The sequence below is a fragment of the Prunus dulcis genome, chromosome 6, assembly GCF_902201215.1.
Source record: "Prunus dulcis chromosome 6, ALMONDv2, whole genome shotgun sequence".
NCBI classification, from domain to species: domain Eukaryota; kingdom Viridiplantae; phylum Streptophyta; class Magnoliopsida; order Rosales; family Rosaceae; genus Prunus; species Prunus dulcis.
In genome coordinates, this window is record NC_047655.1 from 5,875,388 (window position 1) to 5,995,247 (window position 119,860).

General features: G+C 36.5%; 19 protein-coding genes and 2 non-coding genes across 31 annotated transcripts; 14 read left to right on the top strand and 7 right to left on the bottom strand.

Annotated features, from left to right (window-relative positions):
- Positions 1 to 1,217: 1,217 nt before the first annotated feature.
- LOC117631753 (RING-H2 finger protein ATL77-like) lies at positions 1,218 to 2,867 on the bottom strand. Its single transcript, XM_034365041.1, has 2 exons — positions 2,697 to 2,867; positions 1,218 to 2,204 (listed from the first exon to the last, which is right to left on the bottom strand). The coding sequence occupies exon 2, from the start codon at positions 2,182 to 2,184 to the stop codon at positions 1,474 to 1,476; it is 711 nt and encodes a 236-aa protein (XP_034220932.1). The 5' UTR covers positions 2,185 to 2,204; positions 2,697 to 2,867; the 3' UTR covers positions 1,218 to 1,473.
- Positions 2,868 to 10,281: 7,414 nt separating this feature from the next.
- On the top strand, positions 10,282 to 13,208 carry LOC117630159 (zinc finger MYM-type protein 1-like). Its single transcript, XM_034362907.1, has 3 exons — positions 10,282 to 10,393; positions 10,477 to 10,530; positions 12,304 to 13,208. The coding sequence occupies exons 1-3, from the start codon at positions 10,282 to 10,284 to the stop codon at positions 13,206 to 13,208; spliced, it is 1,071 nt and encodes a 356-aa protein (XP_034218798.1).
- A 9,164-nt stretch (positions 13,209 to 22,372) lies between these two features.
- Positions 22,373 to 23,981, top strand: LOC117631494 (transcription factor MYB59-like). The gene is made up of 3 exons (XM_034364693.1): positions 22,373 to 22,623; positions 22,728 to 22,857; positions 23,088 to 23,981. Exons 1-3 carry the CDS (start codon positions 22,500 to 22,502, stop codon positions 23,617 to 23,619), a joined length of 786 nt encoding a protein of 261 aa, XP_034220584.1. The 5' UTR covers positions 22,373 to 22,499; the 3' UTR covers positions 23,620 to 23,981.
- Positions 23,982 to 26,190: 2,209 nt separating this feature from the next.
- On the top strand, positions 26,191 to 31,522 carry LOC117630823 (very-long-chain (3R)-3-hydroxyacyl-CoA dehydratase 2). 7 transcript variants are annotated; one of them, XM_034363613.1, is made up of 10 exons: positions 26,191 to 26,277; positions 26,352 to 26,437; positions 26,528 to 26,575; positions 26,662 to 26,747; positions 27,369 to 27,422; positions 27,497 to 27,564; positions 27,703 to 27,749; positions 27,914 to 28,005; positions 28,888 to 29,036; positions 31,070 to 31,460. In XM_034363613.1, the coding sequence occupies exons 1-9, from the start codon at positions 26,219 to 26,221 to the stop codon at positions 28,990 to 28,992; spliced, it is 645 nt and encodes a 214-aa protein (XP_034219504.1). In that variant the 5' UTR covers positions 26,191 to 26,218; the 3' UTR covers positions 28,993 to 29,036; positions 31,070 to 31,460. The 7 variants fall into 7 exon arrangements, 5 of the variants coding, with proteins under 5 accessions (XP_034219504.1, XP_034219505.1, XP_034219503.1 ...); XM_034363614.1 differs by lacking the exon at positions 31,070 to 31,460 and adding an exon at positions 30,637 to 30,748 and having other exon boundaries at positions 28,888 to 28,988; XM_034363612.1 differs by lacking the exon at positions 31,070 to 31,460 and adding an exon at positions 30,637 to 30,737.
- Positions 30,404 to 31,815, bottom strand: LOC117630822 (probable aquaporin TIP1-2). Its single transcript, XM_034363611.1, has 3 exons — positions 31,598 to 31,815; positions 31,112 to 31,362; positions 30,404 to 30,962 (listed from the first exon to the last, which is right to left on the bottom strand). The coding sequence occupies exons 1-3, from the start codon at positions 31,728 to 31,730 to the stop codon at positions 30,588 to 30,590; spliced, it is 759 nt and encodes a 252-aa protein (XP_034219502.1). The 5' UTR covers positions 31,731 to 31,815; the 3' UTR covers positions 30,404 to 30,587.
- A 12,979-nt stretch (positions 31,816 to 44,794) lies between these two features.
- On the top strand, positions 44,795 to 47,316 carry LOC117631539. The gene is made up of 2 exons (XM_034364765.1): positions 44,795 to 45,068; positions 46,187 to 47,316. The coding sequence occupies exons 1-2, from the start codon at positions 45,030 to 45,032 to the stop codon at positions 47,099 to 47,101; spliced, it is 954 nt and encodes a 317-aa protein (XP_034220656.1). The 5' UTR covers positions 44,795 to 45,029; the 3' UTR covers positions 47,102 to 47,316.
- A 431-nt stretch (positions 47,317 to 47,747) lies between these two features.
- On the top strand, positions 47,748 to 48,401 carry LOC117630160 (RING-H2 finger protein ATL52-like). Its single transcript, XM_034362908.1, has one exon. It carries the CDS (start codon positions 47,748 to 47,750, stop codon positions 48,399 to 48,401), a length of 654 nt encoding a protein of 217 aa, XP_034218799.1.
- A 1,770-nt stretch (positions 48,402 to 50,171) lies between these two features.
- LOC117632604 (60S ribosomal protein L23a-like) lies at positions 50,172 to 52,777 on the bottom strand. The gene is made up of 4 exons (XM_034366132.1): positions 52,691 to 52,777; positions 52,495 to 52,563; positions 50,960 to 51,323; positions 50,172 to 50,450 (listed from the first exon to the last, which is right to left on the bottom strand). The coding sequence occupies exons 2-4, from the start codon at positions 52,508 to 52,510 to the stop codon at positions 50,366 to 50,368; spliced, it is 465 nt and encodes a 154-aa protein (XP_034222023.1). The 5' UTR covers positions 52,511 to 52,563; positions 52,691 to 52,777; the 3' UTR covers positions 50,172 to 50,365.
- Positions 52,778 to 53,292: 515 nt separating this feature from the next.
- LOC117632339 (monofunctional riboflavin biosynthesis protein RIBA 3, chloroplastic) lies at positions 53,293 to 55,870 on the bottom strand. Its single transcript, XM_034365787.1, has 7 exons — positions 55,760 to 55,870; positions 55,335 to 55,668; positions 54,800 to 55,021; positions 54,360 to 54,685; positions 54,123 to 54,252; positions 53,721 to 54,017; positions 53,293 to 53,559 (listed from the first exon to the last, which is right to left on the bottom strand). The coding sequence occupies exons 1-7, from the start codon at positions 55,810 to 55,812 to the stop codon at positions 53,293 to 53,295; spliced, it is 1,629 nt and encodes a 542-aa protein (XP_034221678.1). The 5' UTR covers positions 55,813 to 55,870.
- Positions 55,871 to 56,908: 1,038 nt separating this feature from the next.
- LOC117633164 (UDP-galactose/UDP-glucose transporter 5B) lies at positions 56,909 to 62,566 on the top strand. Its single transcript, XM_034366863.1, has 10 exons — positions 56,909 to 57,364; positions 57,463 to 57,669; positions 57,763 to 57,828; positions 58,886 to 58,984; positions 59,822 to 59,913; positions 60,429 to 60,541; positions 61,291 to 61,379; positions 61,600 to 61,686; positions 61,786 to 61,854; positions 61,941 to 62,566. The coding sequence occupies exons 1-10, from the start codon at positions 57,254 to 57,256 to the stop codon at positions 62,052 to 62,054; spliced, it is 1,047 nt and encodes a 348-aa protein (XP_034222754.1). The 5' UTR covers positions 56,909 to 57,253; the 3' UTR covers positions 62,055 to 62,566.
- Positions 62,567 to 63,328: 762 nt separating this feature from the next.
- TRNAH-GUG lies at positions 63,329 to 63,400 on the top strand. The gene has a single exon. It is a non-coding gene; the product is annotated as a tRNA-His (tRNA).
- Positions 63,401 to 65,789: 2,389 nt separating this feature from the next.
- Positions 65,790 to 68,297, top strand: LOC117631369 (12S seed storage globulin 1-like). Its single transcript, XM_034364486.1, has 3 exons — positions 65,790 to 66,297; positions 66,881 to 67,598; positions 67,942 to 68,297. Exons 1-3 carry the CDS (start codon positions 66,102 to 66,104, stop codon positions 68,093 to 68,095), a joined length of 1,068 nt encoding a protein of 355 aa, XP_034220377.1. The 5' UTR covers positions 65,790 to 66,101; the 3' UTR covers positions 68,096 to 68,297.
- A 249-nt stretch (positions 68,298 to 68,546) lies between these two features.
- LOC117631370 (glutelin type-D 1-like) lies at positions 68,547 to 70,823 on the top strand. Its single transcript, XM_034364487.1, has 3 exons — positions 68,547 to 69,105; positions 69,479 to 70,196; positions 70,455 to 70,823. The coding sequence occupies exons 1-3, from the start codon at positions 68,910 to 68,912 to the stop codon at positions 70,606 to 70,608; spliced, it is 1,068 nt and encodes a 355-aa protein (XP_034220378.1). The 5' UTR covers positions 68,547 to 68,909; the 3' UTR covers positions 70,609 to 70,823.
- Positions 70,824 to 75,161: 4,338 nt separating this feature from the next.
- LOC117633055 (pentatricopeptide repeat-containing protein At1g63330-like) lies at positions 75,162 to 78,361 on the top strand. The gene has a single exon (XM_034366727.1). The coding sequence runs from the start codon at positions 75,277 to 75,279 to the stop codon at positions 77,806 to 77,808; it is 2,532 nt and encodes an 843-aa protein (XP_034222618.1). The 5' UTR covers positions 75,162 to 75,276; the 3' UTR covers positions 77,809 to 78,361.
- Positions 78,362 to 80,295: 1,934 nt separating this feature from the next.
- LOC117631770 (DNA repair protein RAD51 homolog 4-like) lies at positions 80,296 to 83,312 on the top strand. 5 transcript variants are annotated; one of them, XM_034365067.1, is made up of 10 exons: positions 80,296 to 80,529; positions 80,677 to 80,756; positions 80,863 to 80,978; positions 81,072 to 81,153; positions 81,428 to 81,562; positions 81,678 to 81,791; positions 81,877 to 81,964; positions 82,203 to 82,273; positions 82,584 to 82,733; positions 82,976 to 83,312. In XM_034365067.1, exons 1-10 carry the CDS (start codon positions 80,403 to 80,405, stop codon positions 83,006 to 83,008), a joined length of 996 nt encoding a protein of 331 aa, XP_034220958.1. In that variant the 5' UTR covers positions 80,296 to 80,402; the 3' UTR covers positions 83,009 to 83,312. The 5 variants fall into 5 exon arrangements, with proteins under 5 accessions (XP_034220958.1, XP_034220955.1, XP_034220956.1 ...); XM_034365064.1 differs by lacking the exon at positions 82,976 to 83,312 and having other exon boundaries at positions 82,584 to 82,953; XM_034365065.1 differs by lacking the exon at positions 82,976 to 83,312 and having other exon boundaries at positions 81,883 to 81,964; positions 82,584 to 82,953.
- A 7,088-nt stretch (positions 83,313 to 90,400) lies between these two features.
- On the top strand, positions 90,401 to 94,188 carry LOC117632759 (licodione synthase-like). The gene is made up of 2 exons (XM_034366324.1): positions 90,401 to 91,333; positions 93,520 to 94,188. The coding sequence occupies exons 1-2, from the start codon at positions 90,401 to 90,403 to the stop codon at positions 94,186 to 94,188; spliced, it is 1,602 nt and encodes a 533-aa protein (XP_034222215.1).
- Positions 94,189 to 98,379: 4,191 nt separating this feature from the next.
- LOC117630161 (dirigent protein 25-like) lies at positions 98,380 to 99,282 on the bottom strand. The gene is made up of 2 exons (XM_034362909.1): positions 99,229 to 99,282; positions 98,380 to 99,132 (listed from the first exon to the last, which is right to left on the bottom strand). The coding sequence occupies exons 1-2, from the start codon at positions 99,280 to 99,282 to the stop codon at positions 98,380 to 98,382; spliced, it is 807 nt and encodes a 268-aa protein (XP_034218800.1).
- Positions 99,283 to 99,644: 362 nt separating this feature from the next.
- Positions 99,645 to 102,088, bottom strand: LOC117631903 (pentatricopeptide repeat-containing protein At1g07740, mitochondrial-like). Its single transcript, XM_034365244.1, has one exon. It carries the CDS (start codon positions 101,981 to 101,983, stop codon positions 100,580 to 100,582), a length of 1,404 nt encoding a protein of 467 aa, XP_034221135.1. The 5' UTR covers positions 101,984 to 102,088; the 3' UTR covers positions 99,645 to 100,579.
- A 1,486-nt stretch (positions 102,089 to 103,574) lies between these two features.
- LOC117631909 (60S ribosomal protein L35-like) lies at positions 103,575 to 105,405 on the top strand. Its single transcript, XM_034365251.1, has 4 exons — positions 103,575 to 103,703; positions 103,808 to 103,943; positions 104,065 to 104,221; positions 105,138 to 105,405. The coding sequence occupies exons 1-4, from the start codon at positions 103,700 to 103,702 to the stop codon at positions 105,210 to 105,212; spliced, it is 372 nt and encodes a 123-aa protein (XP_034221142.1). The 5' UTR covers positions 103,575 to 103,699; the 3' UTR covers positions 105,213 to 105,405.
- A 926-nt stretch (positions 105,406 to 106,331) lies between these two features.
- TRNAR-UCG lies at positions 106,332 to 106,405 on the bottom strand. The gene has a single exon. It is a non-coding gene; the product is annotated as a tRNA-Arg (tRNA).
- A 6,963-nt stretch (positions 106,406 to 113,368) lies between these two features.
- Positions 113,369 to 115,615, top strand: LOC117631901 (exocyst complex component EXO70H1-like). The gene has a single exon (XM_034365242.1). It carries the CDS (start codon positions 113,507 to 113,509, stop codon positions 115,397 to 115,399), a length of 1,893 nt encoding a protein of 630 aa, XP_034221133.1. The 5' UTR covers positions 113,369 to 113,506; the 3' UTR covers positions 115,400 to 115,615.
- The last annotated feature ends 4,245 nt before the right edge of the window (positions 115,616 to 119,860 follow it).

The following is a 119,860-nucleotide window of genomic DNA, read 5'->3' on the forward strand; positions in this document are numbered from 1 at the left end:
ATTAAGCCCACAATGGTCACAACATTTTGAAAATATATATTTATGCTATATCCAAGTTGTTTTTATAGTTCCACAATAAACATGAATATAATCTATTGAAGATTCGTGAAACTTGATAATATGTAAGAATGACTCGCAATTGAACTTAAAGGTCCATGACACACTTGATAACTTGTAAGAAAAAAAATCACAGTTTGTAGTTTGATCTGATGGATATAAAGGGCCAATGATGTAATCATTTCTAACTTGAAGATCATTTTAATAATTTTTAAAATATAAGAATCAAAATGTTACATATCTCGCCCGTCCATGTGTTCATTGTCGTATATCCTCTGATACGGACATCTACTCCAATAATTTTAGTACTTCACTTAGCATCCAACACTCATGAGGCACGACATCTTTTTGTGACCAGGACCTTTTGATGATGCTTTTGTGAACCCAACTGCATCTATCAATATCAGACATGTTCAGGGGAACTGAAATTACCTCACCACTTTTGCCTTTTGCCATTCTTTTTGCTTTTTTGTTTAATATATTATAACTTCATTACAAACCACTTTGTATCTCACGTCAAAAATGAAAATTGTTTTAGCTACTATTGCTGATTACTTCTGAGTTGAATGTTTACATTCTAATATAGTATTTACGCGTTAAATAATGCTTAAAAATTCTTCAATCTCTCCATTTATTGGCAATTGATCTTGAGTTGTATGCGTGGCCGTAAACCAATGTATATAAGTGCTTTTAATTTTGGAGGAACTTTTAGGGACCAAGGACTTTTTTGAATGGAAGAGTTACTAGGGCGGAGGAGTGGCATATATAGATCTAGTTTGCGTAAGCTGTTCCTGTGATATATGCACTTTATCTTATGGTTGACTATAAGGGGCAAACTTCTCTCCCCACAATGATTCTACCTGTGCAATTTTCCATGGTGTTGCAGAATCCCATACTTCAATTATCTTCGATTGCTTTCTTGTATTGAAGTCGTGTGGTCCTTGGCTGCACTTCATTGACAGACAAACTACACCCTGCACTTCTTTAGAAGCTCTGCCTATAAACCAGCACTGTATAATCATTTGGAAGGAAAGAAATTACCACAGGAATTTCAAAAGGGAAAATAAACCTTCCTCTTGATTCTTAAATACATCACCAACTCACTACAACCATTAGATGCACGCTATGCGAACCCAAATGCAAGTCCTGCCCTGCAAATCTTGCTGCAAAAAATTATTTGAAATCTGTTTGATGATGTGGTAATTTAACATAAGCTGCCTGCAGTTGATTACTTACAGAACAATAAAGAAACACTTAACTACAAAATAAAACAGGAAAAAACAAGTCTACCAAAATCCCACTTTTACTTTGGTGCCAAAAGACCCTTTCTACATTAGTATATACCGTGATTCGCAATAAGTTTCCTGCTAGTTGAATTTCCATTACAATACTTTGAATGGAGAATAAATATTCACTTCAATCCACATGAGGCATCGGGTAGCGGCACAAGGGACACAAGTGACTGGTTTCCAACCACTGAACAATGCAAGCTTCATGATAAACATGTGAGCAGGGTAAGGAAATAACTTCAACACCAGCTTCAAAGTTCTTCATACAAACAACACAGTTCTCCATGACTTCAGAGCTATCTAGTCTCACTTTCTCCAAACTGTCAATAGATGATTTAGTTGCAGGGATAGGCTTCACCTCATCTGTTTCCACGGATTCCCTTATAACCCTTTCAATCACATCTTCTGGATTAATAACATTTCTGCTCATTCGCAAAGTCACCTCCTCTACTTCCACAACAATAGGAAGCATGCAGAGGGTTGATTCAACCGCATTAAGTACTTTTCCCACAATAGATGGCTGCTCATCTACTGGGACATGCATTCCAGAAAGAATTTCAGTCATGAGCATGGTACCACTTTCAGATAACAGCGTGTCACGAGGGACCTTAATGGTTTCTTGGGTTACAAGGGTTTTCAATTGCGGAATGATTCGTGGAACATCATCCTCCTCTTCGTCAAACCAAACAACTTCGTAGCACTTGTAGAGCATAAAATTGACTGGAAGCAAGCAGGCTGAAGGCTGGGACTGCTGCAGGTCCATGTTGTTGGGTTTTCCTATCTTCCACACATTGGTTTTCTGTGATGCATCGCTACGATAATGTACGTGGGTTAACATGCTTGAAAAAATACCGAAATCTGCAGAAGAACCAGCAATGGTCATTAATGGGGGGTGATGCTATTTGTGCAGAGCCCATAGCATGCTCAATTTCATTGCCACAAAAAAAAACAATGGGTACTGGTATACCATAACACTTGGGATTCAAGAGGCATGGGCAACTCAAAAGAAAGCTACAAGCTTTACATTCTTCAAGAAAAATCAGTATAAACAAACCTTCTCTTTCCAATTTTACAATGAGACCCAATTATTCAAATTTGGGGGCTTAAATTTGCTTATAATATAACCACATTTTATGTCATTACCCTAAATTAATATAACCACATTTTATGTCATTACCCTAAATTAAAAGTAGTAACCTTTTAGCCAAGCACAATTGAAAACAGAGAGGCCAAGACCCCAAGGCATCAACTCTTATAATTAAAATCATAAACCCTAAATTAAAACCTTACCTAAAACCTAATAAAATAGAGAATTGAAAAGAAAAATGAGAAATAAAGAAGAGGAAATACCTGGGGATGAAGAAGACAAGCCCGATCAGAAGAAAAAGGAAGAAGAAGACCAGCAGATTAGGCGGGGAAGAAAGCTGAGAAGAGGGAGAGGGTTTGCCGTATGGGGTGTGTTGGCCTGGTCGAACATGAAAATTAATAATAGAGCAAAGGTACCCGGGAAAAAAAGAAAAAAAGAAAAGAAGGTACAATATATATATTTTTCTTTTCCTTTTTTGAAAAATGATACAGCCCTTCTTCTTTTCAAACTCAATTTAATTGATCGCTTTAATGCTAATCTCTTATCTCCACTAATCCAATACAGACACATGAGGTCTGTTATCTTACTTTTTTTTTTTTAAATTTAAAAATAAAAGTTAAAATCAAGACATGCAGCTATAAGCGTATTAGAATTTAAGAAAAAAACTATGAGAAGAAGCGTGAAATTAGGAATAAAAACGAGTTTATTGACAATTTGACATGAATCTAAGGGGAGCCTCTATGTTGGGAAAAAGGCTTGGGCCATAAAGGCTTTCCCCATTTTCACCTATTAGTTGGGCCTATTAGTGATGCACTGAGGGCAACCCTCTGCTTTTAAATGTTCAAATGGGTCAACCGCCGTCCAAAACCCAAGAGTGAGTCCAAACTCCAAAGTTGGGCATTGACCAAAGAAACCGAAGTCTAAAGTTAGAAAAGACCTTTTTTTTTTGGAAGCAACCGACACCTCCAGTTGTCGGGGTAGTTTCTCAAACCCAATGCCTATGGTATGCCAAATCAACTGGAGCAGATTCGCTGTTCTCAAATTGGTGTCCCCTCCATGTCTCCTTTCTAATTTGCTGACACATGTCAACTAACATAATAGGGAGTTAACTCTGTTAACTTTCTTATTTGACAATTTTAAAAATCAAAAAAATTAAAAACTGCTCAAATAACCCAGCAGCCAGCGAGCGTCGTCTTCCTTGCAAAACCCAGCGAGCGTCGTCTACCTTGATAAACCCAGCGAGCGTCGTCTTCCTTAGGGTCATTCATGTGTTTGGCTATCTTTGAAGAATTTGTGAATTAAATGGTTAATTAGAGTTGAATCTACCGCTATTATGACCTAGAGATTCAATTCTTTGGAGTTTAACGATATTCACGAGGTGATGGTTTTGCTCTGTCGCCAACAACCTTCATGAGGCAGAGGACCCATCACCTTGGGTGGTTTTGCTCATGCTCTTTCACAGCTTCCCATACCAACAAGCTTTGATGCCGTCAAAAGCACTAGTTTAATGACTATGCCTCTTCTTCCATACCCTCCTCCTCCTCCATCATCATCGATTGGTTTAATGGTGCTGCAATTTCCAAACAGAGATTAGGAGGGAGGATAATTGGGTTTTGCAAGCGTTTGACAGTTGATGATGGAGAAGATGCAGAGATTATGAGGGAGGAAAGTGGGTATGGCTGAGTTTGTAAGGAAAACGACACTAGTTGGCTGCAATTGGAGAAGAGGAGAAGACTCTCGAGGAGAAGACGACTCTTGCTGGGTTTAGCAAGGAAGACGACGCTCGCTGGGTTTAGCAACGAAGAGACGTTCACTGGATGCAATTGGAGAAGAGGAGAAGACTCTCGCGGAGAAGACGAGCTCACTTGGTTTAGCAAGGAAGATGACGTTTGCTAGGTTTTGCAAGGAAGACGACACTCGCTGGCTGCTGGGTTATTTGGGCAGTTTTTAATTTTTTTAATTTTTAAAATTGTCAAATACAAAAGTTAACAGAGTTAACTCCCTGTTATGTTAGTTGACACGTATCAACAAATTAGAGAAGGGACAACGGATCCACTCCCCAAATCAATCGCAAAATAAATAAATAAATTTAATTATTCTATATTAAATAACAAGCTTTAGATTAATTTAACAGCTAGGATTTATTATCTTGGATCAATCATAGTCGTTAAATCTTAGTTCTCTCATCTCATATCTTTAGACTCCAACTCACGCACTTCTCCTCTCTCTTATTCGATACGAACTTCAGTCTCTCTCACCCTCACCTCGCCTTTCCTCTCTCACCCTCGCTAGGGGTGAGCATTTGAATTGGTGGATCGGCTCCCGTCCTGATTCTTGTCTTGGAAAAATCATTATAAATCGAACCATATCAGTTATGTTAAGTTTACTTATTCATTTATATCCAAAATTATTAGTAAACCTAATTAAGATTCAAATAAAATTTGCAACTCCAATTAATATTTAGATATTTTAGCCTAATTAATACCCAAATGTCTTTGTTCCAATTTATACCCAACTAAATATCTACTATAACCCAAAAAAAATTAAAATTCTCTCTAGCGCTCTTTAGGGTTTTCTCTAGAGCATCCTAGGGAAGTGAGTCTCGGTCTCCCCGGACTCAAGTTACTAGGCCAGAAGGACTGGATGGGCTGGCTGGATTGGCAGGTGCTAGTCAACGCTATTGGTGTTTGGATTGCGAGAGGTTGTTTGTTTAAAGACTCCATTTGCATTCGTATGGAAGCTATGGTGACAGAGTTTTCCTTATGTTTCACCCTTACTGATGCTGAACAAGAAGAAGTTGTTATTGATTTAAGAACAGTCGCTGGAATAAAGTCCACGTGTTTTCTTCTCGTGGGCAAACTTTTGACTGATAAACCCTATAACAAAGAGGCTTTACGTAGAACCTTTTATTCTATTTGGCAGCCTAAGGCGAAGGTAACTATTGTGGATATTGGGGATCAAAAGATTTCTTGTGCTTTTAACTCCAAGGATGAATGAGATACGATTCTCTGATGGGGTCCATAGCTCTTCAATGGATACTTCTTGGCGTTGGCCAAAGCTGCTGGCATCACCAACCCGAAACACATTCCACTTTTGAAGCAAGAGTTCTGGGTACAAGTTAAGGGACTACCCTTCAGATATATGACTAGAACTATGGGGAAGATTATCAATGATGCACTGGGTGGATATGTGGTGACGGACCAAAGTAAAAAAATGGAAAAACTAGGGAGCTATCTGCGTATTCGGGCGACCTTGAATATCTCCAAACCATTCCCGTGTTGTCTCCTACTCCGGCTCGACGGAGAACCCATTTAAATTGATGTGAGGTACGAGAAGCTTCCCATTGCATGTTATCGCTGTGGGATCATTGGACACACTGAACTTTCGTGCCACATACGAGGTAATGAAGGGCATGATGATTTGTCCAAACATTATGGACGATGGTTTCAATTTGATACATATGGGCCTGAGTATCGCAGGCTGACAGGGAGATAATTTGGTTTCCCTAGCTCCCAGAATGGTCTATGCCTGCACCGAAAGAGGATGCCTCATCCTCAGCAATGGATGATGACGGCCGCAGTACTGAGTCGAGCACGCCTAACCAGTCTGCCACTAATGCTTTACAAAATTTGGAAGGTTTTCAAATAGAGGAAGCCACATCATTGACTCAGCCTTTTCCTCGCCCCATTCCTAAAATTCCAAACCTAAATTAGCAAGTTGACTTCTATGAGGAAGATTCTCCAAGCGTACTGACCTTTATTCCTTTTAGGGAATACATAATAAAGTTCCCCATACCTTTGGATTGTGATCACATTCCTCCTTCCCTCCTATGGCCCAATGATTATGGTCTTTAATTCAATTTATCATTAGGGAGTTAAATCAATAACCATGACTTTTGTAATGCCGAAATTCAGGGATGTAATTCCTTATTATTGAGCAGTACAGAGAGGAACCCATGCACTATCACGGCCTTAGGCTCTCTAACCAACCAACCCATGATTCCGCATATTCATCATCGTCTAGTCCCAAGGACCCAAAATCCCCACACTTGGCATTTTAATATGGGAGCCCAAAATCTATCACTGGGCTCTGACCCATTCAACCTTAGCCCATTGATAAAGTAGATAGCCAATGCCCAAAAACTAGAGTCATAATTAATAGGTTGCTAGTGCATATGTCATAGGCTATACCTACAATTATGTCCATGGAGGATCTTGGTTTGATAGGCAATTGCAGTTTGAGGATCGCACTAGTTCGCACGTGAAATTTAAGAAGTTTGACTTACATGAATGAAGTCCAAGGGGTGACTAAAGTTCGGTTTATAATGTTAGTGAAGTAAAGAATATCATACTCGTGTGCTATAAGTACCGGGAAAATCTCACAACTTGGCTTTAGAAGAGTATAGTAGCCTCACTTTATTTGGAAGTCATGATGATGATGATCTACTCCACACTTGGTGGGTTGAGTATAAAAAGGTGAGCCTGATTCATTCAATGTTTTGTTTTCACTCTTTAAGTTTGATTTTTTGTACTAGTTTTTTTGTTTCACAAAGATTTTTTTACTGAAAAAGATTTCTTCAGACATTAGAATTACATATTTACTTTTTTGTTTATAAATTTGTCAGGTCATGTTGCTTACAATTCAAAACATTCACTCTCATAGACTTTACCATTGGGGGCTATCAATGGGTGCAACTTATGGAGTTAGTCATTCTGGTCAACTCAAGATTTTCGAAGTTGCAAATTCCCTCAGGTGGTTAGATTCAAGTGCAGTATTGAGGCAAAAATTGGCTGACCTTACTGAATTTAGGGATTGGCTGAGGAATTTGCTGTTGGCTTAATCACACCATATTTTTGGAAAAGATGAGCTTTGCTTCTTGGATTTTTTTTTTTTTTTTTTGACATGCATGGCAAGGTTCCTTTTCAACTCAACTACAATCAATTGGTGAGGAAATTGACTTGTCATCCTTTACTCAGCCCAAGCTCGAGAGTTAGGTAATGCTTTGAGTTTTACCAAGCTTATGAAAATAACTCTTTGGAAAATAGTGTCTTTAAACAATTTATATCCTTACACCCCTCTTAACAAAGTCAGAGGTGGAAGCGGCAATTCAAACATTTTAAGGGTTGGCATAGCTGTATTATGTGTCATCCAATATTCAAGGAAGTAGACGAGTACTCGCGTAGTAGTTTTATTTGGAAAGTGGCTGACCTCTTTCGCTTCCTGCACAATTTGAAGGTGCATCACGTCACCAATATAGAAGTTTTTGACGTTGACAGATGTGTGCATAGAACTCTATGCTCGGGATTTTTGAGCTATATGCATGGACGCTGTATGAAGACGAGTGACCGGTGATTGATAGATATTGAGAGAATTAAATCTAATTTATGAGGTACCGCCTAAAGTTAGAATATTCTGGTGGTGGGTGTGTTCGATTATTTCCCTCACAAGACTGAGCCTTTCCAAGAAGCGCATCCCGATTGATACCATCCATGCCTTCTGTGGCAACTCCCACGAATCGACGGTACATATTCTGCGTCATTGCCTCTTTGCTGTAGCTATTTAGAGTTGCTCCTCACTGGTCGATCGATGGTCTACTTCTTCCAGCGAATTGACAAAGGATTGGGTTCATACCTACAATGATTTCTTCTCCTCACAGGACTTTGCTATTTTCTTTATGCTTGGATGGACCATATGCGAGGCTTAAAATGCCCTGGTCTAGGAAAACAAGGTTTTTCGGCCATACAAGGTGTGCAACAATGTCATGTCTTGCCTCAAGGAATTCTTGAAAGCATCTGCCTGAGCTTCCAAGGTTGTTACACAGACTCATCAAGTGATACATGATCAGTTCACAATTGTATATCATTTTGTACCCTTCTTGCTTATGATTTGGTTATGTTATTGAGTCAAACGTGTGCTTTTAATCCCTTTTCTGTTTATCATTCAGTTCATTGGGCTCTAGGTAACAATGGTGTCTTTGGATAAGAAAAGATGCAAAATGGTGCAAAAACGAGCAGACTGGGTTAGCAACTCATTTCGGCCTTAACATCTTTCTCCGAACTTGGATTGGCCCAAATAATATGTAGTTAGAAAGATGAGAGTCTGAACTTCAAGATGGACTACTCAAATGCATCAGATAATTAAGTTGAGCCCAATTCGTGAGCCCATATGCACACCAAGCTCAGGATTGCAGTTTCCAGTTGTTGAGCCTTGGATACTTTCTTTGAGCCATGTGACTCACCACAGCTTTCCTTGACTTTAGACCTGACATGTTGAGCAATTAAGGGAGCAATTAAGGGAGGTCTTTCCAGCAGACCTGACATGTTGAGCAATTTCCAGCAATTAAGGGAGGTCTTTCCTTGACTTTAGACCTGACATGTTGAGCAATTAAGGGAGGTAATTAAGGGAGGTGTGTCAGCTACTCAAGTGCAGAGGAGTCACTTCATTCACCAATAATTCACTCCAGCCATCCTATATCACTTTATTCAGCCCAAAATCAGAGGGAACAACTCCAACAAGCCTTCCTTCCATTTCCTACGAATTTGTTCTTTCTCTGCCATCACCAACCACCCAACTCATCCCAAATCACCTCTTTAGTTGCCATACTCTAGACATGAGAAAGTTCTTGGAGTAGCATTAGACGTGGAGAAGCACCTGGAGAAGCCTTGGAAACCATAAGCAACTTCAGAATTGGGGTTTCTCTACTCTTATTGCATTCAATATGTTTTCTCATTTTTGCTTAAGTTTCATTTCCATTATGAGTAGCTAAATTCATAACTAGGGCTATGATGTAACCTAACATGAATATTCTGGGTTTATAAGTTGAAGTTTTGAGTTTCAAGTTTGATTCATGATTCATATTCCTATTCTTTATGCTTATCAGTTAATATGTTTGTTTGGATGATTGATCACCATTAGAACTTGTATATTAGCTACCTTGGTTTGAATCAAGAGTAAACACCATGCTTTGATTTGAATTGAACTATGAATAAGAAAAGTATGTATGGACATTCGACAACAGGGATTAGATACATGCTTGGTTATTTAAATTGTTCTTCTATGCTTAATGGGTTCCTAATGCTTAATTTAGATTAGACAACAAATGATCAAGTTAGGGAATTAGGAGCACAAGGTTCGGACCAGACACCATGGCCTAATCATACTTTAGCTAGAATCAATCTTTAGCTAGAATCAATCTTTGAATCCGAATGAGACTTGTCACTTGACCCCTTATAACCCAGAATTGAATTGTTATGGTGAATCGAATGCCCTAGTCTCCCAATCTGTTTTTCAGCCTACAAAAGTACTCTTTGTTACATTTTTCACCTTGCTTTTGTTTGAAATTTCGTTTTGCCTCATTTGTTCAACAATTACAACCACTCTTGCTTTAAATTCTATTTTAGACTTAACTTCCTACTTCCTTGAATTTGGTAATCTAAGTACATAACTAATTTTAACTTCTCAGTCCTCATGGGTACGACCTCGTACTTGTCTTGCTATACTACTAATTGGCCCGTACAATTGCGAGTTAACATTTTAACAACAATACATTAGGAGAAACCTCCTATGGGCTGACTTAAAGTTAACATTGATGGTGCCTGGCATCCTAGGAGCTCAATCGGTGGCAATGAGAATGTGGTGTGTGATTCTGGTGGTGATGTTGTGGTAGGGTGTGCTATGTTGGTTCATAATGTTTTCTCTGTTGCTCTTGTTGAAGCTCTTGCTGCCAGAATTGGTGTTTCACTGGTGGTTGATAGGGGTTTTATGAATGTTTCTTTCGAGAGTGATGCTCTTCAGATTGTGTCGGCATTTTGAAGTCAATCCATGGATCATTCTTTCCTAGGATCGATTATGGAGGATACCAAGACCCTGTTGACTCAGATCACTGGAGAAGGTTTTACCCATATCCACCGAAACGCCAACAGTGTGGCTTATCGTGTTACGAAGTTTGCAACTCACATTGGTAACTTTGTAAGTTGGTTTGAGGAACTACCAAATTTTATTGTTGATCTCCTGTTTGAGGATTATAACTTATAATTTTTACAGACATGACCTTAAGGGGACTCGCTGGGGGGAGAGGGGTGGGGGACTCTATCGAAGGTAAAGTTCCTTTTTCCCCTTGCAGTTGAGAAGGTATGCTGCTTTGATAGAACGACAACCACTACGTTTCATTTGGTGTAGAGTACTCGCCTAATCATCTAGGACATAGTCTGGTTTTTGTACTTATTACTCATTTTCCTCATTAATAAATTATTATTGCCTTTGCATCAAAATATCTACTCTACACTAATTTCATTTTCTTTTCAATGAACCATGTTCATTCTTGTTGTGCTTTCGTCTTCTTCTCTTGTCAGTAAACCATATCCGTTCTTGTTGCCTAATTCGGTGGCTATCCGTTTTGGTTGACACCGACTGCTTTGTTGGTCCGACCGATTCATGGTTAATCGGACCTTGTCCGGCCAACACTGTTCCGAAATATGGTAATACCGTTGGCGGTCAGTTTCCGTTTGCTTGGAAAAATCTCAATTCCCGAACTGAGGCCACCCTTCTCTACCTAGTGTTCCAGCACTACCCTTCTTCCCTCTTCTATTTTTTTCTTTGATTTTTTATTTCCTTTTCTGTTAGTAAATAAAGTCTCTACTGGTGGCTTGGTTTGAGCCATGGTCAAATGTGATCCCATCACCTCTTTAATTGTTAATTCCTTAATCCAATATTTCTCCCAATATCCTCCCCTAAAGTTTCTCAAAAATTTTAGTTCTACCATGCATTTGAAGGACTTTATTGCATAGTAGGACTCTATTGCAATCTGCCCATATTATGACTCTTGTTTTCTGTTATGCAAAGTGGGTTGGAGATAGGGATGGACCCGCAGTGGGGTTAATAGAGTCAAGCGACCCTATAGACTCCATGAAAACAAGCTAGAAGGTCCCCTTTAATGGCTGTGTGACCCCATGAGTGGTTAAAGGAGAAGGTTGCTAGTCTGAGGAAGAAGAACCTGCGCAGTGTGCTTATGTTTTGTTTTTAAAAAAAAACATGCTGGCCAAAACGGCGTTGTTTTGGCCCAGAGTTTAATTTTTTTTATTTTTTAAAAACACATGGCTAGAACGACATCGTTTTGGTCCAAGGTCCTTTAAAAAAAAACATATTTAAAACACCCCTCCCTACTTCAGCATGTCCAAAACCCCCATTCCTAAACCCTCAAACCTAAATCCCCAATCTCCACCCCCTCAAACCTTTAACCCTCTCCCCCACTAAACCTTTAAGCCCCAGCTCCTTCATTGCTGCCGCTGCCTCCAAAAGCTTGCCTTCGCTTCCACCACCTCACAATTCAAAGTAAATTCTAACTCTAAACCTAAAGTACTTGAATTGAAATTGAATTTATGATTGTATTATATTGTTTTGATTTATTGGATGTTTCGTTTATGAATTTTTTGTGGTTAATTGGTATAAATTTGGTGTTCTGTTTAATTGGTTTTAGTAATTATTTTGATTAATTTATCTAGAATTATGGAAATATTTTTTTTAAAAAGAAAATCATCATTGGTTAGTTCAGATAATGTGGGTAGTTCAAGAACTTCAAGTTCAAGACAAAGTGAGTTAGACGAGGTTTTGGCTAATCTTCAGGCAGACCCTGGACTAAGAATTAGTATGATTGATATGATACTAATATTAGAGATGAGGTTCAAAGAGCATATCTACAAAAAGGACCTTGTCAACCTAGAGGTCATTCTTTCCCACAAAGTAATATCTCAGGAATTAATCGACGCTTCATTCCCCAATGGTTTGATGAATTTGATTGGTTGGAGTATAGTGTATCTAAAGATGCTGCATTTTGTCTTTATTGCTATCTCTTTAAATCCAATTTTGAACAAGTGGGTAGTGAAGCCTTCACTAGAGCAGGGTTTAAGAATTGGAAGAAAGGGAGAGAAAGAATGAAGGTGCATGTTGGACCGGTTGGTAGTGTTCATAATAAAGCTAGAGAAGCCGCTACAAATTTGATGAATCAAAATACACATATTGAGACGGCTGTGAGCAAACACTCTGAACAAGCTCGTATGGCATATCGAAGATGCTTAATTGCATCAATCAAGTGCACTAAGTTTCTATTGAGACAAGGTCTTTCTTTTCGTAGAAATGATGAAAGTGCCACTTCAAGCAATAAGGGAAATTACTTGGAGCTATTGCAATTCCTTGCAGACAATGATGAGAAAGTTAAAGAAGTTGTGTTGGAAAATGCTCCGGGGAATCTCAAGTTAGTAGCTCCAAAGATTCAAAAAGATATTGTCAATGCATGTGCCGGGGAAACACTTGATGTCATCATGAGTGGTTTAAAAGATAGATTCTTTTCTATATTGGTGGATGAAGCACGTGATATTTCTGTGAAAGAGCAAATGGCTATGGTGTTGCGTTATGTGGATGACAAAGGGCATGTAATTGAAAGGTTTGTGGGGGTTCAACATGTTACCGACACCACTTCAAGTACACTAAAGGATGCCATTGACATATTCATTTCTTCCAATGGTTTGAGCTTTTCCAAGTTACGAGGACAAGGTTATGATGGAGCTAGCAATATGAGAGGTGAGTTGAATGGCCTTAAAACAAAGATTTTGAGAGAACAACCTTGTGCATACTATGTTCATTGCTTTGCTCATCAACTTCAACTAGCACTTGTTACCGTAGCAAAGAAGAATATTGATATTGCCTCTTTCTTCACAACCACTAATAGTGTGGTTAACCATGTTGGAGCATCTTGTAAGCGGCGTGATGCACTTAGATAACAACTCCAAGAAGAGCTTGTAATAGCTTTTGAAAATGATTGTCTTATAATGAATGGTACAAAAATAAAATATGACATATAATGAATGATTATATTACTTATAACATTAAGGCTTTTATATTAAACCACACACTTGTCAGATTATGCAGGTGATTGATTAAGAACTACACAAATTTTGTAAGTATAAAAAACAAATTACAAATATGATTTTCCCAACAAGAATAGGCTAATTTTGTGCCAGGCAAACCGCAGATACTTGACATGTCCTTCTTTCTTCAATCTCATCACAAAATTTATTGATTTTAGTTGTATCACAAAGACAACAAATTACGAAATGATCGACTACACAAGTAATTTTAAGTGACTATTTGGGTTTTGCCCAGACTCAAATTGTTTTTTCTCCCAACCCTTCGGACTCAAATTTTAAGTCCGCAACTTTATTAAATTGTTTCAAAATGGTTTAAGTCTAATTTTATTATTATTTATGGATAACTTTTCTTCATTCAATCTTTTTAAATAACTTCATAATTAAATTTTTTTGAACAATTTAACCTAAAAAAATTAAAATTCAACAAATATAATTTTATTTCAAAAGAAAACACACAACATAATTCTAAAAGAAAACACACAATACTTCAAATTCACCATACATGAATGCCAATAGGAATAAACTAATAACCACCATCGTGGGGGCTTGGATAATAGTCCACTGAGTTATCTTTAGGATTAACGGTAGACTGTTGACCCCCTGCATGTTCTTACATAATTTCATCTTGTTTATCCCCCCAATACTTCTTCTTTCTTGGAGTAAATTTGGATACGTCCATGAACATTATTTTTTGTTCTTGGGCTTCCTTATCTTGTTGCTTCTGATACGCATAAGCATCAGCTTGATCTTGGACAAACTTGTCCAATATGTTGAGCTTTCGCCTCCTATCATCCTCGAAAGCAATACCTTGCTCCACCAACCAATGTTTCCAAGTACTTATCCCTTTTTTGTTGAGAATGGTCAGCCATCTTCCCCTTTTTTCTTTTGCAACCTTTTGTTTATCTCGCCCATCAAGCCTTGGACTAGGCATGGTGATTTCGTCTGCATCGTTATCCAAATTCACCATACTTGCACTAGCTCCAGAAGAACGTTGTGTAGGAGGCTCATTTATATCGTTCCACTTTGGGCAATCTTTTAAGATTTCCCAAGCATAGTACAACTTGAAAGGCCTATTTGGAGGCTTATTATCATTAAGAAATATTGTTTTTGCATACACGTCCTACGCATGAAAAAATAAATTTAAGTTTAGAGTTGAATAAAATTACAAATATAAATTTAAAGCTTTAATAAGAATGATTACTTACCACATCATGTAAATTTGAGCCACTTCGTGGGTCCGTATTGGCCTTAGTCAAGCATGCCTTCCAAGGAGAACATTGTTGGTTGATAGTCTTGAACTGAGAAGCAATGGCTTGATATGTTCGTCGCTTAGGTCCACTAATGCCCGGATCATTTTCCAGAAACTTTTGATATACACGAGTCCAAAATGTGTCACTTGCTTGATTGGTGCCAATAGGCCCATTTTCACTGACAGAAACCCACTATTTGCACAATGCCTCATCTTCTTCGGGCCTCCAATTCACACCTGTTTGAGATTTTGTGGACATCTTCAACAAGAATGAAAGGAGATTGATGAGATTGACAAAGGAAAAATAAATTGAGAAATAGATAAAATATTTTTGATAGATTATTTGAGAAATGGATGGGTATTTATAGAGTTTGGAGTGAGTTTTGGGATTGGATCTTATCTAGATTAATTTAAAATATTATTTTGACCGTTGGATTTAAATTTCAACCGTTGGATATATATATATATATATATATATTTTTACCGTTAAAATAGCTTAGATTTAATCCCCATCGTTGATTTAAGTTATATGTATATAATAAAAAAACAAACAAACAAACATCAATAATTTCAAATATTGCCGTTGGATTCCAACGGCAACTCCATAAGGCATCGACACGTGGCGCATGTGGAAGACAAACAAGCAGCAGCAAAAAAAAAAAAAAAAAAGGTTGGGCCACGGAGAAATCTTTGCACATGAGGGCTGTTTGATATGAAGATGGGCTCCACAAAAGAATTTGGGTCTAGGCAATAAATGGTCTAGTATTTGGGTCCAAATTTGGGTTTTCTCAAATTTTGGCCCATTCATTTTCTTGGGTTGGGAGAGGTTTGGGGCAATATTTTGGGTTTAGGTCATTGGGTTGGAGATGGCCTAAGTCACTCAATTCTGCATAATATATCATTTCTAGAACTAGAGTCACATCAACACGATCTTACCTATGAGAAACACTTGCATGAAACGGGTATATCACCCCCGGTGAATAACGTTATGACACACGTAATAACTTCTCCACGTAGTATGACGTTATTGATCGAAAATAGTAAAATAATATTATCCCCATTGCAACCAAGTTTTTCTCCTTTCCCACGACTGCTACCGTACTGTACAGTGTACACAATCAAAACAATCCTTAATTAATTAGTTATTAATACGCTTTTCAGTTTTTATCAAATTAACAACACACAGTGTTCATATGGCCCTTTGCTCATATCTACCTTCCAACTTATGATTTATTTTTCTGTATTTTAACATCCCATTTTCATCATGCACTATACTGATGGATGCTCCAAATACAAGACAAAGAGTGACCCTCTTTCTCTCCTGCCCAACCATTTCTTTTACTTGCTGAAACATGGCAAACATATTATTATCAAAATTTAGACCCATAAGGGTCAAAGGTGTAGAAAAATTAATTAACGGTGGGGAACGTTCCACTATCACACAAACTCACGCACCATCCAGATAAGTGCATGCAAAAGCAAAGCCTTAATTACACACACTTTTTTTATGTTTTACCAACCCAATACTGGCGTCAGATTCATCTCAAAGCTGCCTTCTATTTGCAGAAAGAGAAAAGGAAAGAGAAAAAAAATGTATATATGCTCAAAAGGATGTTAACAACTACTGCGCCTCCCCATTATCTGGAGATTTGGCTCGCATGTTAAAGATACTGCCAACCCCTTGATGGACTTCTTGCATGATCATCACCTGTTCATTTTAAACTCAAATTATAATTTGAAATTAATGCACTTAGATTTGTGTAAGTGATTCCCTATTGCCGTGATCTAGAATTTTTCTCAAATTTATCGTCGTATATCTACTGTCTACATAAAGAGTTTGAGGATGCAATAAAAAAAGTTCCCAAAATAATTCGAATGATACTTTTGTTGGTTAGGAGATATGGTTTTTGCCGACAACTTTCTGCTGTTGGGTAATGAAGAAATTTCTAGTATTGAAGTGCATGGTTGGGATGTGAAGAAAATGCTAGAATATTGTGTTTGCACCAACTTTTCCACGATTAGGTTAGATGGCGACTCCCACTGACTAATTCTTTGTCATGCAATATTTTCTTTCTTAATGTTATAGGTGTTCCAAATTCGAATCTCTTCTATTAATAATAATAAAAAAGGTGACGATTTACATTTGATTCTTATATGTTCTCGATTGAACTTCTACACTCTGCGAGGATAAACACTATATAAAACCCAAGTACATAGAAGAAGCTAAGGAAACTTGAAAATTGATATTAAGAGATGAGTACTCTCTTTATCACATGTACTTCCCCTCTTTCCAATTCTCAATTCCTTCTAGTTATCTTATTCTTGGCAAGCCCCTCCTTTTCCCCATGGGTAGAATAATATCATGACGAGCTTATTGTCTCAGGCGGTGATGACTGAGCATATCAAGATATTGACCTGGTTGTCCTATCAAGACATAAATCGAACTGTGGGGATAACCCATGAGGTCACAAACTTACATGCCTTTATATCTCATCCCAAAAAAGCCTTTTAAATAAGATCATGAATTGCGTGCGTGCCTGGACAGCATTGCACTTGTGAGCATATACATACACAAACACAAGTTAATATGATTATGGATGATGCTTATCGGCTTATCTCCATTTCTTAAAGGTGTCTCCATTTTATGGGATAGACTTTGCATTTCTACCCTAACTTATTCTAGAGGTGGTAGACATAACATATCATGAAATGAAGGGCTTAATTCTTTCTAAGAGACAAGAAAGGTAGCCTTCTTTGTACTATAGCTAGCCTGAAATCATTACGTCATGAAATGGTTTCATTTTGTCTTTTAATAAAAACGAAATCACCACCTATATATATAAAGAAATTGGTTATACAATATTCAACATTCTTTAATAAGTAATTAAGTTAAGTATTGGTTATATATTTCTCGTCTCGGCAGTTGGATTGTATTTAAAAAACTACCAACACATGTAATTGAATGCAATCCAACGACCAAGATTAGAGATATATAACAAATTCTTAACATAAAATACTTATTGAAGAATCTCCATATATCATATGGATCTATTGGGACAATTGCTGATTATCCCACATTTCCACTACTACTAGAATCTAATGCTTGATTGAATGGACCCAAATTCTGCAATTAATTAAGCTCAGGTATATATGATTCCTTAAAATCTACTTGGCATGCTAAATATATATATATATATATGACTAAAAGACAACAACAGTCACACACACCCTCAACCAAAAGAAAGGAAGGCCGAGCAAAGTGGAAGTGATCAATTGATATAATTCCAGCATTTTCTTTATCATTCTAATCTTTGATTTGCAATCACTCCTCTCCCTTTGACTGATCATCTCCGGTAGAAGAAGAAAGGTAGAAAAAAAGATTTCCCCCTTTAGATTCCGAAAACAAATAAAACCCACTGAAATGTTATTTTTGGGTAATAAAGAGGCTAATTGTCATTAAGAAATGACAATTTGCTTCCTTAAAGTAGTAATGACAAGCCACTTAGGGTAAGCTTGTCAATGATGGTAAAGTTGGCACCATCCCCAGCTATGGGACCGGTATTCCATTCAGATCCATACAATTCTCTCTCTCCCTCCCCCCACCACTACTGCAAACAGCAATAGAAAGAACTAGAACTTGTACTATAATATATCTTACCTTGCTGGACAAAAACGAAGAAATTTTGCAGCCCTCATCGTCATTAGGTTAATCCGTACCGTTTGATTACAAAGAGCAAAACCATAGACAACATTATCATATTACATTCTTTAAATTATCATGCTGGTTATTATAATCAGAGAGAGAGTGTGTGTGTGTACTAGATATCGATGATGTATTATTTGGCTATTTGACTTGGGTCGACTCGTTTACACAACTAATAGATTTCATGTTCTTACTGAGAGTTTAATGCACTGCACTAACAAATGATATGTTAATCTAATCTCTATGTGGTCTTAATCGTCCTCTAACATTTTGGTAATTTTCTTTTGTCCACAACATATATTAATCAACTTCTTTCTCTTTTTACCACAATTCAATGGGAGAATCGAGCCATCAACAGTTTTTACCATCCTTCATTCGAGTAACAGATCACATACGATTGAAAATGATCTCACTTGATTACATGACTAGCTATGGAGAGAGAGAGAGAGAGAGAGAGAGAGAGAGAGAGAATGAATTAAGTGGGATGGCCACAAAGCTGTGGTGTACGCGTCAACTTCTTCCTATTCCAGCCCACTACAAGGCACTTTATGCCACTACAGTTCTTCTTTATTTGCTGACATCACCAATTCACCACCACAAATATAATGTTTCTTAATTATGCTAATCGAGGCACATGATGCTATAATCCACTAGTAACATATCTCTTTAATATATACCTTGGCTTTTGTATGGCCATAATTTTATAATTAAGCCTCCTGTTTAAGTTGTCTATCCAGCACCTGTTAAATCTATATAATATTTAATCAATCAGATTTCAGAGGAAGGACAACATGTAGTATTGATATCTCGTCCTCTTTATGTTAGAGAAATCTAGAAGAAAAAGATCTGTGGTCCTGTGTGTGTATAGCATAATGGTCGTAGCTGGTATACGAAGTTTCCTCATCTACCAAAATGGACGAGCATAATACAGATATTCAACACAAACACTCATGAGATCTAGTTCAAGTTGCCACTAAGGTAGGGTGAGAAAGTGGAAAAATATTTGGGTGTGACGGCCATAAAGTCACGTACTGTTACTTATTTAAGTTTATGAATGGGCGATAATATTGATGTATGATGAATTTAAAGTAAAATATTGTAGAAGGATACATGTGTTATACTATGAGTGAATTTATAATATCACACAGCGTTGAGAAATTTCTGGCTCGTAGAATTCATTTTCGTTTATATTGATGAATAAAACCCACATTTTAAATTACATTATCCAACCTAAAATCAAATGACAATTAATTGAAAACTAACATGCATGTTTTGAATCATGTCGAAGTGATACCATAATTGAGATTGAATTGAGGCAGGATGAGAGATCTCAACCCACAACTCAGCTCACATATCAACTCGTATCTTTACTTTTAGTCCAAAGTACATGAATTTTCTAAGTTGTTTTAGGAATGTTGTTAATTTCCTTATGAGCCTATACGTATTACTTTATGGAGAAAAAAAAAAAACCCTTTAACTTTTATACAACCTTAACTTTCTTTCATAGTAGCCTATAAGTATTATTTATTATTTTATCAAAGAAAAACTTCATTAACTACTAGCCCACATCACCACAATTAACTATAAAACAACCAATGAGCCTAAATGTACCTTACCACTACTATATGAAGAAGCGTCGTCACAGCCACACCTGCCACCGCATCCGTAACAGATATGGAGAAAATATGATTTTCGAAAATCTAAGTTGCGCATAAGAGTGAACAAATAACGAAAACAACAACCTGCCAAAAAATAACTTGGTGATTTGCAGCCTCTTCCGTCAAATACGATATAGAACTAAATTTGGAGAACATAAGAGTGTTAGAGAGCAGGTTTTCAGATAATTATTTGATTGAGAACAAAGCCCAAAAGGGGTGATGGGGGACTTCAATCGAAGCATGGCTAAGAAGACCTCACCACAAGGAGTTTTTTTATTCAAAATGCCCTAGTGACTTTTTCACTTACCCGAAAAGAAAATATGAGAAGAGAAGAGAGGGAGGAGGGGCAGTGATGACGTTTCTTCCTCCTCCCCTTTATGGAATTTTTCATTAAGACTCATATAAGGAGAGAGTGACTAGAATTTTCTCTTTCATAGTATAAGTTAAGCAAAAGCATATGCTCATGAAGGCCAAAAGAAGAAGAAAAGATTAACTAAGTTGACCATAATTTCCAATTCTTAAGAGTCTGTGTTTATGAAAATTTGAAATAATAATCAGCTCTCATCAGAGATAGTCCACTTGTTAAAGTGAGAAGACAAAGCTAACAAAAGCCCCATGCATGATGAGCTAGCCCTAATCTAAGCTGGTAGTGGGGCAATTAACCCTAAATGGGTATTTGAATATGTTCTTGTACTGGCCTTTATGGCTTATCACTTAGAGCTGGATTTATGAATGCAATATATCGTTTCCTTAAAAAAATAAAAATAAGAAAACTGGTGGTGGGGCAATTGGGTGCTAGTCCTCTTAAACATAAAGGAAATGAATCTAGCAAAGCATTTGAAAACATATTTCTGAGAATAATATCTGATACCATTTTCACATTTAATTGAAAAGGGAAAGGGTCACTTATAGGGCACCACCTTAAAGTACAGTTGCTTCCTATTCCCTTGCTTTTCCAGATTTGTCCTCATATGCTTTAACTTTCCTTTGGCTTCTACACCTTACATCAACATTTCCTCAAATTGGATGAAAGGAGAGGCTCTCTAGTGACCTCCATCAATTTATTCTCTTTTATCCAACCACACCAAGATAAAGCCAATCTTGTTTTATGGTCGACGCATGTCAAGTTTCACAATTTATGTTTTGTATCTAGACTGTTGTTGAACTTGATCAATAGGTTATATTCATAACTTGATCAATGGTTTATATTTACTACTTGCTTTTAATGATGATGTTCGCATGTAAATATATATTCCATACTATTTGTGGTTTCCAAGGGGGAGTGTTGTAAAGTCAAGGATGGATCTCAAAATAATAGAGCCCACTACCTAATTGATTGAAGAATATCATGATGAAAGTACTGTGGGAAGGCATCATTACACATTCACATGAAGCCAAGAAACTTTGCCTATAAGTGGACTTCCTCCCTTCATTGTAATCGACTGAGAAAACAAACATTCTGTCCAATACTTGCTTTTAATGATGATGTTCGCATGTAAATATATATTCCATACTATTTGTGGTCTCCAAGGGGGATTGTTGTAAAGTCAAGGATGGATCTCAAAATAATAGAGCCCACTACCTAATTGATTGAAGAATATCATGATGAAAGTACTGTGGGAAGGCATCATTACACATTCACAGGAAGCCAAGAAACTTTGCCTATAAGTGGACTTCCTCCCTTCATTGTAATCGACTGAGAAAACAAACATTCTATCCATTCTTGGACTACTTTACAATGCAATTCAGTGATTATAATTATCTATTTTTTACGTTGAATCTGAAAGTTTATTATTGTGAAAAATTTGCCAAATGGATAGCAGCTGGTGATTTAAATTGTGCAAGCAAATACAATATATTAGACAGAAATCTAATCACTTCGAGAGTACTCAAATGGCTATATAATTTTCAATTTTTCTGATATTTTGTAGGGATGGTACCTCACTTCAAACATTTCCCTCATAAGATATACTGCTTAAACTAAGTGTGCGTGTGTTTGCGTGAGAGAGAGAGAGAGAGAGAGAGAGAGAGAAAGGGACTTAGCAAACCTTTATTTGCAGGCCACATCAACTAATTAGATGACTTATTAATCTTCTTAAAAATGGATCAAATTAGTAATAGTTTTTATTGATGATGATCAAGCTCTTGTGCTAGACTTTATATGATTTGGTAGTTATACTGTTCCTTGGAGGTCTCTGATATGATCCCATGAGAGTTACACCAACAGATCAATCTCTTACTTCGATTATTGCGTTCATAGTGGCTGACATCAGATCCATAAAGTGCCTTATCACAAAAAAGCATGCGTGCACCACATGGACGGTGAAGATGCAAAATCAGCAAATATTATAATCAAGCAGCCTCTCAGCATGGAAGCTGGGGTTGTATATATATCCGTACTGGACACCAAAGTTTCCATGTAAAACAAGGAGGAGGAGAAAGTAGCAGCAGAACAGAAGCATTGCGATCAAAAGAGCCAAGGCCACAAGCTTGGGAATCGTAAAAAGAAAAGGAAAAGAGAAAATTTATCAATCATGAAAATGGTTCAAGAGGAAAACATCAGAAAGGGCCCATGGACAGAGCAAGAGGACTTCAACCTGGTGTGCTTTGTGGGCTTGTTTGGAGACAGACGTTGGGACTTCATAGCTAAGGTATCAGGTTTGAAGGTGGAGGGAGAGAACTAATAGGTACGGTTATTTGGAGATGATAGGCTTCTCCAAGGAGCTCCCATTTAACCCACCTGGATTAATATTTTGTTGTAGGTTTGAACAGAACAGGTAAGAGTTGCAGGTTAAGATGGGTTAATTACTTGCACCCTGGCCTCAAAAGAGGCAAGATGACCCCTCAAGAAGAGCGCCTGGTGCTTGAGCTCCACTCCAAATGGGGAAATAGGTTTGACAAAAAAAACATAGCATCTAAATTCCTCACTTTGTTTATCATTATCTAACATTTCTTTGAGTATAATATCCTTTGATGAGTAATGTTCAATACTCGGATAGTTTGACATGTTGTGTTGTTCGACTGTAAATCGAGATTCATAGCCTGACAACATAACATACCCTTAATTTCAATTCTTTCAATTTGATTTTACTTGATATAGGATGTAATTAAATTTCATGCAGATGGTCAAGAATTGCTAGAAAATTACCTGGGAGGACAGATAATGAGATTAAGAATTACTGGAGGACTCATATGAGGAAGAAGGCACAAGAGAAAAAGAGGGCTGCATCCCCATCATCGTCTTCTTCCAACTGTTCTTCATCCTCAAACATCACCTCAACTGAAGGAGGAGCAAGCTTTTATGACACAGGTGGGCTTGAAATCAAGGCATCATCAGGAGCAAAGAAAACTGGTGGAGATCATCCGGAGCAAGAAGATGATAAAAAAAGGGACCAAAAGGAGTACTCACTTGATGATATATGGAAGGATATCAATCTGCCAGAAGTGAACAGTATTGAACCAGTTTACAATGGCTATAGTGAAGAAGCCGGCAACATTATTTCTTGCCCATTAATGGCTTCTCCAGCACCATGGGAGTATTGCTCTGACTCTCTATGGGAAATGGATGAAGAGGAAAGTAAGATGTTTCTCCCAACTACAAGTGACCAATTTCTGTCCGGTTTTGAATATGGAAAAGCATCTCTAATTGGCTGATTAGGATTTTATTTATTAAGATTTGTTCATATGTGAAATAGGGTCTTAAGGAAAAGCTCCTCTAACCTGTATAATAACATGGGTATGATCTCAGATGATCTCTAAGCTCTTTTTTTCTTTCTGAAATCTGGGTCTGGTCTGCACCAGCCATCAGCTGCAGATCACTTGTTTTTATGCATTATGCATTACTTTACTCTAGTTCCTGTCCTCTGTATCCTTGTGTGTGTTTTTCAATTTTCAGTGAGGAAGAGAGAACTTCAAATTTACCATATGGTGTTGTTGCTGTGGTATGTCCATGGAAGTATGTTGTATATATGTCTTCTAAGATTTACTTTTCAATATCAAGCTGGTTACCATCAGAATTTTTCTTCTTTTAGCTTATTTTATGCTACATAAAATTGTTCTTGAGCAGCTTCATGAAGAACCTTAAGCACTTAATTAATGTCCAATTACTAATATTTTCACCCAAATTAAACCCACTAAAGCATCATTAAAGAAAAAAAGGGAATCTTGAATTATGAGCATATAAGAACCTTGAGGAAACTAAAAGGTTGTTCTATCTCTAGCTTTCCCAGATTCCATTTTGCTTCTACTTTTCCATGAAAAAATAGCTGCAGCCAACCCTTCAAGTTTGTCTGCAACAAGAATCTATTGTAAACAAATTCTGGGTATGCATTGATGAACTGAATGTTAACTGAATTAATTACTAATTAACTGGTTAAAAACCAAGGATTAGCATGTGAACAAGTGGGGGATAAAAATGGATTAATTTTGGGACAGCAATATCTGTTAAAAGTAAGATAAAAAGGAGAGTACACATGCTATCATCCTACCAGGTCCAGCATGGAGAAAAACTCCTTTTGAGGAGTGTGGTCCAGGTACCATGGCCTTATTAATTCTTTGCTAATTAAATTACTAATTTAGTGGTTAGATGTCCAAATCATTTTTCCATAAGATTTGTTTATTTTATTCATAGTTGTGGTCCATTTAAAACTGCACAAGCATATCCCCCCAATAACATCACCTTGTCATGCACAAGAACATTTAATATTTTTCCTCTCCTGATAAAAATAAACTCAGAAAGCACTTAAGTTCCAAAGGAAATCTTCTAATGACTTTGCAGATTTAGCTTCAAATCTTTCCAAGAAGAGCCAAGAAGAGCTGAGACATGTGCATAAATAATTCATCAAAAACACAAAAAGAAAAATTTCTACACACATGTCGACTGTAAAGAAAAAAAGGGAAGTATTTTCCTACATAAAGATAAAAAAGAACTCAGAATCACCTTTTCTACAGTTACAAATTAAGGCCACCAAAAGGTAATACAACACACAATAACTATAGGAAGTGACAGAAAATGCTTATGCTATAAATTCTCTTAATTTATTATAAAAAAACAACCATGTTCTTTGTCAAATCTTTGTTCTGTTTTTATTTCTGTCTTTCCAACTTTAGCATTTCATTGGATTGCACATCAGATTTGACAAAATATGCAGAGAGATATTAACATTATCTTTTTTAGTGCCTAGACGTGGATCCTATTCTGATGTTCTAATAAGTCAATGCCAAAAGAGATCATCCTTTGTCGTGCCTGTCTTTAAAGTGATCATCCTTTCTTTTTTTTGTTCTTTTTTTTTTTTCAATGAATAAGCTATGTGTTTTCCACAAACCATAAGCTACACAAGTCATGGAGCAAAGAGTTGCTCAAAACCAAACACGAAAGGAAGAAAGCAGGAGTATTAAAAAAAACCAATATTCCATCTGCTACAAACTGCAGAACACCTATCAGACAGAGGAAACGGATTACAAAGAAAAAACCTATATTTATGCATCGTTTTCAATTTTCTCAAAGATATGATCTTCTGTGATACACTTAGGGTTGAAAGACCTGCTGTTCCTTTCCAACCCTGTATGATAGTGATAGATGATATCATGATAGCACTCTCCAATCTGATTTAACAAGAAAGAATAATGAGGCCATTTCCTTGTCCAAATTCTCTGATGAGGCTACGTTCAGTTCAGAGAATCTATGATTTATGGTTTTAATGAAGCCTTTGCGCGCGTGAACACACACACACAACAAAATGAAGAAAAAGAAATGGAGTTTCTACAAATAAAACAACATAGTTTAACGTAGAATATCACTTGTATTTAAAAAAAACATGGTTTAAGACATATACAAAATCAATAGAGGCTAGGAACGCTTCAAAATCCTTTTAATCTAATATCGCTTCTATCAAAAGAAGAAAGAAACGAAATAGCCCACTCTTATGGTACAAGCAATATTGGGAGAGGGTTTTCTCACACGCACTGTTAATATGTCATGGAGGTTCGAACTACTAGTCTGCTAGTCAATATCCTTTTTCACTGAACTAGATTCCGTTAGCCAAAATAACCCATGTACTCTTAAATGTGGGGAAAATGACAGGATATGAAACTCAGGCCCATCCTGCAGTTTCTGTCTCTGAAGCCCATAAATATCCCTGGCCCAGTTGGGCCCAATCCAAAGGGTCCACGACAATAACCACCATTAATTAACCCGCCAAGTCGCCTACGTTCTTAGTCCAACGGTTGGAATTTGGGAAGAGTTGAAGGCACAATGCCAAAGCTATCCAACCTCTATCTCTTGGCCTACAACTCTCTTCAGGCCGTTGCCTGGTAAAGCGCTCAACAGTAAAACCCACCTCCCAAAATTTCAAATCTTTGTTGCTGATATGAAATTTCCATTGCAGGGCAGTTTGTCTCGCTTTAAGCTTGAGCAGCTTTGTCTCCACCAAGGCCGTCAATGGAGCTTATGCTTCTGCTGGAGACCTCATCTGTCAGTAATTTTTTTTTTTGGATTTGTGATTGAATTGAACAAAGAATTGGTTTTTCTTTTTAATCAAGTTTTGTGTCTTGATCACTGCAGATTTTCTCCAAATGGTTCAGTTCTTGGAAGTTATACACGGAGCGGTTGGTAGGTTTTCTGAGACCTAATATTTATATGTTTCCAAGTTTATTAAGAGTGTGAGTTTCATGCTTATTTATGCTATGAAATTGGAGGTCTCGTGCCGAGTGGAGTGGTGTTTCCTCTGATGCAATGGGCAGGAAGGGCTCATTTTCTGTTTGTTTTGCGCCAAACCCATGAGGTTATTTCTTTCCTCTTCTTTTTTTTTTTTTTTTTTCCCTTATTTGATTTTAAGTATTAAAGTACCTTTCTTGTGCGATTTATGGGTTTTATTATTGAGACTTGAGCTTCCCTTGAAAGGTGAGATTGGTAAAAGGGGAAGGAGCAAGTGCAGAATCTGTTGATTTCTTAGGCTGCTTGTTTGTGCAATGTCATAATATATAAGCATGGGCTTGAATGCATATATGCTTATTTTATTGTTAGGGATTTGAAGACCTTGATCCCCAATTCTTAAGATCAAACAAATTAAGGACACTAGATAAGCATAACAAAAACCCAGAATTTTTACTTGGTTCACCCCAAACTGGTTTAAACCCACATGGGTGATTCGGGTTTGAATCAAATAAACGAAGAAGCAGAAGGGTATTACAATCAAGAGCATATGGGTTCTTCCTCACACAAGAATAATCTCTTCCCTTGTTCTCAATAAACCCCAACCTCACTCAAGCAAAAGTGCACCAAGAGAAATCCTAAGTTCTGAAATTTTGCAGAAATGCTTAATTCTTGTAAAAATCTTAACATTAATGAGGTCTGCTTATTGTGCACAAATTAATCGTAGTCCATTGTTTTGAGCATTTTGTAGGTCCAAGAGTCGCCATCAGTCTTCATAACTTTTGTTGCTTGGAGCTTAAGTGAGGTAAGTTGGTTCAAAAAGATTTCTACAATAAAATTTCAGTGAACTAAATAATAAGATCACGAATCTGTATGCAGGTTATTAGGTATCCACATTATGCTTTTAACTGCATGGGAAGTTACCCTTCATGGATTACCTATCTCAGGTTCTACTCTTTCTAATTATGATGATAAATTCAAAATTCATATACAAGCAACCAACACAATACTACGCAACAAAAAAAAAATAGAATGCAAGTAGAAAGGATTTTATTTGCAATAACGATACTTTTGCGTTTAACTAGGTACACTGCATTCATTGTCTTGTATCCTCCAGGGATGGCTGGTGAAAGTAAGTTCATAGTTTCCATTAGTCTTTGGTTTCAATTTTTGATTGTATGAAAAAATCCTGCACAACAACACCCCACACACCACACCACCACCCACCCCCCCGCCGGCGCTGGCCCTCCTTTCCCTTCCTCTCCTTCTTCCTTGATTTTGGTGATTACAATGCAGCCTGGCTTATGTACCAAGCACTTCCTTTTGTAAAGAAGACGAGCCTCTTCCCAGATTTATTTGCTGGCCTCAGCTATTATAACTTTCTGAGGGTATGTTCTGATTTTTTTCACCATGAGCTTTAATATACATGCTTCTTCTTTCCACCTTGCCAATTAGGCACTCATGGTATAGGGCAGGTCCAGAACCTTTGTATAATTTGACTAGACTAAATATTTACTTGACATGGATTTTTGGTTACTGTAAGTAAATTTCTAATAGGCTAGGAGGATAATTTGGAAATTTATATGCTCTGTTGGGATGTGGTTGGGATTCCTGTTATTAGGTTTTGGTTGGGAACTTGGGAATCTAAAACTGAAGTGAGATTCACATTCTTGCAGGATCTATCAATTCTTAACAATTTCATCTGTGTATTTACACTTGGTGGATGTATTTCTTTTGTTTCCCTGTTAGCTAAGAAATGATAGATTCAGAAAAGATCTACCACCTTCTTGGCTGGTTTTGGGTGTGAAACCCCAATTTGAAGGGTCGGATTTGGGTTGGAGTTCCACTATTCCAATCGTGCTCCATAGCCAGCCATTCCTAATTCCAGGATGGACATGCATTACTAGGATTGCATTTATTAATCAAAGTTCCCCATGAAAGAAAAAAGAAAATGTAATAATTGGTTCTCCCATTTTAAAGTTTCCAAGACCTTTCAATATTCGACCTCCAGGAAAATATGCCATGGTTTTCTTGGTCCTCCAGTAAGGTAGACTTGCAACAGCCACTTTTAAGTTATATTCCTCTTTAAATCTTACCTACGGTTCCTTCAATAAATGGTTTTAGTCTTCAGTGCACATGCATCAGACATAAGGGAAACTGTCTCCCTTCTATTTTCTAACAATGTCCCAACTTAATATTTCATTTGTTTCGCTGTTTTAAATATATAAAAGAATCAGTGTGTTTAATATCGTTGGAATTTTCTGATTTAGGTTTTGCTTGTCTGCTACCCATTCCTCTGCTTGAAACTTTACCTGCATATGTTCAAGCAACGCCAATCAAAGCTGGGTAAACACCCCAAGAAGAAGAAAAGGTGATGCCAGTTTCTGGTGATTCAGAAACACACACTTCATAAAGAGAGGCATGTATTGGCTTTTATTTGAATTATTTCAGTGCACTTCTTGACTCATTCTCCTCTTCACACTATGTAATTACTGAAGTCCAAAATTGTCTGTCCAATGTATTTTAGATTCCTGATCAACATTGTCAAGTCTGTCCAGATGAGGTTATGAAGTTGATCTATTAGGCAGTCGTGCAATTCGTGATATTAGAATCTGGAAATAAATGGTGTTTGGCACTTGATATATTGGATTTCGGATGCACGTAGTAGTGGAGTTTTAGCTTGAAATACTAATCAAGTCTAATCTAGTAACTAAAACATATTTGTTTTGAGAAACAGGTATATTTTTTCCCTTTGCACCTCTTTTGCATGGAGTCTGGAAAACAAAAATTAATAAAATGAGGAAGTAGTTTTTTCATTTGTTTTCTAGGTAAAGCTCTGTATATGGTCCGGTCCCATCCTCCTCAGTTTAGTTTTAGATTTACTAATTAAAGCAAAACTAACTACTCATGCTACATGTTACATGGTAAATGTGCAACTTTAGTTCAATTCCTCTACCTGCTTCTTCCCCTTCTCTTTCACTATTCCCATCAAGGTCCCCAGCTTGGTTGACTGAACCGGATAGAACTAGTGCCTAGCGAGCGGGTGACAGCCCCTTGTGTAGTTCGGAGCCTTGAAGCTTACCTTATTACTATGAAAAGGAAAAAAGGTATGCTTTTAGTATAATTGCACATTTCTATTATGAGCCTCTAAAGCTGTGTCAATAGTTCACCCTATCTTCTACTTAGACAGTTTGAAATCCCCCTCTAAAATTAACATGTCGAAATTCACAGCTTTCACGACTATCACTCCCAGCTTCTTGTCCATGCCATGGCAGATAATATGATTGCTCCTTTTTCCACAAGTTATCTCCTCCATTACCCTTTTCCCACTCGATAGCTTGAGCACTTGTTGTTTCCCTCTTTTCTCTGTAGCAAACCCTTAGTCTCTTCAAGCTCTGTTGTCCTCTTATCGTCAACACTATCTCGAAGTTTTTAATTATTCTCATTGTTGTAGTAGGTATATATAGGACAACTAGCTCTGTGTCCAAGCTTCCTCTTGAGTCCCCTGGCTTGCAGGTTAGGGTGGGTTGAAGAGTGATCCATGTGCTGGAGTTTTAATAATCTAATTCAACTTGTTTTATGGGGCATAACAGCGTCACTAGACTTTGCTGCTAGCATGACACATCCAAATTAGTGTGGTCCAAAGGCCAGTCTGTATTCTAGGGCATAAATTGTGGTTAGCCTTTTGGTGGTTGTTTTGGGATGACTTAGCCACCCTATTATCTGTTAATTTACTCAGTAGCTGACTAATTCATTGCTCTTATTTTAGTCAAGCACATGCGCCTCTTTGCACCTAAAACATTTTTTAAACTGAACACAAATTGCACAGAAACAAAACAATACAGAGTCCACTGGAATTCAACAATTAACAACATCCAAATACAAACATCACCAAACCACCCACAGCATTGAGACAAAACCCCATTTCATCACTTGAACTGGAAGGGAAAAAAAAAAAACTTGAAATTGCTTAGTAGTCTGTGGTGGGGAGCTGCTCATGTGTGTCTGGGGTGATGTAGATGAGATCGTAGACAAGGGCAGCAATGGCAGCGCCGATGAATGGGCCGAGCCAGTAGACCCAGTGGTTGTCCCATGTCCAGCTGACGACAGCGGGTCCGAAGGAGACTGCTGGGTTCATGGATGCACCATCAAAGGCACCAGCAACCAAGATGTTGGCACCAACAATGAAACCAATTGCAATGGGGGCAATGATGCCTATGTTGCCCTTCTTTGGGTCAAGGGCTGTGGCATAAACTGTGTAAACCAGACCAAAGGTGATCACAATCTCCAGCACCACAGCATTCCATACACTCACACCGCTTGATAGGGAGAAAGCAGAGGTTTCCTGCATCAGATCAATTAACAACATAAATTAATCCCTTGATAAGAAAGATTTTTTTTATTTTATTATTATTATTTTTTTTTTTATTATTAAATTTTTTTTTTTTGTAGGTGGTGATTGAGAGTTTTAGTTTGAATGAGTTAGTGGCTTACCAATCCACCGGTTGCAAACCTGAGAAGCAAGCATGCAATCACGGCTCCAAGCAACTGGGCAATCCAGTACAAAATAGACCTGACGAGAGAGATGTTGCCGCCAATAAAGGCACCAAATGTGACAGCAGGGTTAACATGACCGCCGGAGATGTTTGCTGCAATGGAAACCGCCACGAAAAGTGCAAAGGCATGGGCCAAGGCAGCGGCTATAAGGCCAGCCGGTGTCGTTGAAGCACCGTCAGTGAGCTTGCCTGTCAAAGCACCAAATATAAGATTAATAAGCATATGTACTAATGAACAAAAACAAAATGTTTATTTGTCAAATAATCTTATATGTTATGTTATCGAACCATCACTTCAACATTGAGCATATGGATGCGTGTTTAAAGTATATGGTTAAGATTCACAGTCTGACTCTTATAATGTGTTGAAAAAAGAAAAAGAAATTGGGAAATGAAAAACAAGGTGACAAGGTAAGGGACATACTGAAAGCCATGCCAGAGCCTTCACCGGCAAAAACAAAAATGAGAACTGAGATGAACTCAGCAAGAGCTGCTTTGAGAGCATCTGGCTGCCCAAACTCAGCTGGGTTTCCAATTGCAATTCTAGAGACAGGCATTCTTGGAAATTTGGATTTTGACTTAATCAAAAATCCTTATAGCAAATCCAAATTCACAAGAGAGAAGAAGCTGCTTTTGCTTTGCGTGCTGTTGGTTAGTCTCATAGTAACAGTTATATATAGGGGTCCTTAAACACAGCGTTAACGGCCGATTAACCGGACCAGCCGGTTTCCATCCGGTAACAGCTGAAATTCAACGACAAGTACAATTGGCAGCCACCTGTCATTGTCTGGCTGGGCTAGTAGGCGGGCCTCCCATTTGTTCCCATCATGCCACGTGGACGGCTGATGTGACTTGGAGGCTTGAATGATCAGCATGATGGAGAAATTTGATCACACTCACCGGCCAATGTTTTGGGTTTGCGCCTTTGCGGTTGTGGGCCCTCCAATGATTGTTGTAATTTTTGACCGACCATTATTATTTTATTTGTAATTTTTTGGCTAATGCGATTAGTTGCAATGGCTTCACTTCATTCTCACCCTAATCATTAACTAAGACATAATTATGAACATAGTTATAGTGATTAAAATCTAGGTATTTTGTTTTTGAAAATTTGTAATTACACACGTCAAATATGATTTGCTTGAATATTGCAAGTTGAAATAAACGTTTTTTACAACATACGTTATAAGATTCTACTTGACTATTTTTAAGATCAATTAGAAATCTACTATTTTTTAGTCGCATTAATTTTTTATTATTTCAATTATGAACAAAACAAATGCTTTACACCGAAGCATCTTTTTGTAATTATGAAGAATTAATTCAAAATGGGAACGAGGGCCGGGGGGATTAGCAATGGTATATTCTTTAGGATTAGGTTGTTTGTATATGTAAATAGATAATTTTTTGCCTACGTAACGTGCAATATCATCACCTCCTGTCCCCATTTTATTTTTGGGTTTTGGTTATCACCTATCCATTAGGTTTCTCCAATCCCTTTTTAAAATGAAAACGACGAATTGTCTTCGTCATCTAATAATGAGTAGCAAATAAGCAAAAGACATCAAATTCTCATGGGAATTGATATTGAATAGCAAAGCATGCCATGTCTCATTATACGTATTTTGGTTGACCAAAAAGCTTTTTAAATTTCAATAGTGCTAGGTAAGTTTAATTTGGACACTATCAATTGAACCGTAATTAATTTGATTTGGTTTGATTTGGCATTATTTGCAAATTGCCTAAACCGAACTAAAATGTTTTCGTAAATTTTATTGTTTATTGACACTTTGCATTTTTATATTGGTTATCATTATTTATTATTATATTTCATCTCATACGTTGATATCAACTATTTAATACAAAAAACAAAAATATCTAAACTATTTGAGGTTGACATCATCTTGCTCTCAAAATTTATCCATCTTTGCAAGTAAAAAGTTTTCTCAACTACTACTAGTTTGATTCATGTAAGAGAATATATTAGTTTAGTTTAACTATGCTACTAGTTCGATGCTTAAACGGAACCAATCTGAATTGTGATGTTACATTAGGGCAATGTGTGGTTTAAGACCTAAACCAAATCAAACTGAACCGTCAAACCCATTTCTAAAATAGAATTCAAAGTAACGAATAGAGATATAAATAAATAAAATGTTGTTAGATCTTAGGAGTAGACTTTTTTTTTTTTCTTTGACATGTCTAGCGTTACTCCTTTGTGGTAGGGACCATATAGTATGTGGCCACCATCTTCTCTAATCTCTCCTTCCCGTGAGTGAAGGTAGAATATGATTTCATCACACTCTTCAAATGTCATTCTTTGCTGTCATATTGCATTATACAATTCCACAACTACTCTCCTATGGTTTGTAGTGTGACATCTCTACTGATTATTTTGTGAACGTGAGGAGGGAAGGAATATTAAAATTAAATATTAATTAAGTGGGTAATGAATGAGATGAACTTCATATTTGTCTCCACTTCAACCACATTAATTATTATTAATCATGAGATTATAATTTATCCAAAGCCGACCACAATGATATGTATGAGCTTTTTTAATTCTTATTGTTCAATTTCATTCGTATTGATATTGTCTGCGAATATAATGGATCAACTTCCATCGGGTTTGATTAAATTAATGCCTCCCTCTCTCTCTCTCTCCCTTTTTCTCATTTTTTTAGTTTTAATATCTTATCTGGTCATTAGTTTAACTAAAATGGACGGCTCACGATCACTAATCATAATTAAGGTGCTCTCTCTTTTGTAGTTTATAGTTTCTTGGATCAGATCTGAGTTGAATTGAGAGAGCTTGCTAGCACACTTGGGTTGAGCTGAGTTGTGAAATTCAACCAAATTCGTTTTGAGGCAACTTGTAAATGCCAGATTATATCAATCTGGTTTTGGATTATATATGGATAAATAATGACTTGGATCACATGCCAAGAGGAGAGACATTTGTGCAGAATGTGCAGCTGCTAGAAGGTTTTGTTTTTCCCCAACTTGGACATACTTCCCTGGCAGTATTTTAGCAACTGATTCGTATTCGATGACAAGTATATTTGTTTTTACCCCGTTATGTTACATTGTCGATCTAGATCATACATTCAAATAAAAATTTATTTTTTTAGTGTTTTAAACTGTATTGCACAGTTTGGTAATTCCTTTTGAGGATGAAAATTTCGGTAATGTCTAGGGCACCAATTTTTATCTCAATATTTTGTTTTCAAGCCGTGTAACACATAACATGACAGTCATTTCATTTTCGTAATCTTTAATCTTAATGGTGAGATCATGCATATGGACATCAGAATTTTTATTTTAGTTTTCAATAACGCTACGGGCACCAACTTGTTAACCAACTTTTGAATACCAACACATGTGGCACATGACATGGCAACCTATGCCATCTGCCACCTCATTTATTTTAATTACATAATTTGTTATATAAATAAAAGAATCTCACACCGAAAAAAGAAAAAAGAAAAAAGAAAAAGAAATCCTTTTATTTATATAACAAATTATGTAATTAAAATAAATGAGGTGGCAGATGACATAGGTTGCCATGTCATGTGCCACATGTGTTGGTATCCAAAAGTTGGTAAACAAGTTAGTGCCCGCAGCGTTATTGATTTTAGTTTTAGAATGCCCATTGGCCATTGAACTACTACTAGCACTCCCCCCAACCCCCAAAAAAAATGAAGTGGTTGACACTTTTAGTTTATACTTTTGGTATTCTTAAATGGATACTGCTTGCCTAATTTTCTATGAAGAGATACTCCTTCTTTCCATCACACACAAATGCAAAAATAATTCATCGAAAACTTATGCATACATATCACATTGCTATTGACAAGAATATAAAAACTCCTACTTACATGATAAGGAGGGAAGTATTTTCCTTCTTAAATTTTGGCGTTTAGTTTTAAACTTTTATGAATGGAAGCAACTCTTTTGCATGGCATAAGGAACCAAACAACTTACAAGTAGCAAAAAGGGCCAAAGAACAAATTACAGAAAATACCCAAAAGGCCTAAAGCCCAGAAAGAACAATGCAACAAACTAACAAACCCGACAGGAGGAGCAACAAAAAGCAAACGGCCAAACCAGCACCCAATTCTGTCACATGAAAGATGGAATTCATGTCTAAAAATCTTGTTCGTTTCTCCGTCCATCAGGTGATGCTGCTTAACCCATCTAACAAAGGCAAGGTAAAAGAAACCAAACGACACCAGACTTACCTAATAAACGAGAAAAACTTACGTAGAATCGTTATACCACATTATCATACTTATATAGCGACTCCCACCACCACTCGTGAAAGCGTAATTTGTTTATGTTTTGATAGTCAAATACTAAAATTTGTATATGGTGACTCCAAATGAAAAACTTTCTTTTTATGTTCATAACAGTCCTACAAAAATGTTTGAGCTTGATTTTTGACCTTTAATCACTTATGTAATACAAGCACTCTTTTCCACCTTTTTCTGCTCGAAAAACCATGTTTGTGTATCAAGTAAGGATGCCCTATGGGCCCTAATGGGCCATTAAAACTGATAAAGTGATAGGCTCAGTCCCAATGGCCCCATACAACCATAACTATGGATATGAAGAAATCTCAAAATCATGCAAAATGATTAATGATTTTGTTAATTAGAAAAACAATCGTACACCTGTTGAATTATTATGATAATTATATATTTTAAGGGGTGCTTTTCCCACTCTCGTTTTTGTTTTTTAATACTTTTTATTACAACACATAAGGAAGTGTAAGTGGACAAAAGAGGAGTGGGAAAATCGGTATTTTACTTTAAAATTGAATTGTTTTCACGATTTTAAACGCATTACACCAATATGTCGCGTCTCACATAATAAGTAGTAACTATCACAATACATAACAAGCCTACTACATCATGAGATGAAGTAATTATGTATTTATTTGGCATAGCATAGCACATTACTCTTGTTGAGTGGGACATGATCATCTAGAATCAAAATCTCTTTTTCTAAAAGCTAAATTCGTTTTTCACAATGCCAACCCCAGCCACCAACTAATTAATCCAAATACCTTGAAGGTATATATAATTGATCACACTTGATGAGTCATGCATACTTGAAAATGAGAGACAAAGACAAAGCTATAGTTTCCTTTTCCGTTTGCCGTCACACACCTACTTATGCACCAAACTGAGACCTTATCTTTACGTGCCTTTCCCACAATAGACATCAAAAAGAGCATTTGCGAGCTCTCTCTCTTCTGTTCAAACATTGGACCAATCTTTTTACCCTTTAAAGCTAGACCAAGAGCATAAACACTTCCTTTTCCTGCATGCACTCCATGCAGTCAAACCAAACACCAACCGATTTGTTTGTACAATTTGGTCAAACCCTAGTTGAAATCGGAAAAGCACTTTTTGTGCAAAAAGTCGATTGGTCGGAAAAGCACTTTTTGTGCAAAAGTCGATTGGTTTTGTATACTTGTAAATTTTAGGCTTATTATCACAAAACGTCCCTAAGGTTTACGAAACTATCAGATTGCATCCTTAATGTTTTTTTGTGTCACTTATGGTCCTCAAGGTTAGTATGTGCAATCACAAATGGTCCCTGTCGTTAGGTTCTGTCAAAAATTCTGTTAGTTTGCTGACTTGGCATACATATATATCACAAAACATCCCTGAGGTTTACACACTTATCACAAATGGTCCCTAAGAATTTTTTTTATTTTTTTATTTAAAATTCATAAAATTTTGGTTTTTTTTTTTAAAATTATTTATAAATGAAAAAATCATTTATAGAAGGATTTTAATCTTGAGGACCATTTATGAACCCTAAACCTTTAGTTTTTTTCATTTTAAAATTTTATGAATTTTAAATTATTTTAAAAAAACTTCATTAGTTTGTTGATGTGGCATATATATGGAGCCAACATCTACAATAATATAGTGTCACATGTATTTAAAATTTAATATATTTTTTAAAATAATTATAATTCATAAAATTTTAAAAAGAAAACAAAATTGTTATGAATTTTAAATTTAAAAAATTAAAAAATTTCATAAGGACCATTTGTGATAGGTCTATGAACCTCAAGGATGTTTTGTGATATACATATATGCCACGTCAGCAAACTAACAGAGTTTTTGATGGAACCTAACGGTAGGGACCATTTGCGATCATGCATACTAACCTTGAGGACCACGAATGATAAAAAAAAAACATTAAGGATGCAATCTGATAGTTTCATAAACCTTAGGGACGTTTTGTGATAATAAGCCTAAATTTTATTAGTAGAGTATCCAATGAAAGGCCAAGATCTGATTATACTTAATCATTGTTTAATTTAATCACCCACTTAAAAAAATGATCACCCACCATAATCGTCATAATGGCAGACAATGGCCCAAGCCATGATAACTCTTATTTGGTACCGTAAAGGTAACATACTCAAGTCATATTGATGCGATGTAGGTTGTCTGATATAATTGCAAGGCATTTTTACTAGTTACTTTTCCATTTGACAGCCCAAACTCGTAATAACTTTGGCTTGAGTCAACTATCATCCCTATTATGACGAAGCATCTAATTAGAGACCTGGTTCATTGAGAGTCAACTCTTAATACCATTATTGCGATACTAAATCAAGTGACATGTAATTCAAGTAGTTAAAAGTGTTTATGTTTTCACTCCCAAGATCTTGCGTTCGTTTTCTCACTTCTCCAATAATGGTTGTATTAAACAGTTGAGGACTAACTCGGTAATAAGTTGATAGTAGTGTTAATTTATCTACCGCATTGTAGACCACACTCTTTAATAAAAGTGAGAGCTATTTGCGTAAATAGATCCATGTATATAAATTTGGCACATTTAATTTGAGGCTTCATTTGGATGGAGGGATTTCAAATTTATGGATTTATGCGGCATTATAAGGTAAAAATAATTGTGTCAAGATTTGGACAAGAAAGAAAGAAAGAAAACAAATAGATTTCAAATAATTGCTTGCGTGTAGTCATTTCAAATGTGCTACATCTAGTTATTTCAAATACATTCAATCTAATATCATTCCTCATTTTCGTAGCATATTTAACCTTATTGTCAATTCCAAATACTTTCTTTCTAATCCCTCTATCCAAATAGAGCCTTATTGTTACCCAATATTGCTTTTAAAGCTAGGTGCTTGAAGCACAAAAGTCAAGAGGTGAAAAAGAACAATATGATTCATGAACATGAAGTTACAATTAGGGAACATGGGCATTGGATTGGCTATTGAGGAGAGCATAAAGCCCTATTCTTTTCTTCTTTTTTCTTTTCTTTATAAAGGTGGGCGTTGGAAGGTATAGATTAATGAGCAGCCTATCTAGCATTCACAAGAACACTGTAACGGAGACGAATTTAAAGAGAGATCTAGAAGAGATATGCCGGGCAGGGACCAATAAACAATTTTGGTAAGCACTGGAGTGAAGCACAAGATAAAGACCACCTTATATTGTGTTTTGGGCACTACACTAGAATGTTGAAATCTTCACATACAACAAGCAACCAATGAAGTATACGTATTGTCAATTTGTCATGTAGATTGACTCAACCCATTGCATTGCGTACAAATCAAAGTCAAACTACTATAGTTAAATTCAATAAAATGACATTATCTACAAAATCCAATCCTTAATATTACTTTATCATCCAACAGTTTCGTATATCAATTTGAATCATACATTCAAATAAAAATTAATTATTAATAGTTGAAACAAGTAGTCTAACACGGGTATATTTGAGTTTGAATTCTCTATTTATATTTTCTAAATCATATGCAACTGCTCAAAATATTCTCAGAGATTGACCCATAAAACAAAAGAGGCTAGCTCTGATACAAACCCTAAACCCTAAATCTTAAACCTGAATTCACGATATATATATATATATAACGACACATTGGAATAAAAGCAAATGATGCTATATTTCCCAAAATTGTTGAATTTTTATGCAAACTTGACTTGTAAGAATCCTTAGAAAAAACCATTTGTTCCTCCCTTCAACGGGCCTGGCCATGGCAATGCCGTTTGTAGACTGCTTTCCTTGCTATCAAGGAGGACCGACACCGGAGGAGGACCACTCCACTGAGTTGCTGTATACAGTTGAGAGAGTCTCGACTCGAGGTCAATTTATTCTCCTTCTTCGAAGATGCTTGATCCAGGCGTCAAACCCCCATTGGCCGCTGGCCGTAGAGCAAACGACGGACAATCGCATGTGCCTCGCTGCACGGTTGACAAAGACAAGGTGTAGTGCCACGTGTGCGCCTTCGACTTTGGGTTCTATAGAACCTCGATTGTTCTACACGTGTCGCTCGTCGATGGCCCTCACATGACGCGTACCTAATCGCCATGTGCAGCTCCGCTACACGACAATCACATCGGCTTGCTGCACCAGTGTTTATGATAAGGACCCTCTTAATTAATTAATTAATTATCGCTCATTATTATAAGTACTTAATTACATTTATCAAATTATGAAATTTTTTTTTGTTGGAATCAAATTATGAATTATGATAATATTGTGGTAAGGTGCCAAAAAGTGCTTAGAGGAAAAAAAAAATAGATTCTCACTTAAGTGGCAGTGACACTGTTTAATTACGAGGAGCAAAAAGGATAGTGATTTCTTTTTGTGTTTTTTATTTTTTTTAATGATTTTTTTTATTGAAAGAAGAAATAATGTACTAAACTCACACACATTACATGGATGCTATGAGTGATAGTGTCACCGTCTAATTATGAGGAGAAAACGGGATGGTGATTTCTTTTTTAAGTTAAAAAAAAATGTTTTATTTTATAATTTTATATATTTTTATTGTCTCCATGTGAACATGATTTGGTCGACAGGTAAAGTCGTTACCAGTTAGGAGGTAAAAGGGGAGGTGGTCTCAACTTTATAAGACCAATCTTCAAAGTTAATCAACTGCAATTACTATAATACCCCTAAAATGCGGCTGCATAGCTTTGTACCCTTCTCCATCAACAATTCAACATGCATGCTTCAAACGAGGATGCTCTACAGAATTTATGGATTTGGTTTTTATTTTGCTTGGAGTGAACTAAGAAATAGAGTGGGTCTTAAGGTTTCAAAGGTTCAACTTTAAGACAAAACTCCCAAAAAGGGAACTTTTTTTAGGCGGTTTTTCTTGGGTGCTTCACTGCATGGTAATGTATGTCCTAGAAGTGGTAGTGTTTGTGGCATACTAGATTCAAATGTTTGTGTTTAAAGTGGTAGTATTGTGCTTGAAGTGGTAGTATATGAACTTTGATTATTTAATCTTTTGTTGTTTATTTGCTTTATTATCACGCACCGAATTCAAAATTTTACTCTATTCAAATCCAAAGTGTGACCGTTTATATATATCAACCGTACACGTGTTTTGTTTATTTACTTTGTTAAGAGTTAAAACTCCAATGACAATTATATAAGTCACTTATGAGTCACTTATGAGTCATCCTCAACAAAACCCTAGCAGCTAACACACTCATTAAATAAGTCACTTATGAGTCATCCTCGACAAAGCCCATTACTCAAAACAACGTTTGCTTCATTAAACAAGCTACCAAAAGTATTCATGCAAAAGCATCACCCAACCTTGACCTATCTGTATTTTTGTTGCCCAAGCAGAGCTTAATCATTCTAAATCCACTCGAAGTCAAACTTACATTTTGATTTAAATCTCAACATTAGCTACTCATATTTGACAACTCAGTTAACCTGTTCAAACCACCACCCCTTATATATACATATTCTAATCACACACACACACAACTAATGCAAGTATTGTCTCACCGTCAGATTCACATGAAAACAAGTAGATGGGGTTAGGATTTGAACTTTAACAAGTAAAGAAACAAATTATTAATGTGTTTGATAAATAAAGGAGTGAGTGAGATTGTAGTTTATAGATAGGCGCAAAAAATAAGCAAGACACCCGACAAAATATGCTTGAGCGACCCCATTTGTAAGGACGTGTGAAAAGGAGTCAAGCATTTTGTCACTTTATATATAGTACAATCTAGTTCAAACAAAAATAAATTCAAATTATTACCCACTTGAAGGCTTCAAGCCATCTATACTATTATTATAATATTTTTTTTTAATCCAAACCATTTATTTTTTTAATTATACATTCATAAATCATTCTTGCAAAAAATTAGACATATCGAAAACCATTTCGACATCCAATTGTGTCCTACAAAATCAATTAACACGGTACTTCAAGAAAGTACTAAAATTTCAATATTTCAATTGAGTGGTCAAATGATATCGGATTCAAGTGATTTTTTTTATAAAGATGATCTTTGAATGAATATCTACAAAATAGACGGTTTGGATTAGTGAAAGACAATTTCTATATATCAGCTATTCTCTCATCCGGATGTTTGCAAGTTATTACTATGTTGATATCATTGTAAACATGGAGGAAAGTAAAAAGGAATATTAAAAAATACATAACGTACGAAACGGTAATAACGTTCAAATCCGCATAGGAGAATTTATATATATATATATATATATATATCTAAGGAGTCATAATTTTCCATTCTTAAAAAAATGAGAAAAGGTACACGATAACTATTTTGTACCAATAACGACATTCCGATAATCAGTAATGTTTAATCTACTTGCATCGATTGGATAGATCCTTATGAGTGTTAACAACATAAATCTTAATACCAATATAAAATAAAGGGTCAACTGGTGAAGGTGCCCAAACCATAAACCGAAGATTAAAGAAGAAATACTAAATATAATCACTCACTTACACACCGTATAAGCAAACTAGATACATTGCATCAAAGATAATCAAATATTTTTAAATCAACAGCTTTTGTCCTAAACCAAAACATTTAAAATCTAGCAGCTTTGTCTTCTTCCTGGCTAAAAGAGAACCGAAAACTTTTAAGTACAACAATTAATTAAAATAAACCCAGCAATTAGAATAACATTGTGGGTACACAAAACATTTCTCACTGCCTAGTTGTATGGTACATGCATAATGCTTTGTTAATCTTAAATGGATTAAGGAATAATGACATAATTAATATTTAATCAAGTGGGTGACTGGGATTGAAGCTGCATGGTGGTTTTGTGCTACAAATTTAGGGTGATGTTATTGTTTTGGATATAAAATTGTGAAAGAGTGCCGAAACCGCTTGTCGGGAATAAAGAAAGAAATATTCTGGTCTTACAATGGAATTCCTGAGGAGATCATCCATGTGCATTGTGCCTGTGTCTATGTCAGAAATATGTTTATCAGGTTGGTTTTGTTCTTAAGTTCAACATTAATAATATTTCATTAATTTTTTGGTTTTGTTTGGAGTTTTGGACCTTGCAGCCAAGGATTCTGCCATATGTGTCTGGATCTGCAGCATGTCCAAATGGTAAAGTAACCACTTAAGACCACAAACATGTGACAAGAGTTTTATTAGCATAAGTTGTTCAGCATGTAAGAATGACCCATGGTATTGAAAATGATCAATAATCACTAAACGATGTGAGTTTTCTATAGCTAGTTGGTAGCTCACAGTCGTTTTTATGTGTAATATATGACTCTCATAATAAGTTATGTATCGGTGATTCACAGTTGCTTATACTGCATAGGTTTATAATTTCAAATGTTATTTTGATTTTTAGATATAGCAAGAAATGGAACGTGACTTTCAACCTCTAAAAATCTATAATCATCCATGTATGTGTGAACAATTTATGTTAAAAAGTTAGTGAATTTGTCTACATTGACAATTAAGTCGATGAAGAATTGAATAAGTAATTGGTGATGGTGAACCAAAACTAAAATTAAAGGGTTTAGACCCTAAAATCAATATGAAGTATGGAAAAAGTTACAATGTAGAATTGGACTAAGAAGCATACTAAGTCAACCGTGATATATACTGTTGATATCAGTTGCCTCGGGCAGTTCACAAGGCAATCTAGTACAACCCTAGCAAGATAATATAAGAAATTGGGTCCATCCTTCGTAATAAAATAATCACCTAAACTAAAATCCAAATTTTTTTTAAAAAACAAGTACATGTATTTTGTTTCATCTGAATTAATTAATTAATTAATAGGAATCTGGTATTTTGTAAAGCATAATTAATTTTCCACGGTGGAAAATTTTCTCTTATTTTATTCTTGGTAATTATTTTCTTCACTTCTTGTCCTTACCATTACCAATAAATTTTTAGACTGTTTATGGTAAATAAAACTTTCCATATTATAGAATTAAAATTAGCTGCACATCTTCATACGGCATGATGGTGTCATGGTGATGGGATTATACATTGTACTCGCAAAAGAACACAGAGAGATATATAAGGAAAAAAATAATTTTACAATTAGAAACCACAAAAAGATTTTAGTTTTCGAAATAGTTTCCTAACTTTTGAATTGCAAATTACAATGTAAAGATACTGCAAATCACAATTTCATGTTACAAACTCATATGACATACGGATACATATTTGATCCCTTTGATTTTGACTGATTCAGTTTTCCATACGAGTTCTTACCATAGGAAAACTCGTGTTTAAAATATATGGGCACACACATATACACCATTGTTAACTCAAAAACAATGAAGCAACAACTTATTAGGCAAGGAAATGATTTTATTTGAAGCTTGTAAGGGTTCGTTTGGATGAGGAAAAATAACTCGAAATTTAACTAAAAGTCAGGAATTTAAAAAGAGAAATTGATAATTTCCTTGTTTGGCAACTTAAGCACGGAATTTAATAAATGACACGTGTAAAAAACCGTGGAAATTGGGACATCAAATTCCCGAGTTTAATCCTCCAAAATAGGCATCATTTCACAATTTCCAAAGTATCATTTACAAAATTCGACATACATAAATCCAAATATTGAAATTTTCAATTGCCAGAAATTGAAATGATGGAAATCTAAATTTTAGAATTTTATGTAATTTTCAATTCTTTTATCCAAACGGAAGGTAAAAGTATATGAAAATAAATAACTTTTAAAACTGGGGATGTATATAATTTTTTCCCTTTTAAACTTTTCTGCTGATTGCCTTTTTAGGGTGTGGTAAAAAATTAATTGAAAACTGATAATAAAAAAAAGGGTAGGTAAAATCTCAACGGTGATTGGACAATGTCCAAAGCTGTCCTACACCAAAATAAAGGTAAATCTCACCACGTTGATCATTGGTGACTCTCTTTTGCCATCCAATAATGGAGGGCATACCATGACCCTTCATAATCCGCCACTCTACCATAACACCCTGTCTACTAGACAACGTGTACCGCCGGACGGAAATTTTGTTTTTAAAAAGGGGTATTTATGGAAAGTTACCAAATAGACAGAATGCAAAACCGCGTAAAAACCTCAACAAAGTATAAGGCAACATCTAGCTTCCATAAAACCTCTGAGAAAAGAAAGCCGTTTAGGATTTTCTTATGGTAAGAAAGTGTTTTGTTTTGGGTAAGAGACAAAGGTCCTGAAAGAGTGGGAACATTTTGAATGAAAATTTAATATTACACACGGAGAGAGAGGGAGAGAGAGAGAGAGAGAGAGGGAGAGAGAGATTATAAATTGGAATGGAATCTCCACACAAAAAACATAAAATTTTAATTTCCATAACAAAAATTTCTTTGATGTGGACTGGGCTTTATGGATCCTTGTGAGAAAGCCATCTCTCTGTCTTGTCTTATATGCTTCATTGTTCTTCTATAAATGAGTCACATTCCACCTTACTTTAACTCCTAATTCTCTGATTTTCTTTCCTGCTTTTTTCTTCTCTTCTCTTTTCTCTTCTTTTCTTTTCTGCCTTCTATCCCACCAGAGCGGGTGAAATTCAGACTATGGAGGACTTGGGTTCTCTGTGGACTACTTATTATGAGGTGGGTTACTGCTCATTTCTTCTTCTGTGTGACATTTCTGTTCATCTTTTTCCTTCTGGGCTCTCCCCTTGTTTTGTAATTCATTCAAAGTTTGTTGCTTTTCTACTTCAATTGTGTGTTTTATGATGGTTTCAAGTTTCAACTGCAATTTCTCACATTACTTTCTTTCATTGCTCTTTCAATTCATGTTCTCAGTTGTTTTATGTGAGTTTAATTGTTAGTGATGGATCTTCCATGTCTGGCCAAATCCCACCCCCTTAAATTTGTTATATTTCCTCTATATAATCTTCCACAAAAGAAAGAAGCAGTCATTTACTCTCTGCCTAAAGTTTTCAATTTCCACCATTTATGGTCTCTATTAATTTTCAAATTTTATACTTACCAAGATCACAGTTGTAATGATTTCTTGTTTACTAGTTTTTCAGCAAGCATTTACAAGCCCTGCAGTCTCATTAGAAGTCAAGGGTCTTGTAAATGTAAATTTTGTGTTTAAGAAGTGCCTTAGGCAGATTCATTTGTCAATTAATTGGCCATTAATTTTTTATAATACATTTTATGGAAAAATGTGTACTTTTTGTGTTATATATGTTATGAACAGAATATCTTTGAGTAAGAATGTGTAGGTAACTTGGTATTGATGGAAGCTTGTGATATTTCATGACAATAATGAACTTATAGGGCCCAGTGCCCATTTCTGTTATAGGGGTAGGTTTTAATGGAGACTGTTTGTATCTTACCCTCTTTTTGCCCCCCTCTTAAAAAAGAAATGCATGATTTGCTGACCAGGACGTGGGATTTGCATGGGCCCTTGTGGGGTTTTCACTGTTCTTCCTAACTTTGAAATAGTAGTTGTTTGGAACCTGCTTTTGTGCCTGTGTTGAGAACTTCTGGTTTGTCAAAAGTTTGGTGTTCATGTCAAGTTTGAAACTATGGGCTTGATGTTGATTTTGCCTTTTATTATTTTTTATTTTTTATTTTTCATGATTTAGGAATTTTATTCATGAAGAGATTGCATGTTGTTAAAAACTTTGGTTTCAGATTCTACTATGTTTTTGGTCTGTGACTTTATCTTTCATGGAATTGAAACTAATTTCTTAAATCCCGTTTTGAATTGACAGAGCACTGATGAGTTGAAGCAGAAGCTTCTGTACACAACCCTTGAGCTGGAATCAGTAAAAACTTTAGCAACTGATGAAATCAGAAAGAGTGAGGAGAATGTGAACAATTTGCTCAATCTTTTGAAGGTTGCATACAAAGAAAGAGATGATGCCAGAGCTCAGCTTCACAAGCTCCTAAACAAGATCATGCCTTCAAGTCCAATTGAAGCACCCATTAATATGTTTCCACATGTCCAGCCTGAAAGCTCACTTTTAATTCCCACCAAAGCAAATTCCAGCATAACTGAATCTAATAGCCTCTCTGAAACATACAACCACCAATCCCATGGCTCTTCCCCTGTGGAATCTTTATTTGATGCAGTTTCTTCACCAGAGTTCTCAAACATCAACATGGCAGACTCTGGTAACATTGCTTTTGTGAAGCAGCAGCAGCCTTTGGTGCAAGAATTTAATGCCTCTATGTCTTCTGGCATGGCCAAAACTGATCCTGCTTCGGCAGTGATTGACAATTTTGTCAAAGGGAAGACTCTGCCTCAAAAAGGGAAGCTCTTGCAGGCTGTGATGGAAGCCGGCCCGCTGCTTCAGACACTTCTTGTCGCCGGGCCTCTTCCTCGCTGGCGAAATCCTCCTCCTTTGCAGTCGTTCAAAATCCCACCTGTTTCTATCAAAGGCTGTGAAGCTGCAAGTTTTAACCAGAAACCAATGGCTAATCCTAGTTATGGGGTTCATAATAAGCCACTGAGTTTTGCATCATATCCTGAGATGTCTCGTGGGTTTTCGCAAACATGTTCAGCTTCCATGTTGAATTTCAACAATGGTGCTTCTGGATCATGCCTCAACAATGTAAGGCTGCTCACTTCAAATTCCAGTATTGACCACCAAATCCCAATTGGCAAGCGGCAGAGGCTTCAATGAGATTTTGGTGAACTTTGCTTCTTAATTTTGTGTAAAAATCAAAGTTTGAGCGGTTGAGGGTGTAAATGGGATACTTTTGTTTTTGGGGTTTGATCTTTAAATGACATAGCCATTTAACTTCAGTTTGCCCTTTGTCTCTCTTGTACATCAAGATGCTTCTTCGGTTTGCTAGTTTCATTCACAAAGGGAAAAACGATAAGCAATATAATTTTTTAGCACCAAATCCAATTATAAAATTCCGGATCCCAATAGATGTGGCCGTGTTTCATTTGTTTTTCTTTTTCGTGTAGAAAATACTATTATGCAATCTAAACTGCACTGTGGTTTTCTTGTTTTCTGGTCATCTAAAAAAAAATAGTATCCAAACTTTGATATCATCTACCTCAGAAAATTGTATAGTAGTTCATGCAATTGGGTACCCTTGATATCCTCACTAGGCATCAGCCTTGCATGTGTCCACATATGTTGTTTCTTTGATTTAATCGTTCTTTGACATCTTTATACTAATTCCAATCTTATAGGTTTCCTTAAACAATAAACACATTTGTTTGCTAATGATCCCTATATATTCAGCAATGCAGTCTTATACAAAGCCTTTTTGGAAACTTTAGATAGTTTATATCTTTTTACAGAACTGATAATTAGCATGGATTCAAGCTCACCCCCATCTCAGGATCCACATTGGAGACCCTGGGTTATATCTTTTGTTGCTCTTGTTTGCACCTTCACCCTCATATTCAGTTACTACAAGTTGCTCAAACGGCTCTGCAGCACAAGCTTCTCAAGAAACCTGAATCGACGACGCATTCTGAACGAAATCAACCCAGATGATCCATCTCTACAGTTTCAGAGCCAGGGGCTAGACTTCTCTGTTACGCGGTCTCTCCCCGTAACTCAGTTCAAGAAGAAAGATGAAGCAGAAGCTGCAGAACACAGCCAAAGCAATGCAGACTGCGCAATCTGCTTGGGCGAATTCGAAGAAGGCGAATGGCTGAAAAAACTGCCCAAATGCTCTCATGAGTTCCACATTTCTTGCATAGACACTTGGTTTGTGTCTCACTCAAACTGTCCCTTGTGCAGATCACAAGTCTGCGATTTTATGCATGATTGTCTTGTTCCTATGGACACTGCATTAGAGACATTGAGCCAAGATGAAATTCAAGAAAGAGCATCACATTACCAAATGCTGCAGACATTGAGCCAAGAAGAAATTCAAGAAAGGGCATCTCATTACCAAATGCTGCGATTCACTATCCTGGAGGACTCACCACTTGGAAGGGAAGCAAGATATGCCCATTGATTTTTAATTTTTTATAAATCCAAAGCATTAGAGAAAGTGGAAGGTGCAGAATGCTACCCGAAGCACCCGCTTGCCATGTATCGTCTTAATTTTTCGGAATTGGAAAAATGTTATGTTATCAAACTTTCAATGTAGAGATTATAATCCACCCATTCAAGAATTCACCTTATTATAGCTAATTTTGAAGTGCTTTCTTGTTGTATCTTGTACATGGACCCCGATTTGACGCCACAAACTCATGCACCTTGACTCACTCCCACGTTTCCCTGCAAGAGAAATTTAAGTCTGAGGATTTGGCTTGTTCTTGGGATCAACGACCTGATGAGTACCTCTAAACCCTAAATCCAGACCCGACCCGACATGCTTAACAACCGACTCGAAGGCATTACATTCTGACAACCAAACAACCAAGTAGCCTACCATGCCATCGTCGTACTTTGAACAAATCTATTAATGGCATGTTTACTAATTCGTAATTGGATTAGGAGGAATTGAATTGATGAGGAATTGAATTGAGGAAGAGTTCGATTGAGAAGAACTAGATTTCGGATTCCTATTAAAGTTGTTTACTAAATCATATTGATTGAGAAAAGTTAGATTCCGAATTCCTATTAAAGTTGTTTACTAAACCATATGGAATTGAGGTAGGAGTGGTACTAATTACTAAAATGTCCTCATTGTTGGGTTAAAGTATATTACAAATTTGGAATTTTTTAAATTGTGTGAGGATTATAATGGGTAAAAAAGATGAATTCTCAATGGGTTAGTTCTCCAGGAATTAGAATACCACTTTCCACCCAATGATTAAATTCCTTTAAAATCAGGAATTCAATTCTTAATTTTGTGTGGACCCTACTTATTTTTTAATTCCTTAGGCCCCGTTTGGTTCATGGGAAAGGAGACTTGAAAATGGGAAAGCAATTACTTTCCCATGTTTGGTAAGTCTAAATATGGGAAATTGTTGCCGAGCTCATGAGAAAGTAGGGGGGAAAGTGAAGCCATCCTCCCAACTTGAGTTTTGTTTTCCCTCATCATGGGAAAGTTTGGGAAAATGAGCTAACATTAAATACATATTTTTTATGACCATTTTATCCCCATTAACAATTTAGAATTACAATATATCATTAAATGCATTCTTTTTTTATTTGATTTAATATGGGTATAATTGAAAATTTATACAAACTTTGTTTTCCATTTTTAGGGAAATGAAATAAAGTGATATTTTCCGGTTAGTTTGCCAGCATTACCAAATATGGAAAAGGAATCTTCCATTTTCATTCCTTGAGGAATGACATGGGAAAATAATATCCCCTCAAATTCATTCCATGAACCAAACGGGGCCTTAATGTGAAGTAAATACATGAATCCTCCATAAGTGGAATTCAATTGCTGATGAGAATTCCAATTCCTGATTAGTAAACACCATAAAAGTACGCTGAATTCATAACACGTTTTGGTCGGATGTAAGAAAAATGGACGTTGTTAGTCCTCGTATAGACACAAAGGTACCTTTTTCCACACAAGCACAAGCATGCGACGAGTCTCATGCAACTCTTTTGTTTTCCCGAGTCAGTAAAAAAGCAAACCAAAATACTTCATTCTTACTAGAACAAAAGACTCGGATGGAACCAAAACAAATGAAAACATTGAGATCCACTTCACGATAGGCGGCTCGAAAGGATAGAAACGGGCACAAAGTTCATTCAAACTTTCCGTGGGCGCTTGGCATTAACCATGGCTTAATATGCAAAATGTGATTGAATACGAAAATGAAAGAGCATTCAAATGATGTTTCAAAATAGATTAAAATTTCAAGTCTACAAAGTCAGAACTGCAGGTATAACCACAAAAGACAAAAGACGTCATTTTAAATCAGTAGCAAAAACTGTTACAACTTCAAAACTAGATCTGAGTGAGCTCAAAGAGTCACAATGCTCTCTTACTACGTAGCTCTGTCGCTACCCTTAGATGATACCAATTTTGTTTGCCACATCCAAAGCATCATAATCCGGGGTCAGCCTAACATAAGCCTTTTTGGTACCATCAGGCCTAGATTAAAAAAAAATTCAGATTATCAGATCATCATGGGACGGAGTCACGGAGTACATAAACAAGTACGCATCACAAGAAAGTAGTCTAACTGATCCACCATGTCATGATTATTACAAAACTTAACCAGCATACCCATAGATAAAAATACATTCAAAAAGTCTCAAAAACCATACGCATACAATGTAAGCCACTACATATAAACCTCTGAAAAAAGAAAATATAAACAGCTTGGATACAGGATAGCTCATGCATCAAATATTAAAATTTGCAAACTAGTCATCAAACCTACATCTTGGCTGAAAGTAACAGAATATACACACAAGTATTACATAAATACATCATGCTTTCCCAGACTCATAACTTCTTCAGATGTAAACCTTCTGTTGGTTCCTACTTCTTAATATTAAATGGTACTAATGTGCAAATTCCAGGTCAAAATTTTCGAAATAATAGAAAATTTGATTCATTGCAAATTTCTTAAGGCATTATATTCTAATGTTACTGACCTGATCAAGGTATTCACTTTCTTGGACTGAATGTCATACATCTTCTTGACTGCATCCTTAATTTTCTTCTTGTCAGCACGTATGTCAACAATAAACACCAAAGTGTTGTTGTCTTCAATCTTCTTCATTGCAGATTCAGTAGTAAGAGGATACTTCAAAATTTGATAATGATCGAGCTTGTTCCTTGGTGGAGCACTGATACGAGGATACTTAGGGTTCCTCTCCTTTTTCAATGTCCTGGGCCGATGAAATGTAACTGAAGTTCGGATCTTCTTGGCCTTCTTCTTAAGGATGGGACCCGATTTCAAAGCCTTTGCAGCTTTCACGGCTTGTGACTTTGGATCAGCCTTTTTTGAAACATCAGCTGCAAAAGATATGCAGTGGTCAGCCAGAAACATTAAAACACAAAAACAAAAAGAATTAGTTGCTTTGCAAGGCAACTCATTGAAGAGGGGAACCTCCAAATGTTTATGAGAAAGAACACAGAGGAGGCAATGAGCATGGCGATGAAGACTGGAAACAATTGAATTTGCATCACCAATGGTTACTGATTACACATACCTATCCATGCCAGACCCTTTAACAATTGATTAATATCTCTTGGGAAGAGCCATCTAAACAAGCTACTGTCGACATACATTGAATTATAACTAGTTACACAGAAAAAGGAAAGAAAAAAAAAAAAAAAAGATTTGTTCCAAATACTCAAACATGGACCATAAATAGATGCTACACTCTAAAGATGTTAAAATTAACTTGATAAGTAGTTATATTTGAAAAAGGAAAATGAACAAGCTTTGACAAATTTGTTTCTTCCAATTCCCTTGATACTCCTAGATCTACTGCCTTAACACTAAACCTAAAAGACTAGGTAGCAATCCTGTCATTCAATTGGCTTAGCTATGAAGTACTGGAACCAAACTCATATGAATTCTCAGGGAGATTCATGTATACAAGTATGAAGGGTATCATTTCTAACTCAAAATAAGACCGCTACTCATAAACGTTAAATCATCAATACATTGATGTTCAGTTAACACTGAACCAAACATGATTGCAAAGCTTACTTTTGTTTCGTTAATCAATTTGCTCAAGTTTCATAGCAAATATTGATTAAAGAACAAATGGAACCAAAAGCAACATAAATTTACTCCGAGAATAAGGGACACTCATACAATGATAAAACGGTTGAAAAAGAATTTAGGGTTTTAAACAAACACAGGAAAATTCTAATACATTTGGTTTCTAAGAAAATGCAGCATAGGGTAGTAATATCCCTACAAGCAAGAACCCATACAATCCACCTTACAAGATTATTTGGCTCATATACGTTTGTTTGTCACTCTGTAATACTAAGAAATCGCGATCATTAAATATATACATATAGCGAGCATTTGCAGCAATAACTACTTTTCCTTCATTTTCTCAGCAACCAAACAGGGACTTATGGAAACCGAAATTGATAATAACATAACAGCAACGAAAAAATATGGAAATTGATAGCACGAGGCAAAAAGAAAATAAAGGAACAGTACCTTTAGCTGGAGCCATTGGTTCCCGACGAAGAAGGTCTGCTTATAAGCCCTTGTAACCACTAGGAAACCCTAAAAGAACACACAAATATAGAACGTAAATATCAACATTTTCTCACTGTTCAAAAACGTAGGTGTACGTGCGTGAGAGAGAGAGAGAGAGAGAGAGAGAGAGAGAGAGAGAGAGAGAGCAACAGACCTGCCGGCGTGAAGCTGAGAAACCAGTAGGGTTTAGGATGGAGAAGAAAGCAGGGATTATATAGAGTCGTGGAAATTACACAAATGTCCATGACTGTTATTTCATTCACTCGCATGGGCTTTCTAATCGTATACATGTTAATATGGGCCAGTCTTGAACACAAGGCCCAAGTCCAATATTAGAATTCTTGTCATCTCTATTTCTTTTGTTTTTTTTGGAAGACCTTTCCTATGGAAAGGGGCGATAGCATATTAAACTCTCACACTGGCAATGTCTTGCACTGAAGTTCAAATCCTCGTATCAATAAATTTAGAGTAATTTAAACTATCGCTTGTATTTAAAAATAATAATAATAAACTAGTTTGAAACGGGTTTTTGGAGTGAACAAATTTTGACGTAGTATATTTGGCTCTTCAAATTACAAATTGGAGATGTTTTAACTGCTTTCTCATTTGAGCACGTAAAAATGGATTTAAATGGAATGAAATGATTACTAGCAAGTAAGAAATCAATAACAAAATCAATGAACTCTCTTTGGTACATAAAGAAGAAGCCTTATGAATTTCTATATCTATATGTGTGTAGCTAAGCTATGTATGATTTCAACTTTCACTGTCTGACTCTGGTAGGCCTTGGTTGTTATTTACATTCGGGTTGATGAATCCGGATGAAAGCCCTTGAATATCAGAACCATAAACATGTCCCATCTTGGTTCGTTTTGTTTCCAAGTAGGTCTTGTTTTCCTCTGTAATTGGTGTCAACACTGGAACCCTCCCAACCACAGCCAACCCATATCCCTTTAGTCCAGTGAACTTCGCAGGGTTGTTCGTCATTAGTCTCATCGTTCGAACCCCAATGTCTCTCAGAATCTGCTTACAATCATTCGCAAAAATTGTTATTATATACATAATTGAAATATTATCTTGTTATGTTTTGATCAAGTAGGCTTATGTTCGAGTGTGTAGTTCATATTCATAGTCTGACAATACAAGCATTTGTTATTATTAAGACCATGGTTTGTGAAACTGACCTGAGCACCGATCCCGTATTCGCGAGAATCAACAGATAGTCCAAGTTCTATATTGGCCTGGACTGTGTCATGGCCTTGGTCCTGCAGATTATAGGCTTGAAGTTTGTGACCAAGGCCAATGCCTCTTCCTTCATGACCTTTAAGGTAAACAACAACTCCCCGACCGGCTTGCTCAATCAGCTGCATTGCCAAGTCCAACTGGTTGCCGCAATCACACCGGGCTGATCTGAATATGTCCCCTGTCAAACACTCTGAATGAACTCTTACCAGCACATCTTCTCCGTTCCCAATGCTTCCCTGTCGATGTTCGATAGAAATTTAGCAGAAGTTTGGCACATATATTAACCTTTCCAATCACCAAATGATCCTTCTTGTTTTTGTACAAGAAAGGTTCATGCATACCTTCACAACAGCAACATGTTCTGTTCCATCTAGCTTTGAGTTGTAGCAATAAGCCTGAAACAATCCCCACTTTGTAGGTAAACGAGAAACTGCTTTTCTTTCAACCAATTTTTCCCTCTTTCTCCTGTACCTATTAGCATAACATACTATATGAGCAAAATCAACAATCATAGTTCTAAATCACTCAAGGCAAAACTTTCTAAGAAATTTTTATATGTGGTTGAGTAGATTGTTTACCTGATCAAATCAGTTATGGAGACAATTGGAATGGAGTGGTCCAATGAGAGTTTTCTTAAATTGGGCAAAGAGGCCATAGAGCCATCTTCTGCATCAACTACAGCTGAGAGAACAGACACTGGCCTCAAGCCTGCCAGAACAACCAGATCAACCGAGGCCTCAGTGTGGCCGGCTCTCCTTAGAATGCCGCCATTTCGGTACTTGAGAGGAAACACATGGCCAGGCCTTCTAAAGTCTTGTGGCTTAGAATCATGAGACGCGAGAGCTACCACAGTCTTTGCCCTGTCTACAGCTGACACTCCAGTAGATGTTCCAACTTTTGCATCCTTCAAACACAAACAAGAAAAGAAGAAGAAAAAAAGTACAGGTTTGCTTCTTGTTAAATTGCAGCCTATGTTTTAAAAATGATGGAGAATTCTGAGGCGTTTGCAATGGATTACCACTGTGATTGTGAATGTGGGGGCAGATGAGTCTTCTTCCTCAGTCTCTGGTGACATCAGAGGAAGCTTCAATCTTTCAAGATCCTCCTCTTTCATGCCTACAGAGACAATCCCAGACCCTTGCTTGATCAGGAATGCTACGTCTTTCGGACTTGTGAATGATGCTGCCATGACTAGGTTTCCTTCCACTTCCCCATTTTCATCATCTACAACAATCACAAACTAAATATTAAAAAAAAAAACCAAATTAGTGGCGGTTAATATGAAATTCATAGTGTAGCAAATCATATATTAAAACAAGCATCGATATTGTTCACAACTTAACTATTTTAAGTCTCATTGAACCCAAAAAGTGGAATTTTAACTTTAAAAATCTGGATTCTACAATTTGGATATAATATCATTGACTCATAGCTTGAATTGAGCTACAAAACCTCAGCAAATGCTTATCTATGTACACATAATATTCAATTGTTCTACCCAAAAAAAAAGATTAATTGTATTTGTAATTCCCAAGGGCAATAACACTTCTAACCTTTCCTTGGCGTAATGTGTTAAGAGCCTGCTCTATGGATGAGTAGCCCTCAGATGGGCAATCGGGGTCGCCCTCAGCATCACTAACAAAGAAATCAATGGTCTCTGGTGTGATCTCAGCATCCAACGTCCCAAATGGCACTGCTGAAGCTGCCTCATCCAAGCCACCCAACAAAGAACCATTTTGATCAATTCCCCTTAGATTATTAGCATCACCAAAAAGGTCCCCAGCTGCTCCAAGGCTACTACTTCCAGACACCCCAATAGCCCAAGTTGTTGGATTCAACCCCCTTTGCCTGTACAGGCATTGACGAACCACAAGAGACCGATGCACACTGTGACAGAATCACCCGAGTTATGAGTTCAAATTTCATGAGCGACAGTTTTTGATTAATTTTAAATAAATAAAAAACAATGAGAAAGAACCTTGAGCTAGTGAGGATATAGGGGAAGAGGGCGTGAGGAATTAAAGCATCCATGAACAGAGGGATTTGAGAGACTTCAACTTCTTCTCTAGTTGTTTTCTCTAGGAATCAGAACTTGCATATTGTGTGCTGCATGAAGGGAAGAAAAATCCCACCTCTAGTTTCGGATGTGCTTGCAAGCTTTTGCTCTCAGAGCCGTTATCCAAAACTTGAATAAATGTACGGAATTGTGAGCCACATTATTTTCTGTATAAATTTGGTTGGTGTGATGGCGACATAAAAAGAATTGGATGCTGCTGTCAGTTAGATTATCCTCAAACAAATTGTAGTTTTGGAGCCAAAGGATGAAGATTAGAACAAATGCAAGAGACAAAGATAACTCAATAAAATTCACAAAAATATTAACCATAATTTGTACCTTTAATTACTCACACTTAATGAATAGTTCAGCCATTTCATAAAAACAATAGACTGAGATCATTGTTGTGCAAGTTATGATCATTTTTCATTAGGCGTGGTGGTGTGTCAGTCATGACCCTTTTTTACTGGGCTAGATTCCGTCAACAAAGATGATTGAATTTAATAACTTAATATATGCGTAAAAATTGTGTGTACTCTAATCCTAATGTCACAAAACGTCCCTAACGTTTATGAAACTATCAGATTGCATTCTTAATGTTTTTTTGTGTCATTCGTGGTCCTCAAGGTTAGTATGTGTGATCACAAATGGATCCAGCCGTTAGGTTTCGTCAAAAACTTCGTTAGTTTGCTGACGTGGCATATATATATCACAAAACATCATTGAGGTTCACGCACTTATCACACATACTAACCTTAAGTACTACGAATGACACAAAAAAAACATTAAGAATGCAATATGATAGTTTCGTAAACATTAAGGACTTGTGATATTAAGCCTTATTTAATATATAATTTCCCAAGAATTAACATATCAACTATTTTTTTCATCTAATAACATTTCTCTGTTCTGGGTCGATTTTCAAAGAATTGAAAACACATCAACCGTTATTCTGTAACATCATCAAACAGCAGATGAGGGTTGACCAAATAAACGGTTGATCTTGTAGTGTACAAGAACAACCTTTTCTTCAACCAAAAAAGTCCGAGTTGGACAAAGCACCCGTCTTCGGGACCTGCTGACATGGCCACACTTTTAAAACCCAGAGAAAGCGAAAATGCTTCAACAGCCTTCCCACAACAAAACAAAGAGAAATAGCCGCCGGCGATTGCGAAACGCTGCTCGCTGCGCGACTGGTTTCGCTGAAAAAATTAAATTAAATTAAATACAAACTAAAGAAGAAAGAAGCTTTTTAAACCCTCTCCCGCCACGTATCCCCAAGCTCTCTCTCCCTCTCTCTCTCTATTTGATCCCCAACCCTCGGGCTCCGCATCATTTCTCCGGCGACCAATCGGCACGGCATTGACGCGACTTTCCAAGCGATAGCCAGTCAGCTACTCTCTTCGTTATCGGGCCATGGCCGAAACGGCGCCGTTATCGATTGTTACGCAGCCGAGCAAGTTATGGAAGGGGGTTTTCGCCGTGGCCGGAATCATGACCACGCTCGTCACCTACGGCGTTCTCCAGGTCCGAATTTCTCTCGCATTCCTCCAGCTCTTCAAATCGATCTCCGTTATCATCATTTTCATGGCGAAAAGCTTGAGTCTTGCTCCGTTTTCGTGCAGGAAAAGATCATGAGAGTCCCGTACGGGGACGACAAGGCGTTTTTCAGGTACTCGTTGTTTCTCGTCTTCTGCAATCGCATTGCGACGTCGGCGATCTCCGCCGGAGCCTTGTTGGCGAGCAAGAAGGCTTTGGATCCCGTTGCTCCGGTCTACAAGTACTCCCTTGTATCGGTTTCTAACATATTAACCACTACATGTCAGTATGAGGTGAGCTGTGGGCTTTAATTTAGTAAAACATGTATTGTTTGTTTTGGTTTTGATTATTTGGTGCATTTTGGTGACTGCAAATTCTTGTTGCAGGCTCTCAAATATGTCAGCTTTCCTATTCAAACACTTGCAAAATGTGCCAAGATGATACCTGTGATGGTGAGAAGAAGACATTGTCTTTAGTTTTGGTACTTGATTGTACTATTTATGAATAGTTATATCTGTTTGCTTAATTTTTATATTATTTTGTTTTTGAGTACTTAAGGCTCTAACATAAATAAGGTGTAAGTGTTTATCAAGTTGAGTGACATTTTGTTCTGATTTGAAGTTTTGAACCATAAAAAAATCCTGAAAGCATTCAGCTTATTTAGTGTACTTGATGAGAAAGAACGACACATGTGCTAACTAGAGGACAGATAAAAGAAAAATGGATAATCACTTTGCTAGCACTTCATGAGTTGCTTTCTGAATAGCCATCCCATCTGAATTAACCAGCTAGTTTAGGGAAATGAACAAGAAACCAAACTGTTTTGTATTGGTCAGAGTGTCATACATCTTATGATCTCGGATGATTTATGATCCCGCCTTTGCGTAGTATGAGGAGGAAGGTGTGGCAGGTGGAGCTGTGAAAGTTTAGTTTATATGTTAACTTTACATTAATAGCATTCTAGGTGCCTGTGAGAAGTCATCAATCATGGTGATGATTTTGAATATGCCCAATACTTGTCGAAAAGAAAAAGGTTGGCCCTTTATATCACTATATTAGTGAATGTCTACATATCTGAAAATTTGGTATTCCCTGTTAAACTATTACAAAACGAACACGTAATGCAAAAGCTTAAACAATGGGAAGATACATTGATACTTATACTCACACTATCACTCCCTCAGCTTTAGGACAGATTGAAGTTTACAAGCTATGAAGTTAGCTGTTGAAGCCCAAGGGTTGATGGAAAGGTCAAAATATAGTATAACCTGTATAGGGTGAACAAAATAGGCACTAACCACTGTAAATGTAAGGACAAAAGCTGATAAACAGGCTTTGAATGATTAGTGGTTTCCAAATGTTTGAGCATGCGAAAGTTGAGCTTGAAGTGAGACCTGAGAAGTATACTAATAAAAAATATTCTTAGTGACTTCATTATCTTTTTTCACAAAGAACAAATGATCTTATTTTCTTTGGTTTGCCATTTCATGCTGTTATTTTTTTATGCAGGTTTGGGGCACTATCATTATGCAAAAGAAATACAAGGGACAGGACTATTTGTTGGCATTTCTAGTGACAGTGGGCTGTTCAATATTTATTTTATATCCGGTATGCACATGCTAATGATTGTATTTTGAAAAGTGGTAAATAATTGTCAGCATGCTACCACTTTGCAATACTTGTCAATGCTGTAGTCTCTGAATCCCAGTGCAAGTTTCTTTAGCTTCCTGAATCAGGGGGTGCACATGTGGATGATGGTATATTGGGAACTTGCAACAAATGTCAGCACTTTTGCATGCAGATTTATAAACTTCCGTTCAATTTCTTTCTATATGTAATCTCATGCAAGATTGGAATACCCAAAAGTAGACTTTTGCCTTTGAAGTGTCTTGAACAATGGCTACTGTATGGGGTGTGCTTACTGATTTTATTGTATATATGGAATTGTATTGTTACTTCATGGAGAATTCTCTAATTCATTAAATTCTATATTTTATGCTCTTGTACTTATTAGTTTTCAAGTGGGTTCAGGGTGTTTTCCTTTAGTTTCATAGTAGCCTTAGAACTGTAAGAATTGTCATCTCTCAATTTCAAAGGAAAAGATTCATTCCAGTTCAGGTTGCTTATCATAAAGAATTGGGTAACTTCTGTACACTTGCTACCTTCATGCATATCTTAGTATGATCACAATGTGTGAGGGAATTTGACAAATAGATGTGGTGTTCTATGACCTAAAAGCAATAAACGTCTATCATTTAGCAACGGGATATTTATGACTCATTTGCTGGTTTTCTGAAATGGTTTAATTAGTTAGGGGAGATTCCATCTTTGTTCATGCATGGGACTGTTGTGTGAGATCCTTTTGTTTGGTGATGCACAAAATCTGTGTCAGTATTGTAGTTCTTTGATATAAATTGAAATAACTGTTTGTGCTTGTGATTGTAGGCAGGATCTTCCGAGATTGGTCCATCTGATATATATGGTAGAGGAAGAGAAAATACTGTTTGGGGCATTTCCCTTATGATTGGTTATCTTGGGTATTAATTTGAACCCTCTGTTTATTAGATTAATCAGTTATGCTTAATTTTAAATTTGTTTGTTGCTAGCTTCTAAAATGAACATACTAATACAGTTCAGTACAATTCAAATATATTAATTTATATGAAATTAATACCTGTTATACTTACTCTGATAAAGGTGTGCCATTGAACTTTTTCTTGATGCTTACACCTATCTCTGAGGCAAGTGAGACACTTAGACTATCAAAATCAGATTGCTAGGATAACAATAATTTATACCAATGCCGCCCCATTATACTAAATTGCTTTAAATGCTCCTTTTCAGAAGTACAACATACCAAAACAAGTAATTTAAAGTTTCGCGCTTGTAATTGATTATGAGTGTAGCACTGTGGCAGCATCGATGATTTTGTGCTTGTCTATTTTCCTTTTGCTTCATTTTTCCACTGTTTAGCAATAACAAAAAAGTTTATGCAACAAGATATTTGGAACCAAAATTTTATATATTTAGTTTCTCATTTCTGTTCTAACAGGTTTGATGGCTTTACAAGCACGTTCCAAGATAAACTATTTAAAGGCTATGATATGGAGATACACAATCAAATATTTTACACTGCATTCTGTTCTTGTGTTCTCAGCTTGACAGGTAAGATCCTTATTCTAATCTTGTTGATCCATTAGTAGTTATGTTAATTGCACTGGGGGATATTTCTTAGTGGGGTTGTCTGTGCTTCTTAGTGCTTAATGGGATTCGTTTGTTCATATGTTGTCAGAATTTATGTTGTGGATTTCGTATCATTATCTTGACTGACTTAGGATGCATAGTCAAATTTCAAAGTGATCCAAGCATTGTTGTGTTTGTGTTCTACTTGAAGGTTGTGAATTTCACTATCAGGCTGTAGGTACCGAGCAATCATAAATTTGTTTCTCGATCAATAATCTACAATTTCAGCTCATACATCTAGTTTATATGCTTATGCTAGTATGTTAGAACCTTGTACTAGTTGTGTAGTTGATTAATCTTTTAAGTCTGTTTGGTGTATGTGGATAAAGGAAGATGCCATTTACATTAATTTGCTGATGGCATGGAAAATCTCGATTGCAAATATGAATTATTTGTTAAACATGTTTAACCTGTTGTCTAGAAGATCTTGTACTAGTTGATTAGCATAAGGGGGTTTTCTGACTTGAAGCTTTGAAACCCTGACCCCTTCATGAGGAGGAGAAACCCATTGTCTAACTTGATTAATTGCTCATTGTTGCTCAAAATGAATGGTTTCATTGTAAGCCACTGGTTGATCACTGATCTGGTGTTTGAATATTTTATGAGGTATTTATTTTTGGATTTGATTTGTTTCTTTTGCATTGAAGTGGTGGGTTATTTTAAATTTTCAGGTCTTATATTACAAGGACAGTTGCTTCCAGCAATCCACTTTGTTTCTATCCACAATGATTGTTTCTTTGACATTGCATTGCTTTCCACTGTAAGAGATCTTTTCTTCCTATTATGGTATCTGTTTTTTCTTATTTAATTACTTTGTATTCATTTTACCTGTTGTTTTTAATTTTTCGGTGCTTATGTCCATTGTTCAAGTCTCTCTCTTTCCTATCCTGTCCAATTTTATTTTTGTTGCCTCGTCTTCTCCTCTGTCACTTGTTTCTCTTTTCTTTTCCTTGGTTATTTACAAGTGGTTTGTGTTGCAGGTAGCAACAGCTAGCCAATTTTTCATTTCTTACACGATTCGCACATTTGGTGCTCTCACATTTGCCACTATAATGACCACAAGACAGGTGAATCATATCTCTGCATGATAATCCTTCTTTTTTTGTTCTCAGTTCTCATGTATCCATAGTTCTAATATATGGTTTTTTCTCTCTTTGGCAATGAAGTTGGTCAGCATTATGCTATCATGCTTGTGGTTTTCACACCCCCTTAGCAGGGAACAATGGATTGGAGCTGTAAGCTTCAACTCAAACCTAATTATATTTTCCCCTATTTTTGATTTCCTGAAACCCAATAACTCTGCTTTTATTACAATGATCAGGTCGTTGTCTTTGGTACCCTCTATGCAAAAAGCTTCCTGAGAAGTGCACCAAAGCCTTCACCTTCCCAACAAATGCAGAATGGAGCTTCTCTTCCAGTGAAGGGGAACCCTTGATAGTGTTTGGGTTACCGGTTGCCATAATATGTTGGACTAGGTACTGCCTCTAACTTTGACCAATGTGCAGCTTTGGTTTTGCAAGTGTAGAGCTGCAACGTACGAACAAGCCTTCGATGTGGTGAAATTGATCTAAGTATAGACTTTAGACCACACACATGCATACGGATTCTAGAAGCAAGAAGTCTCATTGGAGACCTACGACTTATAGAGATGATCAATCATAGACTAACTAAAGGAGCAAGGAAGTTTTTTTTCTTATATACTTTTTGGAATACACTACTCGAAAATGTATAATGCAACTGCGCAAGCAACATTTTGTTCGAGAATAGAAATAGAAGAAAAAAAAAAAGTTTTTCCCTTTGAAGGAATTTTCTTTTCCTATTTGAGATCCGTTCTGTTCACCCTGTATTTTCGAATCCAATCAGGTCTCTTAGAATATTTGGTTTTCTAGTTCGTTAGGGATGATGTATTTTTGACATTAAGTGATTTTGATTCTTGTTTACTTCTTATGAGATCTGGTCTTATTCTCTCCAGGCAAGTTTAAAAAGAAAATAGGAGTGTATATGGTTTATTGTTTGTCAATGAAATAGAAGAATATTGAATCTATAACGATTTAAAGAAGCCTAAAGTAGATTGTAATTACAATTCAAAGAATATTTGGTTTTCTAGTTTTTTCTTTTTTGAAATTAAGTAATTTGGTTGTTATTCCATGTAGACTTTAATTTCACATTGCTATTGAATTTGTCTGAATAGCTAGAGTGGTATCCTATCCTGTGTTTTAGGGGCTGAATTCTGACCTAAATTTTATTGTTAATAGCTCAATCATTTCTTCACTCCAAAATCAGGTCTTCAAATATTATGCGCTCGAGTTCTTATCAATTTTTCGAATTGGAGAATGAATTGTGAACTTCTGAAAAAAGAAATTAATTATGCTAGCTATTTACACCCGGAAAAAAAATTAAAAAACATGGTAGCTATTTTCACCGGAAGAAAAAAGAAAAAATAGTTATACATTTTATTTCTTGTGGAAGTCTTAGATGCTGATGTAAACCCAGTTTCTTTTGAACAAAATTACTATCGTTTGGCCTAAAAAATTGTTCAAAATGTATAAATAAATAAATTTGTTTTTTGTTTTGTTATAGGTCGGATTTTAAAGATTTGGACGTGCGGACGAAAGTTGTGTATTTCAGTCCACCAAAGTTTTTGGGGCCGGATCTGGGCTTAAATATTTCAACTATTTGATTTAAACGAACGCACACAAGAACAACAAAGTGGCTGTAGTTTAGTGGTAAGAATTCCACGTTGTGGCCGTGGAGACCTGGGCTCGAATCCCAGCAGCCACACTCTGTCTTTAATTTTTCTTCAGATTTTAAAGAGGTAATTCAATTTGTCTTTTGGGATAAGAATTATATTGAGGAATTTACGAAAAAATATTAGAGTATAGCAAAATATTTTCAGTGAAACTGCTAGGTGGAGGAGCTCGAGGGCACTTGGGGCACTTTGGTAACCACTTGCCATTAGAGATAATTCAATTTGCACTCATAATTTTTATGTATTATTTGATTATCTTTCTCAGAATTCTGTTGTATTTTTGGATGGCTGCTGGGTTTTGATTTTCCTTTAATTAGTTTTTAGTTTTCAATATATTGAGGTTACTTAAGTAGGGATCCCGAATCTCTGCATTCATTTTGTGCATTTATTCACATTTCGTAATATCTAAACCATCTAGTTATCTAATATTTTAAATTATTATTTTATGAAGTATTTACAATTGACTTTAATATTTTAAATTATTTGGCTATTAAAAAAGTGAAAACAGTTCCATATGTGCACATCTTGTGACATGTTTTAACGACAAATTTAACAGACATAAACAGAAATGGGACATTAGCACTAAAATGAAAGTGGATAGTAAATTGTCAAAAAGGAAGAAAAGTATTGAGAATAAGATTTCATGTGTTTGGATAAAAGGTATTCAACAAATATTATCAAACCGTGTTCAGTTAATATCTATACATTTTTTGAAAATTTGTAAGATTACATTCATAATTTTGCCAAAAAAATCACTAACTACAAAGGACCATTACAATAGTCAGTTAATATCCATACCTAAAAATAAGATGTTCGAATAATATGACACCTCATAAAAGGAAAAAATATAATATGATATGATCCTGATAAAATAGAAGAAAAAAAGGTATTCCACTAATAATATAAAATAAATTTGAAGATTAGCCCCATCGTTCATCCGTCTCCTGGTCTTTGGATGAGTACATTACCTTATTAAATCAGGTCACTTCACCTCATCTCATACTGAATCTATTCCCAACTTTATTTTATCCTTTTGGTATTTCTTTATTTGCTTTTAAAAAGTCTTTTATTCTTTCCCAAATATAATTTATTTTAAACTGTTTACAAACAACATTAATGGTTTTTTTATTACTTAAAAAAAACAAACAAACAAACAAACGATAATCTAAACTTGAAAGGGAGGGTTTATCACACATAAACAGACTACTAATGTGTCATGAGAGTTTGAACTTAAGAGTTAAGACCACTGATCTGAAAGTCAATGTCCATTTTCACTAAGCTAAACCCTGTTAGCAAAATAACATAAATTATTAAATAAGATAAAGCATGACATTTTACCGGTTCTTTTCGTTTTCTCTTATCTATCTTTTCGTTTTCTCTTATTTATCTTTTCGTTGTAAACCTATTTATTGGAGTTCATAATAAAACCCCATTCTTAATTATGCAATCTTATCTAAAGAGTGCTGCTATTTTCACCCACCTGTCCTATTTTTCTCATCCACCTTATCTTCAAAATTTCAAAGACAAATTTACCCATTCATAAAATGACTTTTAAGGACTTATGGAAAGTGATTAAAAAACAAAACAATTGCCTCAAACTTAAAATTAAAAAAAGTTAAAAAAATCCAAAGCACAAAGATCATACGTCAAATCCAAAGCACCCCTCAACCTCTCCCTCCTATTTTATCTCCATCCTAAAACCCTAACCCCAAAAGTTTTGAGCCAAAACGATGGATCTTCATCAGAAACTCGAATCGTCATGTACTCTTCCCATTTGTAGGAGGAGGCCAGCAAATCCCAATGATCGACGTGGAAAAAGTCTTCTCCTCCCATGGAGCAAATCCCAATGAAATCTGATGCTCATGTTGAAAATATGTTTTATTAGTTTTGTTTTAGTCGTCAAATCTCTCCAATTAGAGCAAACAATTGCTCTTTTCAGCCATTAGATTAAATTTAAATGACTCACAAGTTAACAAAAAATAGAATTTGCTTAAATTAATAATTAAAGGGTATTTTAAGAATAATGGTGGGTGGAAAGATAAGATTGTGTTTTTTGAAACTTACATGATGAATGGGAAGATAAGGTAGGAGGAAAAATAGGAGCGGTGAGTGAAAATAGTAGTACTCTATCAAAATTGAAGTACAATTGTCATTATAACACAATCTCTATAATCAAATCTGTGAACTCTCCTCTTTCCAAATAAGTTATCACTCCTATCCTATTTATATAATAAATTGTTACAAAAGTAAAAAAGAATCATATAAACTCACATAATAATAAAAACTCATATGAACGTGTAAATATAGTAACGATGAGATATCAATAATATATATATATATGGAACAATATATATGATAAAAAATATTAAAGAAATAGAATATAGAGAAAGATAGCGAATTTTATGCATAAAATATTGTGTAATAAAACTATCCTAAGTCTCTTTGAATTGGTTCCATTCGGGATTTAATTTTCTATAAGAAGTAGAATCAAATTACCAATTTAATTACATCTTATCCGAAATTTAATCTCAATTAATCCTTTTCCAAATGAGACTGTAACTCTCCCCTCCCCACTGCTATATAATATACACGCCCAACCACATGCACTTCTCATCGTCCTTCAGCTTGATCATATACTTTTTAGTCATTTTCCTCTCGTTTTGGGTTTTGGGTTTTGGGTTTTGGGTTTTGTGATTTGGGTTTCTGGGTTCACAGAAAAATCGTTTAGAATCAATGGAGATTGATCTGTCACCAAAGTTGGCCAAGAAGTTGTACGGTGGAGATGGTGGGTCCTACTTTGCTTGGTCCCCATCTGAGCTTCCCATGCTCCGTGAAGGTAACATTGGCGCTGCCAAGCTTGCTCTTGAGAAGAATGGGTTTGCTCTCCCCAAGTACTCTGATTCTGCCCAGGTCGCTTATGTCCTCCAAGGTATCGACTTTTTTTCTGTTTTGTTTTGTTATTGCGATTTTTATAGTGCAGAATTCTTGTTGATTGGTTCAGTTTTTCAATTCTGATTTCATTGAATGGATTTGGATTTAAAAAATTTACCCTTTTGGTGCATTATAACATATATGGATTTTCATGATCGGATTGGTCTTATCTGTTTTCTTGTTTGTTTTGCTTAATTTTTGTAGATCATGAACTTAATGGAGGAGATCATGTGGGTTAAAGTGATTTGGTTGTTTGCTTTGGGAATTATGAAATTCATAGATGAAGATGTTATGATTGCATCTTTTCTTTTAAACTATTCACGCCTTTTTGTACATTATAATATATAGGTGTTTTGAATGATATTGCTTTTATATATGGGCTCTCAGCTCTGTTACTATCTCTGTTTTCTTTATAAATAAACAAAAAAAAAAAACTTTTTTTTTCTTCATATGTTTAAATTCAACTGGAAACTTCAATAAGGTGAAATTCCAAATTAGCAAATTAATAGGCTAATTGTTATGTTTTAAATTCTGTTTTTGTTTGATTTTAGTTTAAATTTGCTTTTCTTGGGTTCCATTAGGTGCTGGTGTAGTTGGAATTGTCCTCCCTGAGAAGGAGGAGAAGGTTCTTCCAGTTAAGAAGGGTGATGCTATTGCCCTCCCATTTGGAGTTGTTACTTGGTGGTACAACAAGGAGGACACTGAGTTTGTAGTCCTTTTCTTGGGTGATACTTCAAAAGCCCACAAGAGGGGTGAGTTTACTGACTTTTATCTGAATGGCTCCAATGGCATTTTCACTGGCTTCTCAACTGAGTTTGTCGGTCGAGCATGGGATTTAGAGGAGGATATTGCGAAGACCCTTGTTAGCAAGCAATCTGGCAAGGGTATAGTTAAGGTTTGTGGAGCTAACTTGCCTGAACCAAAGAAGGAACACCGAGATGGCATGACATTGAACTGTGAAGAGGCTCCTCTGGATGTTGACATTAAGAAAGGTGGAAGAGTTGTTGTGCTGAACACTAAAAACCTTCCTTTGGTTGGTGAGGTTGGGCTTGGTGCTGACCTTGTTAGGTTGGATGGAAATGCTATGTGCTCCCCAGGATTCTCTTGTGACTCTGCCCTGCAGGTGACTTATATTGTTAGGGGCAGTGGCCGTGTCCAAGTTGTTGGAGTCGACGGTAAGAGGGTCTTGGAAACAACCATCAAAGCTGGTAATTTGTTCATCGTTCCGAGGTTCTTTGTTGTTTCAAAGATCGCTGATCCAGAAGGCTTGGAATGGTTTTCTATCATCACTACTCCCAAGTAAGTATTTTGTTCTCTACATTATCAGATATTCTTAGTGTTTCTTATATTGTCTGCAATGTGCTTTTCTCTTCCCTGATTTTGATTTCATTGTTCTTGCTTTACGCTCTGCTTGTTAAACTTTTTCATCTACATCTATTAGCTCTTCTCTAAAACCTTCTTAAAACCCTTTTTAGTGTTGATCCACACCTTGCTTGATGTTTAATTTTTCCATTCTTGTGAGGTTTCCTTAATCTGCAATTGTTTCTGTATCAAAAACAGATCTTTGGGGGCAAATGAGGTCCTTGTGTTTTTTCACTTGGTGTTCAACAATTTGCTGATTCATTTGTTTTCTGTGCTGCAGTCCCATATTCACCCACTTGGCTGGAAGCATTGGTGTTTGGAAGGCTTTGTCTCCTCAGGTGCTTGAGGCTGCCTTCAATGTGGATTTGGCTACAGAGAAACTTTTCCGATCGAAGAGGACTTCTGATGCAATCTTCTTCCCCCCACCCAATTAAGCTTAGTAGAAACTTTTCCAGTCGAAGAGTACTTCTGATGCAATTTTCTTGTTTATGATTGCTAGTTTCTTGATCCGAATAATTTAATTACTATGGATTTGCTTTGGGGATGTAATTAAATTTTAGACTTGTATTATATATGATGGGTTTTGTGGTTTCCTCAATATTATTGATCTCTCTGGGAATGTTGCCCCAAAGTATACAATATCAATATCGAATGATTGAATAATATGAGAGATGAAAGAAGATAATTACAGGGTTTAGTGAATTTAGGTGGATGTAAAGAGGTTGGTGGACTTTTTTTAGGTCTCTTTTTGCAAAAGGATAAACTTATCATCAATAAAAGCACTCAAAATAAAAGTAAAAAAGTTAAAGATTAGCCATATAATACCAGCATCAGCTACTGGGACATCATTTGAAATTGTTAAATCTGGTCATCAATTTTTATTTATTTTTTTGGAAATATAGAATTTGAATTTATCCCATAAGCACTTTAACTATGGTACTACTACTAACTCTTGAACTAATCTGCTTTCATCTCCCGGAATTCAAGAGCAAGTAAGTAGAATCAGATTATTATCCATTATTAGTCACATCCTATCCGATCCTAATTTTAATCCAAATTGTTGTTAATCCTTTTACTAACTCTCTTCCATTATCTCTGTAACACACGGCTATCCTTATAGCCACTCTCACTCCTATATATGCACACCCAAATACACTTCTTTTCAATCGCTCAGCTTGAGCATATAATTCACTATTTTCTCGTTTTGGGTTTTGGGTTTTCTGGGTTGAGACTTAAAAATCGTCAAGAATGGAGATTGATCTTTCACCCAAGTTGCCCAAGAAGGTGCACAGTGGAGATGGTGGGTCCTACTTTTCTTGGTGCCCGTCTGAGCTTCCCATGCTCCGTGAAGGTAACATTGGCGCTGCCAAGCTGGCCCTTGAGAAGAACGGGTTTGCTCTCCCTCAATACTGCGATTCTGCCAAGGTCGCTTACGTCCTTCAAGGTATAATTTTGTTTTCGTTTCATGATCGGCTTGATCGTATTTACTTTTCTTGTTTGTTTATTTGTCTGGTCGCTCATTTATTTTTGTGGGTCATGGAATTCGTAGATGAAAAGTGATTTTAACTTTAACATCAAAGATGATGATCTTGAAATTGTTTAATGAATAGTGATTACATTTAAAATTAAATGAGATCACGTTTGTTTAATGTGGTATAATTGCATATTTTATTTTCTGGGATTTGTCATTATTATTATACACTTTTTTATTATAATGCCCTTGTTGAAATCAATTTAGCACCTATTCTGTTATTATGAGACCTTAGGAGCTTGTGGTAATTGTTATGTTTGAACTTTGTTCTCTTGTTTTACTATAGGTAATGGTGTAGTTGGAATTGTGCTTCAAGAGAAGGAAGAGAAGATTCTTCCAGTGAAGAAGGGTGATGCCATTGCCCTCCCTTTTGGAGTTGTTACTTGGTGGTACAACAAGGAGGACACTGAGTTTGTAGTTCTTTTCTTGGGTGACACTTCAAAAGCACACAAAAGGGGTGAGTTCACTTCCTTCTATCTTAATGGCTCCAATGGCATTTTCACTGGCTTCTCAACCGAGTTTGTGGGTCGAGCATGGGATTTGGAGGAGAGCATTGTGAAGACTCTCGTTGGAAAGCAATCCGGTAAGGGCATAGTCAAGCTTAGTGGAGTTAACTTACCTGAGCCAAAGAAGGAACACCGAGATGGTATGACATTGAACTGTGAAGAGGCTCCTCTGGATGTTGACATTAAGAATGGTGGAAGAGTTGTTGTTTTGAACACTAAAAACCTTCCTTTGGTTGGTGAGGTTGGACTTGGCGCTGACCTTGTTAGATTGGATGGAAGCGCTATGTGCTCCCCTGGATTTTCTTGTGACTCCGCCCTGCAGGTGACTTATATTGTTAGGGGCAGTGGCCGTGTCCAAGTTGTTGGAGTTGACGGTAAGAGGGCCTTGGAAACAACTATCAAAGCTGGCAATTTGTTCATCGTTCCTAGGTACTTTGTTGTTTCGAAGATTGCTGATCCAGATGGCTTGGAATGGTTTTCTATCATCACTACTCCCAAGTAAGTATTTGTTTCTTTACATTATCAGATGTTCTTAGTGTGTCTTGTATGTCTGCAATCTGCTTTTCTTCCATGTTTTATTGAAGCATACTCTTGCTGCTTGGAACACACACATGTAAATTTATTCCCACCACACACAGAAGGCATAATTCAGAAATATTTGGCACCTTCTTAAAAACTTTTTAGTGTAGATCTATGCTAAGCATAAAAAGTTACAACTTGGTGTTTAACATCTTGCTAACGCATATTTTGCTGCAGTCCCATATTCACCCACTTGGCTGGAAGCATTGGTTGTTGGAAGGCTTTATCTCCTCAGGTGCTCCAGGCTGCCTTCAATGTGGATGCAGATACAGAAAAACTATTCCGGTCGAAGAGGACTGCTGATGCTATCTTCTTCCCCCCACCAAAGTGAACAAGTTTAGCTTATATCTAGTTTCGTGGTCCAAATAAAGGCATTTTGCAGTTAGGGATTTCTTTGGCTTTGTTTTAGAACCCTCTTCTAGGGAGATGTCATGTTAGCTATTATGGTTCAATTTTGGAACTTTCATAAATGTTAATAGTAGTGGCTTTTGGACCTGCCATATTGCTTATAAAATCAATACCAATTTCGTACTCTGTTTAATTGAAGATGATTTAGCTGCATATGTGCTTTGCATGTTGGAATTCTTGAACTTGCTTGAGATGGCTTTTGGGTGTCAAAGAGCTAAATTTGTGGCTTTAGCCCACTATTGGAGATGACTTAAGTTTTCCCCAAAGGCCCCAACCTCCCATCCAGATCGATCCCTTCATCCTTTTGTGTGCAGGGAGGCTAGAATAAGGGGGTTTTTGTGAGCGTTTATAATGAGCCATTTGATATAGTGCAGAGTTATTATTGGAATGTTGGATTAAACTCTCTCATTGCAACCCCTTAACATAGACCCTCATTAGAGCACTTCCACCAGCTAAGGCTGGGCCCGGGGCGCCGGCGGGGGGGAGGGAGAGGGGATTGTTGGGCCAAAAAACGTTTCCAGCAGCAAGGGCTAGCCTTAGCAGGATGTGGGGCCCACGAAACCAGGCCAGCCCTCAGGCAAGATCAGCCTTAGTTCAGCCCGGGTTTGCTGACGTCAGCAACAACAAAAAATTTTAAAAAATCTAACAAAATTTCAGATTTTTTTTAATAAATAAATACTTAGTCATAGTTTTCCCTTCCCACACCAAAACTCTATACAAATTTCTCACTTCATATTTCATGTGAATAGTTGTTGCCATGGCAATTGGTGGAAGCACCACAACCTTTTGCAAGGGGCAGCCACTATTCACGTGAATAGTAACTGCCCTAGCCCCCCCTCCCCCCCTGCCATGGCAAAGGACAAACTGCTGGAAGTACTCTTATAGAAGCTCCCTTCATGTTGATATACCCCAACCTCGCCCATAAGTTATGGGCCATAACAACCTCCTCACCTCCCCAAGTCTTGCCCTAATGTCGCCATTCATTTATTGTTTATTAAAATAAATAATCATGTTTTTATTATTATTAAACTTACTTTTGAATTTCTTAAATAAATTTTAATTTATTTTTGGGTTAAATACTTTTTTTTATCACTAGGTTACATGAAAATTCAATTTGGTAATTGAGAAATTATTTTAGCCAAATTGGTCAATGTGTTTTCAATTGATAGGCATTCCGTAATCTTCCATTAAGTGTAGTTTTTATTTATTTATTATTGACGAAGCACATGCAATTTTCTTCCTCTAATTCAACAAGATAGGTTATATTGTGCTCTTAGGGCTCGTTTGGTACACCGCATTAGACTCTGGATAGGAGTAAATAGTCTATGTCAGGTGTTTGGTGTCAACTTGTATTATTTAATTACCCGACTATTTTATACGGGTTGGGCTTTTAATACTCTCCTTACCTGACTAACTAATACAACCCACACACTTCGGTTTAGATAATACACGCTTAATTATACGGCTAGGGAAAAAGAACACGCGTTCTACGAAAAAAATCAGACGCTCTTTTCATCTTCTTCTCCCTAGGGTTGTTCTCTATTATCTTCTTCACAGGTTATTTTCTTCACTCTTCTCTAGGTATCCATCTCTCACTCTCTCTCTTTTTCATATTCTCTCCAATATGCTTTATATATTTCAAATTTTTAGTGGAAATTAGGTTATGAATTTTTTTTTTTGGCATTTTTTTTAATCGAATGTTTTCTTTGTATGTGATATAGTGATTCGACGTTGTGGGAATATTTAGATTATTGGTATTAAACAGAGTATTGCCAGTTTTTGTCCAAAAACAAATAACTGTGCTAGTGTTGGTAGTTTAGTTGAATACATACATACCTGACGACTAGGGGAGCAAAATTACAAAATTAAAATTGTATGAACCTGAATTCTAGGAACCATTTCTTTTTCTTTGTCAATTGCTATTAGAAAAGCAAAGATGGCCTTGTCTATTAATGACCAAATTAAGGCACTACGGCCAATTTTGGAGAAAGCAAGTGATGAAAAAACATTCCTGACATTGGATGGTGCTATGAGAAAAGCATTTGTTCTTCTCTTACTTGGGGCGAGGGAGTTGTGATTCACTCTTTGATGTAGTTTGGTTTATGAACAACTTTCTCTTTTGCTCTTATCACCTTAATATGTGATCACTTTGAATTATACATTATTTGGTACTGTTTTTATTAACGTATGCGAGTATGTTGGAATTTTTATGAGATACTACAATTATGATAATGGGTTATATGAAAAAAAATCTTGGCAAAAACAATTGAAAAACAAATCTTGTCATATGAATCTTACCAAAAAAAAAATTGTGTCATTTGAATCTCAATTTCCATTAAAATTATCAAAGATTTTTTTTTATTTTTTTTATATATAAATAGTCTGATATGATGTTATTCGAAACATCACCAAACACAGTATAACTTAGTCAGATTATTTATCCGGAACAGCACCAAACGCCTTATAATATTATGGATAAATAGTCAGTACTCTCCGGAACAGATTAATACTATCCGATGGAAATTAGTCAGTACAGTCCGACGTACCAAACGAGCCCTTAGGGTATAAAAAAAAAGGTTATATTGTGAATAGGTAGGACCCAAGCTTGTTACATAAGCAATTAATGGAAATTTTGACAATGAAGTTAACGCCAGAACCAGATTGCACAAAATTGAAAAGCTTAGGGTATGTAATTGTTAAAATTGAGAGAGCAGGGGCAAACATACCTTAAGGCCCCTTTTGGTTCATGGGAAAGTAGGCTTAGGGATGAGAAATCAATTGTTTTTTTCTCATGTTTGGTAAGTTTAAACATGAGAAATCGTTGCCTTGCATATAGAAAAGTATGGGGAAAGTGAAGCCCTCATCCCCTTTTGGGTTTTGTGTTCCTCTTCATAGGAAAGGTTGTGAAAATGAGCTAACATTAAATACACATTTTTAATGACCATATTATGCCCATTAACAATTTAGAATTACAATAGCATTAAATGTATTTTTTTAATTTGATTTTATATGGGTATAATTGAAAAATCAAACAATATTTGTTTTACATTCCTACACAAACGAAACATGTGAAAGGAAATAAAGTAATATTTCTTGGTTACTTTCCCAAGATTACCAAACATGGGAAATGAATCTCCATTTCCCAACCCTTGAGAAATGACATGGGATGTGATTTCCATCAAATCCGTTTCGTGAGCCAAACATGGCCTAAAGGCAAGAGTTTAGAGTACTAAATTGAAATTAGCCCAATTATAAATTACTGTGACCAAATGGACTAAATTTTTTCTCAGTGACCAAATTGAAATTTCATACAAAATTCGGTAACAAAAAAAGTTTTTAACGCAAAAAAAAAAAAAAACAAGTTGTAATATAATTAATATTAAAAAAAAAGCCTTTTTTTGGGTGCGATTAGCAATAGTAGAATGAAGAAAAGTAAACTAATGCTAGAAAAGAAAAGGCTTATTTATTGTTTCACCCATTGAAACGGATAATAGGTCTCACTATACCCTCTTAAACTGAAATTTTCTCACTTAACCACCTGAATCTCTAAAAATTCCTGAAATTTTCTCACTTAACCACCTGAATCTCTAAAAATTCTTGAAATTTTCTCACTTTACCACTTCTGTCCATTTCTATTCAGAAAATTGTTAAGTATGCTGACATAGCATGGGCATTCTAGTAATTTTGGCTCCTTATCTTCTCTTTGCTCTCTCCCTCTGTACCTCTGCCCCTCTTTTCTCTCTCATCCCGAACCTAATCTCCATCGCATCGCACTCCTCCTCCTTCTTCTCTCTTCTATTTTCTCTCTGCCTCTTTCTTCTCTCTACCTTTCTCTTATCTCCCCTCCCCTTCCTAGACCCAACCCCCAATGCCCCTCCATCGCATCCCAACCCCTCCCTATGCATCTATCTTTTCTCACCTCCATCGCACCCTACCCTATCCTTCATCTTCTTTCTTCTATATGTCTCTCACTCTTACTATCTTTTGTCAAGAGAGAAGATGTGGAGTGGCTGTCGAGGAGATTTTTTTAAAAAAAATTGAGTAGTGGTGGTTTAGGTGTGTTGAGTAATTCCATGTAGGGATGAGGAGAGGGGAAAGAAGAGAGAGACAGATAGGAGAAAGACACAGAAAGAAGAGTGATGAGTGAAGAGGGAGGAGGGGACGGGGTGGGATTGGGGTGCGATGAAGGTTGGGTCTGGGAGGGGAGAGAGAGAAGATAAGGAGCTAAAATTACTAGAATGTCCATGCCACGTCAGCGCACTTAACAGTTTTGTGGATGGAAATGGATGGAAGTGACAAAGTGAAAAAATTCAGCAATTTTTTAGAAATTCAAGGGATTAAGTGAGATAAATTCACTTTAAGAAGGTAAAGTGAGGCGGAACGTCAATTTTAAAGGGTGAAACAGTAAATAAGCCAAGAGAAAATGAAAAATGAGTTATTTGCGACTCGGAACTGAAAAGAGGAAAGGTCATGAGGAAGTGATGGCTGAGGGAGACTTAAGCGTTTTCGAGGAAACCCGTTCGAGGTCTGAGAGCTTCCTTCCTTCCCAACTCACGTTCATTCAAGTTTGAATATCGGCTGAGACTCTGAGATGCCGAAGATGATGACGGCAACTGCATCTTCTTATGGCAGCAGAAGTATGCCTTCTCTTCACTCTACTGTTGTTTTTCTCTTCAACGATTACTCAGCCTTGTTTCATTCTCAACCCTCAAATTCGAAGCCAAATGAATCTAGAAACACCCATCCAAAGCAGTTTGGTGTGAGAGGCCCAACCACAGTCACAAATCTTGAGCATGCTTTCAATGTGTTCGATGAAATGCTTCGCAAGCGTCATTTGCCTTCGGTTTTCCGTTTCAATCAAATCTTGGGACAAGTTGCGAAATTGAAACATCACTCGGCCGTCATCTCTATGTATAACCAAATGGGTGTGTCGGGAGTTGGACCTAGTGATTGTACTCTTACTATTGTCATTAATTGCTTTTGTCATCTCAACCAAATGGGGTTTAGTTTTTCTGTCTTGGGACAACTCTTTAAATCTGGGTTTGAACCAAGTGTCTATACCTTCAACATTCTAATCAACGGCTCTCTTACCGAGAATAGAGTGGCTGAGGCTGCAGAAATTTTCAACAAAATGATGAAGACAGGTAATTGTAAGCCTAGTGTGGTTACTTTCGGCACACTAATAAAGGGTTTCTATAGAATGGGTAACAACGGTGCGGCTATCCAATTGCTGAGGAAGATGGAGGAAGGAGCTTGCAACCCTAACCTAGTTATCTATAACACGATCATAGACAGTCTTTGTAAGGATACACTAACTGTGGATGCATTGAACCTCTTCTCTGAAATGATGAGCAAAGGTATTTCCCCAAATGTCATCACCTATACATCCTTGATTCATGGGGTTTGCAGATTAGGCAAGTGGAAAGCAGCTACAAGGTTGTTGAATGAAATGGTGAGTAGAAATATCTTTCCAAATGTGCACACCTTCAGTATCTTGGTAGACACACTTTGTAAGGAGGGGATGGCTGAGGAAGCACAAACTGTGGTCGAAAGGATGATTGAAAGAGATATTGAACCTAATACAGTTACGTACAATTCACTTATGGATGGTTACTGTTTACGAGGAGAAATGGACAAGGCAAAAAAGGTTTTTGAACTAATGCTTTGCAAGGACTCCATGACTGATGTTCGTAGTTATACCATATTGATAAATGGATATTGTAAACGTAAAATGATGGATGAGGCCATGATGATTTTCTTGGAAATGTCTCGTAGAGGATTGGTTTCTGATACCGTTGCATATACCACTCTTATAGATGGTTTCTGCAAACTGGGGAGAATACATGATGCACAGAAGTTGTTCTCTCAAATGCAAGGTTGTGGCCATCTTCCTAATGGGGTTACTTTCGGCACACTAATAAAGGGTTTCTGTAGAATGGGTAACAACAGTGCAGCTATCCAATTGCTGAGGAAGATGGAGGAAGGAGCTTGCAACCCTGACCTAGTTATCTATAACACGATTATAGACTCTCTTTGTAAGGATACACTAATTGTGGATGCGTTGAACCTCTTCTCTGAAATGATGAGGAACGGTATTTCCCCAAATGTCATCACCTATACATCCTTGATTCATGGGGTTTGCAGGTTAGGCAAGTGGAAAGAGTGGAAAGAAGCTACAACGTTGTTGAATGAAATGGTGAGTAGAAATATCTTTCCAGATGTGCAGACCTTCAATGTCTTTGTAGACACACTTTGTAAGGAGGGGGGTGTTGGGGAAGCGCAAACTGTGGTCGAAATGATGATTGAAAGAGATATTGAACCTAATACGTTTACATACAATTCACTTATGGATGGTTACTGTTTACGAGGAGAAATGGACAAGGCGAAAAAGGTTTTTGAACTAATGCTTTGTAAGGACTCCATGACTGATGTTTGCAGTTATAACATATTGATAAATGGATATTGTAAGTGTAAAAACGTCGATGAGGCCATGATGATTTTCTTGGAAATGCCTAGTAGAGGATTGGTTTCCGATACCATTACATGTACCACTCTTATAGATGGTTTCTGCAAAGTGGGGAGAATACATGATGCACAGAAGTTGTTCTCTCAAATGCAAGGTTGTGGCCTTCTTCCTGATGTTCAAACTTATGCAGTTTTACTGGATGGCCTATGTAAAACCCAACACCTTCCCATGGCGATGGAACTTTTTAGAGTGATGGAAGGAAAGAAGTTGGATATTGATATTGTGATTTACAATATTCTTATTGAAGGTTTGTGCATAGCTGGAAAAATTGATTCTGCAAAAAACCTTTTTTATGATTTATCATCAAAAGGACTTCAACTTGATGTCAGGATATATACTACAATGATTAGTGGACTTTGTAATGGAGGCCTAATTAGTGAAGCGGAAAAGTTGGTTGAAGAAATGGAAGAGAATGGATGTTCTCCAGATGATTGCACCTATAATACAATTATCCGAGGGTTTATCAATAGTAATGAGACATCAAGGGCAATGGTTTTTATTCAACAAATGGTGGAGAGGGGTTTCTCTGCAGATGCATCAACTACGGAATTGATCGTTGATTTATTGTCTAAAGATGATGTAGATCCGGCTTTGTAGAAACATTGTGAAGTTAATTTTGAGCGGCAACCATGAATGTACTGTTCGTCTTAGTATGGTTGACGGTGCTTGAAGGTATGCCAGTGAATTATTCTTTTGAACTCAGCTTATAGTTAGAGCAGAGTGTAATTACCTAGTATTTCTTTCACTCTCTGTTTTGAATTAAAGAAATTCTGTGATAATTGGTCACTTGTGAAGTTGATAGAGTCAATGTTGAAGCCCAATGTTGAGACTCCTTAGTTGAATGAAGCACCAAATGAAATGCGTCAAAATTCCTTGACATTTTGCATCACCGTCCTGTTCTGTAGTTTCAAGTATTTGGAAAATTGCCTCCAATGAAGAACTTCAGAGGCACTTGGACACAAAACATTTGGAAAGCTGTTTTCATTCTTGACACGGAATTTGCCATTTACCTATTGCCAATTTTTAGGTTTCTGTAGAACTAGCTGCTGCATCGCCAGAGCGCCTTTCTATGGCAGCTCCTGGAGTTGTTGTTGGAGGGTGCCTTTATGCATCACATGTTATCTATTTCTTAATGCGTGCTCCTGCCTTACATCTGTTTTTCTCCATTAAAACTTGAAACTTAAAATTCAATTCCAAAGTGTCTCCCTCGTAATCTAACCTTATGATCATGCCAATTAGATTGTCTATTATGTTGTTTGTTTTCTTGTATTGTTTGCACTTTGTTCAGGAGCATGAAGTCCTGATGTTCGTTGACAATAACTATTGCTATAAATTGATGTATGTTCACAATAGATACTTGTACACAATTTCTAATCCTGGTCAAGCCTCGAGGTGATAAAATAGAAAACTGCTGTGCTATTATATTGCCGCCTCCACATTCCCGTATACAACACAATAGGGAATTGAACAATTACAGAGTGAAAAAGATTCTTAGCTTAAAAAAGTGGTGATATCAGTTGGATAATAGGGCTATATATTTTGCTCATATATATTTCAATTGAAGGGTACGTATTTCTAGTTTTTTTCTGTACCAGCATGCTCTCTTTCTAGGCTTGATAATCAGTTTGGTCTCACTTGATTGCTTACACTATCAACAGCTTCAGACTTTCCCACTCAATATTCATCATCACCATTGCCTCAACACAACACCCCTCTCAGTCCAAAGGGGGCTTAACAATTTACATTTTACGCATTTCATTGCCATACTGGCTTCAGTCTTAACATGTTTTGTGTTGGAATGAGTGAGAACGTATTATTTATTTTATGTTCAATCAACTAAGAAGTTTTAAATATGCCAACGTTTAGTTGAAAATGGTCTTGACTTGTAGACAAGAGGTCTCAGGTTCGAATTCCCACAATTTTATGTGTGTGTGTGTGTGAAATTCCCTTCTCCCGTATTTTGGACTATCGCTTGTACTAAGAAAAAAACTTTTAAGTCCCTCCCACACGAGAAACATTTACATGAAACGAAGATAGCACTATTTTACTATCCCCAGCCAATCACGGTATGTCATGCTTAATAAATTTTCCACGTGAAGACTGTAATTGGTTGAGGATAGCAGAGTAATGATATCCTCGTTTCATACAAGTTTTTCTGCTCCTGCACGCGCAGGAGTGAACGCTTTTTTTCTATCCAATCAACGAAGAAGTTTTAATAAAATTTGAAAAATAAAAATACACCATCATTCCCAATTTTCCACTCCCATTTCTGCTCCTAATTCCACTTAAAATATATAATTTTTTTATATTAAAAAAAACGTTTCTTTTTGAGTTTCCATGAAAGCAATAATAAAACCAATGGAGAGTAAGAGTGGGAAACTCGGCCAATTAGGGTCAGTTTGGGATTGTTGTCAATTTAAAAAAAAAAATTGCTTATGCTGTGCTGGAAAATAATTAGCTGTAAAGTAAAGCAGCTCCATATTTGATAAATAATATTTTTAAAGTGTTGTTAGTACAAAAAATAGTGTCAAAACCATTTGATAAATTTTAATGTAAAACTGTTATAACTGTGAATAAGAACTAAAATAGACATGATGTTGAAATTGTTATGTGCTAATCATGTGGTGGTGGTTGTGGTGGTGAAAGAGATGGAGGTGAAGTTGGTGATAAAGGTGGTGGTGATGGTGGTGTTGATGAATGTGGAGGTGGTGATTGTGGTGGGGATGGTGGTTGTGGAGGTGGAGGAGGAGGTGGTGCTGGTGGAGGTTGAAAAGGAGGTGGTGGCAGCAGTGGTGACGATGGCGTTGTGATGGTGTTGGTGGTGGTGGCGGTGGCGGAGGAGGATGTGGTGGTGGTAGTGGTGATGGCGGCGGTGGTGTCGGTGGTGGTGGTGGAGGTGAATGTGGAGGTGGAGGTGGTGGAGTTAGATATGGAGGTATAGGTGGGGTCATTTTAAAAAATTAATGATGATATTTTGGCAACTAAATTTTTTTTATCTGTGCTTCTTTTAAAAACAACTAGAGTATACTTTTAAAAACTGCTGTCAAAAATCCATTGCTTTAACCAAAGCTTTAAACTGCTAAACTTCAAATTGAAGCAGATTTTAGGGAAAAAAGGCAATCCCAAACACCTTAATCTGCTGAGCAAACGCTTTTTTCAGCAGCATTGCATTGCGATTTGAGTCGAGACAAATGTGTTGTGTGGATACTGGAAAGGAGAGCGTGAAAGAAATGGCACCGTTGAAAGCTTTGGAGGCAGAGTACCCAATACTCGACCCCAATTTCCAGGCCTTTTGCGCCTCTCACGGTATTTTCTCAGGTGAGTTCCATTCCATCACGCATAAAATTTGCTTTAAACCCAATACAGTACATAAATTTCTATTTGGGGTCTCGTGGATTTTGATACCCAATAGAGAATATGAATAGCACAGGTTCAATTTTGTGTCGTATTTTCTATTTGGTGCAGTGGAAGATTTCCTCATTCATGACCTCTATGAATTAGCTGCATTTGCAGAACAACAGCCTACATCTGAGAAACTAAAGCAGGTTTTTTTTTTTCCATAAGAATTTAATTTTTCACAGATACATGTTATGTTTTAACAAAGATACATTCACTTTAAACAATTATATCATGTTATGTTTGGGCTAGCAGGGCATTACTCAGGTCCTTTCTATTATTGATACTCAGCATCAACCATGGTTGAATGGTATGGAGCTTTTAGATGATGCTCTACATAACAAGCATGTACTGTCAACTGGGTGTGAAGGGTATGCTTAGCCCAAACACTGACCTATTCCTTTCACTGCTTTTAGATTTTTAGTAATACTAAATGTAACGTTTTTCGGGTTGCCATGAACCAGAATTGATTTGTTACTTGGAGGCGGATTACGTGAGGGACAATTAACTGAACTTGTTGGGCCATCTTCTTGTGGTAAAACACAAGTAAGTAATTCACTTTGTTCAGCAATTACATAAGGTTATGATAGCAATGATTTCTAATTTTCAGTTCACATGTCACAATCTTTTATTTGGGTTTGGATGTCATTGCTTAAGTACACTGTGTTGCGCCTACTTTGTGATCTCCTAAATAAAGATTTAAGCATATCACTAATTTTCTATTTATATTTGTGACAAAAGTGTGAGTAATTGTATGATATTTGTACAGATACTGGTAACAACAGTTCAAAAGTATATTTAAATTCTTGGTAGTGTTCAGGTTTGCCTACTTGCTGCCTCAAATGTTGCAACGAAGCACATGGGTAATGTTGTATACCTGGACACAGGCAACTCTTTCTCACCCCAACGAATTGCCCAGTTTGTTGGTCATATCACTGGCCGTGCCTTTGATGAGGTCATACCATCAGTTTAAGAGTAGAGTTTTCTTTATTTTGTTTGTTTCAGTTAGCCCTTTTACTCAAGTGAACTACTGCACTCTCTGATACTATCTACATTGATTTTAACTGTAGGCTGGAAAAAGAATTTTTCAGAGGATAATGAACGGCATTGTATGCCATTCTGTGTTTGACATCTTTACAATGTTCAATGTGTTACATCGGCTAGTGATCAATTTTCCATCTCAGGTTCACATTGACAAGATGAATTTCCTTCCCATTTCTGGGTAGAGTTTCAAATTTTCCTTTTATTGAACATATGATCTGGTTCCAGCTGCAGAAAGGAGGGCAGGTCCGGATGCTTATTGTTGATTCAATCTCTTCACTAATTACCCCGATTCTTGGGAACAGTGGTTCACAGGGTATAGATCATTGTATGCAAATCACAGTTTTCTTCAGTTTCTTGTTTGTTTCAATGATGTCTTTCCTTCTCTCTTCTCTTTTCAAGTATTTCTCTCTCTTTTTTTTCATCTAAAGAAGGTTCACTTTAGTAGAAATGTTTTCTAATTTTCATATTTGTCCATTCATACAACTCAAAAATGTCATATGCAACTCATGAAGATGAGAGCTCATTGACTCATGCTTGTTGAATAACTGCAGGACGCGCCTTGATGATATCTGCTGGGTATATGTTAAAGAAATTAGCACATGAGCATAATGTTGCGGTACTGGTAAGTTTTCTCTTGGATACATGTTATGCACAATTCTCAGCTTAACATAATCCACAAGCGAACCACTGCCCTCTTAAAATTAACATAGAAAAGCTGTGGTTCTATGAAGTTCATTTTGACATGTAGAATATATAATGTTTATAAATTTTTAAGCTTGGATCAGTTTCCATTTCCGCTTCAAGCTTATTTGCGTCTCCATCATCATTTTGTTTATCACGACAGTAAATTTAGTTTGAAAGGGTTCATTGAGTAGGTCTTTAGTTTATGCTTTCACCTTTGCAATAATTCTATAAATAAAATAAATGTGAAGGTGACCAATCACACAGTGGGTGGGGAAAGAGGTATTCCAAAACCCGCTCTTGGACAGACCTGGAAGAGCATCCCACATGTGAGGCTTCTACTTTCTGGTGATCATGGAAACAATGTCCGGAGTATTTCAGTGCTAAGACACCCATCTATGGTAAACTTATCCACATTTATTGTGATTGCGGTGCATAAACTGTTTAAACCAGATTTGCGCACAGCTTTACTACTATTACTTGTTTTCCAAATAACTCGTCGTTTTTCGCTTACGGTAGAGATTAGCTGAAGAATGCTCCTGTCAAGGGGTAAACAGCTGCTCTGGCACCGAAGTCTCATAGTTAGCAATACTAATGCATCTTTATAACTTCTTGTATTGTTATAATCCTTTTCCTTTTCTAGGCTTCTGGCAAGGCTGCAAAGTTTTCGATTTAGAAGGAACAGCATGGTTGCTTCAATTTGTACTTGCCACTCCACGAAAAGGTAGGAAGGGTGAACGATGTAGAAAATTGAAACTATTCCGTAATGCAACCGAAAATAGAAACAGAGAGTTATAGCAATCATGGTTGATTCAAGTTGTACTTGTGTACTACTCCTATACGAAGGTTAGGAAGAGAGTCATTTACAAAACTGAAGCTGCTTTGTAACACAATACTGTTAACACCTTCATAGGAGTGCTCTCTTTTATCTATTAATTTTCTTTGCCTGGGATTCTCTTTTATTCATTTATTTTTGCCTCGGAGTGCTCTCTTTTAGAGATTCAGAGAATTGGGGCTACATGTCTAGGATGCATAGTTGGTTTTTTTATTTTTTTATTTTTTTTTATTTTTTTTTACGAACTACAGGAAAACCGATTTTTTAGTGTATAGTTTGACATTCCGTAGCTGTTGTCGTTGCCGCCACCATCATCGTGACTACTCATACCACTGCTGCCACCAACCAAGCCACTTTCACCTCCGGAATTGCATTCAAATTCCATCATGATTAACATGTTATAAAAAACAATAAAATTTGCAAATTCTAGGAAATTTCCGACTACTTTCAAATGTTATAAAAACATGTGATTTCTTCACAGCTGAGACAGAGATGAAAAATGGAGGTTTCTTAGAAATTTTGCTTGATTTGTTGGAAAGAGGGAGCGTAGAGGGTGAGATGGTGATACTTACAAGAGTTCAAAGCTCTAATTACGGTAAGGATTTTTTATTTTTTATTTTTTAGTTTTTAAACAAGTGGAGTTGGTTTGCATTATGCGATTATTTTTTATTTTTTATTTTGCTTTTTTGTAAGTGGATTATATGTTAGAAGTGTCATGCATGCATTTTAGGACCTTGTCATGTTTTGCACACGACAATTGATGCATGTAGGACTATGTGGCAAGGCATTTCTTGTGTATGCAAACGTGGCATGTGCAAAGTATAAAACTTTGTTATTTTCTTTTTGGCATTGCTAACTTCTGGATGCATATGCATGTAATCACAGAGTCATTATATAATATTATAGTAGTACGGTAATCTGTTATATGTGTTATAATATAAGTGGATATTTATTGATATTATTATTTAATCTTATATTATAACACGAATACAAGATATATTACATGAACGCATAACTATATTACTGTAGTATTCTATAATTTCTTGTAATAACGGGGTGTCACATTAGACAGTTTTCCTTTTAGCTATGTAGTTTTCCTTTTAGCTATGTACGACATATATATAACGATGAAAGTCATGGGCCGTTTAATTAGAAACCCATCATGAGTTTGAACAATAATTATTTTGGAGTGCTACAACAATTCCATTTGAGAATAGTTGTACATATGATAAGATTAACAAACTTTATAAGGCCTAATTATGGAAATAACATGAATTTTATTTTTCAGGATTTCTTCACAGCTGGTACAGATACAAGCGCCATTTCAATGGAGTGGGCGCTAGCAGAGCTCATCAACCACCCAAATGTGCTTAAGAAAGAGGGAGAGGAGATTAATCGAGTCGTTGGAAATAAATGATTAGTTGTAAAATCGGACAGTCCAAAACTTCTATACATTCCAAGCCATCTATCCAGTTTTGGTAAATGGATCAAAAATGGTTTAATTTTCTAAAAAGAATATTTTAAGAAGATTCAGGCCCATCAACATTTATCTTTTCCTCAAAACTAGAGGGCCCTCGTTTTCTTCATGGGCTTTTAGTATAAAATAAGTTAGTCCAAAGTCCAAAATTATGAAGCCTAGACTTTTGAGTCACACTAAAGTTAAAAAGAGAACCGGTAACCGTTGTACCTAGGCCCACGTGAGGAGCTGAAGGAGGTTATCATCATTAATGACGACTTGACCTTCTTCTCACCCAGCAAGGAAGCAAGTTGTACAGAAGCCACCAAAACCAGAAAAGGACCAAGTTGCCAACAAGATTTTTGAGTGCAAATGGTTCGAGTCAGAAGAGCGTCACAAAGGACCAGCAGTTCTTGTCAGAAACGTCCCATCATTCCTTCTATGAACGGGTTTAGATCAACGAACCAACGGCTGACTTTGGACAGCAAGCTAAATGTCCTTTCTCAACTTCGATCACTACAATCTCTATATTTGCCTATAAATAAAGAGCATCTGCCACGGAAGAAGAGGACTCTCTCTCCAAACTAGACGCAACGTCTCAAAAACAGTTGAAAAGCTCAAGATCTTTTTGAATCAACCTGCCTAAATTTCTAGATAACTAGTTGACAACTTATGCGTTCATCTTTGTTGCTCTGCCATCTCTATGGTATGATTTTCTTCTAAAATGATCAATTTGAATTCATGTAATTATCTAACTGGATAGAGAAATCTCAAGTTCTTTCATTATTTTGTAATTTACGTTTAAGATTAATCAAATGGATTAGTTTAAAAGAGGCTTTATTTTCTTATTTTCATTTACACCCAGATTAGATGAAAAGATTGTAGAATCTGTCTTAATTATTTCATTAAACATTCATCATTTAATCGCCTAAATATAGATTATAAGTCACCTCAGTGGATAAGTTTAAATTCCCGCTCTTGCTCTTTTAAATTTATCATTCGGACCCAAAAGAGGGACCTGGGGCCGAATAGAATAATGATAGCCCAAGAAATAAGAGGTCGATTAGGGCCCCGAATTATGTCATTGGGCCCAAACTGATTGTTAGCCCAGTCCAAGGGTTACATGAATATTGAATTAGGTTGCTAAACACAAAACAGGGTATTATTAACCACGATCTTGGTTTCTCCTCTTGCTTGCTCAGGTACCGCTTATACTTTTCAAACTGACACACACGAACGAAAGAATATTGAAGTCCTCTTAATTGAGGCATAGAAAAGAACTAATCTAGGCTAGTAGCCTCTTTGGAGCACAATGGCTTGAATAGAAGTCCAGAAAGAAGCCCGAATATTACCAAATCAACTCACAACGCTCCTTCATACCAAGTCTATTGGGCTGGTCTTATACCCAATAGTGGCACGCCTAAGCAACCCCACGAATCAGGATCAAGAGGAATCGAGGGATAGGGCTCTAATCAGGCCCGCTCGTTTCTAACAAACTGATTCAACTTTCAATTTTGTTCAAGAATTGAAGAAGTCCTCTTTACGAGCCAAGAAACATCAATCGGAGTATTAGTGTTGATCCAACGACCTCTCTGCTTCTCTGGGCAAGCCGACCTCCGCAGGCGGCAGAAGGAGCAACTGGCGTAAAAAAGGACCAACACCATCATAAAAGAGATATTCAGGCTACACTCACCAGTATGTTTGGTCACAAGAAGATGTGTACAACAATGTAAGATTGGGCCATTGGAAGGGACCCAAAGTATTGGGAAAGCCCATTGGACTTTAGCCCTGAAATATTCTTAACACTGCTCGATGTAGGAGGCAATCGAACAGCTATAAGTGATGTTAGGGGGCAACATTTTCAGTTTTTGCCATTTGGGTCTGGGAGGAGGATATGCCCGGTGTGAACTTGGCCATGCAAATGCTGCCTAGGCTACTTGGGGCTATGATCCAGTGCTTTGACGGAAGGTTATTGAGCCAGATCAGAAGAAGATGAACGGTGGTGATGTTGTCAAAATGGATGAACGGCCTGGAATGACAACTCCACGGGCCGATGATTTGGGATACACCACCACCATACAGGACTGCACATAGAGGCCTACCAATCTTCCACTAAAAACAAATATTCCCCAAAAACCGAAAACACATCAGCCCTCAAACCTTCCTCGAAAAGTCACCTTCTCCATCATACCTACATCTGCCAATGCACCTGAGAGAAAACAACAAACAATCACATGGTGTTGGCTTTGTTTAAACTTTAAATAAACACCACCCATATATAGTCATGAGTCCCATTTTTATTTGTGACTATTTGACGGTCTTTATTAAAGAGCAAAATAAACATATTTTGTTGCTTGCTTGCATGCTGTTTATTTAATAATCTTTTCTATGTTTGATAAAATTTCAAGAGACTTCTTCATAAATAAATAAATAAATTCCAAGATAATACAAATCTCACGTGGAGCTTCATAGAAGCACAGCAGTACGCTGGCTGAGTCACACCTTAATCTGCTGCCACCGTATGTCGAATACGCATGATCGCAGCCCCAACGTGTTCTTAGAAAATTCCAAAAAGTCTTTTTCAACCATCATGGGTTGTGCTATTCTGCTGCACATGTAAAACCATGATTCAAATCGCCACCGTACATCACCTTTACTGGCAGTGATTGTGAAAATGTTAACAGGTCAACGTTGGTCCACGTGAAAGAAAACCATGCACTGTTGCATAATTTCGTGGTCACGACTCACAAACAAGTTGATGAAATATGACCAATCAACTGTATCAACACAATGTGACACCTAATTTGGGGACATTATTTTTTGGGCCATAGTTTTGTGAGTATTTAGTGCAAATAAATAAAGTTTTACAAAAAGTATATATAATTCGCAAGCTAGATCAATTATTTTATCATTCTACATGTCATGAGGGATAAAAATAATTTTATTTTCTTTCTACGGTAACAAGTAATACAAGGAAGTAAAAAAAAAAAAAAAAAAACTGTATATTAAATTGTATCAAATCTAATTGAAATCTAATGGGTTTGACATTAAGGGGAAGTCACACCAACTAAACAAAAAAAGTATATTTAAAAGAGCTCTTAATTAAATTATTAGCAGCAAGGCAAGTCCAACGTTTAAATAATATGATTTGAAGTCCTTGTCTTTTAAGGCAATATATCATGTTGCAATATTTAAAGAGAAAATATCCACCAAGATTAAGATATTTGACTTTCAGAATAGGCTTACATATAGTGAGTGATGTTGATTGATTGCTTTGCTAATGAGAGTCTACTGTGCCTTGAGGACAATAGAAGGAGACTGATATATATATATACATATTAAAGTTTAAGTTGAAGAATCCCTTAAATAGTTTATTTGAGAGATACTCTTGTAGAGCCCATTTATATTGTATTTTTATAATCCAAATTGTCTATTTGTTAGGTATTCCTTCAAAGATTATCTGTGTAAAAAATAAAAAAATAAAAAATAAAAAAATAAAAATTTGAATTTGAAAATATTTATCCACTTAATTGATGGTTGTAGTTTTAGTATTTTCTTAAACCACTGAGATCGTCAGTTTTGGCCCTGTCCATCGCTCTAGAAAAAATTAAAGCACAAATGATAAAGAGAACAATATCTTTTGGTTTAGTGATATTTCTTTTCTTAATAGATATGAAAACAGATTCATCGAGTTGGAGTCAGTGATTACAAATCACTTGTCCAAGAATTCGCAATCCCCATCGGAACATATGTCTGTTGAATCCCTTTTTTTTTTTCTTTCCTTTTTTCTAACCCTAATTCTAACTCTTTATTTTCACATTTCCATAGTACATGAATTCATCAATCATCACTCACTCTAGTCTTTTGGTTTAGTGATATTTCTTTTCTTAATAGATATGAAAACGGAGTCATTTGGTTGGTGTCGGGGATTCCAATCATCTTCACAATCCCCATCGGAACATATGTTTGTTGAATCGCTGAATTTTTTATTTTTTTTCCTTTTTCTAACCCTACATTCTAACTCTTTATTTCCACATTTCCACTAGTATATGAATTCATTAATCATCACTCTAGTCATTTACCATTAATTGAAACTATAAATTTAAATTTAATCAAGTCAACTCAAGTCATTCATCCTTCAACTAAACATAATGTTCAAAGTAAACGCAACTCAACAAACCACACAAAGAAAAAAAAAATTCCAATCAAGAAATCTTTCATTTTCTCAATATATAGAGAAATAGAAACCACATTCTTAATAAATTTTAATCATCAACCTCTTATGAATTATTTTTTTCATCCTCAAGTTAGACAACAATATTCGGGTGGTGATGGTCGAATGAGGCAGTCACTAATTAAGTTGATTAATTATTTAATAAACAAGTGCATATTTACGTTAAGGAAATATTCGGGTTTTGCATTTCATTATCGACTTGTTCCATACTTAATTATACAGAAAATTACAACAAAATTAGGGTTAAGTACACAGAACCATTGACTTAACTACGCTTAACAAACTTAACCACTCATCCGCTGATAGTTTGACTTGATGAAAATGACATGCTTTCCTCACTGGTGACATGGTCTGGCGAGATATCTTAGCTGATACCCTAATTAATTAATTTTTTAATTAAAACCATGAATTTCAGGGAAAATTAACAAATCACGTATCAGCTTTTCCATAATAATATAGCTGTAGCTGATGATGACTCTGCTTTGGCTACACCTCCGTACTGACTTTTTGGACTTGAACGGATGTGTGGGACGAAGACTCCAAATCATCTCATGAATAACATTAATAGGGGAGCTTTCCTCTTATGAGGAGAGAGAAAGTCAGAGGTAGTAAGTGTTGATCCGCTTTATAATTAAATTGAGGATCAATCAGGCTTGTTTTTTTAAGTGTAGAGATGGTTAGAAGGACAACCAAACCCTTATATGCAGAAATATTTACCTAATCCCGTAAATGCCAATCACAATTAGGTCTCAAAGTCATCATGAATATATCATCATCGCATATATTTTAATGCTCTATATATAAACTATACTTTATCCGTTAGGCTGACGAAACCTTTACAATTATATAAAGCCTAGTCATACTTTAATCAAAGGCTTCGAGTAATTTATAATAGGGCTTTTTAGATATAGGTCCATTTTCATTTAGATACAATAGATGCAGGACACTAATTCGACTTTCTTCAATTGCAATCCTCCTAATCAATTGTACGGCCAGGAAAGCAAACCTTGTAGCCACCATATTCGAGCTTATGACATTCAATTTAAATGATAATTTCATGGCTCACAGATTGAAAACCTATTTAATTCAAATTTCAGCTATATACATATGGAAACTATATTTTTTAGAAGTCTATATTCGTAGCTTTATTAAATTGGTAGCATATACCTACCTTTTAGCTATAAATTTAGGAAAATATTAGACTTACCACATTTTTTATACCACATTGTGTACCACCTTTCTAAATAAATGGATGGAGAATTCACCTCACGTCTTGTTTTCTATATTACCATGAACTCTTTTCCCATTACTGTTAGGATATCATGTGTGCTTTCTAATCTCAAACATGTCATCACAAATTTGAATTCCTTCCTTATTAATAAAGAAAAGAAATGTATCACAATAACTATGCGCTAGGACAACATATAAAATATTCCATATTAGTACCATGTTTTGGTCTTTAAATAGGAGAAGAATATTGATCAAACAAGAACATACAATCCCATTACACAGTAGCCAGTCTTCTCACAACTAAGCCATAGCCATGGCACTTGAGCTAGTCCTACTCATGATCCTCTTTCTTCTCTTAGCTATCCCTCTTCTTCTCTTCCCAACCCTAACCTCCAAAATATTCCAAACCCACCTTCACCTCCCTCCAAGCCCCTTAGCCCTACCCATCATAGGCCACTACCACCTCCTCGGCCCTCTCATCCACCGCACCTTCCACAATCTCTCTCTCAGCTTCGGCCCCTTATTCTCCCTCCGCCTCGGCTCTCTCCAATGCGTTGTCGTTTCCACACCGAACCTAGCCAAAGAATTCCTCAGCACCCATGAGCTCTCGTTCATATCCCATGCTCAGTCCCTCGCCATTGAAAGCATAAGCTACAATGCTTCCCTTGCATTTGCACCCTATGGATCTTACTGGAAGTTCATCAAGAAACTGACAGTGAACGAGCTTCTAGGCAACCGTAGCATCAACAACTTAGTTTCCATTCGGACCCAAGAGTATCTTAGGCTTCTGAGGTTCTTGGCCAAGAAAGCTGAGAGTGGTGAAGCTGTGAATCTCACTGAGGAGTTTCCAAAGCTTTGGAACAATGTGACCGTGCAGATGATTGTTGGGAATCGGGGTTTGAGCGCCGAAGGTAGGGCAGCGCGGGCGGAGGAGGCTGGGGTGGTGGTGAGGCAGGCCACGAGGCTTTTTGGAGAGGTGAGTTTGTGTGATTTTTTCTGGGTTTGTAAGAAGTTGGATTTGAGAGGGTTTGTGAAGAGAATTGAGGAGACGCATAGGAGGTTTGATGTGTTGGTGGAGAAGGTAATTAGAGAACGAGAAGAGTTGAGAAAGAAGGAGCGGATGGAAGAACATGGTGGAGAGAAGGAGGAGGAAGTTAAGGATTTTCTTGATACTTTGCTTGATTTGTTGGAGGATGGGAGTGCTGAGGTTGAATTTACAAGAATACACCTTAAGGCTCTAATTACGGTAATGATATATATCTATAATTCTTAATTTACGTGTGGGGAGATTTAAGATAAAAAAATTATTTATATGAACACATGCACAGTTAGGGGTGGGCACGGTTTGGTTTGGATCGGTTTTTGCCTCAAATTAGAACCGATCCGGTACTATTCATCCGATTTAGTTCGGTTCGGTTTTAATAAAAAAAATTCAAAAACTGTCCGGTTCGATTTGAACCGGTTTCGGTTCGGTTTTGAACTGGATTATAAAAATTATTTTTTAATACAATTCTCAACTGAAATATTATTTTTTTACTTGAAAATTAACAAATTATTCAATTTCATATAAAATAAATAAATATTAAAGTTAGAAAAGAGAGATATTTTGACATTGAACTTGGATAAATATTAAGTTTTTTTATAGTGAAATTAAAAATATAGCATTATATATAAATATATATTGAAATTATATATTTTTTTAATTTGACCAGTTCGGTTCGGCCCGGTTCGATTTTTGAAGACATGGAACTGGATCTGAAACCGGTCCAAACCGATCCGGTTTGGTTTTTGACTAGTTGTTGACTTTTTGTTCAACTTGGTTTGGTTCGGTGCGGTTCGGCTCGAATTTCCGGTTCGCCAGTTTGAGTGCCCACCCCTAAGCACAGCCGAGGTTTGCTTAAGATAGGGCTCGTCAATGGGTCGAGTCGGGCTAGCTAGGCCCAAATTTAATGGGTTTGGGGTGGGCCGGATATGGCGTTAAAGAGGAGAGAGAAAATATCAGGCCGGGCCAAAACGGGCCTACTTCATTCGAAAAAAATCATAAACTTAATCATAAGGGCATTTTAGTCCAAATGTGAGATTAAACTCACTTAATTCCAATATTTTCACATCAAACCAAATTCATAAAACACCCAATAGAGTCACACAACTTAATAAAATTTTTCACAAAAATAATAAAACCAAGTATTATTTTTGACGTTATTACATAATTACCCCGTAATATGTTTTAAAAAATAATAAGTATCAACAAATTTTTTATTTATAAGAATGGTATGAATAAATATGCAAATGTTTGGTGATGTGTTCAAGAAAAGCATTATTATATTTGGTGGTACGATTATGTTTCGTGATATGATTATATTTGGTGATATGATATGTTGTGCATCTTATTTATATATATAATTGTTTTATTAATAATTGACACAAATTAATGTGCTCGTCATCAAATTATAAACTATGAATGAGTAAAGAAAAGTAAATGAAATGAAACAAATCATATATGTGATTTAAGTGATATAATCATAATCCTAAACTCTTATTTATACATAATTATATATGTATGCGAGCCTAATAGGCCGAGCTTTTGTGGACGGGCTGGGCCGGGCTTTCTTGGGCTTAATCAGGCCTGGCTTTAGACACCCAAGCCCAAGTCTAGCCCAGCCCAAGGCGGGCCGGGCTTTTTTTCAATGGGCTGGGCGGACCCCCGTCGACCCATGAGCGCACGGGCCAAATGATGAAGCCTAGCTTAAGATGATAATAGATAAGCTGATGGCACTACAAAAAAAGTGGCAAAAGTCTCAATTATTTGGTGACATTTGCTGGGACGAAATAATGATAAATGTTGCCACTTTTTTTTTTCTAGCGTGGTCTTCAAGTTTTTCCTCTCATCGCATATAACACAACAATAAACCATATGGGGAAACGTAGGTAGAACCCATCGCCATGAGCTTGAACTGTCGAGGTTTTATATATTGAAGAATATAAAGATTGATAATTAAATTTAAAGAATTTTAATTTACATGCATCATGCATGTTAGGCATGAGCTCAACACAGTCAATGCATGTCACGCCTCCCGGCAGTTTAGATTAGTTTAAAGTAAAGTATTGCTTGTATTAACTTTATAGAGATAAAATCAATTACATGCTTAGAACTTTATTTTTCCAGTCGGTGATTCTTCATAATGATTTTTACAACTTTGTTTCTCTATATTCTTAGTATATGTAGAAATGTATTCTGTGACTATAAAAAATTATATGAATTTTTTTTCAATATTTTAGGAGGGCAAAGTGCAGATATTATATTGCATTGGTATATCGTATATGAGTTACTTGCCTTGACGATGTTGAAAGATTTTAATATAATTATCAATGAACCTTATATTCTGGATCTAGGATGATGTTTACTAAAAACAACATAAATATTCTTTTCAGGATTTATTCACTGCTGGAACAGACACAAATGCAATTTCACTAGAGTGGGCATTGGCAGAACTCATCAACCACCCAAGAGTGCTCAAGAAAGCAAGGGAGGAGATCGATCGAGCCATCGGAAATCAAAGAGTAGCCGGAGAATCGGATGTTCCAAATCTTCCATACATCCAAGCCATCATAAAAGAAACATTTAGACTACACCCACCAGTGCCTTTGGTCCCAAGAAACTCTGTACAACAATGTAAGATTGGGGGATATGACATCCCTACAAACACAATGCTATATGTGAATGTTTGGGCCATTGGAAGGGACCCAAAGAACTGGGAAAGCCCACTAGACTTCTGCCCTGAAAGATTCTTGCAACTCAGTGAGGATGGTGGCCAGATGAATGCAGTGGATGTTAGGGGCCAACACTTTCAACTCCTGCCATTTGGGTCTGGGAGGAGGGTGTGTCCTGGTGTGAACTTGACCATGAAAATGTTGCCTGCGGTACTTGCGGCTTTGATTCAGTGCTTTGATTGGAAGGTTGATGGGTCTGATTGCAAGAAGATGAATGGTGATGATGTTCTTGAAATGGATGAACGCCCTGGATTGACTGCTCCGAGGGCGCATGATCTTGTGTGTGTTCCTGTTGCCCGCTTCAGCCCACTCAACATCCTTGACCCATAAGGCAAACTTTTTTATTTATATGTTGGTCATAAAAATATTCTGAAAGTTTATTTTGTGTGTGTTGTAGTAAAACCAAGGGAAAATAACTTTAATGTATCTTTGTATTTTACAGCTTTAATGAGAAAGAAATAGCTTCTGTTTTTCTTAGTTCTGATGGGAAAAAATAGTAAATGATAAGGCTAGCAAAGTAATGCTTATTTTGATATTATGTGGCGAGGAGATTTTGAGGTTAGAGTTTAATGTTAATGATCATTGGTTTAGGGTATGTTGTACAGATATTGACTCGAACACAATATATGTCGGATACATTATGATATTTGGTAGACACAACACGCATTGGATAATGTACAATGCGTGTCGAACACATATTTTGGAATATCTTTCAAACACAATAGAAAACGATCAAATGTTTTATTTTAGGTAGAATAATGGAAGAGGAACGTGAATGTATTGCCAATCTTTTCATTTTGTGTCATTTATTATCTTTAAGCTTTATATTATTATTATTTTAAAATTCAATATGAAATGAAGAGCAGAGATATAGGTTTTAGTCTAACTAAAGCACAAAGATAAATAAGCGCTAAAATAAATCCTGGCGATAAATGCAATTGCCTCATCGCACCGTATGTTGCAAATCTTCCAGTATACGGTACGATGAGAGAATGTGAGTTGACTGATATTATGAATTGCACCAAAGGACCCGAATAATTGACCCAAATCTTCGGCTTGGCTCCGATATGTTAGCATGTATATTGGGCACCACTCCAAGAGCAAGGTGTATTTCTTCTTTTGGTAATTATGATAAAATACAACAGTTCATTGGTGAATACTTGCAATCGTATCATCAGAAATGTGTACTTCTTAAGGAAATTTTTGTGGGTCCATGACATATCTGTGTGGATTATTTAAAACTCTCGTCTCGATCATGACCGTGGGAAGACACTCATAACAGACATCAACTTCCGAAATACCCACCTCATCTTCTTAACATATCTGCATTCGAGTTGGTTTGAGAGCGAAAGTGTTTTAGGGACCCTTTGGTGGGCTTTCGACTTGTATTATTAACTCCAAAGGCCCAAAAAGATGGGCCTCAAGCCCAAAATATTTGCATATACCTTTTTCACCCAACAGAAAAAATAAAAAGTATAATAAAGTACATAAATTTCTATTTGGGGTCTCTTGGATTTTGATACCCAATAGAGAATATGAATAGCACAAGTTCAATTTTGTGTCTTTTTTTCTATTTGGTGCAGTGGAAGATTTCCTCATTCATGACCTCCATGAATTAGCTGCATTTGCAGAACAGCAGCCTACATCTTTATAACTTCTTGTATTATTATAATCTTTTTCCTTTTCTAGGCTTCTGGCAAGGCTGCAAAGTTTTCGATTTAGAAGGAACATCATGGTTGCTTCAATTTGTACTTGCCACTCTACACGAAAAGGTCGGGAGGGTGAACGATGTAGAAAATCGAAACTATTCCGTAATGCAACCGAAATAGTGAAAACATGTTTTTATTAGTGGAAACGGAATTTCAGGGCCAAATTAACACATTACGCCTAAGCTTTCCCATAATAATATAGCTCATGATGCCTCTGCTTTGGCTGCATCGCCGTACTGACTTTTAAGACTTCAACAGATGTGTGGGACGAAGAGTCCAAATCATCTCCTAAATAATATTAAGGTTTATTTGTTGAAATGCCCTTTGTGATTTCCAACATATTACACCCACGGTTGGAATAGATCACACACAAAGTGAGGGACGAAGAAGATCACTCATTAGACTTTGTGGTTTTATCAATGGATTTATTACATCTAGGCCCCGTTTGGTTCATGGGAAAAGAGACTTGGAAATGGAAAATCAATTATTTTCTCATGTTTGGTAAGTCTATGCATGGGAAATCGTTGCCTAACCCATGGGAAAGTAAGGGGGAAAGTGAATTCATCCTCCCAACTTGGGTTTTGTTTTTTCTCATCATGGGAAAGTTTGGGAAAATGAGCCAATATTAAATAAATATTTGTCATGACCATTTTGTCCCCATTAACAATTTAGAATTACAATATATCATTAAATGCATTCTTTTTTTATTTGATTTAATATGGGTATAATTGAAAATTTATACAAATTTTGTTTTCCATTCATACTCAAAACAACACATGGGAAAGGAAATAAAGTGATATATCCCAGTTACTTTCCCATCATTACCAAACGTGGAAAATGAATTTCATTTTCCATCGCTTGGGAAATGACATGGAAAATGATTTTCCCTCAAATTCATTCCGTGAACCAAACGGGACTTAAGGTTTCGGTTCAAGTTTACGGATGAAGAGCTCATCAACCACTACCTGAAGCTCAAGATCAATGGTCGTAATTCTGAGGTGGGGCGACTGGATCTCGCAACTCAATTCTTTTTTGTATTTTTTAAATTATAATTTTTATGTTATTTCATAATTTTACATATTTGATTTTGAATAATTTCAAACCTTTTTTTATATATTTAATTTGATGGTGTCGGGTGGGTGGTTTGGTGGTTGTTTGCTTGGCTTCTTTTTTTTGGAGATATTTAGTCATATTCCCATTCTTAGCATAAAAAATATAAATAAACCTTATACTATTTAATTTGTATAAACAAACCCAAAAAATAACATGTGGCTCTATTTAATTTAATTTTAATTATTAAGTTACTTTGATGTCCTATTGAGTGTTTTGAGTTTTTTTATAAGGTTTTGGGGTAGGGCTTGTTTTAAGAAATCTATGACAGTTTTGTAATTTATAAGAAGTTAAAAGCCTCTTTGTTATGTTGTAAACGAGATTTGGGTGTGTTTCTAAAATCCGTTTCATATAGAGTATTTTTATAATTTGGGCCCCTATATTTGGTATAATAGTGAATCTCCCTTTTTTTTTTCTTCTAATTTTTTTTTTTTAACTTTTACTCTTTTTTTTTTACTTAACAGTGTTAACTTAGAGTTAAGTGAGTCCAGGTGTCAACAATTAGCTAAGGCCCCGTTTGATTCATGGGAAATGAGACTTGGGAATGAGAAATCAATTGTTTTCTTATGTTTTTTTAAGTCCAGGTATGGGAAATCGTTGCCTGACTTATGGGAAAGTAAGGGAGAAAGTGAAATCATCCTCACAACTTGAGTTTTGTTGTCCTTCCTCATAGAAAAGTAATGAATTTAATTATAAAGTGGATGGAGAGCCTAATTTTTATGTATTTTTGTTTAATTTAATTATAATTACTCCTTTGTTGGTTGCAGCCACCATTATTGTAAGTCGTAACCATCAAGCTTCAGTGGAGTGTTCATCATGTATTGGATGGATATTTTCTAACCTGACCACGAACAATTGGTAATTGGGCCTGCAATTAGTTGAATTGAACCCATTAATCTTGGGTCACATTCTTTTTAACCAACCCAATTGTAGATGGGCCACTTGATCTTTAAAGGCTGGTTCAGGGCCAAAATATTATGTTGGGTCCACATGGTATGCTTTGGGTGGGCAAGGGTGCATAGACCCGATTACAAAATACATATTCTCAGTCTCAGAGCAACTCTATCATAGGGGATAATTAAGGTTTGGTCAACCAATTACACTTCACAGCTACATCTGCTCTACTGTTGTTCTTGTACTTGTTGAATCCACTTTCATGTTTTAACTAATACAAATTACAATACAAAGCCTACAAACACAAAATGGCTAACAAAAGTTCCACCTCTTGGCTCCTATTCATTGTTGGGCTCCACGTGTTTCCGCCCTTGTTTCACTTATAGTGTCTTGAACTTAACCACTTTGATCCTCCATGTGTGAATTTTATGTTCAGACACCTCGGTGCTGTGCCAAATGATAAACATTAGTTAGGTACTTATCTAAAGCGAGGCAAATGTATTTGATTAATGCAATTCCCATCTCTCAACCTAAGTAGGAGACTAGTTAAATTGTTTTAGAACTTACAAAAAGGAAAACCAATGGAAGATCCCAGGAACTTTGTAGTATTGGACGGTGGTGAAGGCCAAGGTAGTTGAAAAGGAATTAATCTCTGATTAATGTTTACTTTAGAAGCATACGTGATTTGCATGTAAATACAATCATTTGTGCAATTTAAATCACAAATCCTTCCTGATCACATACATCTCTGGTGCAGAGATTTAATTTAGCAAACACATGACAACTTCTTTTAAAATCTCAGCACACACTAGTAAGTAAGATACGCAGTAAACTGCAGCACAGTGTCAACTCCATCGGTATTATGCTGATTTGTAGCAGGAATGGTCTTGACCAGAGCATAGCCCTTTGCATTGAGATACTTTCCGGTGCCTCCCATGACTGCAAGATGAGACTCCGATGCCGCCACGCGATGCACACCGAAGAAGGTGAGGCTGTCAGCATAACCACCACTTTGAAACATGGCAGTGAAAGCAATGGTCTGGCTGCTGCCATCTTCAGAACTTGCCACATAGAACCCTTGTGCCTTGCCAAGCAAGCCAGAGCCAAGCTCATGCCCTTCAGTCAGCTCATCATCAAACACTGTGAGTGTCCCAAACATGAGCTTTTGAAGGGTTATGCCTGGAGGGAGCTGAGCCCCATTTAGGTATGGAAGCCCGTTGCCGCTGATGATGTTGTTGTGGTTCCCATTGTTTTGGATCAAGTTGCTAGCTGTGTTTCCACCAAGGCCAGTGAAGAAGGGGACATTGTTGTTGTTGATAATTCCATTGTTGTTGTTGTTCTGAGGAATGCCATTCCCAATTGGGACAACTGCTCCATTGGGTTTGGCAAAGGGGACTTGGCCATTGACTGCTGGATTGGTCACAATCCCAGTGACTGCCCTGGCTGAGGGGTTTGATCCACCAATGATGTCATGCAAGAAGAAGGTTAATGGATGGTAGGCCTCTGAATTGGAAACTGTGGCACTAGTAGCTGCAGCAGGAGCAACATTGGAAAGAGGTGTCTGTGTTGGAGTTGTATCAGGTTCCTCAGGGGTTGCAGGGTTTTCCTCATCCAGGATTCAGGCCGGGGTGATGGATGGAATGGCTAGAGCAAGAACAACTGGCCAGATTTTTAGCTTGAGGGGCAAGGGAATCGACTTTCGGGTTGCCATGGGATTGGGAGGAAAGGGAGAAAATATAAGAACAGTTTGTGATCTTGAGAATGTTTTGTTTGATGGATTGATGATGAATCAAGGCAGTTTGGCTGGCTATATATACTATGAGTTTTAAGAAGTTTAAGGTCAAATCATGAGATGGAGTTGATAACATGGAGTAGGTGGACTTGCATTTCTGGTACTGATGTATTGGTTGAAACATAATGTACACTTAATTAAAACCTTAGTTTTGTTTAGGACTTATAAGCAGTGATGACCAACTCCTCTTTCTTCTTAATTTTAATAAATTTTTTAATTCTTGGATCAGTAATACTTTTGCTTCTACTAATCTCCATGTTGTGTAGCAAAATTCATAGCAAGAAAAGAAGAACAAGCCAACAATGTTTTAATTTCAGAATTTATATTTCTTCATCGGCACAGAGACAAGGTAACTTTTTACTGCACATTAACTCAAAAACCGAAATAGAGGTAAGATATGCATTTTCATGGTCGACATGGAAGCAGTTATGTTCCCCCATTAAAAGTTAGACAAAGGACTTGGCATCGACATTCCAAAATATTGACAAACTTTTATAAAGCTTCCTCTCTTCCCCGAAGCCCATAAGTGGGTAAAGATAACTTCAATTTTACATGCCTGTCAAACCTCTATTTGCACAAGGAGCATTCCTAACTAGAGCTTCCCCAGAAACAAGACTTCGCTCGCATCAACAGTTCGATTCTTGAACAAAACTTCCTCTCTTCCCTGAATACTGCAGTGGTCATAGATTTAGCTCAGCTTACATGCTTATCTAACTTTTATTTGAACAACCGCAAGCATAGTGAGCTTTCTTAAACCTACATTTGGCATCAACCACCCATTATATTGATGAAATGTTTCAATTCTTAAACAAAGTTTCCTCTTTCTGGTGAAGCCTACCAGTGGGCATAGCTTAGTTCTGTTTTACAAGCATCACAGACTAGAGGTTCCAATACCTTAGAAAAAAAATTTATCCTTCCCATCAGCCAAACGAGCACATTTCTTCTTGCTCCAAGCCATGGGTCAAGCAGCACTATGATTCTCTTGTGGATAAAGTTTTTCTTTTTTCTTTTTCCATTGAACTAAACTATCATACGATATTAGCACGACTCTCCAGGATGGTAAAGCTCAATAATTGCTAAAAGCACCCATTAAAAATGTGGGACAAGGGGCTTGCCACCAATCTTTATTGCGTTGTCTCCGTGCGGGATGGGGGGCTTGAAAGAGCTACAGAAGTCACGCCAAAATGGCATGTGTTCATTTCTTCCTTGATGACCATTAATGGACAGAGATTAGTTCAGTCACAACCTCCCCTGCAACAACATTCTCACCACAAGCATCCACAACTAGAGCTTCCCAAGCTTCAAAACAAAATTGCATATTTCTCTTTTCCATCTCCTCCAAGACAACACAAGCATCATCAATTTTCCCACACTTTACTAGACCTGTAACCAAACATTCAAATGTTTCTAAACGAGGACAATGTCTACTTGTCAACATTGCAATCAAAACCTTTAAACCTCCCTCAAAATCTTCAATCTGACAAAACCCGTCAACCATCATCCTGTATGTAGCTGCATTAGGCACACAGCCTCCAACTTGCATTTCAATCAAGACTTTATAAGCCTCTGCAGCCCTACCTTCCTTGCACAGAAAGTTAATCAATATGTTATACAGCACTACATCTGGCTTAAACAGCCTTTTCTTCATCTCTTGAAGTAAAGATTTTGCCTCATCAATCTTTCCTCTCCTTCCAAGATCACTTATCAAAACACCATAATTCAGAAGCCGTGGTTTACAACCCCGATACTCCATATCAAACATCATCTTCTTTGCTTCGTCATGCTTTCCTAGCATGCAGAAACCTTTCATCAACAATGCGTATGTTACAGCATTTGGGTACTTCCCTTTCTGTTTCATGTCCTCAAGCAAACCATTAGCTTTCTCCAACTCACCCTTCCTACCAAAAAACCCTATAAGACTATTATACGTCACAACACTAGGTTGCACTTTTTTCTCAAGCATTTCATCAAAAACCTTGCAAGCTTCTTCCCCGTCACCCTTTTGAAGCCACCCCTTCATCATAATATTATACGAAATCGAATTCGGCCGAAAACCCATTTTAGAACACCGACCAAAAATCTCATCCGCTTCCACAAACCTACCGCTATCAACAAGCACATTAAGGAGGGCATTGAAGGCCTGCAATGTACGGACACAATTAAAAGAAGGCATCTGGTTAAAAAGCTCAATGGCTTTCTCTACCAAATTGGCCTTCCCATAATGTTGAATCAGAGCAATGAAAAGTGTATCTTTGCAATGAATGTTTCGATCTCGTACATGGCCGAGAATGGTCTCGACGGCTTCAAAGTTTCGAGAACGAGCGAGCTTGTAGAGAAGAGCAGAGTAAGAAGGGTAGTCGTGCTTGAAGCCCATTTGGTGGTACTCGTAGAAGAGAGACAAGCCTTCTTCTGGGTCTTCAACTTCTTTGACATCGGAGACGAAAGGGATGGGCCTGCGAAGCTTTGTGGTGTCTCTGTGAAGTCGTTCGCGGCGGGGCTTGGTCTTGGGTTTGTTGGGACGGAAAGTGTGGTATGGCTGTTGAGCTTGTATGGGATTGCTGCAATGGCGAAGAAGGTTTGCTTGTGCTTGATTGATCGCTCTGGCTCTTGAATGGAACATGGAAGCAGGAAAAGGGAACAATTTGTTTATCGCCAGGATTTATTTTCGGTCTTATTTATCTCTGTGCTTTAGATTAGTTAGACTAAAACCCAGTTATAACTTATCTCTCTGCTTTCATTTCATACTGAATTTTAAAAGAATAATAATATAAAGCTTAAAGATAATAAATGACACAAAATGAAAAGATTGGCAATACATTGATGTTACTCTTCTATTATTCTACCTAAAATAAAACATTTGATCGTCTTCTACATCATCTGAAAGATACTTCAAAATATGTATTTGATACGTATTGTATAATATCCAATGCTTGTTGTGTCTACCAGATATCATAACGTATCCGACATATATTGTGTTCGAGTCAATGTCTGTACAACATTAACATACCCTAAACCAATAATCATTAACATTAAACTCTAACCTCAAAATCTCCTTGCCACATAATATCAAAATAAGCATTACTTTGTTAGCCTTATCATTTACTATTTTTGCCCATCAGAACTAAGAAAAACAGAAGCTATTTCTTTCTCATTAAAGCTGTAAAATACAAAGATACATTAAAGTTATTTTCCCTTTGCGGGTATTACCACAACACACACACAATAAACTTTCAGAATATTTTTATGACCAACATATAAATAAAAAAGTTTGCCTTATGGGTCAAGGATGTTGAGTGGGCTGAAGCGGGCAACGGGAACACATACAAGATCATGCGCCCTCGGAGCAGTAAATCCAGGCCGTTCATCCATTTCAAGAACATCATCACCATTCATCTTCTTGCAATCAGACCCATCCACCTTCCAATCGAAGCACTTAATCAAAGCCGCAAGTACCCCATGCAACATTTTCATGGCCAAGTTCATACCAGGACACACCCTCCTCCCAGACCCAAATGGCATGAGATGAAAATGTTGGCCCCTAACATCAACATCCACTGCACTCATCTGGCCATCGTCCTCACCGAGTTGCAAGAATCTTTCAGGCCTGAAGTCCAGTGGGCTTTCCCAGTTCTTTGGGTCCCTTCCAATGGCCCAAACATTCACATGTAGCATTGTGTTTGCAGGGATGTCATATCCCCCAATCTTACATTGTTGTACAGAGTTTCTTGTGACCAAAGGCACTGGTGGATGTAGTCTAAATGTTTCTTTTATGATGGCTTGGATGTATGGAAGATTTGTAGAAAAGTTGTGGCTTGGAAGATAAATGCATAAACGTGATGGGTTGTATGGTGTGGAGAAAAACTCAAGAAGTAACTATAAATTCACTCAAATTATAACACGTGTTTTAGAAAGATACACAACACATAGAGTAAAAAGTCTACACAAGAAAAGTAGCTATGTTTGTGCAAAATCAGGTTGAGCCCTCTACCCTTGCTGAGGTGAGTCATGGGCCATGGTAGCTATTCCAAAAAGGTTACTTATTCAGAGACTCAAAACCAAACCCTTATCCATTTTAGTCTCAATGGTCCTTGAAGAGAAAGTAGACAATATAACCCAAAGCCCAAATTTAATGGGCAAGACTAAAATTACATGGAAATCCTCAAGGGCTCATCTAAACTACATACGCACGTGCCACTAGACACGTGTGCTCAGTGATTGGCCCCAATCCTAAATTAGGGTTTTAGAAGCAGAGTTATTAAAACCGCAGCCGTGTTTTAGGGTTCACTCTCTTCTCCGCCTTCAGTTTCATCCAGAGAGAGCAACACAGTCTGCAGCAATGGGTAAGATGCACCAAATTCCTCTTTTTTCCATTAACTATCCTCTTCAATTGAATCTGGGTCGTTCTAATTTTTCATTTTTGTGAACTCTTTTTTATGTAAAAAAGCGAGGATCAAGGTCCACGAGCTCAGAAACAAGACAAAGGCAGAGCTTTTGGGTCAACTGAAGGATCTGAAGGCAGAGCTTGCCCTCCTCCGAGTCGCCAAGGTCACCGGTGGAGCCCCCAACAAGCTCTCCAAAATGTACCCTCTCTCTCTCTCTCTCTCTCTCTCTCTCTCTCTCTCTCTCTCTCTCTCTCTCTCTTTTATATGTTGATTTGTTGATTTATGAATTCTTTTTACAATTTTGTGTTTGTGGTTTCAGCAAGGTGGTGAGGCTTTCAATAGCACAGGTGTTGACAGTGATTTCCCAGAAGCAAAAAGCGGCTCTAAGGGAAGTCTACAAGAACAAGAAGTTTCTTCCTCTGGATTTGCGCCCAAAGAAGACCAGGGCCATCAGAAGGCGTCTGACCAAGCATCAGGTACTATTAATCTTTCATTCCCAGTTAAACCCATTTCGGCTTTCGTTGATATTAAGCTGCATAGTTATTTGGATGCCCATGGTTCTAGAATTCTTGAAATTTGGATAGATGGCAAGGCTGCATTTGTTATGCTCTTTCTTTGCTTTAACATGAAATGTCAATGAGCCATGTAATAATAATCTCTTTTGTTGTGGATGAGTTCATTTTAATTATGTTGAATTCGCTTACCCAATCTAGTTTTTGTGAGAAATGTTATAAAGAAAATTGGTATCTAAGAGACCGAATTTGCTTGCTGAATTGTATTCAAGGACGAATCTAAGCAAATATGCATTGGTATATACTTAGGATCTAGGTGCAATTGTTTAATCTAGGTTTCATAATGTGGTAATTCTAAGGTTCAATATCTTTGATTCGCACCAATGTGATTTTCTCAATACTATTAGATTCCCGGTTTGACTGATAGAGGGAAAAATGCAGCAACTTTTATTTCCAAGAGTATGGCTATGTGACTTGATGGTTTTTCTGTATAACCTATATCTAAACTTCCTAAGCTAATTAACTTGCCATAATATAAATTCATTGCAAAATTTTGTTTCGTCTAGTTAAGATGCTTGCAACTAGATTTAGCGGTTTCGGTCAACTGTTTATTTAAGCACTTGCCCCTGCTCTATCACTTTTTTATTTATTTATAAAATGTCCTTCTATTTCTGTCTTGACTTATAATTGATAGACGCAAGGTCCATTATTTTTTGGGAATAGCGGAACTGCTGTTATTGTTTTTTCATTCATTCCCCACCTCTCACTCGCTGTTCTCTATTTTGTGGCGTGAACTTTAGCGGTCAGAATCATTGTCAGTCTATGTCAAATTTCATGGCTAAATCTATTTATCCTAATTCAGTTGAATTGTTTTTTATAGGCATCTTTAAAGACAGAACGGGAGAAGAAGAAGGAGATGTACTTCCCATTGAGGAAGTTTGCAATCAAAGCATAATGTTGGATTCAATTATGAAGGAAATCGGGTGTTTCGCCCATTATAAGATATTCCAAGGACACCATTTTAAAGTGTTTAGCTCTTCCCGTAATTTCGTCATTGTAGACACTATCCCAAATATGATTTTGTTGGTCCAGGTTTTTAATGCTGATTTTGATTTCTATTATTGTTTGAGCATTTGCAATGGGATTAATTTGGCCGGTTATCCTATTCACTCTTTGTTTTCTTAATTGAAAGCATAGCATTTCAGTAATCAACATCACTAGGTACATTCAACTTTGTTTGCCCTAGAAAGTTGATTACATCCAGCCCCGTCTTCCTAGCCAAACCATTTTATTATCACAAGTGAGTGCAAAGCGTAGATCATAACTGTATCCAGTCCTATAAGTGATCATCATTTGCTTGATCACCAAGTTTTGCAGGTTTTTTGGCTTTTCGGTGATGCTCAATGCCTGTAATTTCCCATTGCTTCTCTTGATGATGCATGTTTTGTGTTTTGCCTCTCCTAAACATAACAATAACGGAAGCATTCGCATAATAATAATTTCTTTTTTTATACTTGTCAAAGATTCATAGTGAACTTCCATAGGAGTTTCCTCTCGAAGTAATCAACACGAGCCCCACAAAGGGCTATGTAAATTGATTCGTATCTGCCTATGAACGCATTCAAACTGATTTGGGAAGCTGGTTTGTCAATTGTCAGCAATGTGAAACAAAGCTTCTTTCTTTATCCTGTTCTAAGCACCCGACCCACGACGTTCTTCAGTTGATGGGTGTTGCTTGTTCACCCTCCGAAATTTACATCCTCGGTTCACCCCTCCGAGTCGGTTGATGCAGTTAAAGATACAAACTTAAAGTCCTGCAAAATGCATATGGGTGGAGTTTCCAGGCGAAATCTGTGCGACTGAAACATGCATATGTTCTGAGAAATTTTGGGTTTCTGAAGGTTTACTATCATGGTAAGTAGGATGCGTCGAGCAAACCATATATGCTGAGGAAATACTATGGGCTGTTTGATCAATTTGTATACGGGCCAAGCTCTTTACGTCCATTGAATGGGTTGGGTTGTTGGGCTTATAAAAACTTTAAAAACAAAAAAACAAAAAACAAAAAACAAATCGACCACAGTGGGAGTCGAACCCACGACCTTTTGATCCGAAGTCAAACGCGCTAATCCACTGCGCTATGCGGTCTTGTGTGTTAAGCTCTGGTAGGAAATGGTATTTGTTAATAAAACGTTTTTTTGTTTTCTAGGTTTCACAATTTTGCAGTTACACAGAGTGTGGTTTTCTTCTTTAGAGCTTAGGCCTCCTATATGGCTATGTTTCATAGGTTGTCCAAATTTTCAAAGTGTGTCGTGAAACAAACGAATATTGATGGAAATTTGAAAACCACTGCAAAGAAATTCCTTGAGTGGGTCTCGTCAACTGGAAGTGCCTTCATCATGCTGATTTCTTCCTTCTTAAGAAAACTAATTAAGGGGTTAATCTCTTGAAAGTAGGTAGATTAACCACCAAAGGCATGGTTAAAAGTAGCACTTTCAAGCAAAATGTCCACAGTTGCATTAGGTGAACAGTAAATACAGTATAATTAGGCGCATACACACACATACACACACGAGTCCAGCTTGCAAAAAAGCAAATGTCACACAAGTCCGTTACGGGTCACTATCAAGAATAATATGAACAATTGAAATTGGGTCACCAGAAACACACAGAATAATTGACCCTTTTGTTTTTTTTTCACAGAAAATTTACCCATGATGTAAGGGAAGTATCTCCCCATGGACATCTTTTTATGGTCTCTCTCTCTCTCTCTCTCTCTCTCTCTCTCTCTCTCTCAAATGATTCTTATTTTCGTGGCTCGACTCTTCCTCAGGTTCACATTTTGGTTTTGGATTGCTTGGGCTGGATGCATTGATCTCTAATTTTGAGTCAAGTTTACATGTGGGTCGGTTGGACCATTCTTGCCATCATCATCATCTTCACGCGGTAAGCCTATACGGTAAACAGAGCAATCCACAGAATAGATACAACTCAACAGAAAACAGTAGCATTTGAAAGTAATATCTCTCACTGAAAATGAAGGCTTTGCATGAATAGTTTAAAGAGATATTTAGTGATATACCCATTTCTAGCACTAATATTATAAATAAACCCTACACAATTGAATTCCTATAAACAAACCCAAACAAAACCCAAAAAATGATAGCTAGCCTTATTGAATTTAATATTGATTATTAAATTACTTTGATGCCCTATTGAGTGCTTTGGGTATTTTTATGAGATTTTGGGGTTGGGCTTATTTTAAGAAATTGATGGCAGTTTTGTAATTTATAAGAAGTTAAAAGCTTTTTTGTTATGTTGTAGATGGGCTTTGGGTGTGTTTCTAAAGTCCATTTTATATAGGGTATTTTTATAATTTGGGCCCCCATATTGGGTATAATAGTGAATCTCCCTAGTTTAAAGGGCTTGTCCAATATATATCCTTACATTTTTCTATTTCCTAGACATAAAGATGTTGAAAATTTCTACCCAATATTATTAATTGATTTTGAGTTGGATGTTCACATTCTATTATGATATTAGAGCAGACTATCTACGTGTTGAACTCAACGTCAACACATGCTCCCACATTACTCAATATATTGTAATATGTATTGGCCACTTATTTAGTTTGAGTGATGTCACACAGTAGGGGCGGGGGAGGTGGCATGTTAGAGTATTATCCCATGCCGGAAATGGAAGTCTTTACATTAATAGTTTAAAAGATGTTGGAACTCTTTACCTATTACCAATTAGTTTTGGGCTAAATAAGACCCACATTCTATTAGTTTTTATCTACGTAGTAAAGATTTTGTGATGTAATTTCCGAGTTATTATAACTTCCAACCCAATTATAATTGAAAATGAGAACATACAAAGAAACAGGTCTGGATTTAAAGTCTCTTAAGCAGGAAGTTTCAGAAACGTCAATTTTAATTAATTTGACAAAGATTGCAAAACGTCACGGATTATGAGAGTTTATGGGAAGACTTGCCATCAACATCAAGCCACGAGACCCATGACGATTCACACACAGGAAGCCAAACATAAAATCTCATAGTCTCATACAAACTGAGCATACCCAGTCACCATAATCCAAATGTAAAATGGGGTCTTCTACTTGATTACGGCACAATAATTACTTAGGATTAAGAACTAATTAAGTAGCTATCACTACTTCAAAATTACCAATTACAAAATGGTGGAATGGATTTTCATTTGACTCATTCAAACTAGCTCTACTCATCATTTGTGCAGACGGAGTATGCATGAATAAACATCATCACGAATATTAATTCATTAGTTTAGCGACCAAAACACTTGATTAACATCCAATTATGTCGAGGGACCTCGAGCTAAAGCCAAAGGCTATAAATTAACAGAGAAAAACAAACAACAAAAAGCTGACCACTTCATATATGCTTCAATGATGATTATTGTTAATTGCGTGTGAATTTTAGTTTTAATAATATTCAATGCGATACACAGTTTAAAACAGTTAATTTCTTATTTTCCCACAAAATTGACTCCAAAATCTCATGGGCGGCCTGATAATAAAACATAAGCCTTGGAGGATCCATCTTACGTTGCACAATTGTCAAGTTTTGTTTCTCTTTAGTGTATATATGTATAGCTAAACGCGTATTAATATTAGTCTTAATTTCAAACCTACTCCATCAAATGCTGTGGACAGCAAAGAGAACGCGCATGGCCGCAAGGAAAAAATTGACTTGTTTTGTTGCCATTGACAGAGAGAGCTTACTTCATAGATTGTTACGTAAATGCATTCCTAACTTCAAACAAATGTTTCTTCAAAGTTTGTGACTTATGGACAAGGACAACAACAGTGCAGATTAGGTTATCTATGTTTACGCATGTACATGAATGCATGGCATTTCACTAAAAAAAAAAAAAAAAATGCAATTATTGGTTTATGGGCATTTATATTTGCTCTTATAGTTGATGATCTTTGAGCCTAATATATGAATACAATTATCATTTTTCTCTATAAAAAATATATTCATGAATATCACAGTAGAAGATCAAGTCATGAATTTTCATTTTAAGATCAAGTCATGAATATTCATTTTAAAATATCCTTAGGGAAATGTCGCCAGCGATTTATTGACTTGTTCAGTGACGAATTTCTCTATAAAATAATAACTATTGGTACCTGGCGATGAGGACAATGTCAATAAATCGTATTCAATATCTTTTGTGTTTGTAGCTCGGAGATGGCGAATACTTCTCTCCATTAGATGCGTACACAACTATGCTCGCATACAAAAGCTAATTAACAAACTCCATTAATTACTTACAAAAGATTTTGTAGTGTTATCTTTCAATAAATAATCCAACATTATGTTATATTATCAATTAATTAAGTGCATTGGTCGATGATTTGAAAACATACAGTCTTAATCTCTTGGACTACAGAGTTCAAGAGATTTGTGGTCACTCGCCGTTGGATGTGAATTCAATGATTCACTCACTCTTGCACTCATTTTAAGAAACTTATTTGAACAATTAGATTAATATCCAATTGTGAATAACCACAATCTCTTGGACTCCTGTGGTCTAAAAGATCGGGACTGTGAAAACATATACTGTATTCTTATTGCAATAGAGCATTATTTCTTGTTCAGTCATGCGACTTTTATACAAAGATTTCTTTGGCTTTTTGTGGCATATATCTGGATTAACTCTATGTGGTTACTATGCTTCTATATTTGTATTACTCCTTTATGGGCATTTATATTTGCCCTTATGGCTAATGATCTTTGAGCCTAATATATGAATACAATTATCGTGTTTCTCTAAATATATATATATATATATATATAACATATTTTCAAACGCGCGCTTTGTCGATTGATAAGTCAACATGTGCATATATATGACTACTTTGAAGTCAAAGATTATTAAAACATGGCTCTGACCTACTTATATCAAAGCATTTAATTCGAAATCAAGAAATATGCAAAGCTAATTAAGGAAAATAATGAATTTCAATTTTTGCCATCCTCTTATATCACAAACGGCACATGACATGCCACGTTGGATTGTGTGGGAATTTTCCTATACCCCAGTGTTGGACTGTGTGGGAATTTTCCTATACCCTATAACTCTGGGGTATTGGAAAACGAATATTTTGATCTTCTTAAGGAATTTGCTGACATTTCCCTAAGGATTTTAAAATGAATATTGTGATCTTCCGTAGGATTTGATTAATTTGTTTACTAGTTTTCTAATCATTACATTAATCATATGCATGCTTCTTTCTTTTAAATTAATAAAATTCATGCATGTTTTATCTGAAAATTTATTTATTCCGTTATTAGAGTTATTGTGCAAAGTTCAAAAGAATTCGAATGATTCAACCGTCTATTCTTCAAATCTTCATTCATAAATCATCCTTACAAAAAATCATGCAAATTAAAAATCATTAAAACATCTAATTGGAATCAACAAAATAGACAAACACGGTGTTTCAAGAAAATGCTATAATAACAACCATCTAATTAAGTGATCAAATTGTTTCGGATTCAAATATTTTTTGCATATAGATAATCTTTAAAAATATATCTAAAAACTAGACGGTTTGAATGATAAAAACATCCTTAAATAAATTTATTTCAAGAATCCCTCAACTAAAACTTTCTATATATATACACACACACTGAAGACTATTGTAGTATTCAAACAATACGAGTTGGAACGAAGTGAAGGTACGTAGGTTCTAATTCCTAAGTTCAATTACATTCTTATTATAAATTTTTAAAAAAAAAATTTGACATACAACGTCTAATATTCAATATAGAGAATATTCTACATTTACCCTTTTCCCTTTTAGAATTTACTTTTTACTTCATGGTGTGGCTATATAATTCTCATTCATTTCATGTAAAACTTTCACACAAAATATTATATACATGCATGCATAACGCTCGAACTTGTCCTGCCATTCCCAGTCATTGCATGTCCTTAATTTTTATTTAACAAATGGTTTTGGGTAGCTTAGCAAATTAAATGATATATTTTTGGCTTAATCAACTCTACTATGGTTATCAACGAAGAATTGCAAATTAATTAATTATATCATGACTTGTTCAGTGACGAATAATTCTCTATGAAATAATAATTATCGGTACCTGGTGATGAGGACAATGTCAATAAATCATATTCAATATCTTTTGTGTTTGTAGCTCGGAGATGGCGAATACTTCTTCTCTACATTACATGCATGCACAAATATGCTCACTTATTGACAATCCAACATTATGTTATATTATCAATTCATTAAGTGCATTGGTCGATGATTTGAAAACATATACTGTATTCTTATTGCAATAGAGCATTATTTTTTGAAAAATCCATCGGAATATTATCATACTTATTTATTATTTTAATTTTTATATTGATCTTACAAAATAACAACAATAAACAACTTCATAAGCAGATATGGGCTTAGTCAATAAATAATTTGCATTGCACTTGGAGTATACTTGGATATATAAATGTATAATTTTAGGTGTTATGCATAAAAGTATAATAACATACTAAAAGCCAACGAGATCTAGTCCAATGGAAAATGAGATTGATTTATAGATCAATAGTCTCATATTCAAACTCCCATGGCAGATTGGCAGTATGTGAGAAAACTCTCCTCCCTCAATATCATTTGTATCAAATAAAATAACATGAAGAGGCTCTATTGTAATTATATTACATCAAGATACCGAGTAGAACAAGGCTAAATTTGATTTGGGTGCTATTATAATTAGCTCATTAGTTTACTTAATTAAGCTTATATATATATATATATTTAACTCCTACCACTAAACAACAAGTGGAACCTTCTATTCATTCCTTATATGTGGTTTCCAAAGCTGGAAGAATTAGCAATGGAGGATATAGTCATTTGTTGGCCTATATATTGGATGCATGTTATATAAAAATATAGGTTAAAAAACTAATTTGTATTCAAAAATGACATTTCCAAGGCAGTCAATGATTTGGTTTGGAATGTTTCAAACAACAAGGCAATACAACACAAGACAAGGTTGTGACAACATCGCATGCACAGAATTTGTATAATTTTAACCTTCCCAAATCGACACCTAGATAGTGATTAGGAGAATTATTATTAGTATGATGGAATGATGATAAGTAGAATTTTGCTTGGTAAATCATAAAACATCATATCCTAATAAGATTAAGTTGAGAATTAACACATGTTTTTTGTCAAGTTGAACTTCTAGTGGTTCTTGTTTTAACGATCGTTATGCTAAATTTACAGTATAATAACATAACATTTCAAATATCTAATTAAAATCAAATCAGATATCCCCGCGTACTCAATTAGAAATGCGCCCACCTTATGATTTTAGAGGAAAATATGAGACTTAACAACAATGCACAATAAAACCAGCTCCTCAAAACCATTTGATCACATAGAATTGGTCATATCTAACCCTGTAGAACTGGATCTACAGCTAACACTTTTTTCGTACGTTGTCTGCAACAATCAATAGGGTCAATAACAAACTGAAGTTCTGTACAGCAAGTTGGTAACCAGCAGGCTTCTTGTTTACTACTTACTTTCCTCCTCCTAGAGGGCAACTAAAACTTGGGGCACCTTTTCAGTCTCTGGGATGCTAACCATACTCAATAAAAGCTCGCATCTTGACCGACTGGGTCAGCGTTTACAAAATTTGGTCAACCAATCACAAAAGGCTAAGCACCTGTTTTTTTTCCTTCTCTGCATCAATACAAGCATTTATAAACCACAAGACTCTCTGGTAATCTCTGCCACATGTATTAATTCAAAAGTTAAATTTCATATATTTTTATCAAAATGAGTGGAAAGGAAATTATGGGTTTATCTGTTTAGGCCGGAGGAGAGACAGAGACCAGGCAATTTTCCTGGTCCTTTCTGCTTGACTATTAGACCATCATTAGCTAGCGTAATCACTTTTGTTTTAACTTTGTCACGTAACTCCGCAAGACCGCGTACGCACGCATACACACATTCATACATGCTCTAATTAGTCAACCTTTTCACTCTATAAATACCCCCCGGTCCCTCTCTTACCCACCAAAACATTTCATCGAACATCTTACATACAATAACAATCCAACACAACTCATCATCTCCCTCTCACTCTTACACCTTCAAATCACCAAGAACATAAAACAAATCTAAATTCTGGATTTTGGGTTTTGAATTTTGAATTTCGAGTTTTGCTGATGCCAAGAAAAGGAATGAGGACTCTGTTTTTCAAATCTCCATCGCCGTCACCTTCAAACTCTCCATCAAGGAGCGCCACCCAACCTTCATCGCCGCGTCGCAGCTTCTCCGACTCTCTAATGGAAGAGAACATCGAAATCGCACAGACCCTCATCACGCAGTGGGACTCTGACTCTTCTTCTTACACCAACATCTCCTCTCTCTTCCATGACGACCGCCAAGAGGCCAGGCTCTACCTCAAATCCGTCAAGGATTTACAGTCCGCCATGCAACACTTCCTCATTTCCCAAGACTCCAACGCCGAAAAGCTCATCATTGCTCAGAATCTTATGCAATCCGCCATGAAGAGACTCGAGAAGGAGTTCTACCAGATTTTATCCGCCAACCGAGAGTACTTGGACGCCGAAACTGTGTCGAGCCGGTCATCCAGAGCCTCGGCTCTGTCCAGCGTTTCCGATTTGGAATCCGAGTCGGAGGACGAGTCACGAGCCACAACCGAGTCGCTTTCCGCGGTGGACCAAATCTCTACCATTGCAATGTCCGATTTGAAATCCATCGCTGATTGTATGATATCGTCTGGCTATGGAAAAGAGTGCGTGAGAATTTACAAAATCATAAGAAAATCGATCATCGACGAAGGCCTGTATCTTCTTGGAGTGGAGAAGCTGAGCCTCTCTCAGGTTCAGAAAATGGACTGGCAGGTTTTGGAGACGAAGATCAAGAACTGGTTAAGCGCCGTTAAAGTCGCCGTTAAAACTCTCTTCAACGGCGAGAGGCTGCTCTGCGAACACGTGTTCGCCGCCTCGGACTCCATAGCGGAGTCGTGCTTCAACGAGATATCTAAAGAGGCCGCAATGACTCTGTTTGGTTTCCCGGAATTGGTGGGAAAATGCAAGAAACTATCTCCCGAGAAAATGTTCCGCATTTTGGACTTGTACCAGGCCGTCTCGGATCTTTGGCCCGAAATGGAGTCCATCTTCTCGTTCGAATCAACCTCAGCCGTCCGATCTCTGGCCGTTAATTCTCTCATTAAGCTAGGTGAGGCCGTCCGCACGATGCTTATGGATTTCGAATCGGCGATCCAGAAGGACTCGTCCAAGACACCGGTCCCGGCCGGCGGGGTCCACCCGCTTACTCGTTACGTAATGAACTATATTTCCTTCCTCGCCGATTACAGCGAAATACTTGGTGATATAGTCGCTGACTGGCCGTTGACGATCTCGACGCCGTTGCCGGAAGCTTACTTCGGGTGCTACGACGCCGAGGAGTCGCCAATTTCAATACGCCTCGCGTGGCTCGTCCTTGTTCTCCTCTGCAAACTCGACGGCAAAGCCAAGCTGTACAAAGACGTGGCGCTATCCTATTTGTTCTTGGCGAACAACTTGCAATACGTCGTCGGAAAAGTCCGCGGCTCCAATGTCAAGTACTTGCTGGGGGAGTATTGGGTAGAGAAGCACGAGTCAAAAGTCAAACAATACGCCGCGAACTACGAGCGGATGGGGTGGAGCAAGGTGTTCGCCTCCCTACCGGAAGATACAACGGCTCAGATTTCTTCCGATGAGGCAAAGAGCTACTTCAAGCGATTCAACGCAGCGTTTGAGGAAGCGTATAAAAAGCAGACCTCATGGGTCGTGCCCGACTCGAAACTCCGAGACGAGCTGAAAGTTTCGGTGGCTAAAAAGCTAGTGCCGGTATATCGGGAGTTTTACGAGAAGCATAGAGTCGGGATGAGGAGGGAGTGCGGGGAGAACTCGTTGGTCAGATATGCCCCCGAGAATCTAGATAATTACTTGTCAGATCTGTTGTATGGGGCCGCGAGTGGTGGGAGAGTTTCGTCATTTTCGTCGTGCTCTTCCTCGCCGTCGCATTCGCATGGTAGGCAAGGTCGTTGAGACGTTGTATGTCGTTTAGTGAATATAGAATAATACTAGAATGAGGACAAAAGGTGTATAGCGACAATAATTATACATGAATTCTTTGATTTTTCAGATGAAGGAAACGCAGATTATGCATAGTTTTGGAATCTTTCTTTTGTATTTTAGTTTTTATAAGTAGTGGACAATGATTACGTTACATACAAGGAGATCATACCAAAGCTAAGAAGGCAATTGTCACTATTTTTTTTATATTTGGCCGACTTTGTTAAAAAATAGGAAGTAATTCCTTGGAAAATTAAAAGGAATTATTCTGGATAAAGTCTAACGATTTCGAACTATTTTTATGAACTATTATCAACAACTCACAGTCGTTAGCTGTAATATTCCCCAATGATTAGGCTTGGACTTCTCCAACATTTTCACCCGAGGCAACATAAATTTGAAAGACTACTTGATGAATCTCAACACCCAATAGCCTTAACCAATCAATAATTTGGATACAGGCAGAATTACATTTTTTTCCCAACGAACAAGCTGACCAAAAAGGAGCTTATAGGCATCACAAAAATGGCTTAATAAAAGCATAGCAGCAGGAAATGAGCAGAGGACATGAACATGTGGTCGTGACAAGTTGACGTTCGTCATAGGACAACAACAGTTAATTCAGATTTGGAGGCTCTCGTCTGACTTTCCGACCTTTAGCTTTTGGGTCGTCATTGGTGGAGAATTTTAGAAGCCTTTAGTTTGAGTAAATATTTCTTCTCCCTACTTTAATCCAAGATATATCTTTATTATTATTCTTAGTACTTGAATCACGATTATGCCTATAAATACATGTTAAGTGTTAAAAATAATTATGATTGTACACCTTAGATTAAGTGATGTATAAAAATACTTCCTTAATTAGGTAGCAAGTGAGCTCTAAGACGTTTCCTAACAATTTTAGAATGCACATATCAAACAACATAAAAGATAATGAAAATACAAAAGTTATGAATAATAGTAAATTAAAAAAACAGAAAAGGAAAGGTTAGAAGAAAGTGTAGCTAGCATGCCCAATTTGATATTCAACTTCTCCTTTCTCTATCTTTTTATTTGGTTATTAGTTTATGTTTCAGTTTCATGTATTTGTTCAACTTCTATAGGAAATACTTCTACTAATTTTTTTTTTGGTAAATTGGTAAAAGAGCAAAGAGCGTGGGACTAAGGGCACTTTAGGCATGCTGGCTAGAAGTGCTTTTACAAGAAGAGCATGTCGAAATTTTTGTTGAACGAAGTATGCATCATAATTGCAAGTATCATGCATGACTTTATTGAACAAATGAGGTTACATTTTATATCACCCTTGAAAATCAACATTAGAGTACACATAATTTGGGATAAAGTAATCTTCCAAAAGATTCTTACCTAAAAAATGTCTATGTTTATCTACGTTTGGGCCACGACTGACCCACGGCGGCGACCTTGGCTTAGTAGATCCAGCAAACCCCCTGCAATGACAACTTGTTCATCTTTTTCTTGTTGCACTCTTTTTTCTTCAGCTCGTTTACGCCTTCTTTCTTTAATTTCTAGCTCTTGCCTCTCCAAGCATCTCCTCATGTCTGACATTGAGAGTAGAGTATGAAATCTAAAATCTGAGAAATGAAAAGATAGAGAAAATCTGGTGTGAGAGGTATGAGCTGAGCCTCTGGTTTTATAGAGAGATTTATCTGAAATTTGAAATTTATAATAAATATTGACATGTGGCAACCGAAAATCTTATTCGAAAAATTCATTCGAATTATGAGATATGAATTTTATAATAAAAATTGACACGTAGGAATCCCAAATCTTATACGAAAATATTTCTCCAAATTAATTGTTTAGGTTAAAAAAAATGAAAAATGAATAGTATTTGCCCTTTGCCATGGCAATAGGTGGAAACACGCCTTACTTTTTGCAAGGGCAGATACTATTCATGTGAATAGTATTTGCCCTTGCCTCCCCTTAGGCCATCTCCAACCCAAGGACCTAAACCTAAAATATCCCAAATTATTGCCCAAAACCTCTCAAAACCTAAGAAAATGAAGGAACTAAAATTTGGGAAAACCCAAATACCAATCCAAGTTTTGCCTAGACCCAAAACTATTTAGTGGAGCCTATGCTAAGGTGGCACAGCCTATGTGCATGAGAAAAACACTGGGACCAGCTCTGGTGGGTTTGTCTGTTGCCCATGCCACGTGTCTGCTCGTGGTGAAAGAGCCGTTGCAATTCCAATGTCTCCTCTTTTTCAATATATATATATATATATATATATATATATGTATATATATAATATTATCTTTAAAAAGAGATTGGGCCCACTTGCTGGCTTTATTCCAGCTCAAAATGGTGTTGCAATTTAAATATTCTTATTTTTATTTTTATTTTTTTAATTCTAATAGTAGTTCAAATATTCTTATTTCAATTCTCATTTTGTGTTTCAATTATGTTGTGTTTTTTTTTTTTTAATGTTGTGTGTTTTTTTTATGTTGTGTAATTTTTTTTTATGTTGTGTGTTTACTTTTGGAATAAAATTAAATTTATGGAATTTTAATTTTATTTAGGTCAAATTATTCAAAAAATTAAATTATGATGTTATTTAAAAAGATTAAATGAATAAAAGTTTTCCATTAAAAAAAAATTTATACTTAAACCATTCTTAAACAATTTAATAAAGTTGTGGACTTAAAATTTGAGTCTGGAGGGTTGGGAGAAAAAACAATTTGAGTCCAGTCAAAATCCAAATAGTCACTTTTTGGAAGGGAAAAATTTGGGTTTAGCCCCTCATGTGTTGGAGAAGGCCTTACCCTTTGTCATGTCAAATGGGTGTAAATGCTCTTATCCAAGCGTTTTGCATGGGTTTGAGTGTTGACTCATGGGCCTTGATCTTTCTTCTCTTCATTGCCTTCACCTTCAAAGACTCATCTTTCCTAGGCCCATGGGTGAAATAATCTTGGTCCAAACAATAACACTTCTAGTTAGATCTAGTGAGTGAGACATTACGATCCAACATGAGCAATGGTGGTTGAGCATTAAAGAACTTCTCAATTTTACACCCCGAAATCAAAATGAATTGTGGGCACAAGTAGGCGAAGCTTGAAAGCAAAAGGCTAAGCAATTTGATTGATTGCTTATGTAACAGAAAAAGTTGGTTGTTTTATATCTTAGTAAGGAAAATATATTTCAAAGCAACATGGTGTATTGTCTTGCCATCGAGGTGCTTAGCTGCTGCAGAGTGCACTCTGAAAAATGGAAAATAAGTTTCTTTTTTTGTGGGTAAGCTTAAAAAGACTTCGAGCTAGTTTCCATGCAAGAAGTTGTTGTCCATGCTTTTGCAACTTGCATTTAAATTATATATCCTTTAGGCTTGCTGATGACTTGGGACCCTTCGGTTATGGTTAGCTGTCCAATTACATCAAAATTTATTGATCCAATTGTTTGATTGAGTTGTAGATATATAAAAAATATATATATATATGTAAAAAATAATAATAACTTGAATCCGAAATCATCTCTGCAAAAAAATCACTTCAATCCGAAATTATTTGACCACTCAATTAGATAGTTGTTATTATAATATTTTTTTGAAGCACTGTGTTCGTTTATTTTGTTGATCCCAATTGGATGCTTTAATGATTTTCAATTGACCTAGTTTTTTGCAAAGATGATTTATGAATGAAGACTTGAATTCGAAAGGTTTAGATCATTAAAAATATTCGTAAAGATCCCTATAGAAGGGGACTGTATAAGTTGAACTCTCTCTGTATATATATTTGATTTACCTACATATACCTTTTGTTTCCTATAAGTAGTCAGCAAAAGCTAATAAGTATGAAGGAAATTACAAACAATGAAGCCCTGAGATTGAAGGCTGCAACATTTATCAGTTATATGTTTGTCTCATCATTTAATAATTTGTCCCTATCCCTTCTGTTGCAGTGGAATATTTTATTAGTCAAGACATAAATGCATATAAGGGTAGGGTTATGAATCGACTTCGAATATACAAACTTGAACGTTTTTTCATTGTTTATCATAGGCTCAGCTTTTAGGTCGAGCTTGAGTCATTCAAAGCTCAACTGCCTCTTGACCATAAAAAATAAAAAATAAAAAATAAAAAATAAAAAATAAAAAATAAAAAATAAAAAATAAAAAAGCTTCAACTGCCTATATAGTACATGTGGACGACATGTAGTTAGTTCACGTTTACACAAACACATGGATAAACATTGCCCAATGTGGATCAAGCTGGCAATTTGGCAATGTTTTCTAACAATTTGGCCGTCTTTGGCATGTGCTACACATACGAAAAGTATAATAGAGTTCATTTATGTTGTTTTTGTTTGTGAGGAGGTATTCAAATTTGAGATTTCTTCTAAGGGGTTTTTACATTAAGTAGAGTATTCGTCACCCGATGTTTTGTGTTCAGTTTTCTATTCTTTCAATATTATTTAT

Bases quoted from the DNA above. Each gene is read 5' to 3' on its own strand.
- LOC117631770 (XM_034365064.1), top strand. From the start codon at position 80,403: ATGTGTTGTGTGGATACTGGAAAGGAGAGCGTGAAAGAAATGGCACCG. The intron at 80,530-80,676 runs GTGAGTTCCATT...TATTTGGTGCAG, and splicing joins CTCTCACGGTATTTTCTCAG to TGGAAGATTTCCTCATTCAT. The intron at 81,965-82,202 runs GTATAGATCATT...GAATAACTGCAG, and splicing joins TGGGAACAGTGGTTCACAGG to GACGCGCCTTGATGATATCT.
- LOC117632604 (XM_034366132.1), bottom strand. The intron at 50,451-50,959 runs GTCAGTAACATT...TTTTTAATCTAG, and splicing joins AAAGTGAATACCTTGATCAG to GCCTGATGGTACCAAAAAGG.
- LOC117630159 (XM_034362907.1), top strand. From the start codon at position 10,282: ATGGAGGATACCAAGACCCTGTTGACTCAGATCACTGGAGAAGGTTTT. The intron at 10,394-10,476 runs GTAACTTTGTAA...TAATTTTTACAG, and splicing joins GAAGTTTGCAACTCACATTG to ACATGACCTTAAGGGGACTC. The intron at 10,531-12,303 runs GTAAAGTTCCTT...ATTTTGAACAAG, and splicing joins GGTGGGGGACTCTATCGAAG to TGGGTAGTGAAGCCTTCACT.
- LOC117631909 (XM_034365251.1), top strand. The intron at 103,944-104,064 runs GTACCCTCTCTC...TTGTGGTTTCAG, and splicing joins CCCAACAAGCTCTCCAAAAT to CAAGGTGGTGAGGCTTTCAA. The intron at 104,222-105,137 runs GTACTATTAATC...TGTTTTTTATAG, and splicing joins GGCGTCTGACCAAGCATCAG to GCATCTTTAAAGACAGAACG.
- LOC117630161 (XM_034362909.1), bottom strand. From the start codon at position 99,282: ATGGCAACCCGAAAGTCGATTCCCTTGCCCCTCAAGCTAAAAATCTGG. The intron at 99,133-99,228 runs GTTCTTGCTCTA...ACTCCAACACAG, and splicing joins AGCTAAAAATCTGGCCAGTT to ACACCTCTTTCCAATGTTGC.
- LOC117631539 (XM_034364765.1), top strand. From the start codon at position 45,030: ATGGAGGACTTGGGTTCTCTGTGGACTACTTATTATGAG. The intron at 45,069-46,186 runs GTGGGTTACTGC...TTGAATTGACAG, and splicing joins TGTGGACTACTTATTATGAG to AGCACTGATGAGTTGAAGCA.
- LOC117630823 (XM_034363613.1), top strand. From the start codon at position 26,219: ATGCCAAAGCTATCCAACCTCTATCTCTTGGCCTACAACTCTCTTCAG. The intron at 26,438-26,527 runs GTCAGTAATTTT...TGATCACTGCAG, and splicing joins TTCTGCTGGAGACCTCATCT to ATTTTCTCCAAATGGTTCAG. The intron at 27,565-27,702 runs GTTCTACTCTTT...GCGTTTAACTAG, and splicing joins TCATGGATTACCTATCTCAG to GTACACTGCATTCATTGTCT.
- LOC117632339 (XM_034365787.1), bottom strand. From the start codon at position 55,812: ATGGATGCTTTAATTCCTCACGCCCTCTTCCCCTATATCCTCACTAGC. The intron at 55,022-55,334 runs GTTAGAAGTGTT...TTTAATATTTAG, and splicing joins ACACATTACGCCAAGGAAAG to TTTGTGATTGTTGTAGATGA. The intron at 54,686-54,799 runs GTAATCCATTGC...TTGTGTTTGAAG, and splicing joins CCACATTCACAATCACAGTG to GATGCAAAAGTTGGAACATC.
- LOC117633055 (XM_034366727.1), top strand. From the start codon at position 75,277: ATGCCGAAGATGATGACGGCAACTGCATCTTCTTATGGCAGCAGAAGT.
- LOC117631753 (XM_034365041.1), bottom strand. From the start codon at position 2,184: ATGTTAACCCACGTACATTATCGTAGCGATGCATCACAGAAAACCAAT.
- LOC117631494 (XM_034364693.1), top strand. From the start codon at position 22,500: ATGAAAATGGTTCAAGAGGAAAACATCAGAAAGGGCCCATGGACAGAG. The intron at 22,624-22,727 runs GTTTGAAGGTGG...ATTTTGTTGTAG, and splicing joins CTTCATAGCTAAGGTATCAG to GTTTGAACAGAACAGGTAAG. The intron at 22,858-23,087 runs GTTTGACAAAAA...AATTTCATGCAG, and splicing joins CACTCCAAATGGGGAAATAG to ATGGTCAAGAATTGCTAGAA.
- LOC117631370 (XM_034364487.1), top strand. From the start codon at position 68,910: ATGGAGATTGATCTTTCACCCAAGTTGCCCAAGAAGGTGCACAGTGGA. The intron at 69,106-69,478 runs GTATAATTTTGT...GTTTTACTATAG, and splicing joins GGTCGCTTACGTCCTTCAAG to GTAATGGTGTAGTTGGAATT. The intron at 70,197-70,454 runs GTAAGTATTTGT...ATTTTGCTGCAG, and splicing joins TCTATCATCACTACTCCCAA to TCCCATATTCACCCACTTGG.
- LOC117630822 (XM_034363611.1), bottom strand. From the start codon at position 31,730: ATGCCTGTCTCTAGAATTGCAATTGGAAACCCAGCTGAGTTTGGGCAG. The intron at 31,363-31,597 runs GTATGTCCCTTA...GTGCTTTGACAG, and splicing joins AGGCTCTGGCATGGCTTTCA to GCAAGCTCACTGACGGTGCT. The intron at 30,963-31,111 runs GTAAGCCACTAA...GATCTGATGCAG, and splicing joins GGTTTGCAACCGGTGGATTG to GAAACCTCTGCTTTCTCCCT.
- LOC117631903 (XM_034365244.1), bottom strand. From the start codon at position 101,983: ATGTTCCATTCAAGAGCCAGAGCGATCAATCAAGCACAAGCAAACCTT.
- LOC117631901 (XM_034365242.1), top strand. From the start codon at position 113,507: ATGCCAAGAAAAGGAATGAGGACTCTGTTTTTCAAATCTCCATCGCCG.
- LOC117631369 (XM_034364486.1), top strand. From the start codon at position 66,102: ATGGAGATTGATCTGTCACCAAAGTTGGCCAAGAAGTTGTACGGTGGA. The intron at 66,298-66,880 runs GTATCGACTTTT...GGGTTCCATTAG, and splicing joins GGTCGCTTATGTCCTCCAAG to GTGCTGGTGTAGTTGGAATT. The intron at 67,599-67,941 runs GTAAGTATTTTG...TCTGTGCTGCAG, and splicing joins TCTATCATCACTACTCCCAA to TCCCATATTCACCCACTTGG.
- LOC117633164 (XM_034366863.1), top strand. From the start codon at position 57,254: ATGGCCGAAACGGCGCCGTTATCGATTGTTACGCAGCCGAGCAAGTTA. The intron at 57,670-57,762 runs GTGAGCTGTGGG...TTCTTGTTGCAG, and splicing joins CCACTACATGTCAGTATGAG to GCTCTCAAATATGTCAGCTT. The intron at 59,914-60,428 runs GTATTAATTTGA...CTGTTCTAACAG, and splicing joins CTTATGATTGGTTATCTTGG to GTTTGATGGCTTTACAAGCA.
- LOC117630160 (XM_034362908.1), top strand. From the start codon at position 47,748: ATGGATTCAAGCTCACCCCCATCTCAGGATCCACATTGGAGACCCTGG.
- LOC117632759 (XM_034366324.1), top strand. From the start codon at position 90,401: ATGGCACTTGAGCTAGTCCTACTCATGATCCTCTTTCTTCTCTTAGCT. The intron at 91,334-93,519 runs GTAATGATATAT...TATTCTTTTCAG, and splicing joins ACCTTAAGGCTCTAATTACG to GATTTATTCACTGCTGGAAC.